The 144,179-nt window shown below is 44.8% G+C and overlaps 1 protein-coding gene across 2 annotated transcripts; it reads left to right on the plus strand.

The window, feature by feature from the left end:
• Positions 1-22,200: 22,200 nt before the first annotated feature.
• Positions 22,201-100,088, plus strand: LOC146035573 (TSC22 domain family protein 3-like). 2 transcript variants are annotated; one of them, XM_083159105.1, is made up of 3 exons: positions 22,201-22,799; positions 95,780-95,831; positions 98,787-100,088. In XM_083159105.1, the coding sequence occupies exons 1-3, from the start codon at positions 22,486-22,488 to the stop codon at positions 99,030-99,032; spliced, it is 612 nt and encodes a 203-aa protein (XP_083015231.1). In that variant the 5' UTR covers positions 22,201-22,485; the 3' UTR covers positions 99,033-100,088. The 2 variants fall into 2 exon arrangements, with proteins under 2 accessions (XP_083015231.1, XP_083015232.1); XM_083159106.1 differs by lacking the exon at positions 22,201-22,799 and adding an exon at positions 94,697-94,985.
• Positions 100,089-144,179: the final 44,091 nt, after the last annotated feature.

Raw genomic sequence — 144,179 nt, forward strand, 5'->3', positions numbered from 1 at the left:
GGCCCCACAGCCATTGTTGTTTGCCCCTGGGGAGTGCTCTTGCTGCAAATGCCAGCTCCTACACACTGCAAAAATACAGGGTATATTGCGCTCTACCTGGTATATGAGAGTGGTGCTGCTTATCCTGGGGTCTGTCCAAATGGACCCCTGGGGATTATTATTGCGCGGGTATGGATAGCGCACTCAGGGTGGGTGTGGTGTGAGGTGCAGAAGAAAATACAAGTGGATGGAAAAATTGGAGGGGGGAATAGGGGGGGTGGGTGGAGGGATCAGGGATTACAAAAAAGGGGGGGGGAGTGAAAGTGATTTAACTATATCTTTATTTAACATTAGATGGTATGTTAAATGGGGGTGGTTGGGGTGAACCCCAAGCCCAAGGCAGTGGGGTGAAGTGAAAGTTCTGGTCTGGTTGTCGCCACTCCACCAAAAGGGTCGGGGGGGGGGGGGCTGTGTCCCCGATCTGTGGTGTGTGGGTGCACCAGTCTGTGCCTGGATGTCTGGTCCAGGTGGCCCTAACTGCACCTGTAGGAGCCCTCCCGGGAATCAGGGTACCAACAGGTCCCCTTTACACCATAAATCTTAGTGTGGACTTATGTCTCCTTGTGAGGTGTTTGCAGCCGGGTGTTTGCTCTGTATGTGCTGCACCAGCATGTGTGCAGGTAGTGTCCTGGAAGAGGGAGAAGAGAGTTGCAAGTAGCGGCATCCCGTCCTGACGAAGCTCTTGCGAAGCGTGCGCCGACCGCACTCAGTGTGTCCCCCGATACCCCCCTCCCCACTTACCATTGCATTTTGATTTGTGTATAGTTGCGCACCACGGGTCTCCGCTGTAAACGGAACCCCACTGCTAACTGGTCATGGTCTGACGGCCGTCACCCTACCATAGCAGCAGTCATATTCCCCTGAGGCCGTGCACGGGCACATACCCCAGGCGACCAGGGACCAGGCAACTATCGTGGACGCGGTAGCAGTGACCAAGCACACGGGCAGGTGACGGAGGCATTCTCCTCACCCAGAACCATGGGTCACGTCCTACACTAAGGGCCTTATTCTGGTTGGAGCGGCCGGGCCGTACGCGGACGTCCCGGGGTTTTTTATGATCTGTGCATGCGTACATTCGCTAATGCGCAGGCGCGAACACTCCACAACGCTTACGGACGGGTCTCTACGTGCGAAAAAACCTATACGCGAGTGTACGGGCATTGGGGGCGGCATAGGGGCGTGATGAGGGGAGCGGCCGAAATAATGAGGGAAAATGGGCGTAAATATGGGCGTACACGGGGGTGTGCACCAAAAATGAGCGGTGCTACTACCGCACGATCGCCTACAGCACCGTTCATTTCGGACACAAAACAGGCGGCCGCCAACCGCCATCTCAAACCACCCCTACAGATACCGCATGCCAGCGTGCGCCTGGGTTTGCTAATTTACGCTGCTTACTACCAAACACATACACCTGAATGTAATAACCAATGCTGCAGTCTATTAAGTCCAAACCATGATTTCACTACCTGCAAGCCACACACAGCACTCAAACACATTGGAAGCTTATCTTTCCATACTTCTCTACATTTAAAGGTTTGTTTAATGTAAGGTAAGAATCTTTTTAAGACCTGCTTATATATGCTAAGGTAGGTATTTGTTAAACAGTTAGACACATTCACTACGTGCTTTCATAGACTTTACACAGTAGCACACTCAATCTACAAAAGTCGACATGTGTCAACGTGTTCACTCTAATACAAACATAGGTTTTGTATTTATGATACAATAACATAAACCACATCTAACACCTACAAAGGATGTTTCAGCAATGTTTTAAGCCCATGCCCACTATTTTGCACATTAATTAATTCAATCAATTAATTAATTTTCATAATTATAGTTGAAAGGCAAGATTTGCAGGTCCATATATGTGAAGGGTATGTCAGCGTACACGGACGTACGCTCACTCTCACGAGCGGTGACATAAGCTGACTTTTCTATTGAAAACTATAGGGACCCGTCCGTGCAAGCTGGCGTACGCTCAGATAGCCGCAAGAAGTCGGTGGGAAGACGGACGAGAGACGTCCGTAAACGGTGGTGTACGCTCAATTGTACGCCAGTTGTCGGAGTGTAAGGGCTGGCCCGTCCGTGTACGTTGGCGTACGCACATTTGTACGCCACTCCCCTTCGACGTTGTTTCTGGCCGTACGTATGCGGCTGAGTTGTGGGTGGACTTAACCCCAACGGCCGCGTGCGGATAGCGTACGTTAATAGCGAACGTACGCACGTTTGGCCGCTCCGATCAGAATAAGGCCCTAAAAGACTAAAAGATCTTAATATGTATACTTTAGAGCAGAGAAGGGAAAGGGAGGACATGATATAAACTTTCAAATATATCAAGGGCTTTAACAAGGTACAGGTGGGAGACATTCTTCACAGGAAGAGGAGCAACAGAACACGAGGACATGCACTGAAACTAGAGGGAGGAAGATTCAGGGGAAATGTGAGGAAGAATTTTTTCACAGAGAGAGTAGTAGATAAGTGGAATAGCCTCCCAACAGAGGTGGTAGATGCAAATACAGTAGTACAATTTAAACATGCTTGGGATCAGCATATTGATATCCTTACAAAAAAATAAGGATCAAATATGGTTTGAGGTAACATGTTTAAAAAAGGGGCAGACTAGATGGGCCAAGTGGTTCTTATCTGCCGTCAAATTCTATGTTTCTATGTTTCTATGTTACATACCTAGACCAGCCTTGAGCCTCCCTATATCACTGATTGGAATATCATTCCTAACCCGATCTCATGATAGATCTAATATATGGGTTACACTTAAGCCACAATCTGTCTCAGTGTGTAAGGGACCAGGCAACTATCTTGGACGCGGTAGCAGTGACCAAGCACACGGGCAGGGCATTCTCCTCACCCAGCGCCACGGGTCAAGTCCTACATACCTAGACCAGCTTTGAGCCTCCCCATGTTACTAATTGTAATATCACTCCTAACCCGATCTCATGGTAGATCTAATATATGGGTTACACATAAGCCGCAATCTGTCTCATTATTTAATAGATAGCAATTATTAAGTGGGTTCCTCCCAGGTGCACAGATACACCAGGAGAAACATATGATACTTTATTGATAATAAAACATAAGAATTAATTTCCTTTTTTATCACTAGTTGTGTGTATATGTTTGTTAGTGTGTTTTTATTTTTCGCAAATTAGATAGGCTTTTAGATATTACCTAATAAAAGTTACATTTTATTGTACATTTTTTTCAAGGTGCACCAACCCAGACATTCTGTGCTCTCTCTCCCCTTTTGCTCTCAAAATTTAATGTCTTATGGTAGCACACCCTTACTGGTTCTACAGTGAATCCCACACAAGCAACCTTAATATAAGGGTCCACCCTACAAACGACTGTTAGTATATTCTCCTGTGCGACTGGTAAAAACCCCTGCTCTGTTTACACCTTGCCTCTTACCCTGTTCCTGTCTGTCTCTGTCCAATGCTCCTGTGTCTGCCCTGCAGGGGGGAGCAGCGGTGTTACACATATCCCGGATATTCGTCCCAGCTGGGACTCACTCCAGGGTAGATGCGGCAGTGCAGGCGGTGGGAGATGTGGTGGACTGGAAACTGTTCAGTCCACCGCTAGCAGTGTGCCCGGCTCCACCGACACAGGCGTCCGGACTTTCACTTCCGGGTAGTGGTGATCGGGAGATGCCGCTAGTCCCGGAGTGACGTCAACAGGGGGTCAGTGCGCTCACTCTGCAGGAGGAGAGCTCCTACAGACTGACAAGAGCCAGATGCTGCATGTAATGTTACAGAGCAGCACCCGGCTCCTGCCACTGAGCACGAGATGGCATATTGGTGTCACCCCTCAGCAGGTGACACCTGGGTGTGGCATGCACCCCCATTGTGATGCCACTGCATTAAGCCCCTAGTTGTGAAAGTTTCCATATGATATACCCAGCAGGAGCCACACCTGATGTGTTTCAAGGACCTGTCACACCCAGGGCCGGTGCAAGGCACCGAGCGCCCCAGGCAAGTCGGGGCGCCCCGGTGCCGGGGGGGGGGGGCGGCATCCCTGCCAGGGGTGTCCCTGCAGTGCAGGAGCGGTCAGGGGTGTCCGTGCGGCAGTGGTACCTGCGGTCAGGGGTGTCCGTGCAGCAGTGGTACCTGCGGCGCCGTCATGTGTATAAAGCTGGCTGCGGCCAGCGGGGTCCCTGCAGTGAATAGAAAATAACTAGAGCTATGCGCGCTGCGGCGCAGGAAGCGCTAGTTATTTTCTATTCACTGCAGGGACCCCGCCGGCCGCAGCCAGCTTTATACACATGATGGCGCCGCAGGTACCACTGCCGCATGGACACCCCTGACCGCAGGTACCACTGCCGCACGGACACCCCTGACCGCAGGTACCACTGCCGCACGGAAACCCCTGACCGCAGGTACCACTGCCGCACGGACACCCCTGGCCGCTCCAGCAAGTTTTTTCCACAGCTTGCTGGGGGTGAGGGGCGAACTGCCGCCCTCCTGGTGCCGGCGCCCTAGGCAAATGCCTAGAGCTGCCTAGTGGTGGCGCCGGCCCTGGTCACACCCTCCTATGAATGCGGGTATATGATCAATGATCATGTAACACAACGCTGCTAAATTGTGGCCCACCTGTGTAAACTGTATCGCGACAGGCTGGTTGCTGCTTCAGCAATTAATGACAGCCCTAATGGCAGAGAGATGCAGTGCCACTTACATACATTTGCAGTAACAGGTGATAAGGTGTATAATATACTTAGCAGTACAACTTAATCTATACTTAATGTACAACCACTTGCCACTTAAATATGGCCTATCATTTTCACAGTTTATTTGTTCACAATGCATTTGTAGTAAATTTAATGCAGCTGCTGAACATTTTGTTGCTATGCTGCTTAAATTCCTTGAAAAGGGTTATAATCTTGGTTTATTGCTGAAGTCCCTGAAACAAGTGATACAGCTTCACTGGAGACATCATTGCACTGACAGATTGAGATATTCCTCCCAGCAGCTTTATAATAGCAGATAGCAGAAGTTAGGCGCAGATTTATTAAGCTTGGAGAAGAGATAAACTGGAGATAAAGCGGAGAAAAGGTAAAAGGAGATAAAGCACCAGCCAATCAACTCCCAACTGTCTTTTTCAAACACAGCTGATTGGCTGTGCTTTATCTCCTTTTACCTTTTCTCCGCTTTATCTCCAGTTTTTAGTGAGGTCAGAGCTAGGCAATGTGATTGGCTGGAAATAATCATATTGCCTGATGGCCGTGCCCATGGCTGGAGGCCTTCAGGAACTCTTGCAAGCAGGAGGCATGGCTGCGGTCGGTAAACTTAGCGGAGGCGAGCATGGCCGAGGACTCTGTGGGACAGGCACCGGTACTTATGTAGCACCAGGGCACCCAATTAACATACGTACGCTTGCGCAAGAAAATTGCATTGCATGTCCCGTTTTAGCGCCGTGCGATGCGATGCAATCTCAGTAGTTAATATGGATGGAATATGGATGAACGTTTGTTAGTTACCGTAGCTATGCTTTCAGAATAAGCTTAAGCTACGGAAATAGCGTAGTCAGTCAGAACTTGCGTAAGTGTTCCCGGTCCCTGTCAGTTTCATTCTGAGGTGAATAACTGATAGTGATGGCTGCTTCAGTGAGTACTCAGTACGCGACAGAGGTGACAGTCATGGGAGGTGAACAACTCACCATGTTCACCTTGCCAAATACAGAGGAGGAGCGACACCAGTTGCTGCCGGTCACACAAAACTGTGTGAACGGCCATCCAATGCGGCTATCCCTGAAGGAAAGCAAGTGGCGCTGCCACATTAAGGCCTGCCGCAAGAAGGTCAGTCTCAGAGCAGCACACTGGTTCCCGGGGTGCCGGTTACCCTTCCTCACCCTGGGCCTGTTTATCTACTCCTGGGCCGAGGAACTCAACAGTGTGGTGCATTGTGACCGGGAACTGCACATGTCCATCAAAACCACTGTGCAGAACAACAGCTTGATGAGGGAGGCATGTGCTATGGACTTACTTTCCCACTTTCCCTTTTCCATAGGCAAATTGACGGTCCTGGCCTGGTGGTCGAAGTGGATGAAAGCCTCTTTGTGAAGATAAAGAATCATGTGGGGAGGATGCTGCCTCAGCAATGGATTTTCGGAGGGATCTGCAGGGAGACAGGTGCATACTTTCTCACTGCCAGTACGTTGATGGCCGCCATCAACGTACATGTTGCTTCTGGATCAATAATCTACTCAGATTGCTGCAGAGCATATAATACAGAGCAGCTACGGCATGCAGGTTATGAGTACGCATGTGTGAACCACCACTATAACTTTGTTGACCCAGCGTGATGAGCCCCGCGAGGGGACACAGAAAACATGTAAAGTAATCCGCGTCCACTCGCGGGGCTCACTACGCTCGCCACGCTTCAGACTTGGTGGCTCGCTGCGCTGGCCACACTATATAAAATCGACTCCATGACGATTCGCCACGCTTCAGGCTTGGTGGCTCGCTGCGCTCGCCTCACTATATAAAATCGACTCCATGCCGATGTGGATAGTGGGGGTATGAAAAGGTCAGGAGGACGCGTTCCGCTGCCGATCGCCACACTTCAGGGTGGTGTGGATAGTGTGTGTGGGGGGGCGCCTAAAAATCACATTGTATGTCATTGCAGTGTAGTAAAGTTATTGGCATCGCACCCTATAAAATGGCATGCAATTGCATGCGATTTTGCATCAGGTGCAATGGCATGCAATGCGATAAGCCCTGGGCGAGAAAGCAGTGAATAAATTACTTAGGAAAATCACATCGCACGCATCGTATGGCACTAAAACGGGACATGCGATGCAATGCGATTTCCTTAATAGCCTACTAAGCAAATTGCTTAGTGGGTGCCCTGGTACTACATGAGTACCCAGGCACCTGGCTGTGGAAGAGACAGCACTGTAGCATTTGGATGAGCACCGATGAAAAGATGCGTACCACGCCAGACTGATGCCTGTTCACCATTTGTCCATGCACTGTAGCGCATAGCAAGCCTAGAGAGGCATTTGAATGGCAAGAAATTACCTCTAATTCTCCGTATCATGACACACAGCCAGAAAATTATCAGAATTGGTCACATTAGACATGAAAGATTCAGTTTTTCTGGATGCAGCTGTATGAATAAGGGCCAGATGCACTAAGCTTCAAAAGTGATAAAATGGAGAGTGATAACCAACCAATCAGCTCCTGCCTGACATTTTTCAAACACAGTCTGTCACATGGCAGGTAGGAGCTGATTGGCCGGCTGTTTATCACTCTCCATTTTATCACTTTAGAATCTTAGTGCATCTGGCCCTTAATCTGGCCAGATTTTGGCATGACATGGGAATGATTCTGTATACTCCATACCAAAGTTACTACTTATTGATAAGGAAGGACACATCACACATACTGATATCAGAAATATTCATCAAACATATAGAAATAAACTTAATGACAACATATTTTTTTTGACATTTTATGAGTTTCTTAATAAATAGAAGTTGTTATTTTTGTATAAATGATACATAAATATATAAAGATATTCACCCATTACATATTATATAACAAATATGTTGCTTCAAATTACCTAAAATAGTATGTAAAATATTTTTTTATTATATTTTTATTTATGTTTTGTAAGATAAGAATAAAAGAAATGTTGGTAATGTCGGCAGATGAGTGGCCAGACCAGCGATGATGCGGGAGCGCGAATCAGCGTTCATCGCTCATCGCTGCCACGTACACACTGGGCAGCTGTCAAGCTAAAAGCAGCTCAGACATGTAAACTGAGTTGCTTTCAGCTGTTATGGCCCAGTGTGTATGGGCCATAACAGTTTTATTAGGTTGTTTCTATAATCTGGATAAAAGCATGAGCATACAACATCATTGCGCCTGGGTGGGCTAAATATCTTACGTAAAATATGCTCCAGCTGACATAACAATGTCACTAATGAAAGAGTAGATATTGTACATGCATTTCCTTTGCAGTCATTCTAATGACTGTTATATTAATGCTGACTAAGCTGTCAGATCATAGCTTTGCTGATATACACAGTGATTCTCCACAGCAGTTATGCAATATAAAATGTGTTTTCATTCTCCTTGAGATGTGATTCACTACAAAAGTGTCTGGAGACGTTCTGTTCTCAGAGTGATTTAGGGAACTTTAAGTTTAACTTTAGACATATAAATAAATAATACCAAACTGTTTTTTGTTGACAGTGACCAAGTCCATTACATAAAGGACACACAACTTGTAATGGCTCAAATAACACTTGCTACTCAATAATTCCAAAAGCTGAAATAATCAGAAAACCGTGGTTTTTCTGAATATTTTGGGTTTTCCCCCCCACCCCTTATTTTCACACTTTCCTCATCCCCCAGTGTCTAAAGGCGGCCATCAAAATCCTCTTCAGCGGCATCCCCAGTCCCAAGGATGCATTGCACGGGCAATACATCCTGGCATCTGTGGTCCTTGCGCAGTGCACCTCTGGGACCAGAAATGCCACTGATAGGATTCCGAAGGCCGCCGTGGATACCAGGGGACACTGTGGATGTTGGGGGACCATCAGGGCACCGCCGTCAACCAGATATGAAAAATAAATATTCCAAACTCTGCAAAAATCCCTTATCCAAAATGCTCGTGGTCCAGAGCCTTTCGGATAAGGGATATTCAACCTGTAGTAATATGAATAATAAGTGTTGGTCGACTGTTGCTTTGTGGTCGGATCATTCTCTGTCCTATATATACTATTATTATTATTATTATTATACAAAAACTGGGATATAGCTTTTCAATTTGCTATGCTAGAACATGTTTTTGTACTTATTTTTATATGATAGGTTTAAATTTTTTTTAAATAAATATCTAAATATTTTATTATCTGAATATAGAAAATATTACCATCTGTTTATAAATAAATTATTGAGTCCAAGTTCAGAACAAATAATAGATTGTTTACAGGTTACATACATACTTTCGCACAGTCTTTGGGTGGCCATAACTGTCCTACTACCCATAACATCTTGTTGTTGTTTGAGGGAGAACACTCATACCCTAGGGATACCTAGTTTAGCTTCAGGTCCAAAAAAGAGGAGGCTATAACATAAATTACATTTGTGAACCTTCATTAATACAGCTTGTGTGCCTGACCAGATCTGTAGAATATATTAGTGTGGTACAAGAGCAAGATCTGTGAATATTAGTATAGTATAGGACTAATGTCTATTAGCTTTAATAAGGTACATGTCCAAAGGAGTAAAGTAGACAAAATCAGTCACAGTGCTCAACAGTTTATAAAACATACAAGTGTATAAAGTTATTGAGATATAAAGTGAAAGAGTATTGTTCTGAGTTATAGCTGGCTGGCAAACCACTATAAGGGATTACCTACAGTAGGTGAAGGGATTAATATAAAAAAAGTCTTGCGTCCAAAAGCCTGATTGTGGACACAATATTCATCTGTCAACAGAAGCCAAATAATGTGGTGTCACAGGATGTTGGCATCCCTTCCTCCTGCTTTGCACCTTCCAACCTGATACAAAGGTGTAATTTCAGAGGGCACCCTTCCTCTCTTCCATTGGTCTTGGGACAAACCAGCTCTGAGATGGCTCATTAGGCAATGGAGTGCTGTTCTAGGCAAGCCAAACACAGGTGCCCATGCCTCCCTGCCACCCATGCAATGCAGTGACAATGCCACCCACCTCTAGTTATGACATTGAGGGCAAAGGTATTGAGAGATCTGATATTACCATGATGCCAAAAGCCGGGTCACAATTCTGGCTATAGAACACCTAATAATCATCTCGATAATCCACAGAGATCTTACATTATGCCAGGTAAACCGACTTGCATTAAATTTTACAGCTTGCATACACATTTGTATATTCTGAGGATATCTATTGGAGGTTATAGCAACTTGAAAATGTATAATAATTAGGTTATGCCCCACATGTTATTAGATCTATACAGAGCCTATACCAACATGCGGTTACTATGATACCAACAGGAAATATCATATTATCTCCCTTCTTGCTAATGTGGGGGACTAGGTAGGGGATGCGGTCATTCGTCAGACTGCATTTAGGTCTACAGTCATTAGGTCGACCCCACTAGGTCGACTGGCAGGAAGGTCGACCTGACTTAAGGTCGACATGGGCCAAGGTCGACATGACTTAAGGTCGAATTTGCATAAAGGTCGACATGAGGAAGGTCGACTGGTCATAAGGTCGACATGGGTTTTTCACTGTTTTTTGAGCCGACATGTGCCGATAGGCGGTATTTCATGCCCTACCATCCACTAGGGCGTGGTGGGAGAATAAAATAGTGTGCCGAGCGCAGCGAGGCACCGTGCCCGAAGCATTGCGAGCGAAGCGAGCGATGCGAGGGTCCGATTCTCATTGCCAACTGTGTCCATGTCGACTGTGTCGACATTCGGATAAAAAAACAGTGAAAAACCCATGTCGACCTTATGACCAGTCGACCTTCCTCATGTCGACCTTTATGCAAATTCGACCTTAAGTCATGTCGACCTTGGCCCATGTCGACCTTAAGTCAGGTCGACCTTCCTGCCAGTCGACCTAGTGGGGTCGACCTAATGACTGTAGACCTAAATGCAGTCTGACGAATGATCCCATTCCCTAGGTAGGGATGTCCTCTCTCCATATTCATTTTTGTGATTGCATTAGAACCTCGGGCAGCAACAAGTACAAATAATGACTCTGTCACTGGCCTACACTTTAATTCTAAACATACAGTATAGCTGTATATAGGGAAGAGGGGTGGCTCCAGAGACAGGCTGAAGAGCAGTACAATATTCAAATAGTGGAGCTGCACCCAGTGTTAGTGAGTCCCAGCTGGTGATGTTTGGCAGTGTTTGGGGTGGCAGTTGGTGTGGACTGTGCTGCAACCCAACATCTGGAGCTTCCACTGATGGGGACAACACTTTAGTGCTCCTCAGATTGCCCTCATGCCTCCAGGCTGTCTGATCTTCAAACAATCTAATGGGGTCTACACAAGAGGCAAGAGCAATGAAGATTGCTCAGATCGCCCAGCAAGATCGCTGCACAGAGATGTGTCAGTGATGTGTGCTGAGCGGTTGAAGATTGGAGTATTGCTTGAAGAATGAAGGATTGGATCATTGGAGGATTGAATGGTTGCTTGAAGAATGGAGGATTGGATGATTGTAGGATTGGATGGTTGTTTAAAGAATAATGGCAAATGAAGAATGATGAAGAAGAGTTGTCCTTTGCTGTTTGAGACCGTGGCTGCTGCCAGAGGTAACCGTGGAAGTAACCGTCGGGAGTGTAGCAAGGTTAGACCCCTTAGAGAGCCTGACCTTGCATGGTCCACATTGGCAATAAGCAGAGTCCGATGGTACGTGAAGCAGTGAACCGCCAGCACGATCTCTTCAGGGAGAAGCTTGGATCGTAGTGAGGACTACAGAGCCAGATATGAGCGAGTTAGCTCAGGAGCGTAGCGAGTGCTACCGAGCCAGATGGAAGCAATGATGCTGCAGGGAGGACATCATTGTACTGACTGCCGGACTAGCCTGAGCAGTCAGTACTTACCAGGTGAGCTGTGCCAGAATTGGTCAGGCAATCAGGGAGTGAGGCGGAGCCGTGCAGGAGTGACTGGGGAAACCAAGAAGATGGCGCCCGCCAGAGAGGGCGACAGATACTAGCCGGCCCTGATGATACGCAGCTGCGCAAGCACCGGCCTTTACACAGACGCTGACCAGGCACAAACACATGGCGGCATGCTACCCATATCCTGCATGACACTGGAGCACAACACGCCGGTGTCACCACGTGGTGACAGCGTGACCAAATGTACCCCTGTGAAGCCGGAGACATGAGCATAGGTGAGCGCCATGGTTTTAGTGTACCCAGATGGTCCAGGGCTGAGCACTACACAGGGTTTTTGGGCAAACGCCATAGTGGATGTGACAGTACCCCCCCTTTACAAGTGGCCCCAGGACAGTCTCTAAGCTTACTTGGGAATTTCCTGTGAAGATTCTTCACCACATTGGGAGCATGTACCTCAGAGGCATAAGTCCAGGATCTTTTTTCCGGTCCATAGCTTTTCCAGTAGACGGAATACTGTAAGTTTTTGTACCGGATGCAAGATTCCAGGATGTAATCACTTCGTACTTAATGCCCCTATGGATAGAAACTTCAGGAGATTCAGGTATGGCATGAGAGGATTTGTTTAGTATACATGATTTTAATAATAACATATGAAAAGAATTAGGAATCCGTAGATAACTTGATGATTTTACTTTGCAGGTAACTGAGTTGAGAATTTGAGTTATCAGGAATAACCGAATGAAACAAGATGCAAACTTCACTTAAGGAACACGTAGACGAGAACTTCTAGTGGACAGCCATACTTTGTTACCTACTTCCAAAGTAGAAGCAGCTCCAATCAGCAACCCTTTTATACCTTTGTGAGGCTTTTATCAGTGAGTTCCTGTTTCTCCTCCAATGCTGTCTAAACTGCTGAAGAGAAAAAGTTACTGCCGGTACAGATGTGACAGGTACTTGCTGGAATTCAGGAACCCTAGGATGGGAGCCACAATTAACAAAGAAAGGATTTGAAGGAAAAGACAAATAGTATTGGTCGTTATACCAGAACTCGACATATGGCAATTCTCCCACCCAATCATCCTGGAAGGAAGAGACCTGTAAACAAAGAAAAGTCTCCACATCTTGCTTGACCTTCTCCGTTAGACCATTGGACTGAGAGTAATATGCTGTACTGAATTTACAATGTACTTTGAGAAACTTACATAGAGCTTGCAAAAATTTTGTTACAAATAGTAGACCTTGATCGGATATAATCTCCTCAAATAACCCATGGATCCTAAAAAAATTTTTACTGAGTAATTCAGCCGATTTGGGAGCTGAATTTAAACCTCGCAGAGGTGTAAAGTCCATCGATAGATGAGACCAGGGGTTTTTAGGAATAGATAATGATTTTGATGGATCTACTGGAGCATGACTGGAAACCTTGGGTGGAACGCAAAGAGGACAGGAAGCCACATAGTCTTGAATATCCTTCCTCAGATCTGGCCACCAATACAGACGTGACAGGAATTCATAGGTTTTCTGCACCCCTGGATGGCCAGCAAACTTAGAGTCATGGACCCAACGAAGAATCCGGTGTCTTGATTTGGCCTTGACAAACATTTTACCTGGTGGAACTGAAACTCGCACCTTGGTTGCCGCAAGAACCATTAAATCAACAATTGGACCTTCACCACAAAACTTTGTTTCCACTTCAGTCTCCCACGATCTAGACAAGGCATTCATTTTTCGATTTTTTACTTCAGGAAATCCAGAAAATCTGAAATTAAATTTTGAAAAGAACATTGCCCATCTATTTTGATGGGGATTAAGACATTGAGCACTTTTTAAACACAACAATTTTTTATGATCAATAATAATTTTAACCACATGAACTGCCCCTTCCAACAGATACTGCCATTCCTCTAACCCCATTTTAATCGCTAACAATTCCTGATCCCCTACAGTATAATTCTGTTCGAGTGGGGAGAATTTTTTAGAAAAGAATCCACATGGGTGCAGCTGTCTATCAGCTCTCACCTGGGACAGAACTGCACCAACACCAATGGCAGAAGTATCAACCTCAAGAGTAAAGGGTAAAGAGGCATCAGGTTGAGTCAACATCGGTGCTGAGATGAGTTTTTCCTTGAGCAACAAAAAGGCATTAGAGGCTTCAGTATCCCATTTGAGATTTCTTGCACCTTTGTGAATAAGAGCAGTTATGGGGGCAATGATAGTAGAAAAGTCTTTAATTAACAGTTTGTAACTTTTTACAAAGTCAAGGAAACAGTGAATACCTGGAAGGGTATGAGGACAAGGCCATGAGTGAATAGCCTCTACTTTAGCTGGAACTGAGTTGATAGAATTGTCCCGTAAATGATGAGAAGGCGGTTCTTTAATGGCCTGTTTCGACAAGGCCTCAGATAAGCCTTGATTCTGATTACACAATTCTTCTGGTCTTTGAAAAGAAATTTGTCGCATAGGTATTAAGGAGTTGAGACATGTATTCGTGCAATGAGTGCTCCATGCTTGAATTTGAGAGGTTGCCCAATTGATACTGGGATTATGGATCCTTAACCAGGGAAGGCCCAGGACCAATGGGTACGAGGATTTGGGAATCACAAAGAATTGTATTTTTTCTGTATGTAGCCCAATTTGCAGGGTTAAAGGTTGAGTTTTGTGAGTGACAGTCTCTCCCAGAAACCGACTTCCATCCACTGCTGTAAGATAAACAGGGCGATGAAGTGATGTAGTGGGCAGGTGCCAACGTTTGACGATATCAGCAGTGATGAAGCTCTCGGCTGCTCCTGAATCAAGGAGAGCTGATAGATGTCTGAGTTGATGTTTAACCTGCAAGGCAACTTGAAATATACAATGTTTGGGGTTTAGAGAGGTACAAACAACCCCTAACCTGCCCTCTCTAGCACAGGTTAGGTTCTGGCGTTTCCCGGCTTCTTAGGGCAGGAATCGACGGAATGCTGGGGATCAGCACAATATAAACAAAGGTGTTCAACTTGGCGACGTTTATGCTCAGCTGAAGTCAGTTTAGAATGGTTAACCTGCATAGGTTCTTCCGTAGATAAAGAGGGTGGCTTGTTAGCAAGAAAAAGGGATTTTGTGTCAGATTGGCTTTTCTCGTGGTTCCTTTCTCGAAGCCTTAGATCAATTTTTGTGCATAAAGAGATGAGATCCTCTAGTTTAAAAGGAAAATCCCTAGCAGCAAGTTCATCTTTGATTTTGTCTGAGAGTCCGTTCATGAATGCTGCTAGAAAGGCCTCCTCATTCCACGCTAATTCAGTTGCTAAGATTTTAAATTGAATTAAATATTGACCCACTGTCCTGGATCCTTGACGTAGTCTTAGAATTTCTGTGGCGGCAGAATTGACACGCCCAGGTTCATCAAAGATGATCTTGAAAGTTGAAATAAACCGAGCATAGTCTGCTAGCAGAGGATCTGATTTTTCCCATAAGGGAGATGCCCAATTGAGGGCTGAGCCAGTAAGAAGGGATATCCCATAGGCCACTTTGGACCTCTCTGTGGGAAAATATGAGGATTGTAATTCAAAATGAATTTCACATTGGTTGATGAAACCCCTACAATTTGTAGGGTTTCCATCAAATTTAGCTGGGAATTTGAATATGAGCCATAACTCCTGTCGAGGTAGAAATAGGTCTAGATGGTAGCGCAGATGTAACTGCAGGCCCTTGACCTTTTTGCAACGTAATCTGAATAGTGTCCAGTCTTTGAGTCAGACCCTGGAGGGCATGGTAGAATTGTTCCTGAGCAGCCTCCTGGCGATCCAGGCGAGCTGCAAGCTGTTTTGCAGGAACACTGCCTTTTTCCGGACCTGATGCTGGATCCATACAAACTGTCACGTCTGGAGTAGCACCAGCTGTAGAATATCGTAAGCTGGGTGCCTTGACGTATGGAGGTTGCATCCATGACAGAATAGAGTAAACAATGAGAGTCAAATATAATGGGTTTAATAAAGATATTGCAATCAGTGATAATGATGATATAAATGGTATATGGCAGAGATGCAAATATAAAGTCAATTGTCCAGTAAGTTATTGTAATAGATGATGAAGCTTGGTCCTTGAAGAATATTGCAATATAATTGAAGAGTGGAATCTGAATATAAACTCAAGTTAAATACTTAAAGGTTGTAGAAGGAATTGAAGATTGGATGGGTTGAAGACCGAATGAAGATTGTATTGTAGATGGGATGTTTGGATGAATGATTGAAGATTGGGTGATTGATTGAAGATTGGAAGATTGGGTGATTGGTTGAAGATTGGGAGATTGGATGATTGGTTGAAGATTGGATGATTGGTTGAAGATTGAGAGATTGGATGATTGGTTGAAGATTGAGAGATTGGATGATTGGTTGAAGATTGAGAGATCGGATGATTGGTTGAAGATTGGAGGATTGCTTGAAGAATGAAGGATTGGATCATTGGAGGATTGAATGGTTGCTTGAAGAATGGAGGATTGGTTGATTGTAGGATTGGATGGTTGTTTGAAGAATAATGGCAAATGAAGAATGATGAAGAAGAGTTGTCCTTTGCTGTTTGAGACCGTGTCTGCTGCCAGAGGTAACCGTGGAAGTAACCGTCAGGAGTGTAGCAAGGTGAGACCCCTTAGAGAGCCTGACCTTGCATGGTCCACATTGGCGGTAAGCAGAGTCCGATGGTACGTGAAGCAGTGAACGGCCAGCAGGATCTCTTCAGGGAGAAGCTCGGATCGCAGTGAGGACTACAGAGCCAGATAGGAGCGAGTAAGCTCAGGAGCGTAGCAAGTGCTACCGAGCCAGATGGAAGCAATGATGCTGCAGGGAGGACATCATTGTACTGACTGCCGGACTAGCCTGAGCAGTCAGTACTTACCAGGTGAGTTGTGTCGGGATTGGTCAGGCAATCAGGGAGGGAGGCAAAGCCGTGCAGGAGTGACTGGGGAAACCAAGAAGATGGCGCCCGCCAGAGAGGGCGACAGATACTAGCTGGCCCTGATGATACGCAGCTGCGCAAGCACCGGCCTTTACACAGACGCTGACCAGGCACAAACACACATGGTGGCATGCTACCTATATCCTGCATGACACTGGAGCACAACACGCCGGTGTCACCACGCGGTGACAGCGCGACCAAATGTACCCCTGTGAAGCCGGAGACATGAGCAGAGGTGAGCGCCATGGTTTTAGTGTACCCAGAGGGTCCAGGGCTGAGCACTACACAAGGGTTTTGGGCAAACGCCATGGTGGATGTGACACCCGGCAATTAACTAGATTTATCCAGCATGCTGGATTTTAATCTACGTGCATTGCTATTGCTATGGCCACTACACAAGGAGCAATGTAGGGGAATCTAGTGAGATCACACTAGTAAGATCACATACAAAATGCTCTGAAATCGCCCTGTGTCTAGGCCTCTACTTGTTAGGCTTAAAAAATAACTGAGTTTTTGGATCAGATCTTTGCCCCTGACTCCTCCAAGCAGAATTAGAAGAACTTTACTGAACTTTATGGCGTGGCGAGTCCACCAATAATAACCGCCTCTGGAGGTAACTATAACATTACCGACTTTTGCAACATTTATTTGCCAGTACTGTGCTTATATATTTTTTACCAGCTTCACATCTACATCTACTAACAAAAATATACACTTACAGAACTCATATGTTTGTTACATTACTAATGGAACTGTTTGTTTTGTGTCCACATTCAACTACTAACTGAAACTTCATCCATAACGACTTAAACCTCATTATTACTTCCATCTACAGTGGCATCATTTATGGCTCATTCCATTATCCAAACATCCCCTGGACTCTCCCCCTTATACCCCTTTCACACCAGAAATGCAGAGACAAACACGGGAATTAAATTCCAGGGACAAGCAGGGACATTCACGGGTTGGGACCCATTCACACATGCTTTTGAAGCAGGGACAACCTGGGTTGGCACCTTTCACACTGAACCCGGGATGACCCTGCATTTCTATGAGAATAGTATTGAAAATGCCCTTTCGGTACTTATGTAATATCTGGGCTCCCGTTTTTCTTATGAGACCGCGTCCCCTCGCGGGGCTCGCTGCGCTCGCCACGCTTCGGGCACGGTGGCTCGCTGCGCTCGCCACACTATATAAAATCAACTCCATGCGTAGTTGGATAGTAGGGGTATGAAAAAATGGGGTGCATTTAACATGGGAGCCCAGATAATACATAAGTACCGGCCTTTTTTAGGCTCACATTAGATTATTGATTATTAATAATTAAGACACAAAACATTTGTAGTGTTTCAGCCTTTGTTTACTTGTATAAAACAAATTAAAAGGCATATGAAAGCATCTTCCCCTCTAATGATTAATAGCTCTCTCACCTCCTCATTTGTCCAAGACATGGCACACATTGCAGGCTTTCAGGGGTTAAAATGAACTCCTGGGGTCTGTGGTGCCACAGAACATGCACAGTGTCTCCCTGCACGCTGTATGCTGCCTCTGGGCGTGTCTGTGAGCGTCCACCACAACAGGAAGTTGTTCTGCTAGCAAATCAGCACTAACAGAGGCAACACAGGAAGCAGTGACATGTCCCTGCACCTTTCACACCAGCCAGTAACCCTGGAAGGACCCGGGAGCAACCCTGCTACCTAGCAGGGTTTAATTGCCGGCACATTAACCTGGGAATTTGTCCCTGGAACCTTTCACACCAGAGCTAGTCCCAGGTTGTTCCCGGACCCAACCCAGGAATTTAGGCTGGTGTGAAAGGGGTATTAGAGGTTTACTTCATTCAGATTGAGACCTGTCCTTTATCGAAGATTGCTTTTATAGTGTAATAATTGTATTTTATACAATATATGTATATATACTGTACAGTATATGTATGTACATTTGTGTCTTCAGTGTTATTTTTTATGTTATCAGCGCACCCTTGTCCCTATTCTTCCTTGTTTTGATAGTCATGTGTTTTTGAGTACCCACATTTGACTGCTCAAATAATAGGCTAAAGATTATTTTTATGAATTACATGGTTTAACAGCCCTGATCCACCGCGTCCAGGTTACCTCAATAGGACAAGTCCCTAACACTACTCACTACTCAATACTATCACTTTAATTTCACACCAATGTGATGCCATGGGGTGTTTCTGCTGGGCTGGCCTGGGGGTCCCGTGCCCTAGACCTGTCTCAGAGTAGTGAAACAATATTGGTATACACCACAGTGCGCAATAGGCTGCTAGGATGGTGCTATCTCAAGGGTATTTCTTCTTTACCCAAAAAAAGACAATGACATGCAAAAGGAGTTGAAATAGACCCTCAACCAGCGCTTATATATTATACATGCAAAAGACAATTCTCTTCTCAGGGTTTTTCTCTCATGCAATTCCTTTTCCTTGATCCTCACAAGGTCGTCTCCATATCACCAAGCCCCAAAGATGATATATGTGAAGATACAAACATAAGATATCATCGCATAAAACTGTATTTTTAATTTCCACAATAAATAAAAACAAGGAGGTACAATGTTAAAAAGATTTTCCAAACATCCGGGTAGGCATACAAAGTACACTGGGCTGTAGGCATAGGCCTGGAAAGGTTATTACCAGATGGATTGGAACTGTTAAATGAAAACAGTTCAAACAGGCATATGCAAGGTCACATACGGATCCCGGGTCACGCAAGTGCTTCCACAGTCTGAAGGTAATCTCCTCTCCTAGGCGTCTGCTGGGCCCGTGTCCACCAACGCATTTCGGATCCCTCTCTGGATCCTTTATCAAGGTGTATGCCTCTGTAGGTATGAGGACCTATATTTATGTAAACAAATGTCCAATCACAAATGTCCGTTTTCCCGCACATCTGCGGGTGTATATGAAGCTCACTTCCGGGTGTAGTTAGACCGGAAGGACGTCCACTTCACTTCCAGTTCCGGCTGTGTCTAAGGATCTTATGTACACAGGACAGGAAGCTGGACGGGCGCCGCGTGCATCTCGTGCAGGCGTGTCCCCTTTTGCAGATACAGATGGCGGGTGGAGGGGGATGGTGGCTGGTGTCACCATCGCCATCCCCTGCAAAGAAGAGACCCGCTCCATCTGTATGTGTGTTTTGCATTGCTAATTGTACTAGACCATTGTCATATCACTACATACCTCCATACCTGTTTTTTTATTTATTTGCATGCACTGTTACACTGAGTAATTAGAAGATTAAAACAGAAATAGGCAGGAGATTATGGTGTGGCTGCGAAACATTTATATTGTAGAGAGTGCCAATAGATTATGGTAGACACGCCTGATAGGCTGTGTTAGACACACCCAATGGGCGGTATTAGACACGCCCAAAAAGTGGTTCTAGTCACACCACTTTGACAGTGCACCCCCTAATAAAATGTGCTGCGCACACCTATGCGCATAATAGACCATGCACATGCGTATTCCCACTAACATCGAAGTGGGTCTGAACTCGCAGGAATGCGTGATGTATATGGTATGCATGTGCTGTATACATAAATTGCTCAATTTGCGAATTCACTCATTAGCTATCAGATGTGTATCAGGCCCTTAATGCAAATGACAGGTGTTGAACTTCTCAGACACCACCTCCACACATTTACATAATCTTCTGGAAAGTCCGTATTGGTGTGTTGTAGGTGGTGGGAGCAGTAAGCTGACATTTTGACTAGGGTGCCAAAAAAGCTTGCACTGGGCAATTGGAGCCATCTGGTTATGGTATATTAGATCGACAGGGTGAAATTTACTAAGATGTGAAATACACTTCACAGGTCATGTTGCTATGGGCAACCAATCACATCCTGTCTACTATCTTCAGAGGGTGGTAAATAAATAAGAAGTAGCTTCTGATTGGTTGCCCATAGCAACATGACCTGTGAAGTGTATTTCACATCTTAGTAAATTTCACCCACAATGTCTAGGTCTACAGTCATATGGTCGACCACTAATAGTCAACAGCCAAAAGGTTGACAGGGTCCAAAGGGCGACAGTCAAAAGTCGACAGGGCGAAAAGACCAACAGTGAAAAGGTCGACATGGGAAACGTTGACATGGAAAAGGTCGGCATGAGGTGTTTCATGTTTTTTGGGTGTCTATGTCGATATAGGTCAACATGGGCACTAAAGGTGCGTACACACGTACAGATTTTTCTGTCTGATCTATCTGGTGGGAACAAAAACCTAGAAATGTATGGGAGCATAAAACAGATAAATCTGTACGTGTGTACGCACCTTAAGTGTACCACGTCTCCTCGCATGGCTCACCATGCTTTGGGCTCGCTGCCTCGCTGCACTCGGCACTATTCTCCCTCCATGCCATAGTGGATGGTAGGGTATGAAATAACGTCTGTCGGCACAACATGTGTGCTCAAAAAAAATGTATGTCGACATTTTTCATGACCTATTGACACTGTCGACCTATTAACTATCGACCTTTGGACCCTGTCGACATTTTGACTGTTGACCGTTTGACCCTGTTTACCTTTTGACTGTCGACCTTTGGACCCTGTCGACCTTTTGACTGTCGATAAATAGTGGTCGACCTTATGACTGTCGACCTAGAGTCAATCTAGTCTGGATACCAGCCATCTCAACATATACTTGGGACTATGTAAAAACCGGACCCGGACAAGCGCTGGACCGGACATCAAAATCTGCAGTCCGGAGCTTGTAGTGTCCAGTCTGGGGGGTGTCCCATCTGGTGGTGTCTTTTCCAGGGGGATGCCTGTGACAGCTGTCACCAGGTAGAGGAGGAGGGGAGATTACAGCCTCCTGGTGTGGTCCGGACCGTTCCAGTTTTTGCTACATGCTCAGACCATAAAGAGAGGCTTTAGTCTCCCCTCTTCCTCTCCCTGGTGACAGCTGTCACGTGAAGCCCCCCGGACACGCCCAGGATGTCCCACCCCACGGACCAGACACTATAAGCTCCGGACTGCTGATTTTGATATCCGGTCCGGTGGTCCGGGGTCTTTTCTGGGTCTGGATTTCACCCATACCCCATATTCTTCTTTTGTATGTAAATATTTTTGGGATATTTATTGGGGTGCTGACAAGAATAAGGATGATGATTTGTAATAGGTTGTGTTTTAAATCAATATTATTTAAAATAAATCCCAAAAATTGTTGAAAATCATAGATTTCAGCAAATCACTCTCCATTAAATTCCCCTCAAAATGTTTATTTTTCTGTTTTTCTCAGATGGCTTGTATTTTAATATTTTAACTGGTAGTATCTTGTAATAGAGAATTAGCTTATTAGTCATTGATAATACATAATCAAAGTTTACAGTTTATAGGGTTTATATATGGCTAATCATGAAAAAGGTCAGTTCTTGGTTTTTCTGTCAGAAAGAAATGCTGCCTAGTCAGCAACATAAGAACTGCTAGCAATACATTCCGGGGAGGGGATCGCCTTTGAAACAAAAAACTTCAAGCCATTCTTTACACATGTATCTTCTGTTTTTTTTTCTCCCTCATATCTTAAACCACACATGTAAGTCTGTCCCCTTCTGCACTCACTTGTGTCCTCTTATGTAATGTCTTCTGACTGTAGCACTGCCTCTGGGGGAGTCAGAGGACTGCATTTCAGCCTCTCACAGCTGGGATGTGCCTATTAGAGAGAGAATCTCTTCCCGGTTTGTGCACAGAGAGGTGTGTATACACTTGTATATGCACATTAAACTGAGCAGATAAGCAAGTGCTGTAAGCAGTACAACTTCACAGCCACCAAACCTAGACAAGGAAGTTGGTCTTGGTTCTTTGTCAGAGCCTGAGATAAATTAGACAAGACAGAAAACAGTGGAAACTTTTCCATCACAGCCTTAGATCCAGTTTACTGTCATCTGTCATCTGTAGCATTGAGTGTGTCAGACAGCGTTCCAGAGACATGTCAGAGGAAGAAGGTTGCCGTTCACCCATCGGTCTGGATTGCTGCAGCTGCTGTTTGGACTTAGCTAACAAGAGTGAGATGGATGAAGGCAGTGGACAGAATAACAACCTTGGCAGTCCAACCGTAAGCAGTTTTCGCCAGTTACGGAAGAAGTTGGTCTTCGAGAACTTCAACACCGATAAACTGAACACCATCATGAGGCAGGACTCTCTAGAACCTGTAGTGAGGGACCCCTGCTATCTCCTGAATGAGGGTATCTGCAACAGCAACATTGACCAGACCTTGCTATCCATCCTCCTGTTCTTCCACAGGTAGGTAACATCAAGTCGTCAAGTGTGGTCCTATAGCATAGGAAATCAGTTCTGTTTTAAACAGCAGGAACTGAATTCAGGAAAAATATGTTTTTCTTGCTTTAAATTATAACTATTATTTTTTATAACTTTTATATTTAAATTTACCACTAAGTGTATGCAGTGCCATACATGGTATACCTAAGAAAACAGGTTATTAAAACTTGAATACAATATGATATGCAATGCTGATCAAAGCTTAACTATACCCCTTTTACACCAAAGCCTTGACCCGGGTTATTGCCGCTCCACTATGGGCTGGGGCTTGGTGTAAAAGGAGTTAAAACATGAACCCGAGTCCTGTTCCCTGGGTGTCCAACCCGGAAAATTGGGGCACCCATTTACACCAATAGGGTAGCCCCAACCTCCGGACCGCAGCATCCTGCGGTCAGTCTGGAGGTTTGGCAGGGGCCGCATACAGCCTCGGTACAGCAGCGGAGGCTGGGAGGAGGTGAATGAATGCCTGTGCGCGGCATCCATTCACCGCACGGAAAGAGGCTGGGGGCGCACGGAGGCTGGGGGCAGCCCAGCAGTTAATCTGGGTACTGGGCTTGCCCCAGCATGTCGGTCAGCGTTGCGGGGGTCCTGGCTGGCGGTTTCCCTGGCGCTTGGAGATTATGTAATCTCCAAGCACTGGCTCAGGGCCTGGACTTTGCCGGCGTCGCCCCCACCCAGCATAATGCCAGGGGATGCCGGTGCAAAAGGGAACATCTGCCGGGTCACATCTGGGTCCAAAAACGTGCCCGGTGTGCTAGCTTTCAAATGGTGATTAAACTGACACAGTATACACATATATGAAAATGTGGGACCAAAAGTGTATATTAGCATATAATAATGTGCATTTACCTCATAGCTATAAAAATAGGTTCACATAAAATGTGAAATATTTATAAAGCATCATGCTGACATATTATGTACTAGTCTGGAATAACAGGCTACTTGAAGGAGTGCTGTGTGCTGTGGGGAATTCTTCATTGTTGTTATGTTTTATATTTAATCAGGAGCATATAAACATTAGCTTGGGCTGAGTACACAAGTAACTTTTATCAAGTAACAATTTTCAAGGACAGTTACCTGGTGATAAGGTTTGTATATATACATTACGTCACATGTTTTGTAGTGGGTAGATATAACTTTTCTCTTCAACATCAAAATTCAATGTAGATATGAATAATTCCATCCTATTGCATTATATACACTTAATTTAAATGAGTATGAGCTTATCCAGCAAAGTCTGCTCAAAGCAAATGCTTCGAAAGCTAGTCTGCAACATTGTGATTGCCTCTGTGTTTGTGCATGTGTAAGAGAGAAAGATATGTAGTTTCACTCACTGCCAACAAATGCTAGTTCCTGAGGAGAGTTGAAGGGAGCAAGTAGACATCTATATTTATGTCTAGTGTCTGTGCGGCTCCGAACTGCTATCTGTTGGCAGCAATTGAAACTACATCTACTAGCTTTGGGAGGATTTGCTTCACGCGAGCTTACACTGCCATCTGTGTATATATATATATATATATACATATATATATATATAGGTACTTGTTTCCTAGCATGGCGCCCATCGCATACCGTACTTAGTGGTGTGTGATGCGTGCGATGCGATATTCCCGTTAAATTAAGAGGAGTGCTTGTACAATGAAATATCGCATAGTATTGCATGCCAGCAAATGGCATGCGATTTTTAATTGTACAAGCACCCTGAAGGGTACTTACAATGTTAAATGCACCCCCATTGTCAAAGCCACCCCCACTATCAATGGCAACCCGAAGCATTGCGAGCGCAGCGAGCCCGCGAGGGGCGGCGGTACGTGCCTCGGACCTTTTCATACCCCCACTATCCACGTCGGCGTGGAGTTGACTTTAGATAGTGTGGCGAGCGCAGAAAGCCACCGAGCCCGAAGCGTGGCGAGCGCAGCGTGCCCCGCACGGGGACACGGAAAACGAGCCCGAATCGTGGCGCCTCTCATTTAACACCAGCCCTCCCCTCTGCTGGCGAGAGCTGGTGGAGAGGCGCTCCATCTGATGGGGCCTTGCGAGACCCTTGTCTCTCGTTGCAGGGAGCGGAATCCCTGCCCATCTCCGCTTCAGGGATGGGCAGGGTTAAGGGTGGGGGGGGGGGGTTTCGGGGGCTACGGACACTGATAAGGGAGCGGCGGTGGGTTCTGACGGAACGGGTGCCGCGAGCGTCTCATATGCGCGCGCCCCCTTCTGTCTGATGGCGGGTCCTGTCAATTAGCGATAGAACCAACTGAGAGGTGTTCCATCTGTGTGTGTATGTGTATATATATATATATATATATATATACAGGGAGGGGGGAGTGCGGCACTCGGGACTTGTATCCAAAAAAACGACAAAATCACACAAGGTGTATTTGTGACGTTTCAGCCCATAAGGCTTTTATCAAACAGCTTACATTTGATAAAAGCCTTATGGGCTGAAACGTCACAAATACACCTTGTGTGATTTTGTCGTTTTTTTGGATACAAGTCCCGAGTGCCGCACTCCCCCCTCCCTGTATTCATTGGAGTCCTGTGCAAGCAGCCCTCCCTCGTGAAGGCACCGGGCGTTTACTCATTTCGGAACGAGTGCCAGCTATCCTCCACTTCGTATATATATATATATATATATATCAAAAAAAGAGAATGATGTGCGCAAACACCTTAAAGAAATGTCCACTGGTGGGAAGTTTCTTAACCCAAATGTAGGGATGCAGTTCTTTTTTTTTATAAAAGCACTCTGGGTTCTCTTCAACCCGGCAGCTCCACACAACCTGGTTTCCACAGGTGACAGATTTGTTCTAAAAGAGAAATAAACAGGAGCGCTCCATAGTGCAGGTGGCCTGGCGTCATCACTTCTGTTCGTCCAAGGAGTAGCTGAATTTGCCGCTGCTTAAACATTTTCCCTACGGGAACCATCAAGCTGTTAACGGTGCGGTTCTGTCTAACCGCCCGCTGTGGTACGTGATTCTGTACTTTGTGGTCCAGTGTTTGAAAAGAAATAAAAAGTGTACCATCTTTTACCTGCACTATGGAGCCAGTAAACACCTTTATCTGCATCAAAGACCTGGAGTGACATCTCTTCCTCTAATTGCTATATATATATATATATATATATATATATATATATATATATATATATATATATATACAATCCAGCAGACCGGCACCCTCCTTCACTGATAACTGCCGCGGTGCTAGGAAACACAATGTAATATAACGAATCCAACAACCTGCACCCACGGACTTGCTTCAGAAAAAACGACTCATACCAAACAGGCTCAAGTGGACAAGCTTTCGGGCTTTATTGCCCTTCGTCAGGTCTGCAGCATACAAATTACAAAGTGCAAATATCTCACCTTATATTACCCAGTGCCATCTTTCTTCCGTCCGTCCCGGCCACCTTTGGTCCGCTCCACACGCCGCAGTCACTTCCGGGTGCATCCCCACGTTGTTCCGCTCTCACCGGAACTCGATGGTGCACTCCTCATGCTCTGCGTCGCCGGCGTCACGTTACCATGGTAACCCGGCTACAGACGTAGGTTTCTGGAATACATAAACCAACACATTACACGTCCTCAGGGATCACATATATATATATATATATATATATATATATATATATATATATATAGTATCGAACTTGTTTGGCACTCGAGATAATTGCAGCAAATGCCGGGGTGCCTTCCAAATGGAGAGATATACAAACGCAGATTTTTCTTCCAGTACCCAGCCGGGTGTTCTGTCAGAAAGAAGAGGCGGCACTCGTCGGGCTTTAAATTCGGTGTTATATTTGTACAAGTAAAAAATTCATTACACCAGATTAAGACGACGTTTCAAGACCCGTATTGGTCTTTTCATCAGGTCTCAGTGCAAGTGGTACAGTGCAAAATCACAAACAAGAGTATCTTACCTCGGGAGAGACTTATAGCAGTGTTCAATTAACATGTGCATGAACACAGGTCTGCAGCTAATCCACAGGACTTCCGGGTAGACGGATACAGTGTTCCGCCTCCACATCATGTGACCCCGTGATATCACTATGGGGCTGCAGACTGTGAATAAAGAAACAAGTGATACAATCAGTGTACAAAGTAACAACAATAATCAAACGTGAAGCATAACAGTATTTAGATGTGTATGATTTCACTGTTATGCTTCACGTTTGATTATTGTTGTTACTTTGTACACTGATTGTTATCACTTGTTTCTTTATTCACAGTCTGCAGCCCCATAGTGATATCACGGGGTCACATGATGTGGAGGCGGAACACTGTATCCGTCTACCCGGAAGTCCTGTGGATTAGCGGCAGACCTGTGTTCATGCACATGTTAATTGAACACTGCTATAAGTCTCTCCCGAGGTAAGATACTCTTGTTTGTGATTTTGCACTGTACCACTTGCACTGAGACCTGATGAAAAGACCAATATGGGTCTTGAAACGTCATCTTAATCTGGTGTAATGAATTTTTTACTTGTACAAATATAACACCGAATTTAAAGCCCGACGAGTGCTGCCTCTTCTTTCTGACAGAACACCCGGCTGGGTACTGGAAGAAAAATCTGCGTTTATATATATATATATATATATATATATATATATATATATATATATATATATATATATAGTACACTTTTGTGTGTGGCACTCCAGACGACTTGGAAATAATCAAATAAACGGACACAGCTATGTCAGTTTATTTGATTATTTCCAAATCGTCTGGAGTGCCACACACAAAAGTGTACTATACCTTCCTCAAGTGGATGTGGGGGCACCGGACCAAGGCCCTTATTCTGATCGGTGCGGCCCGATCAGAAATATGCGGTGATGTCCGTCTTGGCGAATCCCCGCCTTCCATACGGATCGCCACCTCCGTCCGTATGCGGATATGTGGCGGTCCGCATGAATGTGGACGGGGATACGCCTCCTCCATGGTGGGAGCAGCCCCTGCATTCGATGGTCGCCGAACATCGAATGCAGGGCCGCACGCTCCACCAGGTCCCGCAACACAAGACCACACGGACACTTGTCCGTGTGAAATCTTGTATGGGGGCGGGCAGCTGACATCCGGCGATGTCAGATGCCCGCCCCGTACCCACGCGTCACGGCCTCATTACCATGCATACGCCCCGCGTTTGCATGGGAACGCCCATGAAACGCGGGGCGTATGCATAGGGTAATGAGGATAAGTAGCCCCTCACGCCCCTCTACGCCCCCTGTGCGGCGTATAAAGAATCCATGCGGCGAAATCGCCTGCACATGCGCAGAGTGACCTCTGCACATGCGCAGACGATAAACATCGGCGGCCCGTACGCAAGCGGGAATATCCGCACCGATCAGAATAAGGGCCCAAGTTATCTTTGTTCATCATAGTGCCGGTTCTTTGTTGTGGAAAGTAACATTTATTTTATTGCCATGTGCGTTGTTTACTGATTCTGAATGTATGAGTTTATCTACACCTGTATTTTCTTCTCACATTTCCACCAAATTGCTTGGGTAACTTTTTCTTGTAAAGTAAATCATCTCCACATTTTGTATGGATAAATTCTGTAATGTAGTAGCTGTCTTTCCAGTCCCTTATAAGTTCATGGAAACAGCTAAACTTGGCAAGAGGAGGGCTGCTAACTCAGGTATGTGTGAGTCCTAGCAATGCCTTATGATTAAATATTAATAGATATGGCTATATATTGGCTGTGTTATTCTAATTTATGGTTTTAAGAGATAACAGCCCATATCTAATGGGCCTGGTATGAATACAGAGTGTTCCAGATTGTTGACCCCTGGCACAATGTTTACTGTATTATTGACTCACTACACAGCGATTGTACAAGTCAGCACCTTGTCTTGTATGGTATTTAAAATATGGTTATAAGCAGCCACTGTCCTTGCATGAGTACAGCTCATGGCTGTTCGCTACAGATAATGTAAGCCACCAGGACGTCACACGCAAATACTGAATATCCATGCTAGAAATTGTGTTATTTATTTACAATATGTACATTAGAAGGCTAATGCTACTCCTTGCCTCTATGGGGGGAGTTCAAGTGTGCACGCTGGAAGCCACTAGATGGCTCCCATTGGAGCAATTCAAGTGGTGCTTCATTCAGGTGCGCACATCTGCTGGTTCTGACATTATTGTTATGATGTTCCATCATTGGGACGGCTGGTAACTAGTTAAAGGAATAATGCAAACACAAAATTTAAAGTCCCTAATACAATATGCAAACTGAAAAGACCCATAAGAGGCATAGGCACAGAATTTAGTGCACATTATTTTCTCTTATGTTTGACAGAAGAGGAGAAACGGTAATGATCAGCGATCACGCTTCAAGACTTTTATGGTATACTGAATCACAGAGAGTTCAGCAAGTAAATTGTATTCCCCAATTCACACAATATGCATTTCCATGCCCAGTAAACTGCCTCTACACCCGCACCGCCAGCTCTGGTGAGGGTGTAGAGGCTGTTGACAAATCGCCTGTACACACAGCATAATGCAGTGCCATATCCATAGATTAGCCATCACAATATGTCTGTGAATGATGCTGTTGACAGATGTATTGCTGGTACACTCTGGCCGATGGTCCAACAGTACTGTATATTGGCCAGTATGTAGTTATGTACCCAGCGATATATCTGCCAGTCTGTACCCAGTGGTATATTGGCCAGTGTGTACCCAGCGGTATATAGGCCAGTGTGTACCCAGCGGTATATAGGCCAGTGTGTACCCAGCGGTATATAGGCCAGTGTGTACCCAGCGGTATATTGGCCAGTGTGTACCCAGCGGTATATTGGCCAGGGTGTACCCAGCGGTATATTGGCCAGTGTGTACCCAGCAGTATATAGGCAAGAGAGTACCCAGCGGTATATTGGCCAGTGTGTACCCAGCGGGATATTGGCAAGTGTGTTCCCAGCAGTATATTAGCCAGTGTGTACCCAGCAGTATATAGGCCAGTGTGTACCTAGCGGTATATTGGCCAGGGTGTACCTAGCTTAAGTTATATTTAACATTGTTCGGTACTTATGTATTATCTGGACTCCCATGTTAAATGCACCCCATTTATCATACCCCTACTATCCAACTACGCATGGAGTTGATTTTATATAGTGTGGCGAGCGCAGCGAGCCACCGTGCCCGAAGCGTGGTGAGCGCAGCGAGCCCCGCGAGGGGACGCGGTCTCATAAGAAAAACGGGAGTCCAGATATTACATAAGTACCCATTGTTCTTCCACCTAGCAGAACTCAGCATTCTGTACTTTCATTAACTTAATGAATTCCCTATCATAATGTATTTGTTTATTACCAGTTAATTATATAGCGCACACAGATTCCGCAGCGCTACACAGAGAGAATATTTGAACATTCACATCAATCCCTGCCCCAGTGGCGCTTACAATCTATTGGGTCGATTCAGACCCGTTCATTTGGGTCTAAGTTCCTCCCTGATGTTCGGGGTTTGCACATGCGTGAAAATGCGCATGCGTGGACCCCGGGAGCGAACGGCTCAGAAAGTGTGAAGCTTGCCGCGCCAATCACTCCAGGAGGGGCGGAATGTGGATGGGCAGGGGGTGGCAGCAGGGCGTCCCCATAAACACGGTGGACATTCCCCTGCTAACACAGATGTGGCGATGTCAGCTTAGGGCTGCGGCTGACGTCACATGACGTCAGTGCTCACTCTGAATTCGGTAGACAGCGACCATCTGAAAATTAAGTACTTTTCAGACCAAAGATTTCTGAAGCACCCCTTCAAGAGCCTCGCTTTACCCCAAGTTGCCTAGGCACACCGTTTGGAAAACACTGGATCACACATTAATATGCAGTCAATTAGTGGTGCCTGGTCCACTATGGGGTCGATACTATTAGCCGCAGATGATACGTGGGTGCGAATCTTCACGGCACCAATCGCACTTTACAGTGGACGGAATTCGCACTAAAGTGCTCGCTGCCCCAGAGGGTGCAAGATCGGGTTAATTCGGGTGCCGTTTCCGATCAGATTAGACCTAAAAACTTGACATTGGGACAATCAAGTTTATTCATCTACATTGTTTATGAAACTAGGTGTGTTTGTGTGTAATATCTCATGATATCACACAACAGTGTGTGTGTTATGTGCACATCATTGTGAATGACATTGAGTAACAGCAGTACCCACAAGGTTTTCTAAAGAGCTGCAATGGGTCATTATATGATTTATTAGCAGACATGAACTAGGTGGACGCAAGTCTTTATTCAGCCTCACCTACTATGTAACTATGTAATGCAGACATGTTTAGAAGTGTTTAATCAGGGATTTTAAATCTCAGCTGAAGTTTGTCCTAGCACACCTGTACACTTTCTGGATCAGTTTTTATCCCTCAGGGTTTATATTTTAAATGCTTATGTGATTTAATTTAAAATCCCTCCAGACAATTTTTTGTACTACTACCAATAAAATATATGAAACGTTTAAGGACTGCTTTTCGTGTTTTCCCTCAAACATTTCAGAGTTACAGTACTACATATTCTAAGTCCATTGAAGGAATAGGTGCATATATTTATTATTGGCAAGTCCCGATGTAAGGGGTGCAAATATATTTCTATAGATTTTTTTTTGCATGCAGGGTAAATGGGATGCAGTCAGCATCTAGGCCAGGGGTGTCAAACTCAAATTCATCGGGGGCCGCATCAGCAGTTTGGTCACCCTCAAAGGGCCGGTTGTATCTGTAGGTCCCCCTATATAATTATAATGCCATGACACCACAAGCTGCTCCCCCTGTATAATATAAAATGAATGCCATGACACCCCAGGCTGCTCCCCCTGTATAATAATAATAATGCCATGACACCACAGACTGCTCCCCTGTATAATATAATAAAAGTAATGCCATGACACATAAATGATTATACAGGAGGAGCAGCCTGTGGTGTCATGGCATTATTATTATTAAACACGGGGACACCTCAGGAAACAGCAGATATTTTTTTTTTTTTATTGTGAGTGTGATCCTCATCCTCACTTACTGTTTCTCCATCTGTCCTGCAGCTGCTGCGGCTTAGAATTTGACGGCAGATAAGAACCACTTGGCCCATCTAGTCTGCCCCTTTTTTTACCTCAAACCATATTTGATCCTTTTTTTTTTGTAAGGATATCAATATGCTTATCCCAAGCATGTTTAAATTGTACTACTGTATTTGCGTCTACCACCTCTGTTGGGAGGCTATTCCACTTATCTACTACTCTTTCTGTGAAAAAATTCTTCCTCACATTTCCCCTGAATCTTCCTCCCTCTAGTTTCAGTGCATGTCCTCGTGTTCTGTTGCTCCTCTTCCTGTGAAGAATGTCTCCCACCTGTACCTTGTTAAAGCCCTTGATATATTTGAAAGTTTCTATCATGTCCCCCCTTTCCCTTTTCTGCTCTAAAGTATACATATTAAGATCTTTTAGTCTTTCCTGGTACGTTTTGTGATGTAGGCCATGCACTATTTTAGTTGCTCTTCTTTGTACAGTCTCTAATGTATTTATATCCTTCTGGAGATATGGCCTCCAGAACTGAACACAGTACTCTAGGTGAGGTCGTACCAATGACCTATACAGTGGCATTATTACTGCTTTCTTTCTACTGCTGATACCTCTCCCTATGCAACCAAGCATCTGACTTGCCTTCTTCATTGCTTTTTTACATTGCCTACCTGCTTTTAAGTCCCCTAAAATAGTGACACCTAGATCCCTCTCTTCCTCAGTAGTTTCCATTATAGTGCCATTTATACTATATTGAGTCTTTGGATTTCTGAGACCCATTTTGCATTTTTTGGCATTAAACTGTAGTTGCCATTCTCTTGACCATTTCTCTAATCTGCCTAGATCCTCAATCATTTGTTTTACCCCTCCTGGTGTGTCTACCCTGTTGCATACCTTTGTGTCATTTGCAAAAAGGCACATTTTACCCTCAATTCCATTTGCAATATCACCAATAAAGATATTAAAAAGCACCAGTCCAAGTACAGATCCCTGGGGTACTCCACTTGTAACCTTTCCCTCCTTTGACTGTACTCCGTTTACTACAACTCTCTGTTTTCTGTCCTGCAACCACACTCTTATCCATTCAACTATCTTAGAATCCAATCCCAAGCTTTCAAATTTATTTAACAGTCTGCGATGTGGGACAGTGTCAAAAGCTTTACTAAAGTCTAGATAAGCTACATCTACAGCCCCACCTTGATCTATTACTTTAGTCACCCAGTCAAAAAAGTCAATAAGATTTGTTTGACATGATCTTCCCCCAGTAAACCCATGCTGTTTTGGATCCTGTAAATTGCTGGTTTTGAGATATTCTACAACTCTTTGTTTTAAGAGTGTTTCCATCAATTTCCCTACTACTGATGTAAGGCTCACTGGTCGATAGTTGCTTACCTCTTCCTTGCTTCCACTTTTGTGCAGTGGGACTACATTCGCTGTTTTCCAGTCCTCTGGGATTACTCCAGTAGCTAGTGACTGGTTGAATAATTCTGTTCTTGGTTTTACCAGCTCCCCTTTAAGCTCTTTTAGTATCCTATGATGTATCCCATCTGGCCCCATTGATTTATCCACTTTCAGTTTTGAGAGTTCTGTGAGGACTTTCTTCTCTGTAAATGTACTTGTCTCTCCCTCAGTTTTCTGACTATACTTGCAACTTAACTGTGGCCCCTTCCCCTCTCTTTCAGCAGTGAATACTGAGCAGAAATATTTATTAATATTATCTGCTATTACATTGTCCCCCTCAAGAAAACTTCCATTCTCTGTCTTCCAGCTTTTCTTCACTGCTTGCTGCTGCCACACTGTCCCCGACTCCCGGTCCAGCTTCCCTGCCTGCTCCTACTTCTCTACAGACGCATGGGCAGGTGGCGTCATCGTCATGACGTCCCCACCCAGTGTCTGTCACTGCCGGGCATCAGAGGGAACAGGCGGCCGGGCCCTCCTCCACGTAGCCGTGGAGGCCGGCGGCCATGTTTCTGTAGCCGCATACATATGTGCCTACAGGAACATGGCCGCCGACAGTGGGGTGGGTGAGAGGAGGTGGCCTAGGCAGGAGCTGGGACACACTGCCCTGCGTGCTATCTCCTCGCGCGGGCCACATGACGAGGTCTGGCGGGCCGGATTTGGCCCGCGGGCCTTGTGTTTGACACCCGTGATCTAGGCACTCGGGAGGCATCCCGACTGCATTCAGAAAGCCGACACCAGACCCCCGAAAGGATCAGGATGTCTATGCTGGAATACTGACACCCCAAAGGAGGGATATGCATGGTGGGTTAGAGTCAGGTCAGGGATGGGAGGTTAGGTCTAAGCACTAGTGGGGGACATAGGGTTAGGCTGCCAAAGTTAGGGTTAGGCTGCAGGGTGTCGGTATTCTGACTGCTGGTCTCCTGGCCACCGGCATCCTGACCGTTGGTCATCCGTATATATCCCACTAAATACTGGACGCACCTACAAATAACCCACAAATGGTGGGCAGCTTTATTTTACACTACAATTTAGATTTAAGTTTGGACCCACAACACTCAAATCTGATGTTCTTTGCACGTTAAATCTGCCCCACTGGCAGTGTAACAAGGTGTAAAGTTAGGTGATATTTTTGCTTTGCTCCTTACTGCCATAATTACAATATACTGTATAGGGTTCTATAATGATTACATATGAAGTCCATAAAAGAACCATAAAAGTGCCAACCCAGTGCCAGAGTAGGCCAGCCTTGTAGCCTGTGTTGCCCCCAACACCTTACAGTGAGGTCATGATGTCACACAAAGTATGGCATCCCTTTGATACTCCAAGTGGCTTTACAGGCTGCAGGTTGCATGCCCAGAGCAACTAAAGACAAATGCGGGTGCCATGGAGCCTTGGGTGACTGCACCACCCTCACATCCCTAGTAACAGCTGGGAGTCTAACATCCTTTCTCAATGTGCTCCTTTTTTAAAGTTGCAGTAAAGTGGGGGCAGAGGAGATAAGAGAACTTATCTGAGATAGAGCAAAGAGACGATGAAATGGGACGAGCAGCTGTAGAGAACACAGCAGGTGAAGTAAGTGAAGCTGTAGAGAAGGCAAATGGATATGAGGTGAGCAGCCGTTCCTATAGGAGTGAGCAGCCCTGGAGGGGACAGGAGAGGAGCAGGAGGACTACTTAGCAGAGGTATAGTGTGTCCTTATGTTAGCGGCACAGGTAAAGAAAGAAGACTTTAAGCATTGGAACACCAAATACCATATAGTACTTCATTAGGAAGCTGTCTAAAAAATACAAAATGAACATTGCTTAAGTTTACATTGCATTACAAGGCTATAAAAAACCTTCTGTGACCCATGCCACCTAAACTGAGAGGTCTGTAAAATAGTTTACTGAACAATGAAATAATTTTTGCAAAGCTGCACTGAACCGGTTATATTTATCATTAAACAAACTTTGCTCTAAAACCTTCCAGCTACCAATTTTAATTATTGCACAAGACATAGTTGCAAAATGGTAGTTACATAAATCAGTGCTAGAGATTTCCTAATTATTTAACATGTAGCCCCATCTCACAGCAGACTGAAATAACCATACAGCTATGTGTTCCACAAATAAATCATTGCTAATACAGGGCCTGATTCTGAATGGAAATAAGCCAATACCACAGGAGGCATCTTGTGTACACAGCATCGGATCACTGTAGGAACATCAGTTATCTAAGTACAGTTTACTCAGTCAGTATAGCCGGTGCTGTCCAGTGAAGCTGCATTGAAAGACGCAGACCCTGGCCTCAGCATGCATGTATAGGTATCACATCTAGAACCCAGGGCATGTGACCCCCAAGCCCCCGTCCTTTCCTTCAGCTTTATAAAGCGTCAGAAGTCACTAGGGACAAGGTCTGCTGAATTTGGGGGATGGTTGTTTTCTCCATTTTTTTATCTCCATTTTTTACTTTTAGGGATGTATTATTTATAGTCTGCAAAAATTAAAAGAATTTTAAAGTGTTCTATTAAACCCTGTACTACATACATACAGAAATTGTTTATTAAATGTCATAGCATTAATAATAGTAGTTTTAAAAGAGCTGCTCTGAATTTTTAATTGGTTTATTGAAGTTATTTTATTTAAGATTGCCAGAAGGGGAATTGTAAGAACAGAACTTTTCACCGCAGCATAACTGCCTCTTTTGCCATGACTCGAGATACGATTATTGACAGCAATTTTGTTAATCTCTACTAAAGGTGCCCATACACGGTAAAATTTCTGGGTGTGATGGGATGCGCGCTCCCGTCACACATCTCATCGCACAGCTCAAAAAGTATGTGCTGCACATACTTTTTGTACTAGATCTCATCTCATTGCATTGCAATACCTATGTGATGCGATCTAGTCCAAATTGTATGCAATAATTGTACCGTGTATGGGCACCTTAACTGTTAACAACTTAAAATGTTTACCTGATATTGGATTAACTGTCATCAGATCAATATTACAGAGCAATGATCTGCATGGGTGGGCTGTTTTTCCAAAAAATTAATTTACAGAGCTTCTAAACTATGCTGGACTAATGGTGCCCATACACTTATGCGATCAGATGCGATGTCTTATTGCATCTGATCGCATCTTTTGTGGTGCCCAGTGTTTTTTTCCAGCACCCGATTCCATCTGCGATGAGACATCTGGTGCTGGCAGGTGCTGGCGGCTGTGGCGCGGGGAGACAGGAGCAGTGGAGCCTGAAAGACCTGTAAAGGAGCACTTTTAGGGCAGGCGGCGGGGCTCAGCAGCAGATAAATTTGAAACACTAGGTTGCCATCTGATTGGCTGAGAGAGAGCTCTCCCTCTCAGCCAATCAGAGGGCCGCCCAGTGTTTCAAATTCATCTGCTGCCGCTGCTGAGCCCTGCCGCCTGAAAGCGCTCATTCAAAGGGCTTTCAGACTCCTACGCTATGGTCCCCAGCTCCACAGCTGCCAGCGCTCAGGTACCGGCTCCTCCACCGCCAGCGCTCAAATCCCCTCTCCTCCAGCGCTCAAGTGCCCGCTCCACTGATGCTGCCAGTGCTCCGGTCCCCGCTCCTCTGCCGCCGCCAGCGCTCCAGTCCCCACTCCGTCCTGACCCCCCGAACCCACCGCTGATTGTATTCAAGCAATCGCATGTGGTTAAAAACCACATGCAATTGCTCATGCAATTCGATAAATATTATGTGCAGCACATAATATCTATCGACACAACATTCGACGGCATGAACGCGCATTGCGCCGAATGTCCCCTTATATATACAATCATTCAATATATCATCCAGATGTGGCCGAAATCGAATGATTGCATGCAATATCTCACATGTATATGGGCAGCATAACCTTTTAGTAGTTTGAAACCTTTTGTGATCTGGGACCAGATGCACTAAGCTTCAAAAGTGATAAAATGGTAAGTGATAAACAGCCAGCCAATCAGCTCCTGCCTGATATTTTTCAAACACAGTCTATGACATGGCAGGTAGAATCTGATTGGCTGGTTGTTTATCGCTCTCCATTTTATCAATTTTTGAAGCTTGGACCCTGGACTGATGTACTCATAGCTGAACCTTAACCACACACTAAAAACTGTTGAATGTCCAAATTAAACTGTATAAACAATATTATGTCCACCACCTCTGCTGCAGGAGCAAAAACTCAAATATAACTTCATGCTATCTTTAAATACATATAAACTTTCATTTCTGAATCTATCTCATGAGCAGGAACAGAACTGGCTATCTGGCACTCTGGCAAATGCCAGGCGGCGGCCAATGGCCTGTTGGGCTGGTCCGGCCACTCATAGAGTAGTGATGGCCCCCTGACTCGTGGCACACCCTTGTGAGTCCCGGCAGCTCCGCCCTACCCCCTTGTTGCACTGACACTGTGAAACAGCCCCAGTCTGTTCCTGCTCATGAAAGTAATAGTTCCCAGAATTCGGGATGCGGTCATTTGGTCGAATGCATTATGGTCGAATGTCATTACATCGAATCCATTAGGTCGAATTGCTAAAAGGTCGACATGATTCTAGGTCGACATGGGAAAAGGTCGAAATGATTCTAGGTCGAAAGGTCATTAGTTCGACAGGTCATTAGGTCGACAAGGTCATTAGTTCGACATTGTCTAGGTCAACATTCACAAAGTCGACATGGGGTTTTTCACTGTTTTTTGAGCCGACATGTGCTGACAGGCGGTATTTCATGCCCTACCATCAACTAGGGCGTGGTGGGAGAATAAAATAGTGTGCCGAGCGTAGCGAGGCACCGTGCCCGACGCATAGCGAGCGCAGCGAGCGATGCGAGGGGATGCAGTGCACTTTAAACTGTGTCCATGTCGACTGTGTTGATATTCAGGTAAAAAAACAGTGAAAAACCCCATGTCGACTTTGTGAATGTCGACCTAGACAATGTCGAAATAATGACCTTGTCGACCTAATGACCTGTCGAACTAATGACCTTTCGACCTAGAATCATTTCGACCTTTTCCCATGTCGACCTAGAATCATGTCGACCTTTTAGCAATTCGACCTAATGGATTCGATGTAATGACATTCGACCATAATGCATTCGACCAAACGATCCCAACCCCAGAATTCACAGGAAAACATTTAGCTTTGTCACTGGACACATTTTGGAATAAACTGACCTCTGTTGGATTGTGGGTATTCTTGCACGGAATACTATACTTTGTGGGCTTAAAGCTATAATTAAGTCTTTTGAAGATCTAGTTTGTTGTTCCCTTCTCAAGGGATTAATTGTTTTCTTCTTTACTAAGGGAGATAGTTGGCTTTGCTAGGAACTGTCATCAATGGAAATTTCAGTAACACAATAATAACCAGTGGCATATCTATAATGGGTGCAGTGTGCACAGTGCACATGGGCCTCTGAGTCTCAGGGGGCCCACACTGTGCACACGGCACCCATTTTGGTAATACTTACCCTCTGAAGTCCAGCGGTATCCAAAGTAGTGCTGCAGAAATTGCTGGAAAAAGGGCGAGGCTCCCTTTTTTCAAGAAATCTGCACATGTGCAATGCTCAGCTCTTCTGCTCAGAGTCCACAACACATAGGAGGTTCACGCATGCACAGTAGGGTCTAGAACCCTACTGCTCCTGGCGCCGCTCCCGGCATGGAGAGGAGGGGGCCCGGCCGGGGAGGCTGTGGAAAGTGAGGTAAACATTTACTGAAAAAAGTTTTTCAATGGATTCAGTGATTGTAATTTGAATGCATCACTACACAACACTAAAAAACATTTAACAAAAATAGGCCAAACCACCCTGTAGATGGGTGTACTTGGCTATGGAGTATGCCCAGCTAGGAAAGAGACAATATGGCTCTGGAAATGGCCATTTTTACACCACATCAGTTTCTAAACTTCCCCTGGACAAACCACATTGCAATTTAAGGGGTGACATTTTTTTTTTAATTAGTATGCAGGAAACGTCTGATGGCTTTGCATGTAATACATACATATTGGCCAATTTTATTTTTACAATACAATATAAGGGTTAGCCAAGGCAAATCCGTCTGCATTTTCATTTTGTTCCACACCCACCCCAAAGTACAACATGGCATTGCCAAGATTCCCACAATTGCACCTCCGAGCTGGATTTACTCCTGACTCCTGAGGCACAAACTCTATAAGGGTGTATACCATATGGCCTCATTCTGCATGTGGTATCACATAGCCAGATGGTAATTGTGATATAGCTGGAATTGACCTACTTTAATGAATAGAAGCATTTAACCTCTCTGCCAATCAGCAGGTGTGATTCAACTTGTAAGGACACGCTCAGGCTGTGCAGGATAGTTATATCATGTAAAATGACGTGGGTTACAGAATGTCACATTAACAGCAGTGTGGATTTGTTCTTATAATCTTCTGTCAGAAAGTCCCAAACTGCTCTGGATCTTGTTTCATTTATTTCAAATCTGAAGGGTTTGTTATACAACATAGTAAACAAGATCAGATGACAATACTGTCTGAACCTGTACTAATCTATTCTACACACAAGGTCAATTACATGAAAGAGGTCAATACAGGCAGCATTTTACCAACTGAATCTCTTCGGATTGATATGGGAATAGCAGTCTCAACTTCCATCAGTTCATCATGCTGGAAACCTGGGTGAACCTAATCAACTGCCTGACCCTGCTCTTGAGATCATGCACCATAATATAATCAGATAGATCATGATAATATCTACTCTTTATTACAGTATATATTCTAAACTTTGACCTGGGTTTTTTTCCTATCACACAATCCGCATATAAACCAAGCTAATATAGATAATTTTGTTCTTAACATCACCAGAAGTAAAAGAATTGTGATATCTCCATTTATATGCTGATTTTGTTGAGTGTCTGGTTATTAATATATTTGTATGTCAGTATGATCAGAGAAGAATCTTAATGTTATCCATACTTGCATAGTTTTATACAGGAATTTCAGGGAGATTATGAAGGTGGCACCTAGAAGTGCGGACATGTACAGCTACATCTGAGAGGCGTCTCATAAAATGACTTACATCCAAAGGTTCTGTAGATGCCCCAAAGCAAGATCTTCTGTACTTGTTGAAGACAACACACTGGTACATGTCAGGGCTTGTTCATGTATTGTGTTTTACAAATGGTTCCATTAAAGTAGCCATGGGAAACTTTATTTAAAATGCATATAGCCACATGGTTCATTGTGTCTTTTCACCAATGCAGGGGGATGGCGCTGATGATTCCATTTTAATATATATATTTTAGATAAAAAAAAAAAAGTAGCAGCTGCATTATATGGGTTGGGTGAAATCAGGGAGATTGCTAGACAGTCTCCTGCATAATGCAGGGAGTCTCCTGCATAATGCAGAAGGTTAGGCAACCATGATATAGCTGTTATAAGGAGAATGCCATTGCGGGTTATTCAGACCTGATCGTTGGGCTGTGGTTTTGAAGGCCTGGTGGTTATAAAATGACAGCACATGTGCACGGATCATAGCATGCATGCGCTAGGCCATCCAGCAATAAAATCCAGTGTCTTTTGGAATCACAAGCTGTTCGCAAGTGTTTGTGGGTGTATGACCTCAGCTATTGCCCTGTTTCTATTGCACTGGCTGAGTTGGTGCTGGGTTATAAATAGAATGCACCCATTGGGAAAATCTTTCAATGATAAGTGAGTTGCGCATGCAAATCTGCAATATTTCCGCAAGCCAATTGCAGCCTTGCATAGGGCAGTATTTATCTCTGGTGTGGCATTAACTTTCTAAATGCAGGGTTCTGCAAATTAGCAGAAAAGTGATCAGGTCTAAATAACCTCCATTATTTTATCTTTGCCGTATTATGCTGTTATTATCTGACAACCATATTTGCAACGACAACCTACTTTTTTCTTTGCAAGCCCAAAGGATGCATTCTTGCCTATTTTTTTTTTAGAATCTTCATCTAAAATAAGTATACAATTCTGGGCACTCCATAAAAAAGACATCATAGAACTTGAAAAGGGAAAAGAAAAGAAACAAAATGAATTAAGTATTTTGAGTCAGGAAAAGCTAGGCAGGCTAGGTACTCTGAACTTTTATATATAAAAACAGGACTACACATTGTTTTTTGTTATATTGTGTTTTTTATATATATCCAAATTGGAGGAAAGTGGATGAGGGAATCAATGACTGTGTAAACCCCCGTGGAACGTAAGCATTGTTCCCCAACAGTGGGCGCTTTTTCCTATCCTATTTTTTGTGTAGGCTAGGTATGTTTACAGTAATAAAAAGAGACGTCAAAGAGGAGATATGATTAATATATAAATACATTGAACTCTCAAGTGAATGGTTACTGTGAGGACCGTACAAAGGAAACGCGGTCACCCCCAAAGGTGAAATACTGTACCAGAGAAGTTGTGATGCTAGATTCAATTGATACGTTTAAGAAAGGGTTAGACTAATATTTAGAAGAAAAAAGTATCCAGGGTTATAACCATTAATTAATTTGTATAATAGTGGACCCAGAGAGAAATAGGAGAGCCATTTTGGATTCTCAAGGATTCTGGTTAAAACAGATAGAGGTAGCTACTTCATCTGGGTCATTTACAAATATAATCTGTGCATGGCAAGAGATCAATTACAGGTGGAACTTGATGGACAACTTGATGCCTTTTTTTCAACCTCAGCAACTATGTTTCTCTGTTACTACAGTATGTAATCCTTGATCCAAATGGCAGTACATGGTCCTGCCCTGTCACCATGCCTCTACCCTGCCCATTTTAATTTTTCAATTGGTAAAGATGTCTTACTCTTTAGAGGGTCCAGAAGGACTTCCCAAATCTTGTGATGTTTTTGGCAGAGTATAAGGCCTCTTACAACATCTGTATATAGTAATTTACCTCTTCCTTTACCCATTCCTATTAATTTATAGCAAAATATTAGAGTCTACACTATTTATCAACAGAGAAATATCTCCCAACTTTTCTGGTGAACGAAGTAGGACAAGTGTTTGTTTTAGACTGGCATTGCCCATCCTCAATTCCCCACTAGCAGCACAGAATCTGAATAATAATGAGGGTGCGTAAAAGCTACATTTAAGTGTAATTTATTGTTGGTCCATAAAGCGGGTACAACTATGTTTTAAAAACATAAGCAACTACAGGATCTTGGAATGTATTGACAGTAACCAAAACTTCCATTTAGCGCTTTACATTTTCCTTGCAGTATAGCGCAATACCAGAATGATGGACCTCATCGTCACATTCATCATTCTCGGTAACGGTAGCAGTATAGATATATAGCTATTAACAAGTTAATTTTTATTTATGGGTGTGTTTGTTGAGCAATATGTTTCCCGCAAAAGAAACTATGATGCGGTTTGATATTTTGGATCAATGCTGTGACCATGTGATCAAGATATTGTTTTATACCTTGCCCTTTGAAATTTCTTGGCACATGTATTAATAGATGGAGTGATCATCATGGCACTGTGTTACTGGATTGTTTAGGCTATGTATAAATAATGTCATGTAATTTAAGTAGACAAATTCTGTACTGGGACAGTCGGTAGCAATAGCTCTTGCAGACCCCGCAGAGGCTCGGAGGCTGTGGGTGGCTTATGGGTGCTGGGGGTCTGCAGTGGCAGTGTCTACCACTGGTACCTGATCTTTTCAGTTGATACCCCCCCCCCCCCCAGTCATCTCTCTGCCGCCACTGGGGTCTGTCGCGTCTGCCTCCCATTGAAAATGTCCCTCCCATTTTGAGAAGGACATTTTAATTGGGGCAGTGAATGGTTACTGCGAGGACCGTACAAAGGAAACACGGTCACCCCCAAAGGTTAGAGGAGAGGAAGTTTCTCTCTCAGCAAAGGAAAGGTTTCTTTACAGTAAGTGCAGTTGATATGGAATACCAAGTAGCATAACTATAGAAGATGCACTATAGTAGCGTAACTATAGAACATGCGCAATGTCCTACCCTTCAAAGAAAGACATTCCCCATGGTACCTCCTTGTTGTCAAGAGATTCCTCCCTCCCCCGGCAGCAAAGAATGGAGGGAGGGGGAATCTCCTGACAACAAGGAGGTACCATGGGGAATGTCTTTCTTTGGAGGGTAGGACATTGCGCATGTTCTATAGTTACGCTACTGACTGGGGAACTGTAGGAATGTTACATGGCAAAATGCCCAGATCTGGACACCCAGGGTAGTGCCTTGAAAGTTGGAACTTGTACAGTATAATAACATTTGTGTGTGTCATGCTAGCAAGCAAACCATTGCTGCCAATCCTACATAAAAAAGTATAATGCTGCTCCTCACCTCTATGGATGGAAATCGAGTGTTTTGTGTGCCGGCAGCAACTAGATAGCGGCTGATGAAGCAAATCAGATGTTGCTCTATTTGGGCATGCACAGCCGTTCACAGTGGGGAGGGAGGGGCAGTGGTGACGCTGGGCCATGGGAATAGCAAGCATTTTATGGACATCCCCATGGAAATGCTGGGCATTCACATGGGTACGCGGGCGGGACGATGCCTGTCGCATGACGTCAGCTGCCCATTCTTGTATATGTTCCGGTAGCGACAAATTAAAGTTGGGGACTGACTTTTATTTGTGAAGGCAGGAGAAATCATTCGATGGTCGATGACCATCAAATGATTTCTCCTGCAGCGACGGCATGCGAGGGGAGGTGTATTCGATACATATCCCCTCGCATGGTTATGAGGGGAAACTGTAAGGGGCGGTATTTTCACCAGGGCAGCCTCTTTGGCGCTCGGTAAGCTGCGATCTTCGCAGCTTACCGAGCCAACCAGAATCAGTCCTAGAGGCAGAAACATGTTCTCACAATTAAGTGTGGAATGTTGGTACCCACATTTTTTTGTTTTTAATTGCCTGCTCCTTTTTTTTTTTTTAAAGGAGTTTCTATAAACTTAACTGTGGGAACACGTTCCTGCCTCTGGGGGAGATTCTCTAAGCTAAAAATGCGGTAAAAACTCCGTTATCAGGGTTTTACCGCATTTTGGGATGCTGTAAGCATCCCCGCCGGGTCACCGCGGCGGGGGGCATCGCCAGAAAAATCTGGCGATGCCCCATAGAAGCCTATGGGCTTCTACCGCATCCCACCCCCCGCAGGGCCCCCGCCACCCCGCATTGCCCCCTCCCCCCTCTCACTTGTGTCCGGGCAGCCCAGAGCTGGGCTGCCCGGACCTGTGACCTCCTCCCTGCACTAATCCTCTTCCGGGTGCAGGGAGGAGGAGAGCCCGGCGCAGCAGCGCTGGGTGTGGGAGGGAGGGGGGAGCCGCCGGGACCCGGCGACTCTCACCGCAAAGGACAGCTCTTAACGCAAGAGCTGTCCTTTGCTATAATTATCGCATATGTTAAATGATATGCGATAATTATAATTGCGATGGGCAGCGAAGAGGGGCGGAGATTCTTAGAGAATCTCCCCCTCTATCTCAATGAGAAGGGCAAAGTGATGTCTACACATTTGTCCTGAGTGTCAAATATACTGTTGCATATCTATCTATCTATCTATCTATCTATCTGTCTGTCTGTCTGTCTGTCTGTCTGTCTGTCTGTCTATCTCAGGGTTGCCGACCCTCCCGGAATTTCCGGGAGTCTCCCGAAAATTGGGTCCCCCTCCCGGCCCCCCGGAAGGGTGGGCAACCCTCCCGGATTCAGGGGGGACCCCCGCTGTCCCCCGGATCGCGGCATTAAAATGCCGCAATCCTCGGGTCTCAGGGGAGGGGGCGGAGCTAAAATGACACAATCGCGTCATTTTAGCCCTGCCCCCTCCACGGAGATCACTGAATTCGCTGGTTTACCAGCATGGGGGCGGGGCTTAGTGATGTCACGCTTAAGCCCCGCCCCCTGATCGGCTACTGAAACTCTCCTCTCCGGGCTTCTCCCGGAGAGGAGAATAAGAAAGTCGGCAACCCTGGTCTATCTATCTATCTAATCACATTTGTGCATGGGTATTAGAAGTCCAAAAGGTATTTGCTTGTGGCAAAAATATGTTCAGTGGAATGTGCAGAACGCTAGTTAGAATAACTTGTTTAACTTGTACAATATTCAGAGTCATCATCCAAGGAGATGAGATGAGCTTGTCAATACACACAGGGAGTCATTGCTTTAAACTGTCTTCCACCAAACGATGACTTGGTACAGTCTGTTGTGAATACAGAACACAGCATGTACAAATGCCAGGACAGGAATAACATATAAGTGACATTAATACAGTGTTTGTGCATGAGTTGGGAGTTTTCATCTCAGCACTTCAAAACAGATTAGTAACAATTGTACAGATTGTGGATTAGCATAGCCCATATTGAACACTACATATGGGTTGATATATAACTATTAATGTGAATGAATGGATATTGGATACATCAGTTAGATATGGCCCAGTCACACTTTGGTTGCCCAAATGGAAGTTTTCTTGGGAGCCTGTGGGCTTCTATTCTCATTGCCCTCTAAGACAGCTGTTCTGTGCTGCAATATTCATGTAAACACATATACGATGTGATGAGTAGCGGGATGCTGTGATGCATTCTGCCCAATACCACTTATCTTCAGTAAACTTGATGCCATATTATTGTGTATTTATATTCTGTGTTCTTTAGAAATGAATATGAGGTAAATATGAGTGAGTAACATACGTCAAGATTGCTTGTTTTATATGTTAGTCTACAGTCAACCAAAATGACTGATTTATGGGTAAATAACTATTGCAATACTTTAATAAAGGGACAATGGGGCAGATGTATTAAGCCTTAACAAGAGATAAATGCAAGAGTGATAAAGAGAGATAACCGTCCAGCCAATCAGCTCCTTACTGACTTTTTTCAAACACAGCCTGTAACATGGCAGTTAGCAGGTGATTGGCTGGACGTTTATCTCTCCTTATTACCCTTGGATTTATCTCTTGTTAAAGCTTAATACATCTGCCCCAATGTTAGGGCAATCACAGGGGTAAAATTAGCTATCACTGGGCCTAATAGCTACATTTTTTGGGGCAAGAGCCCAGGAATTCATGTTGTTTGATGCCCCAAAGTCCTCTGCTCTTGTCAGTTATTCTATACACTGGATGCACAATGAGGACCCTGTTTGGTATTATATTTCTGCTATTATTCTATGTCTTAATAATCATCACAATGGAATTGAAAGCAAAAACAGAGCTCAAGTGTAGTTATACCAGCCTTTGCTCTCACTCAGAAAACCAGGGTGGGTCCTTGGTAACAGATGCATGTGCATTTTAAAACTCCATAGCTGTCCATACTGCACTGATTAGGACCTTGTTCAGTTAGAGCCCCAAATAGTCCTCCACTTATACCTTGTTCTCAAATGCCGGGGACTGCAGCGACGGACCCCTATTCTCACTGCAAGGCAAATTCCCGGGTGAAGAAGTTCTACCCGTTAATTTGCCTTTTTACACAGGTTTTTATGCATTGAGAACAGGTCAACCCATGTCTGCATACCCGGATCTCAAACACGGGTAAAAAGGAGGGTTTTACCTATGTATGAGATCCCGGTATGCGACCCGTTCACACTGCAAAAAAACCTGTGTTGAAAGGCAAATTTACGGGTCGACATGATAGACCCGGGAATTTGCCTGCAGTGAGAACGGGGTATTATATATTATTTCTGGTAGTCGCTAAGAAATGGATAAAATATAACTTCTTATATGGTCTTCGGAAAATACTTAGTTTGCATTCATCATGTGACATTTGTATTTCTGCTAGAAGTACAATAAGTTTGTTTTCCATCAATATATATTTTTGATTGTTAGATGTTCTCTGTTTATGACAGTGCAGGTGTGTATATGACAGCACTGCAATAAAGGCCTTGAGCTTGGAATCCTCTACTCTAGACACTTTGGCAGATCTAGTACCCAGGGGACATTCTTGTGCAGACAGAAAACAAGATACATACAGACAAACACAGGCATACTAATTACATAACTAAAGTAAATTACAGCTTGGTTTGAGTGACAAGTACTGTATAGACACCACATTGTGAACCTAATCCTTTTGTGCTGTAATACTGTAGAGTTATTTTCTCTGTGTACACATGTTGTTGTGCTTACTCTACTGGTATGCAAAGAAAGAAATGCAATTGGTCGGCTAGCACACTCATGAATCGCCATAAAGTCAAACCCTGAGATGTGTTCTACACAAGGGGTTCCCAATCTTTTATGAATCATGGCACCCTAGAGTATCAGAATTTTCCACGGCACCCCTAGCCCCCCCCCCCCCCCAAAAAAAATATAATATGAAGTACAGTAGATTGTGTTTATATGTGCTTCTTAGGTTCAGTTATGTGTTAAAGGGCATGATTCGCTTCTGTTTGTACACATATTTTATGATTGGCAGCCACCAGCACTGGTTTTGTCCATATATAATTGACCATAACTAATTTGAATTGGTCCTGGACCACCAAACTGTGGCACCCCTGCAACTGTCCCGAGGCCCCCCAGGGAGCCACGGCATACAGTTTGGGAACCACTGTACTACACACTAAAGCAGACACAAATATATTACAGGCCATAAATAGTGATACACCCAGAGAGACAGGCGGAGAAGAGTGATTAGGACAGGATAAGTGTGTGGTTGTTATTGTGTCTGAAAGCAGCTTCACATTACAGCACATTACATACCACATATTTACTTTCGGCACCTCATAAATCTTTTTTTCCAGGCATCACTGCACCTCCTGTATGAGTCATAACTGTGAAACAGAATTACATGAAAGGCTCGTGACTGGTGGAATTCAGAATAGACACGTTACAAGCTTAATGCAACCTGTGTACCTGTATAAGGCACTTTTATATGGAATAGGTCTAGTTCTCAGCAATTTAAGTCAGAAATGCATTTATTTATTTATTTTATTCTACATGATTACTTCTATAGTACATTTTTAGTCATAGATTTACTGCAAAAAGAGAAAAGTGAAGGGAGCAGCAGCGGGATGGTCAGGACAATCGTCCTGTGCGTGGGCGGCCCCCTTGCTGGGGTTGGAGAGGAAACCACACTGGGAGCTCCAGCTCCATCCACGGAACTCTTATCCCCCGGCCCCACTGTGGGACCTCGAGCTGAGATGGGCACCGGGAGTGAAGAGGAGAGAGGGCCGGGATCCCCCCAGGCAGCGGCAGTCCGGCCTAGCGGAGGTCCCACACAGAGGTCTGCAGGCATCTATCCCACGACCCCAGCATCCAGGCTCCTGGCGACCATCGATGGTAGAGGTGAGGGGAAGCTACGGGAGGGCACCAGCGGTGCCCCCAGGAGACATCGTGGCATTGATCTCAGCCCAGGAATGGCCCAGCTCTAGGCCTCATTGACTCTGCCCAGGCCTCACTGACTCTCTCTCCCCCACCAACTCCAGCCCCAGGCCTCAGTGACTCAGGACAAACACAGCATATAACATCTCCACTGACGCGAATGTGTTGTGTGAAAAATTGATCGTAGTAGTAGATCAAGTGATCAACACTTATTTGGTGTCCCTCTATAAGGATAACACAATGTTACGTCACCGCTTCCTGACTTCAGCTAGTTTGCGCCTTAATGACCAGAATTGGTTTATTGTACACCAGGAAGCAAAATGGATTTTATTCGGTAGTTTATTTGCATAATAATAATAACAAATAATATAATAAAATATTTCCACCCAATTAACACAACTCCAGATTCCTTTACTGCATCATCTACTTCTCTAACAAGGACACACGATAAGGGATTTTTTTGATTGAAGGTCTGTGGTAAGCTTAGGAATAGGAGTTTCAGCACAATCTTTTTCTGTAACTTTAAGTACTGCCATCTGTAAGCAAAGACCAGACATATGTAGCAAGGGAGGCCATTGGAAACAGGACTTGGGATGAGCAGGATGTGTATTAAGAGAGTACTATGAAATTAGTTTGTATGTGTCAGATGGAGCACAGTTTTAGGTGGCTTACCCGGCTATGGATAGTACTTTGATTTTTATCCCTTTAGAAACTTAGAGCAAGCCAATGACTAAGACAATGGTTAGGTATATTCATGTGTAAGGAAGGGGCATATTTTATTGCCTAGATATAGACAACACACTCTGATCAGTTATAAGATGTAACGCCCGGGACCTGAGTATGGACAAATGGTGTGATTGTGTGTTTTGGCAGTAATAGAGGGAGGATATCCCAATTCAGTTTTGATTAAATCAATTAAGAAAGTTGTGGGAAATCTAAGTTGCCATGGTGCACTGCAATTCTGCTCGCAGTGAGGATTTCATGGAAAACATTTGACAGGAAGGGACTGTTTTGAGGTGTAAACAAGGAGTTAGTTGGAGACATGGGGCATGTATATGCTTTCATCCGCATGCTCGTATGTGAAATACAGTGGCAGCTCCTACCTGATTGTAGGAGTGGGGCTGTCATTGGCGGCGATGCTTCGGCTGCAGCCTTTAGAAGCCAAATCATGGTCAAGCACCGGAACCGGTATGTATAAGAAAGAACGGTACTTGTTTCCTAGCATGGCGCTGACGATTTTGATCTTACTGCATCTCATCGCATCGCATACAATATAGTGGCATGCGATGCGATGCAATGCGATGCAATATGATTTTTAATTGTACAAGCACCCAGATGTTAAATGCACCCCCATTGTCAACGCCACCCCCCCATCAATGCCAACCTAAAGCGTGGCGAGCGCAGCGAGCCCACGAGGGGCGGCGGTACGCGTCCTCTGACCTTTTCATAACCCCACTATCCACATCAGCGTGGAGTTGATCTTAGATAGCGTGTTGAGCGCAGCGAGCCACCGAGCCCGAAGCGTGTCGAGCGCAGCGAGGAGACACGGATGACTTAACATGTATTCCGCGTCCCCTCGTGGGGCTCGCTGCGCTCGCCACACTTTGGGCTCGGTGGCTCGCTGCGCTCACCACACTATATAAAATCAACTCCATGCCGACGTGGATAGTGGGGTTTGTCAAAAGGTCGGAAGACGCATACCGCCGCCCCTCGCGGGCTCGCTGCGCTCGCCACGCTTCGGGTTGGCGTGGACAATGGGGGTGCATTTAACATTGTAAGCACCCATCAGGGTTGTCAAATTAAAAATCGCATCGCATGCCATTTGCTGGCATGCGATGCTGTGCGATATTTAATTTTACAATCCGGGTCATTTACCCGATTATCGCATCGCATACCATCGCATACTTTATGTAATGATATGCGATGGGCACCGTGCTAGGAAACAAGTACCGAAATAACAAAGTACAAGGTTATAACTATGCTTTAATATGTGTTTATTCAACACCTGTCAGTCAGAGCACCGCTAAGACATATAGTACACAAGAGGGTAACCCCAAATCTGTGATTTACAATGCAGTAAGTTTCCGGAGTATATATTAAATCATTCAGACACACTTGACTAATTGTAATTGTTACAGCAGTTAGCAAAATTCCTATTGAAGTGGGTTTGTATGTAAACAAGACTGTGATTAGAATCCAACACCCACACAGCAGAGAATGTACTTGTACAACTGCTTACTAAATAATAACAACAACATTGATGTTTGTTTTTATGGTTCTTTCTGTAGTTCTAGAACTTGTAATACTGTAGGCAGTTACATACATTAGTGTGACTAGAAATTCAGAACAACTATTATTATATTTTTATTTGTATAGTAATGACATACAGTATTGTGCAGCTCTGTACATGACAAGACAGCCCTTCTCACTCCTGGCAGAATAGTCAGTACATATTATTAAAGATTTAAAAAATGTAAACCCAACATTAAGACAAAATCAAAACATAGGAGACATGTCAAGCATGAATAATAGCCATACTTGCCTACTTTCTGACTGCCCTCTCTGGGAGAGGGCACCCAGCTCAGTGATTCAGGGGCCGCCGGGAGCAAAAAGGGGCGGTGCAGGGGTGGAACCACAGGAGGGGTGACTTGCTTGGGGGCATGGCCAGAGTGTTAGCATCATTTTAGCCACACCCTTCGCCATACAATGACGTTATTTCAGGCATTGCACTGCGGTGGGCAGGGCTAAAATTAAGTGACTCACGTAAATTGACCCATGCCCCCCCGCAGGAGCCGGACAGCTCTCCAGAAGGGTTGTTCCCCTTTCCTGGGGGCCGGGAGGGGGACCAGATTTCCTGGGACCCCCCTCCCCAGCCATTCCAGGAGAGTAGGCAACCCTGATAATAGCAAGACCAAAACTTCAGCTCAAATAAAGATAAAGGTGCAACAATAACACAATGTTTCTTTGACCAGTGTATAACACACATAAGAAAACAAAGAATCAAAAATAACTTTATTTTGATAGACTTTTGTACTGAACATTGGTGCTCATCCTCAGAAGGAGTGGGGTGTACAAACCACTTGCAGTATGTCCTACCACTCCTCACGACAATGCTAATCACATACTGTATGTACTAACATCTCTCCCAATAAGAGCTGTCCTTTGCAATGGCTGCGGGTCCCTGTACTTCCAGGTCCGTTATCCGAGAGTCCCTCTGCAAATATACACAGAATGATGGTGGCAGACATGGGGCAAGCTACTGTATGTTGGATCGCTAACACAGTGCTGCATACAGAAGCCCATAGGCTTCTATAGGGTATTTCCAGCTTTTGCTGGTGATTCCCTCCGCAGCAGAAATCTGGCATATGGCTTTTAGTGCATTTGAAAATGCGATAAAAACCCAGAAAACCTTTTTTTCTAAACCGCATTTTCCCTTTAGTGCATCTGATGAAATTTCGGTGCATTGTGCTGTGTGATACATTTTTAAGCATCTTTCCATCCCCAAAATTCCGCTCTTTCAATGAAATTCTTCTTTAGCTTAATTTGGCTACATTGTGTTAGTGTCCTTATATATCGTCGTTGTACTGTATGTACTTTATCTCTGCATAAAATATTGCTCTCCTGCTGTGTTGTCCTGCTGTCCTGTCCTTGTCCTGTCTTACAACCCTGTTCATCGGCTTTTCTGGTATTATGGTCTGCAGTTCTCTCACTTCCTCAGTTGTGCTGGGTTGTGTCCTGTTGTACTGTCTGAACCAAAAGTCAATTGAGGATCCTCTCTGAAGCACTGGCAGAGGTCCTGTAACTTTCCAGAGAAGCATATTAACCTTTGTAAGGTGGCAGAAGGCACAGAGCTAGCATATGGGGGCTATTTATAATCTGCAGTGGCATTTGTAGGCATGTCATAGTTTATTTATTGCTTTACATACCTCCAATACTTATTTCAACTTTTACTGGCTCACAAAAATGTTATGGTCTGCGAGAGACCAGCCAAAGAGAACATGACTGTGGGGATTATTTATTAAACCCATAAATTAGGTGAATCCTCCAAAAATGTATGCATTTTTGATCAGTGGAGGCTAAATAATCAGAGATCAGAGATATTTTTTTTTTTTTTGCACTACAAATCTTTACACTTGCAATGGCAATGGAAAAGTTAGATTTACCAAGTTGCAAACATTTGTCATGGTACTGTGATAGAGGAATGCTGTGGTAAATATGGTGAATGAATGCTGTGATAATACAGTGAATGAATTTCATGATACTAACTGGAAAGAATGACATGGTATATGATGATTGAACATTGTGGTACTGTGGTGATTGTAACATGGTGCTATGATAAATGATTGCCATGTCACTATGATGAATCAATGCCTTGGTCCTATGGTGAATGAATGCTGTGGTACACTGCTATGGTGAATAAATGCCTCTGTGTTATAGAAAATTAATGCTGTGGTGATATGGTGAATGAATGTTATGGTACTAATATGGGGAAAATTTCCATGGTACTATGGTGAATGAATGGCATCATGATATAGTGTAGGTACAAATATAAGTCTTATGAGAAAAGGACTGTGGGCACATGACTATATTGGTGTTGAAGCTGTTAATCTGGGCCCAAGACTGTAAATGAGGTCATGAGACAATGTTGGGCATAGGCCTGCAGTGGTGGGTATCGGACTATTGTGAGCATGATCTGAAATGCCAGGCACAGGGCTGAACGTGTTGTCAGATGACATTGGAAGTGTGCCCATGTCCTGTACAGAAACAATGAAAAAACAAATTTCCTGATATGTTGGTCAAAGCAGAGGCGTAACTATAGCACCGCAGCCCCAGCGGCCGCGGGGGGGCGCTGTGCATGTGTGGGCGCCGGGGGCTGTGGTGCTATAGTTAGCCCCCTCCCGTCCGCCCATCTGCCGCCCGCCAATCCGCCGCCCGCAGCCTTACCTGACTTCACTGGTCCCGTCCCGGCTCCCTTGCTGGCTTCATTCTTCTGCTAGTGAGACGGACCACAATAAAATGTCCGCCCCATATAGCAGACAGTTCTCTGAAACTGTCTGCTGTATGGGGGCGGACATTTTGTGTTGGTCCGTCTCACTAGCAGAAGAATGAAGCCAGCAAGGGAGCCGGGATGGGACCAGCAAGACAGGTAAGGCTGCGGGCGGGGGGTGCGGCGGGGGGTGCCCGCCATTAACGGCGGGGGGGCGCCCAATTCATAATTACGCCACTGGGTCAAAGTTTCACTTTAGTAAACTAGTAAACCACATGCAAACCTCCTTGCTAAACCGACAGTGACCGCAGTACCTGCTGCAACCTGACATCTGAAGTGTATTCAAAGCAAACTATTTAAAATACTAATCTGCATCAGTACAAACTGCATCATGTTAGAGTATATTATTCTATGTCCTATTGTCAACACAGTTACATTTGTTTTATTACAGATTTGAAGGCTTCTTTTTCTAATCAGAGCTTTTGTATACATGGGGCATTTAGGAGAGGATAATCCTTGTAGTCTAAAATAAATCACATAATGAGGCTGATTCTGAATGGCAGGAATCTCCGAGTTCATGGATCAAACAGTGATTTTGTACATATAGCTCATGCACAGATCAAAACGGTCTGTTTTTGTGCAATAAAGCATTTCAGGACAAGAAGTGGGCGGTAACAATGCGATTGTATGTAACCACGATGACTTGTAAGAGTGTCATGGGAGTGTCATGGCAGTGTCATGGGCATTTAACCAAAAGCTCAGTGCAATTCTGAAGAAACACAAGTTTGCAGGAATCTATGATCTGCAAACTCTCTTTGTTCTAGGGAATAGGATTGCCACCTAGCAACAGCTGGTGGGTTATGGTGTAAGCCTCCAGACATACGCTGGAATGGTATAGTGAAATAAAATTTTCACTTTTTTTGATTGAAAAAGCAGGTCTTTATTGTACATAAAGAATGCAAAAAACAGACGATAACAAATATCACACATATACCGTGTCGCAGCACAGCCAAAACACAGTACACATGCAGACAGTATAGTACATATTATAAAATACAGTACAAGATAAACTCACACTATAGACTATACTATGCACTATGCATTCTAACGGTAACATTTACACAACAGTATACAAGACTATGGGTGTGGAGGGTAGGGGGTGGGGGAGGAGGAATCACATGCCCGAAGCTTTATTGACCAGACAGACATATATAAGGGGAGGGCAATAAATAGAAATACATCAACAAAACAACAGACATTGTGAAGTGAGGGGGAAGGGGCCACGGTCCCAAAGTCTTATAAAACAGTCCAAACAAGGGGAAAGGACCAGAAGAAAAGGGGTTTAGTCCTCTTCTTCCTCAGGGCTATCCCGAATGGAATAGTCTCTGAGCAGGCTGTGAACCAGCCTGCGGCAGTCCTGAACGGACATTCTCTCCCTCCTCAATATGAGTCGATTTCTGGCAAACCACAAAGCGTCCTTAACACAGTTTATAAGGCGCCAGGCTTCCTGGGTCGCCCCATACGTGTGGGTGCCCGGGAATAGTCCATACAATACCGAAAGGTATGAAAGACAGTTCCTGGGCACGGAGTCCTTGAATTCAGTCTCTAGGGCATCCAACAACAACTGTGCGTAGGTGCAGTCCCAGAAGATGTGCATGGAGGTTTCTTCATGCACAAAGCACCAGGGACAATGTCTATACCTACACAAGTTTCGGGAGTGCATGAATGACCGGTGAGGCAAGCCCCCCTGAATGGCCATCCATGACATGTCTTTGTGTCTATTTGTGAGCCTTTTGGAGGCCACATACTCCCAGACAAACTTGGCAGTTGCTGAAGGGAGCCCTGAAATCGGTTCCATGACGTCTTTTGCTCTGATGAGCTTGTGGACAGTTTTAGGTTTCCACAAGTCGGGTTTCAATCCCTCCAGTTGGTGCTCCCTCACAAACTTGGACACATCCAGGTAGAACCATGGAGTAGTCCAGTTGTAAGGGATGGAGCTGTCCCACTTGTCCCATTTAAGGGTCCTCCACATAGGTAGGAGGAAGAAGCGGGACATGGAGTTCCCCGCAGAGCCGGTACAATTGTCGATCAAAGTTCTGCGGATACAGTTACATGCAAAGAAGGCTCTCAGCATAGTTGGAATGTCTGGAATGCCTTTGCCACCTTTGAGGGGATCTTTGTACATAACAATCCGCTTGACTCTGTCCATTTTGGAGCCCCAGATGAAGTGGAAAACAGCCCGTGTGATGGCCTTGCAGATCGCCGCCAGAGGTGGCCAGGCCTGGGCGGTGTACTGAAGAACAGGAAGAATCTCATTCCGCAGCACAAGTGTTTTCCCTTCGATGGTAAGGTCTCTGAGACTCCACAATCCCAGTTTCTGACGCATTGTCGCAAGTCTTTCATCCCAGCACTTCAGGGCCGCTCCATCTCCTCCGAACCAGACACCAAGGATCTTGATGAGGTCTGGCTTTACCGTGAATGGAAATGGGGCGGAGGATGACAGGTGCCACTTTCCGAAGAGCATAGCCTCTGACTTCCCAAGGTTAACCTTTGCTCCTGAAGCACGGCCGAAGTCCTCGCAGGTCTGGACGAGAGCTGTCACCGATCTCTGGTCTGCGCAGAACACAGTGACGTCATCCATGTACAGCGAACACTTGGCCTCTGGGTGGTCTGGACCCGGTGCGGTGATCCCTCTGATCTCTTGATTTTGCCTGATGGATACAGCGAAGAGCTCTATAACACAAACAAAAAGAAGAGGTGAAAGAGGGCAGCCTTGTCTGACCCCAGACATAACTGAAAAGGGGTCAGTCTTCCAGCCGTTCACCAACACCGAGCTGTAAATGTCAAGGTACATCAGGTTAACATACGAACAGAACAGCTCACCCAGACCAAATTTACGCAGTACCTTGCCCATCAGCTCATGGGAGACACGGTCAAAGGCCTTTTCCTGATCAAGACTGATCAGGGCTGTGCACACATTACGGTCTTTCACGTAATGGACCGTGTCTCTGAGGAGGGCAAGGCTGTCTGCGATTCTGCGGCCGGGGATGGCGCAGGTTTGGTCTGGATGAACAATCTGCCCAATGACAAAATTTTCACTTACCTTACCACAGCCAGGGGAGTAGGGAGCTTAGCTGCTGATGCATGACATGTGCACAGGCAGTGCACATATACTGCAGGTCATGCAGGTGCACTCTAGTCACATGCACCTGCTGCATATAAGGCTAAGCTCCGCCCCCTGAGGTCAGATTTTACAGAAGCTTACAGATGGCAATCCTAAAGTGGAACAAGAGAGAAATACCATTGTATGCAAAGACCATTGTATGCAAAAATAAATGTTAACTAGAACATTCATAACGAACATAGATCAGATCTGAGAAACTCTACTGGAAGGAGTAAGAATGAAACTGGGTTGGACTAGGAACCAACAACTGAAATAACTGCCATGCTGTATTGTAGCCAGGCATGTTATAAACTGAGGCAAACTTGTGAGTATAGCAGAGAAGAGGAAATAATTAATTTCTGATCTTTAGGTGGCTGCACTTGTTGCTTCTTCTAGGCCTTTGGAGTGCCTTGAATCAAAGGATAAGTTAGGTATATAACCGAACCTTAGAGAGAACAAGCAGCAGACCTAGCAAGGTACTGGGTGGGAAGGGTGGGAGCTGTTGCTAGGTGGCAATCCTATTCCCTAGAACAAAGAGAGTTTGCAGATCATAGATTCCTGCAAACTTGTGTTTGTTCGTTGGGAGGCTTGCCACCTAGCAACAGCTGGTGGGTAGACTACCACACACCTGGTGGTTGCTCTAAGGAACGCAATTCTTTGAGAACCAGAAGGCCTCCAGCAATGTCTAAAGAAAGTCCAAGCGGATGAACAATGTGCAGCTTGCAATACAGGCTGAAATGGTATGCCTCTAGCAGCCATTGAATTAACTGCGTCACAGTGAAGGGGATGGCCTCTGAAGTGGAGTGTCTATTCCAGAACTCTGTATGGTGGAAACTATACACTCCCTGGTCATAAAAAGGTCTGGCAGGATGAAAAATATTCTGGCATGTGAGAGAGAAGTTTGTTTGATGTCTCTCCTTACAGGTACTGTGAGGGGTAAGTAAGTGGATTGGCAATCAACTATACAAAGATCTGGATCTGACTGGTCTCTGACCAGATCACATTCCACCAGAGGTGTGTGCATGGAACTTGTTTTTGTGTGTCCCCGTAGAATAATAAGGAAACCCATTGGCGTAGGGGTCATCCAGGTTCAGATATGTGGTTTGACGAAAACTCAGCCCCTCTGGCTGCAAAGGCAGGGGCTAACAGTGAAGCTAACTTCTTTGAAAGGCCAAAGATATCTGCAGATGGTGGTATAGTGGCCAAGAAGTACAAAAAGGGATTAATGTCCCACCAGGTAGAATGCCATAGCATGGTGGGCTAGCTAGAAAGAATCCTTTAAGTATTCTTATTCTCTGAGGCCTGGGATAAGGAGAGCTAGAGTCAAGCCATATGAGCATATCTTGGCATAAGCCAAACCTGTTTCGAATGTGGTGGCAAGGAAGTCCAGAGTTATGCTAGGCTCGGAAAAGGGGGCCTGAAGAAGGAAGGTTAGAGGACTGTAAGGCTAGAAATTCAATTATGGATTGATATCTGGATCTTATTCTAGGCCTAAAACAGGCAAGGCGTGGAAAAGGCAGAGAGGTTGGGAATGGTCTGCAACCTAGTAATGTTGCAATCCACATACAATGTGGAAGATGTTTCAGTAGGTCTGTGCTGCCCTGGAAGCAGTCTGTAGATGAACCTAGAGGAAGCCCGGAACCTTGTGAAAAAGGTTGATAAAGGGAACAAAACTCTGGAGGGCCAGACAGAGTATGCCAGAAATATTTGGGTATTTTGGACACGTCTGTTTTGATTTTGTGGATGACCCACAACCGCAGAGCCAGAGGGAAAAAGGCATATGAAAGTGGAATGTCAGCCCGCGAAAAAGGACATAGCATTCATGTGGAGAGTCCCTTGATATTTGGATATGAATGTCAGAACTTGTACGTTTGATGGTGTTGCAAACGTATCCACTTGTGGGTGACCCAAGGTCTTTGCAATTCTGAGAAAGATCTCTGGTGTGTTATGGCAGCAGTGGGATCTAAATCTACACCTCCGAAGGAACTGGAGAGTCGCTCAATCCACAGTATGACTGGTTATGTATAAGTAAATGGCTATCTTGTTTAACTCTTCTTGTATGCATGTAGCAAACAGGAGAATGGACCGCTGTACTGCCCACTTCCAGGCATTTATTGCCTGCTGACAGAGAATGCAAGATCAAGTGCCTATTATTCTTTTGAGGTAGATAAACAGTGGTTTTGTTGTCCAGACAGAGCTGAACTGAATTATCCCGTTGGTCTGAGGGAAATACAGAGGATATAGCCAATCTGGCAGCTCTTAGCTCTGAGATTGATATGAGGTTTAGAATCTCAAGCGGTCCACTTCCCTCCTACTGTATTGCACTGGGTGAATGCCCCCCAGCCCATGAGGGATGCATCTGATGTGATGACTATGTCTGGAGTAGGAGGTAGGGGAGATCTGGAATAGGAAATGTTTTCCAACTGTGAATCTCCCTGTGGACTATGGGAGATAGTATCATTTTGTCTGTCCTAATCCTGTCAAATAAGGGATGATAGGAGGTTCTGGAATTCTCTGCATATGAAAGGTACGTGGAGAAAACCCAGGATCTGAGGCTCTCATTTTCCTTATCAGCCTAGCCAAGTCTCTCAGTGAAAACTGAGCACCTAAGAAACAGACTTGTATGGCGTTCCACTTGTCTGAGGGAACCGCTATTGATAAAGAAGAGGAATCTATCAAAGACCCCAGAAAGACAACAGATTGGGAAGGTATTAATACAAATTTCTCAAGGTTCTTATGAAAACCTAGATGCCAGAGGAGCGACAGGAGAAAAGGGGGACAATTGTTCTGCATGCACTACCAGGAGATTACCTAGGTAGATAATAACAGTGAACCCTTTACTGTCTGAGGTGTGTAATTGCTGCCTTCATGATGCATATGAGTATGTAAGGGGCATTGGACAGTCCGGAATCCATTACAGTCCAGTTGCATGGAACGTCTCTCCACAGGGAACTTAGCAGCCTCCTATGATTTGGATGTTCCAGTATCATGTTCAATGCCTCCTTCGGGTCTGTTTAGCTACAATGTTTAGCTTGGACCAGCCTAAAGGGTATATCTGCTAAACCCTCCATATTGAAAGACCAAGGTTTCATATATATTCAGTACTGGCCTATATGAAAGGTCCTGTTTCCTTACAGGGAAATGGTAGCTGACCCAACCTATTTGCAATTGTCTGCCGACTCGATCTAGCCCTGTTAAAGGGCCAGGGACATTATTTATCCAGCATCCAGAACTAGTGTTCCCTGGATGGGAGCATATCTGGTTAGGAGAGTGAACAAGGGGAATATGCCCCTCCTCCCACCTGTACATGGTAGTCCGCCTACAGGAGGCCAATGCTCTGGAAAGACAGGGAGGAATCCTCTGTCTTTATTAGGATGATATTCACTTCACCTCTCGTGACCTGTGTCTGGGAGAAGCCTCCTCTGAGCACTCTGTGGCTGTCACATTGCTCTAGGTTCAAACTGCTGGCTCTAACAGAATGACCCTCCTAGCAAACAGGCCCCTTGAAGGGCTGGGGACTTTAGCAGAACTTAACCTTGTGTATGAAGTCAGGACTGAAAGATCAGAATTAGGTTTGGGACATCCACTGATGCAGGAGCTACATTACTGAGATCTGCACTTGCTTGCTGGCAGTTCTGCAGGCATTTGAAATAGAATTAAAGGCCTGGCCAATCATCAGGGTAGCTCTATTAACAGCTTTCAATAGGGCCATTTGGAAGCAGGGAATCTAGGGAGTTCGCTGGAACCCTTTTTACTCTGCCTTATCCAGGGCAAATAATACTGGCCCACAGTGTCAGTTACTATGAACTTTTTTTTTTTTTTTGCAGCAGCAGCACTTTTCCCCCCACTTGTGCTGAGAAAGCAGAGTCAATCTCTAGGGTAAAAAGGGCAGGGATTTCAGGAATGCCCAGGTGTTACAGAGAACAATCTGTCCTCCTTAATGAGGGGCTGCAAAAGCCAGCTGGGTGAATTACTACACCTCAAACACTTGTTCAGGGCAGAGTGTGCTGTGTATAGCATAAATGGGGCATTTCACTTGCCAATGCCACTCAGGTCATTTGCAAATCACTATATTCACCCCTGTGAGAGGATTCACTGGATCTTGTTACATCCTCCAACTCCCAAGCCACTCCCTGTGAGTTAGCTGGGGACTGTGTACTGTGGTGACTAGTCCCTTTTCTGAGCACTAGTCCCTGTTATGAGCTTGTTGTTGAGCATACTGCCAGTGACAGGCAGGAAAATGTGCTGGCCATGGGCAAGAGAGGGTGGTCTGTTACAGACCTCTCAGGTATTCCTACTGCAGGCAATACCTGGTAAAGAGATGTTATTGGCTGAACAGGCATCTCTTGAAGAAACATGTACTGTTGTTTGTTTATTTTTGTGCCTTTCCACAACACTGTGAGAATAGGCAAGGGGAGGAGGAGACTCTGCCTGTCTGGGCTCTCCTTTCTCCTTTTACAGACCACTCAGGTATTCCTACTGCAGGCAATACCTGGTAAAGAGATGTTATTGCCTGAACAGGCATCTCTTGAAGAAACTCTGCCTGACTGGGCTCTCCTTTCTCCACAGAAACTTCCCTGCTGTCTTCCGACCTGACAGGGTTAAATAACTTTCTCCTCTTAAATAATACCTCATTCTGTGAGGAAGAGGAGGTATAAGCAGCCACAGCCATGTAATGTTTGGAGGGCCGTTTGTTTTGCTGAAGGATGGGGATTTTATTAGTCTGTCTGTAGCAGACACAGACACAGCTTCCTCCTTCCTTCAGCGCTGAGGTAAAATCTGACCTCAGGGGGCGGAGCTTAGCCTTATATGCAGCAGGTGCATGTGACTAGAGTGCACCTGCATGACCTGCAGTATATGTGCACTGCCTGTGCACATGTCATGCATCAGCAGCTAAGCTCCCTACTCCCCTGGCTGTGGTAAGGTAAGTGAAAATTTTATTTCACTATACCATTCCAGCGTATGTCGGGAGGCTTACACCATAACCCACCAGCTGTTGCTAGGTGGCAAGCCTCCCGACGAACAAAGCCTGTTGAGCTTCTCACTGCAGCGCTGTTTGAGGGATCCGTCACGGAAGAATTGTCCTTTGTGTTACTAATCGCATATGTATATTAGTGCATATGCGATTATTAGCAATACGCTACACGCAAATTCCAGCAATGTGGGGTGGTGGATGTTAGTGCATCCCCCCATAGACCATTGGTTGTGCCGTAGCACCAATGCAATATGTCTGTGCATGATGTTGTTTACAGACCTATCAGGGGTACACAGCTGTCTACTTAACCACAATATATCGGTCGTTCAATTGGAAGGTCGATGCATTGACCAGTGTGTACCCAGCTTAAATTTTTTTTCTCAAACATCTTGAGGTATTGTAACACATTTACATGTGTATAAGATTAGCATTACTTTACTCAAATAATGTTTCTATATAGTGATTATGTCCTCTTTATGAGTTAACTGATATAACTAGGATTTGCTATACTGTTTGACTAGTACTGATCAGCAGCGGTTGCTTCCCCTGAGCTACAGCATGGCCACATAGTGAGGTGTGAGAAACTAGTGCAACAGAGGATTTGATAGTATTTTATCCAATTGCAAAGTTGGGGAGCTACTGTACCATGGACAATAAGTGTACAGCAACAATGAAAGAAGATTGTCTCTTAGTTGGCACCAACTAAGAGATAATTTTTTTCTTTGATTGCTGTTGTCCTGTGAAACTAGCCAATGGGAGTCTGGGGAAGGGCCGGATTCATCCTTGTGGGTGCCCAGGGCACTTAAGATAGGGGGGCCCCAGTGGAAAGTGGTGGTTATGGGCATGAGTTAAAGTGAGCCGGAACGGAATGGAACTGCGTTCCGTCAGTTCCATTTTGGAGGCGAAACGGTTCCGCTGTGGGGATTTATACACTTTGGAGATGTTTAAAATTTCATCTGGGGTCCTCACTAGTGCAGGCAGTGGGCTCGAGCTTGAGCACGGAGCATGAAACCCCTAGCATTGAGCATGTGACCCCTGGCAAGAAACCCCTGGCACTGAGCATGTAACCTCATGGCCAGAGCCGGCCCTAGCCTAAATGACGCCCTAGGCAAGATTTTGGCAGGTGCCCCCTAGCATCGCCACTAGTTCCGCCTCTGACCCTGCTCCCCTTTCCCAGCACCATCAACCCTCATCATAGCAGTCATCATTTTGGTGCTCCTACCTGCAATATTTTAAATAGAAACAGTGCACACATTCGGTGCGCAGCCCAAACAGGGATGTGTTCTTGCTGGGAAGGGGCATGGCCACCCAATAGTACCCCCAATTCAAATTATGCCACACAGTAGTGCCACTTTATTCACATTATATCATGCGATGGTGTCCCTTATTCACATTACATCACACAGTAGTACCACTTTACCTTATGTACATTACTCCTCACATTATACCCTTAGAAGAAAATCCTGAGAAAATATTGTATTTTAAGCACCTGCATGGCCACACTGCAACTCAGCACAAAGCAGTGTGTGCTGGGCAGAGGAGAAGAGCTGCAGCTGCTGCTGGGCCCTTCCATCAGACTTTGGCCTTGTTAATTTGTACCCCCTACCCCATTTTCTCGGCACCCCTGATAATACCACACAGTAATGCCCCTTACACATGCCACACATTATTAATGTCCTTATAACCATAATGCCCCTTACACATTATGCCAACCTTTATTAATGCCCTTCATACAAATAATGACACATATAATGCCCCTTACACATATGTTGCACATTATTAATACCCTTATACACATGACACACGTAATGCCCATTACACATATGTTGCACATTATTAATGCCCTTATACACAAGACACACATAATGCCTGTTACACATTTCACACATTATTAATGCATTTATACATGACACACTATTGCACAACCAAACCACCCGCAGACAGCACTCGCACAGCCGCTAACACTGTGACCTCTGCCTCTGCTTGGATACAGATGTTTCCTCATACATCTTGACTCAATAGGCCATGTAGCTTCTGGCCAGTTCTGCTAACGTTGGGTGCATTTTTTGCTGAAAATTTGTCTTATTTGCATTGTTATGTGACCAGGACACAGAAGGAGCTTCCGATGATTAAAATGATATGTGGCATGAATATATTCTGTGTGCGACTGTGGCTGTACCTGCATACAGAATGCTATGTTACAGTGATTTCCATGAATACACTACTTCATATGCAGATACAGCCTCACTCACACACACAGAATATAGGCATGCTGCATATCATTTTAATCAGCAGAAGCTGCTGATGCCCCTAGGCATTCCAAATGCCCTAGGCAATTGCCTAGTTTGCCTATGCCTAAGGCCGGCTCTGCTCATGGCACTGTGCACGTAACCACCTGGCACTGTGCATGAAACCTCTGGCATCGTGCATGAAACCCCTGGTATCAAGCAAGAAACCCCTGGCATCGAGCATGATACCCCTGGCACTGAGCATGTAACCCCTGGCACTGTGCATGTAATCCCTGGCAATGAGCAAGAAAACCCCAGCAATGAGCATGTAGGTAAGCGGCACTTACGTGGCATATTATATAATGGACATCAAAGTGTGTGGTATATTCTGTAATGGGCATTACAGTTGTGGCATAATGTGTAATGGGCATTACAGTGTGCATAGTCCCACAAATCCATGACCTACATTTTTGCTGCGCGCCTTAGGCACGCACTGTTCCGATTTTGTGGGGCGTTTAGGTTGTCTAGCACTGTGGAGCATAATTTGAATTAAGGGTGGTATTATATGGCCCGCATTATTCTTTTAATGGGTGCGTGGGATAGGCCATACATTTAAAGCTTGCAGGGGGGTGTCGAACACCCTAGCGCCCACCCTGGCTGTGACACATGGGGGAGGGGGGCAATGGGGAAGTGAGTTCCAACACCTCACCAGGACCACTTTAAGCACTGGTTATGGGGGATTATATTAGCATGTGTATATCTCGTAACATTATCAATTCCAGGCGGTACCAATGCGCTCTACCTGGACTTCCTTCCTAATCAGAGGTAGATTTAAACCTCATGGGGCCAGATACCGGTTTTGGGGTCCTCCTCCTCCCTCACACAATCCATAGCACTATATTTTTGCTGCTGATTGCAGGTGGCATCGATAAAGTACATTGGCGTGTGCACAGTCTACCATTAAATACTCAGCTGCGTGAACATTGGTATTGCGTACAATTCTGAATCAGGCTCTTTTGGAAGTAGACCTAATATCTGTGTCACATTAATGTATACTGACTGCCCACATACAGTGGATGAAACTATTTTGTGTGTCCAAACATTTTTTATCCTATCAAAAAACATAAATGGGACTTTGGGAATGTGGATAGGTCCATGTGATGTCATGACATCACGCGGTAGTAGCTCGGTGCTCCTCTGGGAATATATTGGATGGCTAGTATATCTTTAAGGGTCCCCATGGGACCTGGTGGGCCCTAAGCAGGTTGCCTTGTGGAAAATCTGCCTCTGCACTTAATATATAAGCGGTGTCACCTGTGTAGGTGTTTCAACACAGGTGAATGTAATCATAACCTAAGAATGAAGTCCTGGTAGAAAGCAAGTTGTCTCTCCTGGGCTAGGTCCTGTTGGGAGGTATGAATTGTGCATATTAAATTTAAACTACTGGTGTATAACTGTATATTAGACTTACACTGATCGTTTAATAATGGCCAGACAGTAAGGTGGGGAAGAGAAGCTGGGATCCCTGTGACCCCTGTGGGTGGGATTCTGTAATCTAAATATGCGGAAAAACCCCTGTTATCATAGTTTTTACCGCATTTTGATATGCAGCAAAACCCGCACAACCTATGAGCACCCACGCCGCCCCAAACGGACCCCTGTCGCCTCGCGCTGCCCCCTCACTTGTGTCTGGGCAGCACAGCGCTGTGCTGCCCGGACCTGTAACCTCCTCATCACTGCACTGAAAATCCTCTTCCGTTCCGGGTGAAGGGAGGAGGAGGGGAGCCTGCCAGCCCACAGCACAGTGTAAGCCAGGTAAGGGAGGGAGGGGGGAGGCGCCAGGACCCGCTGGCTCACCTTAAAGGACAGCTCTTAACGCAAGAGCTGTCCTTTGCCATAATTATCGCATATGTTAGTGCATATGCGATAATTATGTCAGCGGTACCCGGTGATGTGCGGCGGACGCAGGGCACGGATGTTAGTGCATCCCGCCCTGTATCTGGTTATGGTCTGGGGTCAGGCTTAGAAGGAGAAGTGAAGCCTTATACTGAGACTTAGGTGCTGCACAACAGGGGATACACACAATGCTGCTGTTCCCTGGGATAACAAGTCGACACATATATATATATTTTTTTTTTTTTAATTGACACATATATTACATACATCATAAAACAAGAACAATAAAATATGACATGTTTGCATCAAATGGCGAGTGCCCTCTACAGCTCATTGGCTGGAATGTTTGCAGGATATATATATATATATATATATATATATATAATATATATATATATATATATATATATATATATATATATATATATATATATATATATATATATATATATGAGAGAGATAGCATATAATAAACTTCATTAACCACTGCAAAAAACATGTGGTCAGAGATAAAACATATGAAGATATCACATTGTACTAAGATCCTCCACTACTCTGCAGATCTCTAAAAGGATGACATCATGTATAAAACAGGGACTTGTGAGGTAGGCAAAATAAATGCATCTGTGAAAACAAAGTGTAGTTAGTGATGCACATATGGGCTTCTATCTGCATCAGTTCCCTCTCAGCAACCTCTCTGTCCCTCTGTGCATCCCCAGACGCCCAGTGATGCACACTGATTGCAAAAGACAGCTCTTAGGAGCAGTCTTAGCGGTACTAATAGCATATGTTACAAGATAAGCAATTAGGGGGTGATTCTAGTTGGTTTGCAAAAGCGTACTCCTTCTTTAATGGACAAACCCATGTGCACTGCAGGTGGGGCAGATGTAACATGCAGAGAGAGTTACATTTGGGTGACATTTTGTTTCTGTGCCGGGTAAAAACTGGCTGCTTTATTCTTACAGTGCAATTTAGATTCAGTTTGAACACATCCCACCCAAATGTAACTCTCTCTACCTACTTCTGAACTGATGCTGATTTTAGTTCTACCAGCTATACCCCTATTTATACTGTATTTTTCAACACACCCTGTACGTTACCTTGTAATTTGTTTTTTGTTTGCTATGTACGGCGCTGCGGACACTTTGTGGCGCCTTATAAATAAACGTACTACTACTACTACTACTACTACTACTACTACTCTCTGCACATGTTACATCTGCCCCACCTGCAGTGCATATGGTTTTGTCCATTAAAGAAGGAGTTTGTTTTTGCAAACCAACTAGAATCACCCCCTTAGCGTGTATGCAATGTTTGGCAGAATGTATAGTACATCCAATAGGAGGTATTCAATGCTTCCCCTTATTTCTGATTTTCAGGAAATAAGGGGATTTGACTATTCAATCCTGGTCATTTGCGCCAGGGAAGCGGTCAGGATTTGCTTTTGCAACTGGCTCTTTGAAAAGCCGATTCTGCATTCATGGAAACTGCCACTATATTTTCAAATTAGCATCTGTTTCAGGGAAAAAGACGCGGGTTCGCGTATGCACGTCTTTTCCAATTTTGGGGATTATTTCCAAAAATCGTAAAAAAAGGAATAACATTGAATAAATGGAATACGAATAAATTATTTCAAGTAAGGGACAATATTTTGCTGTTTTTCTGTGGAATAGTAACATTGAATACCCTCCCGAGAGGACGAGAGGGGGAATATTTCTAGTTTAGATATCTATGTATTAGCGGGTGGTGTTTCTAGGGGCTTTGTAAATTCATTAATGATAGCAACCAATCATATTCTATTTATTTAGCAGATTCTAGAACATAATACACAGAATATGATTGGTTGCTATGGGCAACAAGCAACCCTTCTTCAATAGAAATCCTATTGTAGTTCATTTACCCCAGGTAGTCAGTGCAGAGAATTGTATTAGGGTGACAGATGTATTATGATATAATCATTATGTAAATTTAAGCAAGATATTATTGTGTGTTTTTTTATTTATTAAAAAAGCAACTCTTTTTATCTCTAATTTTCAATCTTTCACATGTCCTGCCCAATAATGACATTTCCTTTCCCCAGGGTCGTCACAGCCATATTGCTGTGTCTGTACTAACCACAATTTATCACACGGAAGCCTCTCCCTGCAAACTCTGCAGAGATCATTCTAATGTCAGACACTCTTGGCTTGGAGACAAACTGCACGAGAAGTTATATAACTGGTAAAAAAAAGGAAAACATTACCCAGCAAACACACATTTCAAAACATATGCGCTGTACTTACTATTTCACTGGGTGATCTATAGCGTAAGTTAAGTTAAACTTATGCCAAAACAAAGAGACTTCTTATGCATGTGTTAAATACATTTCTGTACATTTATTGCGCATGTCATTGTATACGAGGTAAAGATGTCAGGAGTGGCACATGAGGTTATATTCTAATTACTTTTAATGAGTGGGGACTCCGAATATTTGGAGGTGTTCCAGGCTTTGTTATGTATCTTTAATGTGTAAAGTTATATCATTTGGAATAAAGGACTTTTTCAATAAAGCATTATCTAAAACAGGGGCTAAATTAAGCTTTATTTTAAAAACAGCTGCACTTATGGTGTGTACACACGGTAAATATGCCATGCTACTGTATGCGAGTCCCGATACGATCAGATCGTATCGGGACTCGCATAGCACGGCATCCATGCAGAGGCACAATTTTGACTATATAGTGCAGATCTGCACTGTATAGTCTTGGCTGCCCTCTTTATTTGACTGCTGATATTCATTCACACGGGAGTGCGCATCGGCAGCGCATCAGGCTCGCGAGCCCTAAAAAAGCACACAATCAGCATGTTCACTATATCGGCAACATTAAAAGCCATATCGCATCGTGTGTACACACTATTAATGCCAGCCTAAATGCAATATTATCCATTAGCTTGAGGTTGCATTTGTAGACATGTTGCAGAATTGTTGTGCAATGTGCATTCACAGACAGGAGATCACAAAATGTAATTCCATGTACTGAATGCACTGATACAAAAAGGAGATAGTAGCGCTGAACAATATCATAAAAAATTACAAGGTTTATTACACACAATTAAAAATAGCACAAGAAATGATTTATAATATGCATATGCAATGGGCTAGGCACCTAATGCGCTAGTATTGGTCCATTCCTAGTACACCGCCAAACATGTGTTCCAGTATAATTTCCAGAGTTGAAAAGTGGGTATAGTTACCGCAGGGAAGTGTCCACATAGAAGATAATTAATCCTTGGTGAGGAAAGCAAAATTGCTGAAGTCTTCAGGTGGTTAGATGGATTTCCCAGATATTGGTGCGGAGATTGATTCAACCATCGATCGGTTCTGGTGGCGGCTGGTCTGGGCCAAATGGTAGCGAAAGTAACTTTGAGAGGTGCCAGGTAGCCTACTCCTCAGGAGTAGGCTACCTGGCACCTCTCAAAGTTACTTTCGCTACCATTTGGCCCAGACCAGCCGCCACCAGAACCGATCGATGGTTGAATCAATCTCCGCACCAATATCTGGGAAATCCATCTAACCACCTGAAGACTTCAGCAATTTTGCTTTCCTCACCAAGGATTAATTATCTTCTATGTGGACACTTCCCTGCGGTAACTATACCCACTTTTCAACTCTGGAAATTATACTGGAACACATGTTTGGCGGTGTACTAGGAATGGACCAATACTAGCGCATTAGGTGCCTAGCCCATTGCATATGCATATTATAAATCATTTCTTGTGCTATTTTTAATTGTGTGTAATAAACCTTGTAATTTTTTATGATATTGTTCAGCGCTACTATCTCCTTTTTGTATTTTTGTATTCTCTTAGGGGCTCTCACCCCCTTTCCTAGTAGCAGCTCCACAAACCATCCCACCACAGGCGCCTAATAGGTTGGCACCACAACCACTTTTTTTCTACTGAATGCACTGGCAGGAATGGGATGCAGTTGAAATCCCTGCGGTCAAAATCCCGATGGAGGAATCCCGGCGGTCAAAATCCCGACCGCCGAAATCCCGACCGCCAAAATCCCGGCAACTTGTCCCTCTATGGGTGTCCACGACACCCATAGAGGGAGAGTAAATTAGACAGAGTAAATTAGACAGCCCGTAAGGGGGGGGGGGTGTCGATCCACTTCCCCCCTTGTCGGGATTTCGGCGGTCGGGATTCCGGCGTCGGGATTTTGACCGCCGGGATTCGTACCAATCCCATAGGAATATAATGGTGCCATACCACTGCCTGGTTTCTACTTCATAAATAACTTCCGCTACTGCAGGTCTAAAACGCAACAATGCATTTACAGTAGGTGCAACGAGTACACTCAATCCCAGTAATCATATAAGATCAGGACCTGGGTAGAAGGCCCATGTAAAGGGACACGACGTGACCCATTTACACCGCCGCTGACCCGGGTCTGACCCGCCGATGACCCGGGTTTATGCGGCTGTGTAAAAGGAGTATTAGTTATATTAAATTGGATGTGCCTACTCCACATTGTTATAAGGTGCAGAATATATTCACCTGGATGCATGCTCTTAATGACCATATAAAGACTTGTCTTGTTAACCAGTTCTATAATATAATCCCCTGTTAACTGCCATACTGTATATTAAAGAAAAAACACTGTTCTTTCAGACTGGCCCCGTAGGACTCTGTTGCTCTGTCCTCTTGTTTGTTTGTGTTGTTCTCGTTTTACAAAAGCCTGAGAAGAGTGAGTAAGAGAAGGGGAGGCCTTTGGACAGGGGTTGTTCTTGTCTGGGGTGTAACTGGGATGCCAGACATTAAGAACTGGGAGTTCTGCCAAGTGCTTTATCAAAGGAAGCAGAAAGGCTGGCAGCTGGAGATGGGAGCTTGCCAGCTGTCTCCCTCGCTCTCGTTTCTTTATCTTCCCTTTATTTCTTCTCTCTTATTATCTGTATATTATTCCTCTATAAAAACTCTTACTAATAGTTCTCTCTGCAAGTTGTGCATTTATTTTTATTATTGTTAAATCATTGTTTTTTTCTTAGTCTACCTGACTCAGAAAGTACCTGGCAAATTATATATGGGTTATGCACTAACTCCTAGACTACAAAGTCTACAGCAAACTATACATGTATTAATTTCAGTTGCCTTCTTCTTTTACTTAGGGGCCGATTCAGGATCGCTGCACATGTGCAAACACCGGCATCGAAGGGCTTTAGCAAGTTACACTGGGAGGACGGGGGCATAGAGCCCCCCTCCATGCCCCCGGTCCTCCCTGTGTAACTTGCCAAAGTCCTTCGATGCTGGGGTTTGCACATGTGCAGCGATCCTGAATCGGCCCCTAAGTAAAAGAAAAAGGCAGCAGGGGAACACCCAGCGTATTATGAGCATCCCCATAAAAACGCTGAGCGTTCCCAGGGTCTCGATACATGATGTCAGAGCCCGCCCCCTCTTCGGCGGACACAGATGGAAATAATAGTTCAGACTGAATTTTATTTCCGAAGGGGAGAGAAATCATTTAATGGTAAGCGACCATCAAATGATTTCTTTCCCATTCAGCTGCATGCGAGGGGATGTGTTATCTTACATCACCTCATATGGGGCCTTATTCTGGTTCACTCTCAGAGGTAAATTCCTTCTCAAATGGACAAAACCATGTGGACTGCAGGTGGGGCAGATGTAATATGTGCAAAGAGAATTACATTTGGGTGAGTTATTTTGTTCCTGTGCAGGAAAATACTGGCTGCTTTATTTCTACACTGCAATATAGATCTCACTTTGAAGAAAAACCCCACCCAAATCTAATTCTCTCTGCACATGTTACATCTGCCCACCTGCAGTGCACATGGTTTTGTCCATTTGAGAAGGAATTGGCCTCTGAGAGTGAACCAGAATAAGGCCCATGGTACCAAGGGGATTCAGCGATGGGGGGATGTGTACTTGGGTGGTGTTAAAAAAATAAATAAATGCCCACATGCAGAGTTTTATGTATTGCTGTTATTATTGGCTTCATATCCATTATTCTTATCAGTGTGCACTTGCACTATCATGCAAAAGATCACTCTGGCCACAAACATATAAACAGGTATAGCCCAGTAATTTCATCATCTCACTCTGTCTGAACTTCACTTATGTGACCTATGGACTTGGCAAAATGATAGGGTGGCAGTGGCAAACGCAGGATTTTCAGAAGGGGGTTTCCAGAGGGGCGAAGCAAAGCACGGAGATGGACACTTAGGTGACCCAGTATATGTTGGGTCAGTTAAAGTATTATAGATAGACCAAATGTATATAAATAATAATAATAATAATAATAATAAAAAAAAAAAAAATATATATATATATATATATTTGGGCTGAATGAAGGGGCCCTGATACATAACTTCCAGGGTGGTAGAGGATGTTTTATATGCAGAGGAGGGGTGTATAGTGGAGTGGGCTTATTATTCATAATTTTCTGGTGGGAGGACAGCTTGCTTGACTGCAGATATCTCCAGTTCCCAGAAATATATTTCTTCGATTTTAATGGAATTAAAAACTAGAGAATCCCCCCTACCAAATGGTACTGGGGACTAGGGGATCAGAGTTCAGAAGGAAGAGCAATCTGCCAATGAGCATATAAAACTACATACCAGGTGTGTGGAGCTGGAGTAGTAACCCGCTGCTTGAAGGCTGATATCTCTGGTTCTGGGAACAGTAGAGACAAGCTTATAGTGTCCAATAAAGGGGGAAAGCCCCAGCTTTTCGAATATACCCTCAGAAAAACTCTAAGTCAGACAGAACCTGAAATATCTGACTGGGTAGAGCAATTAACAGGCTTGAATGGGGACCACTGCTTTGAAGTCAGATATCTCCGGTTCCAAAGGGCTGATTTTTAAAATTCTTGTACCCATGCAAAGAGGGGACCCTCAGCTTTCAGCCTAGGGCCCTTAGGCTCCTGAGGGGGTTTCTGTGTACTCAGAAACCCCCCCTGCGTGCGCTACTGGGTGGTCTGGGTATGCACAGGACAACATATTAGGATGTAGAGCGAGGCGACAGTGGACACTGCTCTCCATATTGATCACTACGATGGGGTGACTATGTGCACCATTGACTGAGATAGCTACTTTTGCTCAGCTCTATGTATAGAATCAGGTATGACATTATGCATGTGTCTAACTATTTGCCACCAATAATTTATCATGATATCCAATTGCATGTGCGTTGGGTAATCTTTTATTTACAGCGCTCTTCCTGTCTTATGGCCATGCCTACTTCTGCTCTATGGCGCTTACGAACATCAGGAAGACGTCTTTTGTAATCCCACTTCAGTTATGGCTTGGTCAGCCCACTGTGGGAAGGGAAGTTCAGATAAGAAATTGTATATTCCCAAGCAACCTACAGTATTTCCTATTGTTATATAAGTATGTGGTGATGCTCAAGTTTTGCTGATAATAAGCATACCGCTGATTGAATGTGAAGGATTCAGTCAATCAGCATGAGCCTCACTAGTGAATGAGCTTGTCAGACAGTAATTATCTCTTAACACGCCAGCATCAGGAATTACTAAGCCCTCTGTAAAGAGTGAATAGTAGTGCGAGTTAATGTGTTCTGCTGTATGTGTATTTTGTCATTGACCCTATGGAAGTGTCTATTAGAGTCAATGCAGGGGCGTAACTCCAAGGGACAATGTAGATAGCTTCCTCTGGGCTCCAAGCTTTGAAGGGGCACCTGCATGTACAGCAGTACCTGTGTGGTTCAGTTTGGGATCCAATTGTAACCAATGCTCTTCCAATGGAGAAACCCCTGCTGCTGCAGAGTTATTTGGCTCTGTCCCATGAGCCCTGTAATAGGGGACAGGATGGGTCCAACCTGTTACCACTCAGCCTGCACTGCATCAGTGCACCCATCGCTGCTTCCCAACTGTTAGATGGGACCAACCAGCGAATGTTGATTATTGATGCTGTAGTAGGCTGAATCTCATCACCCTGAGAAATCGGCCATTGTCATACACTATAGTTAGAGTGCAGGCTGTGCGGTACCAGATGTGACCCATTCGCTATGGGCTTCGGACCCTATAGAGTGTCTGAGAGTTTTTTTCTATATAACTGAATCCTGTGTGTGTGTATATGAACAAAGCAGGCAGCACGCCACGGGTTAATTGAAAGGCACACTTTCCTGCACATGCACTTTCTTTCACTTACAGCCAACATCCTGATGAAATGACACTATATTCGGTTTAATATGCAATGTATGGCTTTGCTTCAATAAGATTTATTTTCAATTAACCCATGGAGTGCCTGCTGCTGTGTTCATCTAGAACAGGGGTGTCAAACACAAGGCCCGCGGGCCAAATCCGGCCCGCCAGACCTCTTCATGTGGCCCGCGCAGCCGCCGCCAGCCTTCACCTTTTATTCTCGATTTTTTTTTTAAACAAGAAAGCCGCCTCTTCAGCGCATGCGCGGCAGCCTACAAGCCAGAGAACGTCTGCCCTCTAGCGCAGTGCCGCCGGTCGTCAACCCCTCCTCCGCTCCCACCTGCTGTATAGGAGCCAGAGAGAGGAAAGAGCAGGTCCGTCGTGGTGAATGGTGCTGCTGCTGCTGTGCGCTCCAGGTCACTTACTGCTGAGTGTGCACTGCACAGTGACCGGGAGCACGCTGCCCCCCACTCCTGGATAGATAGTGCGAGGAGCGCTACTCACAGGAGGGAGGGGGAAATGCGCCTGTGTGAGAGCACAGCTGTGTCCTTGGTGGTGGAGCAGCTCAGACTGGAGTGGACGCATCAGAGCGGGTAACTGTCAAACTCTCTGCCTATGTGTGTGTGTGTGCACTGGCACATTGCAGCCCATCATTAATTGCTGTGTCCCATGATAATAAGCAGGACATATGCCCTAAGACTGAGTGCTGCCCCCCTGTGCAGGCAGCGTGTGCCCTAATGCACTGCAGTTCACAGGAATAGCAGGAGGGAAATGCTACTGCTGAGTTACAGTGGTATTATTTGGGACATACTTGTATGAAGGACAATATTATGATAATAAAGAGTGGACACATATGGCCTTATTCTGGTCGGTGCGGCCGGATCCGATTATGCGGCCAGGACCGTGCGTGCGAAACCACGCCTTCCATACGGATCGCCAACTCCGTCCGTACGCGGTAAGAAGCTGGCCGAACGGACCGCACGTGTATTTTACACGGAATACGCCTCCTCCATCTAAGGGAACCTCCCCCATCATTCGATGGTTGCAGACCATCGGATGCAGGACCGAGTGCTCCACCTGCTCCCGCAACCTCAGACCACACGGACATTTCTCCGTGCAAAAGCAGGGATCTGGGCGGGCAGCTGACATCCGGCGATGTCATATATCCGCCCCCTACCCGTGCGTCACGGCCGCATTACCATACGTACGCCCAGCATTTGCATGGGAACGCCCATGAAACGCGGGGCGTATGCATATGGTAATGAGCCCAAATAGCCCTTCAAGCCCCTCTCCACCCCCTGTTCGGAGTGTTCACATATCATGCGGGATTTGGCCGTACGCCCCGCTCGCACATGCGCAGAGACGCCTCTGCACATGCGCAGACACAAAACATCGGCGGCACGAACGCACGCGGATATTACCGCACCAACCAGAATAAGGGCCATAGTCCTACAGATACAACCGGCCCTTTCAGGGTGACCAAACTGCTGATGCGGCCCCCGATGAATTTGAGTTTGACACCCCTGATCTAGAACATATGGAAGTATACTCAATTGCTCAGTAAGGCACCCCGGTAGCTATACCAATTACCCAGATTATTGAAAGTGCCAGATTATTTTGTTTATATTGCCCTGAATGGCAAATAAAATGGGGTGCTGGACACGCCCTTTGGGTGGAGCTTGACACCCTTGCTCAAATGCACCCCACTTTCTACTGATGCCTGTAATCTCCCTAAAACTGTTTTTCAAAAGTAGGCAAGTATGCCCACACGTCTAACTACAAATAACATACACTAGAACAAACAGGTTACTATTATTATAATAATAATAATTATTATTATTATTATATGTGCTGTGCTCTTTATAATGTTAACATTTTGTTCCGTTTTAACAAATTTTGTCAGTTTCTTATTATTGATTGTCCCTGCACACAATGGGGGAGATTTAAAAAATCTCAAAATAATGTTTTAAAAATATGAAACGTCACCACAAATACACAAAGATCTGGTAATAAAATACTGCAGTTCTTTCCTTTGGAAATAGAGTATACTGCCCAAATGTGTTTATTTTACAATATTTGACAGAATTAGAATTCCCGTCCTTCCACAAATCTGATGAAGCAGATCTGTATACAGAAATACACAACAGGATTTTTGTACGAGGATGTCTACACTTAACATGGTTTCCTGTTTCCGGATATTATGAAAAAGTAACAAAGCAGTGCAATATACTGCATAGAGAATTACAATGACCTGGCTAAAATAAGAAATAGAACATACATAGAGCCAGATGTATCTAGGTAAAGGAGGTGGGGTGATGACGTGATTCGCACCAAATCACATTATCATAGCCTGATTCAGAGGTGGACACAATTTCGACTGTGAAGACAGTGCAGCAATGTTTACGATTTTCAGCAAAATTTGCAAATGTAATAGGGTGCGATTTTGTAGACAAAGTCAGAAGTTGCAAGTGATTTCTGCTGATTTTTAGTAACAAAAAATGTGTATTTTTTTTTAGTAACAGAGTATGTGGATTTTTGTAAAATATTTAAATTAAGGCACGCGTGTCCCCCCCCCCCCCCCCCCCCCCCCTGAGAATAACCAGCCTCGGGTTCATTAAGCTATTAAGCTGGTCCTGGTTCCCCAAATATAGGGGGAAAGATGGGGATACCCCATATTTAAGAGACCAGCACTGGGCTCATTCCATGTGGCATAATGTGTAAGAGGCAAGTACAGTATGAGGGGGTTACTATTGTGTTGCATGATTTGTATAAGGGGTATATGGTGTGGTAAACTTAGGTGACTACATAAAAGGTGCTGAAATGTTGTCTACCAAGTTTCGGCTTTCAGTATATTTTTTATATGACTGGGGTGCTGCCTCACCCCGCATGTATCTTAGGACATTGGCATCCTGCAGGTGCACCTTTGGAGTGCACCCACCAATATATCTCCCTGCATTTTTCTTATGCCAGCCCCCTGTCTTTTCCAGGCATATATAATTAGTTGAAAGTATTTACACAAATACAGACACACCCATGAGCAGACCACCCAAACAGAACACTGGTCACGCCTACCACATTATTAGGTGCTGGCCACCACTCCTATTATTGCGCATAATAGGCCCTTGATCATTTTCAGCTCCAGGTCCATTTAGACCTTAACCTGGCTCTGGGTGTACCCCATACCATTTTTTTTTACTTTAGTACACTTTTTTGGACAGAACCATGCAAAATCTCACTGATCTGTGCATGGTTCTGTCAAACTTGTCAGTCTGAATCTGTACTATTTGTTTTGCGATTTTGTTAATTTTAAGGGTGCAAATTGAAAATTTGCACCCTATTACATTTGCGATTTTGATTTCTATGAGAAAACATCTGGAGGTGATTTTTAATGGACAACTTATTTTAGACAGGTCAAACACGCAAATTTTTCCCGCATGTTAATAAATTACAGTGCAATTTTTGGAAAACGTGAGATTTCGAGTTTTTTCCCTGAAAAGCGCACATTTCCAAAAATTCACACCTTATTACACCTTGCAACGGGCATCTTATCTTCACTGTGAGATAGCATAGGTTCAAAGGTTCAATGGTGTGCCTGCTGTTCCCAATGCTTCTATTGTACATAAGCAGCAGCTCTCAAGATCATGTCTAAAGGTGCCCACACACTAGAACGATTTTTGGGCCGATTGGCCGATTTTCGATAAATCGGCCGATATATCGTCTGATGTTTACCAATAATCGGTCGTAAATCGGACGATTTTTGTCCGATGCTCGCTCCCGTGGATCTTTAGCTGAATCTTCTGATCTTACGTGCTGCACAAAAGATCAGAAGATTTTACAAAAGATCCATAGGAACGCACACGGGATCTTAAGAAAAATCTTTGGTAAAGATGTGCGCTTGCCTGAAATCTTTTGTCCAGGACAGGCAAAAGATATCAAGGCTAATTTATGCGCACATCTTACGATCGCAGATCTTTCTAGTGTGTGGGCACCTAATGGACAGGGCAATCAGAAAGTTCTGCAAGGCAAATGATACTCAATGGAGGGGCAATTAGACAAATCATGCCTGCAGTTTTGCCTTGTTCATTTGGCCATGGCCATGTGCTGAGGAAAAACCAGGGCCACTTGATTGCATTTGCCCACCAGGCTTAAGGCCCCCATACACTATGCGATTTTGGGACGATTTCATCCGATTTCGGCACTTTGTACCAATAATCGGGTGAAATCGGCCCAAAATCGTAGGTGTGTGATATGTGTGTGACATGTAGATCGTTTGACTGTCGACCTTGCCATTGTCGACCTAATGCTTCTGTCGACTTTCCAACCCTGCCGATCTTAGCCAAGTCGACCTATGTCCTGTTGACCTTCAGTGGTTGACCCAATGTACCTTAATAGGTTTGACCTAATGACCCTATCCCAACCAATAGGACCTTTCAAATGTGTCTGTAAATTCCGGAAATAAACCATATCTCTTTTTTGCTGCTGCTATTTCTGCGTGTGGACTATTAATACACCTTTCACACAGGGTGGGACAACTTGCTGACAGAAAACATGTTTTTGTTCTCCACTCTTAACAGATTCCTGACACATTGTTGACCTTGCTGTAATTGTTTACGGCTGAGGATATGGCTAGACGTAGGCTGTGTTTTTGTGCTGTACAGTATGTAGGCTCAGTGCTGAAGATTACCTAAGCATTGCATACTTCGTCCTAACCAGCATATTATTTTTATTGATTGGTGTAATGTATGCCTGCACTGATGTCCATCACATTAATCTTCATCAGCGGCATACAGAGCCGGCCTTAGGCATAGGCAAACTAGGCAAATGCCTAGGGCATTTGGAATGCCTAGGGGCAACAGCATCTTCTGCTGATTAAAATGATATGCAGCATGCCTATATTCTGCGTGTGAGGGAGGCTGTATCTGCATATGAAATAGTGTATTCATGGATATCACTGTAACATAGCATTCCGTATGCAGGTACAGCCACAGTCGCACACAGAATATAGGCATGCTGCATATCATTTTAATCATCGGAAGCTCCTTGTGTGTGCTGGTTATAACAATGCAAATAAGAGGAATTTTCAGCAAAAAATGCACCCAATGTTAGCAGAACTGGCCAGGAGCTGCATGGCCTATTGAGGCAAGATGTATGTGGAAACATCTGTATCCAAGCAGAGGCGTAGGTGTTGTCTGCCTCTGCTTGGATACAGATGTTTCCTCATACATCTTGCCTGCGAGTGTTGTCTGCGAGTGGGTTGGTTGTGCAATAGTGTTCGGCATATGTGTAAGGGGCATTATGTGTGTCATGTATAAATGCATTAATAATGTGCGACATATGTGTAACAGGCATTATGTGTGTCATGTGTATAAGGGCATTAATACTGTGCAACATATGTGTAAGGGGCATTATGTGTGTCATTATGTGTATGAAGGGCATTAATAAAGGTTGGCATAATGTGTAAGGGGCATTATGGTCATAAGGACATTAATAATGTGTGTCATGTGTAAGGGGCATTACTGTGTGGTATTATCAGGGGTGCTGAGAGAAAGGGGTAGGGGGTACATATTACCCAGGCCAAAGTCTGATGGAAGGGCCCAGTGGGGGCCCCAGGCCCCCTCCCCTAAAGTGACAGCAGCAGCTGCAGCTCTTCTCCTCTGCCCAGCACACACTGCTTTGTGCTGGGTTGCAGTGTGGCCATGGAGGTGCTTAAAATACAATATTTTCTCTTGATTTTTTTCTAAGGGTATAATGTGAGGAGTAATGTATATAAGGTAAAGTGGTACTACTGTGTGATGTAATGTGAATAAGGGACACCATCGCATGATATAATGTGAATAAAGTGGCACTACTGTGTGGCATAATTTGAATTGGGGGTACTATTGTGTGGCCATGTCCCTTCCCAGCAAGAACACACCCCTGTTTGGGCTGCGCACCGAATGTGTGCACTGTTTCTATTTAAAATATTGTGTGTAGGAGCACCAAAATGATGACTGCTATGATGAGGGTTGATGGTGCTGGGAAAGGGGAGCAGGGTCAGAGGCGGAACTAGTGGCGGTGCTAGGGGGCACCAGCCAAAATCTTGCCTAGGGCATCATTTAGGCTAGGGCCGGCTCTGGCGGCATAGCTAGAACTTTTGGGCACCTACAATTTGAAGAGGTTCTTTTCTTCATACTGAGCCAGTGCCCACCTCATCTTGCTCCACTGTATACTGAACTGCATTTCCTGTCCAGAATGGGAACCTGGGAATTTTTTTTATCATCAGGGTAAATTCAATTTACAAAATAACAGTTGCTGCACCACAGATGTTGAGAACTTTAAATCTCTTGCAGTGTTGGTGGTCAAACAGCTGGGAATTCATTAAATAATAATTTAGTTATTGCGTACCTCTGTTTACAGACACTTCTACATGATCTATTGGGTGCTAGGTTCCATAGCAGACCTAGCCAACCAGTGGCCCTCACTCTGTCAAGAAACAACACATCCTTACCACAGTTCCTACAGTAATACGACACCTTAGCAGAGCATGCTGGGACTTTCACAACAGGTTAGCTAGGCCTGGTCTATAACACTGCTACCCTAAAAGTTACTATCTACAAATAAAATATATGCTATATCAAGAAGACCAATGTTCTTAGCTCACTTCAGACTGCCACCACGCTGAAATCCTTTATAAAAAATGTCTTAATATTAAACTCTGTAAAACGTTCTGTAAGCCCTCAGCATGTAGCATATCTCCAAATTTTCCCACTTTTCGTGGGACCTTCCCGGCAGTGGTGGGGGTTATGAGGAGGTGGAAATCTCCCGTGTCTGCCATTGCCAGCGCAAATAGATGCATTGGGGCTGAGAGCATGCCCCTTTGTCATAGGCTCCGCTGCACGATTTTAAAAGTGCAAATGTTGGGAGGTATGATGAGACAGCACTGACTAAAGTGGAGAATGATCTGGTAACTGCCAAGTCTAAAGGCCATTACTCACTACTTATTTTTCTAGATCTCTCTGCTGCATTTGACACTGTTGATCACACTCTTCTCATAAAAACACTACACTCCCTAGGTCTTAAAGGTACAGCCCTCTCTTGGTTCTCATCTTACCCATCTGATCCCTCCTTCAGTGTTCGCGTCTCTGGCTCTACCTCCTCTTCACTACCTCTGTCAGTTGGAGTTCCGCAAGTCTCAGTCTTAGGTCTTCTGCTTTTCTCAATCTATATGAACCCTGGAAAAAGGCCGATTGGCTGAAACGCGTTGGGCACATACACTGAACCCACCCACAAACTTGAATCAATCAAGTCTCCTCCCAGCCGGGAGTTTGAGCACACAGACTTCAGTGCACTCTGGGCGGCTCGTTCTCTCGCGAGACTCACCAACTGGAAGTCGTGCTGCGTCCAAGTCTGTGGAACCAGACGCTACTACTGACCGTGGCTATCACCAGCTGAAGCCGCAAGAACGGAGCCCACGGCACCGCAAACGTCTAGAAGGGTAAGCTGCATTCAGCGGGACGCCGCTCACTGCACACCACCCACGCACCACCATTGAACTACCATTGTGACTTTTTCTGCTACCATTGACTTTTGTGCATAGAACTTATCCCTCACCCCATCCTCCTTTGGTGTGCATCACATTGATCCACCATCACCCCATCCCATCCCCACCAGAGACCTCTGCGGTTACCTGCTATTGGACATAGGTCCCTACAGGGACCTATGGCTTAAAGAGTTCCCTTCAGATACCCTTAAGCCCCACACTAAGGCCAGGCAGAGTGATACCTCGCTGGCCTATTCCTGTGAGTCAACCAGGACTTTACATTTGCAAACCACATTATTATCATCTTAAATAAAATCACTATACTTTTACATTACTGACTCCATCATCTTTGATCTGTTATCAATACCCACACTTAATTTTCACCTCACACAGGGTGAGCGCTAAGTATATCCCCTTTCTTTCAGATAATCCAAAGGGTATTGGACATACCCAATACGCAGCAGCTCCCCATAGCCCCACTCACCCATCATCTATTTACCAAGCGATGGTTACATCTTACACATTTACAGATTCAAGCACTATTGCCATTTGTATCTTACCATATACGTCATCTCTTGGCAAACTAATCAGTTCTTTTGGATTTCAGTATCACTTGTATGCCGACAATACTAAAATCTATCTATCAACCCCAGAGTTGTCACCAGTGGTCTTGGGCCGAGTCTCTGAATGCCTCTCTGCCATCTCATCTTGGATGTCTTCTTGCCACCTCAAACTCAATATTTCCAAAACGGAATTTATTATATTTCCACCAGCCAAGAAAAGTTACCATCCAGATATCTCCATAACTGTTGGCAACTCGACAATCTACCCTACCCCACAAGCTCGTCTCTGAACTGTCCTTTGTTCCCTACATTCAATCGGTCTCCAAATCAGGTTACATGCATATATAAAATATATCCAAAATATGACCCTATCTCACACAAGACACTGCTAAATCTCTTATCCATGCACTCATTATATCCTGCATATAGTTTTTTAGATTTTGTGACTGCTACAGTAGTATGCAGAGGGAGGATAATATAATCTTCATATGTTACAAACATGAAACAGTGGATTCAGTTATTGTATTAAGGTGCCCATACACGGTGCATTTGCACTATGTGATGCAATGCGCGCTCCCGCTGGCATCTCGTCGCACAGTACAAAAAGTATGTGCTGCACATTCTTTTTGTACTGCCTTCTGATTGTGTTGCATCGCACGCAAAATGCATGCAAAACACATGCAATGCAATGTGATCCAGCCCATAACGGGTGCGATAATCGCACCATGTATGGGCACCTTAACACATATGGGGGAGATGTACTTAGTATAAATAGTGATGAGAGATAAAATATCAGCCAATCAGCTCCTAGTTGCCCTGCTAAAGACTGTAGGACAGATGTACTAAGCTTTGGAAAACAGCAATATGAGGGATTAACTACCATGGGTGCAGGGGGTGCAGCTGCTATGTGGCCCAGAGCTGAGAGGGGCCCACTTTGCCTGTCAAATTATCATGTGCTATATACATTTTTTAGCATTAGTTGATGAATATGGGCCCTTACAAACTTTTGCTATGGGGCCCATATGTATCTAGTTGCGCCACTGCAGCAATACATTGTAGAAAATACACCACAGTCACGTGCAGCACAATATAACATAAGTGTAATTGTGTAAATGTGGAACTTGATCACAAGAGCTCAGGAATTTCCCCAGTCGGCCACTCCAGCACTGTTATATGCTCAGATATTGCTTCTCTCCTATGTATGCAGGTGAAATGCGCCATTTATTGGAAGATGGAACGCTGATATGCTAGAGAAATGTACGAAATATCAGTAGCATTGACTATTCTGACACCTGCATGTTTTAATTCCGAGAGCTGCTGCTGTCATTGCCAATACACCACAGTAGAAAATGTCTTACTGTCCTGTGGAATTAGCTGACTTGCACTGTCACAAAATACTTTGTGGCCCTCTGTGAGGAGCAGATTGTGAAGAATCCAATGCCTAATAACTGGAACTAATCCATTAAGCCCTAATATAATCAAACAACATGAAGGTATTGATATTACCAGCATTACACATATTCCTGTGTCTAAAGATTAACATTCCGCTGACTTTAATCATAAGCTGCTCTAATTACATGTTAGTGTGTGACCTTATTTCCAAAACACTTGTGCTATTATATAATTGTTTGGCATACATATCTGTGCAAGCCTGTCTGAAGTTAAAGTTGCGTATCGCATTGTACTCACCTGAACTTATAACATACAGTATATCAACAATATCATTGTATACAGGTGGGGGTGGTGTCAAGTGCAGCTTTTAAGCGTTTTATTTTATTATATTCTCATTTGGTAAATGACCTGCATTTGGAATTTAAAAACAGTAATATCATGTGTTACGGAATGCAGTAACAGCATCCTGACGCTGGCATCCCAACTAGGCATCCCAACCTGACGCAGGCAGCCCACAAGACTAGCCTTATAATACCGACATCTAGGGTGTAAATATGCATGGCGGATTAGGATTTGGTTAAGGGGCGGGGGTAGGTTTAGGCACTAGGGGTATTTAGGGTTAGGCCGTGGGGGGAGTAAGGGTTAGACTGTGGTGAGGGAGGGATAGGCATTAACAAGGGGGCGTTAGAGCTAGGCTGTGGGCTGGGGGGTATAGGTTTAGACAGCAGGGTAGTAGGGTTACGCACTACCGGGCAGGGTTAGGGTTTGGCTGCAGTAGGGGAGAATTAGGGACAGTAGGGAGTCATGGTCAGGGTAAAGGTAAATATACTAACAGTACCAATCCCCTGCTGGGATCCCCTCTTTTTGGGATGCCAGCGTATTCTGACCACTGGTATTCCATCCACCGGTCATCTGTATATTTTCCAATGTTACATGTATGTGCTATTATTGACAAACATAAACATAGTTTTCAGAGACCTGGGTGGGAAGGTTCATGTGAGGACAGCACACAAACATAGACACTACACCCAAAGGAAAATCATTACTATGAGCATACTGTACTATACTAAATAGTATTTAATAAATTCAACTTTTTATTTAAAATAGGAATAATTATAATATTATTATCGGGCCAAAGCCATATGAGATGGAGATCAATCTCCAATATATAAAAAAGATCTATATTCATGCCTGATGCATCATTGAATCTGGAGGTATGATGTACTAACAGAATCAATTCCGAAATCCCAATGCTGGAGAAACAGATTACTTACCTAATCCTGTCCTAGGCCTGGCGTCCCATGCTGCACTGTGGGTGCTTTGTGTTTATTTATTTACAGTTTCTTATATAGCACAGCAGATTCCATTGCGCTTTACAATTGTAAACAGAGATAAAACAAACTGGGTAACAACAGACAGACTTGGAGGTAAGAGTGCCCTGCTGCAAGCTTACAATCTATAGCAGTGGTCTCCAACCTTTTTCGGGGCGGGAGCTACTCGCGACAAAATAAACCACCCGAAGAGCTACTAAAATAAAAATAAAAAAATAAATATCTGCATAATAACCAAAAAAGGCCCTTTACACATTATGCCACACACTGTAATGCCCCTGGCACATTATGCCACACACCGCAATGCCACTGGCACATTATGCCACACACTGCAATGTCCAATAAGTCACATACATACCTCCTAACACTGGAGGCAGAGGAGAAGGGACATCTGAAACCCGAAATTAGGGGGATAACCTACTAACGTGGTACTCCAGCGAGGCTACATCCCCCATTTTTTTCGCTATGGGGGCATGGTCAGCGCTCTAAGAGCTGTAGCCACATGGGGTGTGGCCAATGAAAATGGGGGTATGATACACATATGCCCCCAATAGTGCAGTGCCATATGCCCCAGTAGTGCCAGATACACATATGCCCCCAATAGTGCAGTGCCAGATACACATATGCCCACAATAGTGCCAGATACACATATGCCACCAATAGTGCCAGATACACATATGCCACCAATAGTGCCAGATACACATATTCCCCCAATAGTGCCAGATACACATATTCCCCCAATAGTGCCAGATACACATATTCCCCCAATAGTGCCAGATACACATATGATCCCACGGGGCCAGGTATGCCCCCACAGTGTCAGGTACACACACACACACACACACACACACACACACACATGCACAAACACACCCTCTGCCCTCAAATATCCAGCATATTTCACCATAGAGAAAAGATCTGTGAGCCAGCAGATTTTAACTAACAGACCTGGCAGGGTACATGCCCAGTGGGGATACTACATGCCCACACACACCCTGTGCCCTGAAATAGCAAGCATTAAAGATAAAAAAAAACATTGGGAGCAAGCAGATTTGACCTGGCAGGGTACGTGTACCAGATCCGTGGAGGCTTTCAGAGGCGTTCACAGCTGGGTATAGATGTCGGAGTCCCAGGGAGATGACCGCGGTGTCGTCGTCGGAGTTCAGGAGTCTGGACGACTGTAGCAGAAGGCGCGGAATCTCCCACCGTGCCCAATGACCTCAGGCTGTAAAGTGAGTGCCGCTCCACGTCGGCGTAGCAGCAGGAGGTCACTTTCTTACGCAGTTGACCTCCTGCCGCCAAGTGAGTCCCTCTCCACGTCGGCACCGTAGCAGCAGGAGGTCACTTTCTTACGCAGTTGACCTCCTGCCGCCAAGTGAGTCCCTCTCCACGTCGGCACCGTAGCAGCAGGAGGTCACTTTCTTACGCAGTTGACCTCCTGCCGACAAGTGAGGACCGCTCCATGCCGACGGAGCAGCAGGAGGTCACTTTTCTGTGGCAATTGACCTCCTGCCGCGTAATTATTGCAGACGAGCAGCTGAGCTACCAGTTACTACCCGGCGAGCTACCTGTCGCTCGCGAGCGACGGGTTGGCGATCCCGGATCTATAGGGATATAGGAGGGAAACACAAGGACAGGCACCAGTAATAGCATAGCAGTCCCACCAAGTTATAAGTCCAGAAGGGAAGCTATATAATACATGACTGCCTCAGAGGGTTATGCGTATGGTATTTAATATGATAGGCTTGCCTGAAGAGGTGAGTTTTCAGGGAATGCTTGAAAGTTTGGAGGCTAGCGGAGAGTCTTATTGTGAGTGGAAGGGCATTCCATAGGGTGGGGGCAGTCCAATGAAAGTCCTGTAATAGTGAATGGGAGCTAGTGATCCGTGCAGAATAGAGACGCAGATCGTGTGCAGAGCGGAGTGGTCGAGATGGGAGATATTTTGTGATAAGTAAAGTAATATGGGGCGGGCACTGACGACATGTGACATCAATTTAAGTAAAGTAATACAATATATGCTGATGGGTTTACTTTCTTTCTTTTCTGATGTCACATGTCGTCAGCGCCCGCCCCATCCTCGGCGGACTGTGACGGAAATGAAAGTCAGTATAGACGGACTTTTATTACCAAAGGGGAGAGAAATCATTCGATGGTCAGCAACCATCAAATCATTTCTCTCCCCTTTGGCTGTATGCAAGGGAATGTGATCATGTAGACATCCCCTCACATGGTTCCAAGGGGATTTGGAGGCAGAGGTGGACATTCGGAGGGGTGGCGGGCAGCAGATGTGGGCTCCCTAGGCAGCAAGTGGAGCCAACCTGAATTTGTCCCTAAGTGTGTGATCAGTTCAGAGGTATCATGCAAGCAGTGTCCCATTTCAGAAAAGCCACTGATATCCAATATGAATATAGGGAATCAAGTGGTTGCACAGAAAGGTAATAACATCTTCTATCCAGACACACAGATCAATGATGCTGTATACACCAGACATGCAATTTTCTGGCACAAATCTCTACAATTATAAACTGTCTAGAAATCAGTAACATTTCAGTTTATTGATATCTACAAAGCACTTGGGGATACAGGTCCTGTGCTAATCATATGACTTTCTACAGCTAACAAGTAAAAATACAGAACAATTTATGTATTGTGCAGAGTTGTGAAACCACAGTGCAGTCTATCAAACCTCTATTTACAGTACATGCTTCCATGCTTCATTAATGCTTCTGTGTACAGCACTTTGTATACTAAAGAGGGTGTCATGTTTTGGCTGGGGGAACTTATCAAGGCACGGCACAGATCTGTAATTAGTAAATCAGACGTATTCTCAGTTCGTATTTCGGCCCTATTATGGCCGATCCCGGTCATAGCCATTCATATACAGGTTCGGCTGTAATCGGGGGTCTTAGTAAATTTCTCCTGTCTCTGTCTCTCCTCGCTCTATCTATCTCATACCTCCCAACTTACACAGAGAATGAGGAGGGACGCATGGAGACGCGCCGGAGCCGCGCCGAAAACACATGGATGTGCGCTCTCCCGCGATGCCACGCCCCCATTTTGACGCTATGGGGGCATGACCCATATGCTCTGTGAGCCTCTAGCCATGCCCCCAGCACCCTGGTGTTTATTCCCTGCTGGTCAGCAGCCGACAGGGGGACTACCAACAGCCACCCCCCTCGCCGCGGGACACTGTCGGCCGCGGGAGGGAAGCAGGAATGTCCCAGTAAACCGGGACATTCCCGCGGTAATCGGGACTGTTGATTGGTACGCTATCTATCTATCTATCTATCTATCTATCTATCTATCTATCCTATATATGCCTTCCAACATGTTATATACCATGGCATTTTTCCGACTGATGCTGAGCGTTAGTGTGGGTCCCATGCTTTTCTCTGTTTGAGAGGGTGCGTGCTTATTTATCTCTATACAGTATATGAATAGTAACACAGATACACATCTATCCTCCATACAATGGGCCTAATTCAGACCTGTTCACTTGGCTGCATATGTTGCCAGCCTAGCAAACAGGCAAATGCCGCCCGGCTCGAGGGGATGTGTACACTGACACATCCCCTCGCATGCGGCAGCAAGGAGGTGAAATCATTCGACGGTCGCTCACCATCTAATGGTATCTCCTGTGTGAAACCGACCATCAAATGATTTCTCCTGCCTTCACAAATAAAAAAATAAAATTCAGTGAAAACTGACTTTTACTTCTGACTGTCTGGATGAAGATGGGGAGGGCGGTCCTGTGACGTCAACTGCCCACCCCCAGCAAGCATCGGCCTGCCTGCATACCCATGGGAATGCCCAGAGTTTTCATAAAAACGCCCATAAAATGCTGGCCGTTCCCATGGGTTACCTCCGTCCCTGCCGCCGTTCACCTCCTGGCCCACCCGATGCTTGCAAAAGGCTCCATGGCTATGCAAGTTGCCGAAGCCATTCGCAAAGGGGAGCTGCACATATGCATAATAGACAATGTGCAGTCCCCAAAACATCGGGATGGGGCCGGACTCGCATTATTGCGAGTAAATCAGAATCACCCCCATTGGTCTCTGTAGTCTTTGTTTCTGTTTTGGTGAGTTTTTAGTGGGGAAAAAAGATTAAATTGAAGAATACATGACAGGTTTGAAAAATGGTGACGCTTCATGTGAATTACTGATTTGTACCACAAGGTGTCAGAGGAAGACAATTTGTCACTTAGATTGTTACACAGCTTTTTAATTCCAGTTGGTAAAATATTGTTTTATTTATTACCAATTATTTATTTACAAAGAATATTTGACCAATCACATTAGTCCCTGCCCGGTGGAGCTTACAATCTATAGTACTTGGAATATTTTAGATTGTGTCTCTTGCTGGGCAAAATGCACTGTATCCACCACCACAAAACCATAACGTGTCATGTGCAGTGGGACTCAAATGCATGCACAGTAGAAAAAAAATCATTGCAAAAGAATCAAACTCTGCCCAGTTCTGAATTAGGCCTTATAAACATTAAGGTTTTTGTGTCACATATATTTGTGGTATAACACACACACACACACACACAGTAACACACACACACACACACACACAGTAATATCCAATGTTGCAGTACTACCAAAAACATTGGTTCAGGTCCATGCCACATTACCACTTTTCTGGACTTTCTTTACAATTGAAAGCATTTTAGTATACATATACCCCTTTCTAATTACACCTTAAACCCGGGTTATAGCCGGATTGCTGCCTGGTAGGAAAGCACCAAACCTAATAACCTGAGTCGACCAACCCGGAAATTCAACCCAGGTTGAATTTCCGTTAACCCGTGTCGCCCTGTGTGTAATGGGTGACCCTGGTCTTAGGTTAAAGTGTCGGACCCGGTCCGATCTGGGATCAAGATCTGGGGTCCACCCCGGTATTGGAATCCTAAAGCAGTATTCTTTAAACCAACATTACCTTCCCACTGCGAACAATAGCATCAAACTTTTCTATTTGGCTCCCCTGTTGCTTATTTGGGTGCTATGACTACTGCTGCCTAAATGCTTATAAATCAATGTTTGTAATATATGCCACTTTTTTTGCGTATGCTGTAAAACACTGTGGACCCCTTATGGAGTCATATAAATAGTAAGGATATTAATACTAATATATTACACTAGTTTCCAATATGTGTCTGTGTCCAAGCAGTATTCTCCTTAATCCTGTAATGAATTGGACAACACATAATGCATTACTATGATAACATGATAGGTTAACCATTAAGTAGAGTGCTAACATGCCGTCATGCCGCCATAACATTGGTGCACGAGAGAACCCAGATCTCACCCTGCCTACTAAGGGGGCCCACTGCTGCCATATAGTGTGGCTTGTGTGAGTGCACTGCAGTACATTGTACTAACTAGAAAGTAGATGCTGAGGATCATCAATAGAGCTATATGCTGTCCTCGTGCCATCTCGGTTGTCCATGTTGATGGATGTACTCTATTTGCATTTGTCTGCCCTACTTGCACCAAGGAAAATATGAAGACGTTGCATAAAACAAGTGAACATGCTGTTCTGTTTATTCTAATATATATTCATTACAGTGTAAATAAGTGAAAGGTATTCATGGCAAATATTTACATGCTATAAATAATAAAAAAAGTGCAAAGGTTCCTTAATCCTTCTTAGATGGGTCACACAGAGTCTTCTTTCAAAATAGGTCATATTGCAGACAACCACACCCATCAAATAACACAGGCTTGAAAACAAAATGTATCTGGTGTCTTTGGAAAGTTACAATCTCTCTGGGTTCAATATTGTTTTGGCTATACCATATCAGAGAACAGTGTGTTCTTCTATCAGTCCAAGTGTAAACATGGCACTTGTGTATTTGTAGCTGCTGGGAGGGACCACTAGAGGGAGCCATGGACCATAGTACAATGTAATAAGACCTGCAGACTAATAACCACTCACCAGGAGAACACCTCAAGTCAGGCACAGAGAATGTGGAGGATGGGGTAGCTGTTACTTTCATTATCACTACTACAGTACGCCATTATACAAGGTGCAGTACACACAAACTGCAAATCTCTTCTTGTTTTCATTGATTTTTCATGTGTCACTTCTGTGTTCTTTTTGGCTGTATTATTTTATTTACTTGCATAATTTGCATCTAGTAAAATGCACTTTGGAACGTGGAACTGGGAGTTTACCATTAAGAATAATATCATCTAGCTCAAAGCTTGGGCAGAATTGAGTTATTTTGTTGTGTAGTGAGTGCAAACGAAAGGACCCCTTCCCACCTCCACACCCTGCTTTTCTCTTATCTTCTTTTTCATTTCATTGACCTTGCTATGCAAAATTAAATCTCCATTTTGCACAGTTCCATAAAACACCCACTTAAGAAGTTTAGGGTAGAAAAAGACTATGTGTTGCTATCAGTGGGCCAAACTTAAGGTCCCATACACACTGGGCGACTGAGCTGAAAGTAGCTCAGTTTACGCGTTCCAGCTGCTTTAAGCTCGAAAGCTCCCCCAGTGTGTACGGGGCAGTGATGAGCGGTGAGGGCTAATGCGTGCTCCTGCATCATCGCTAGCCCAGCCGCCCATCTGCTAGTATTATCAGCAGATGAGCGAGGAAGTGGACGGCTTTCCATAGTTTCCTGCAATGGAAAGTCATCCACCCCGGGAAAATCACTAAATCCCAGCGATTTTCCCCATCTTCGGTCAGCACAAAAGCTGGGCAAAATCGTCCAGTGTTATGGACCTTTAATCTTTCTCCACTCCTGATCAACAATGCAATCTGCAAGAGTGACACATAAGGTCACCAAAGAGGATTGTGTTCTTTATGTAACAACACAACACAAACGCTACATATTATCTGTTTACAATCCACAAATGTAAACACTCGTGACAAATGTTCCCGCAATATGTGATTAACAACTGTTTACATACATATTATTCTTGCATTACATATTCTGAAGAGCTTTTGCATACAGGTGGCAGACATGAGACAGAACAGCAGGGAAGTGGCAACAAAAATATATATTGTTATATAATATATATATTGTTGTCTTTATATGTTTTTCTGTAATACTGAGCTTGTCATAGACTGACTAATGTTCCATGTAAAAACATGCTGGGTATGGGATGCCGGTGCTTGGGATGGCAGCAGTTAGAAGACCAACAGCGGCATCCCAATGCGTATAATCCAAACACCCGAGCAGCAAGTATGCTTAACCCCCCTCCCCCCTAACCAATTCATGCAGCCTAACCTTAGCCCTTCCACCCTGCAGGCTAACCCCCATCCAGTGCCTAACCCTATGCAGGTTAACCCTAACCATACCCCCATAGTGTTTAACCCTACATTCTTATAAAGCCTTGTACAAGATAGGCCATATTTTTGTTGATGCCCATAAGCAGTCTCACCTGTAGATGTGCTTATGTGTGTAATATCATCAGACAATGTGCTTAATCTTTGGACACTATTATTAACAGTTTAATGATAACAGAAGTAATGCAGATATGCAAAATAATATTTAATGGAAAATACCACTTAAAATAAATTCCAGCACTGGTACAAATGGTAATTGAGTCAAAGGGGGGTATTCAATGCCGCAGCGAGGGGGTTAAACAGCGAGGATTGCTGTTTAACCCCCGCGCCGGCCGCTCGCTCTATTCAACCTTCTGGGGAAATCCTCGCTGTCACAGGATGGCGAGAATTCCCCAAAACAGCGAGACCCGCGGCTGCTGCAGAAACCTCGCAGTTTTTAGCCGCGGGTCTCGCAGCTTCTGGAGCCGCATCTGCCAATTCCCCCTCGCTCAAAAAACGGAGTGAGGGGGAATTGGCGGATGCGGAGGCTGTGTTGAATGATGTCAGGGTGAGTGGTGACAGTGAGCAGGAAGCCCTGCTCGCTGTCACCACTCGCAAGCAGCATTGAATACCTGCCAAAAAGGTAACAGGACAAACACTAAAATGATATCAGATTGTACTGCTTGACATTATACAATAATATCTTAACTTAAAAAATATAGCTAGTTATTTTATACATAAATTATACTTTATACACTCAGTGTCTGATGCAGGATTGGAATTAAATCAGAGTACATCGCTCAACAAAAGCGCGCACATAATAAATGCATATATTCTCCCATATTCAGAGTTGCATCTGTCTTATGCTGTGTACACACGGTCCGATTTCCTTTCCGATGTTGACGATATAGTCAACATCGGATCAACATCGGATGCAGATCGCAAGGGTTTTAACCCTTGCGATCCCGATCCGATCCCGATGCGTGTTCACATATCGGAAGCCAGAAAGTCTTGGCTGCCTTGACTATATAGTGCAGATCTGCACTATATAGTCAAGATAGGATGCAAATCGGATGTGCCTTAAGATCCTATCCACGATCCTATCTGATCAGATCGTGGATAGGATCGTAAGGCACATCTAACGTGTGTACACACCATTAGGTTGGCCACTAGCCACCATCATCATTGCCCACCTGTCCTGCCTCCCTAGCATGTGTAGTTGCACTAATGCCTAGATCTGCACAGCCAGCATCTGTTTGACTATAACCCCATGGAGCTGTGCCTACCTGAGAATACCCCGTCACACACATCCCACCTCTTTGATAATAGGTATAGTGTAGACTTCATTAAAATGTGCCCATGTGCGGAACATGCACAGGGAGAATTCCTGCTGGATGCATTCCGCAGACGGGCACACGGTCATGTCTGCACCTGCCCCTTGCTTGTTAGTGTGTTGCTTTTCTACAGTTGTTGTACTATGGACCTTATTCTGGTCCATTCACACGGCCGTGTGCGTTCGTACGGGGCAGATAATTTTGCATTGCGCTTGGGCATTTCTGCGCATGTGCATGCACTGAGTGCGTGTTCCCATGGCAAACAAACCAATAGCATATGGGAACACCTAGCGTTTTATGGGTGTTCTCATCGTAATGGACCGATGACGCGGGTGTGGGGGCGGGCAGCTGACATCACCGGATGTCAGATGCCCACCCACTTCCCTCCGAATGTGCATGCAGATCTAAGGTTGCTCTGAGCAACCTTGGATATGCGTGCATGTTCCACATCATTCGATGGTCGGCAATCATCGAATGATGTGGGTGTTACCCCACAGGCTGCGAATGGATGTTTATGTAAAATTAAAAGTAATGTTTATTTGTGAGATAATGTATCCCTTGTGATAAATGGGATAATGTGATAAAATTGTAAATGTACCAAGCGCATGAAAAAAAAAAAAAGTTAAAGTATTCTCTTAGAACTAAAAATAATAATGCAGTGCAATAGGTGACATTACACAGGTGGTGTAATGGTTAGCATTACTGCCTCACAGCACTGAGGTCATGGGTTCGATCCCCACCATGGCTCTTACTGTGCAGAGTTTGTATATTCTCCCCGTGCTTGCGTGGGTTTCCTCCCACAATCGAAAAATATACAGGTAGGTTAATTGGCTTCCAACAAAATTAACCCTAGAATGTCTGTGTGTGTGTGTATACATGTGGTAGGGAATATAGATTGTAAGCTCCACTGGGGCGGGGACTGATGTGAATGTTCAAATATTCTCTGTAAAGTGCTGCAGAAAATGTGTGCGCTATATAAGAAAGTGTTAATAAATAAATAAATGAATTACACTTTCAGTATACTGGTTTCTTGGCATTATATTGGTACAAATAAATTCTCCAGAAAAAAATCTAGCTATTAAAGAAATGAAGGCATTAGATGGGGTGATAGGATTATGCTGGCTCTGATCTTATTTGGTTCTTTGTTCATTTACAAAGCCAAAAAAAGTAAGATAAACACTGACTTATTTTGCAAGTGTATGTGAATATGTTGCATTGAGCACGGTTTGTTTATTAGCTCTGTGGGTTAGAGAAGGGGGGTATATGACGAAGTCATCCTACTTTGCATATGGGGGGGTGACACCATATGATGTCACCACCCACAGCTATTTAAGGACGTGCAGCACTGAAATAGCACTCAGTCTGAAGCTTGTTGCATCAGCAGTCTAACATCAGATCAGGGTGTTTCATACAGAAACCAAAGCATACAGTACGGGATATAAACAACTGCAGCTTTTTTTATTTTTGCAAGTGGAAGCTTAAACAGAAATCTCCTCCTGCAAACATGAGTACAGGAATGTGTAAATACCCCATGGAGGTGGCTGTGTACGAACTACACAATTTCTCTATTTCATTTTTCTCCTCCCTTCTGGGGGCAGACGTCGTATCTGTTAAACTGGATAACAGGTAAAATGTTTTACATTTAGCTTTTGTATTATCATTAGCTATAAAATAGTTACCGTAAAGCCTGGCAGATGCCATTACAGCCATGTCTCCTGCTCTGCGGTGTTCCCGCTTGCAGAAATGTAATTCAGTGTAAATGCACATTATCTGCACAGTGTGTATCATTTGCATTGTATATATACTGTATGCACTGGCTGCTTATTACAGAAACCTTTACATTCTTGCAGCTATAAATAATTGACAATGCAGAAATATAATGTGTGAAATGTGATTATAGCAAGCGGTTTTCTTGCTGTCATGCATTATAGTATATGGGTTTAGATTTTATGACTGACAAATAAAAATATCATTGAATTATTGTCTAGTCAAACATTACAATGTACAGCACACTATGTGCTGTTTCCAGCCTTATATCTACGTATGTTTTCTAATTGTGCTTCTTTGTGCCCAGTAGCATTACCCCATTATATATTTCTGCAATACTGTATACATGTCTGGGCTTTGTAGCCATCAGCATGAGAGGATGGCGGGTTGGTTACAGCAGGATTATCCTGGTTTGGACTGGAACAGCTAGCTCTGTTTCCGCCTTCTTGTTTGTTACAGGGTTGCAGGAGACTATTGCTTTGTCTGTGCTGTCAGTTTAACCCCTCCGGGTATATGCACATGTAACATGATCCCTTGCCAAAAGCATGCTTTAGGAAGCTTATTACATCGATAGATAGATAGATAGATAGATAGAATTTATTCAGAGGTTACATTACCACTGAAGTTAACACATTTTTTATTCTTTTCCACAGTGCATCGGGGGCAAGTGTGGTTGCAATAGATAACAAGATTGAACAAGCCATGGTGAGTATCACCTTCTGTATTATGCACCAATAGGTCAAGTGTTGTTATTAGAAATCAGTTCTTATTGCGATAACTGGGAAAGTTGGTGAAATGTATATGAAAGGGAATCTTTAAAATACAAGGTTGCATTATGTAATCCTTACTGTTTCCATGACAATGCCACACTGATATTTTAGTTGTAGTGAGTGTATTGCACTTTGCACCGAGGGAGAGACTTGTCTTGTAATCACAAGTGCATCTGTGCTCGAATAACAACAGTGAATTACTAAAGTGCAACAAAATGAAGAAATGCTTTCTAGTCAGAGGTCTCCCTGTTTTCCATGTGGACATATCCTGCTGCTGTTGCTGAGCAGATTTCTCCACAGGGGCTCTGGGATCTCATTGGACAGATCAAGACTGCAGTGCAAACTGCAGACTGTGCCAGGCTGGGGATGTGGGAATCCCATTTCTTGGGAAGGAAACTGCAGACATTCATTTACACATTCAACAAAAACTGCTTCTATTTCTTAGAAACATAAAACCACTTGGCCCAAATAGGCTGCCCATGTACACACACAAACTTGGGTTCATTTTTGTTGGCAGCTTCCTTTTTCTTTTAAGATTTAAAGTTCTCATTCTTTGTATTAGCAATCTTAATAATAAAATAATTTCTTTACTCAAAGGTAGTATTTTTAAATTTAGCCATTGATGAGCATTGTAATATACATGCTAGCGCATACTGGGCGGGATTCACTAATAACCCCCACTGTACATCGCCGGCATTCGCATTGTTAATAATCACAAATGCATTAACATATGTGATTATTAACGCCAAGGCGAAGGCCGGCGATGTGCAGCGGGTCCCCCCTCCCTGCCTGCACCCTTACCCGCTGTGTGGGTGCTCCATTTCCTCCTCCCTGCAGTCAGAAGAGGTGCAGGGAGGAGGAGGTCACTGGTCCGGGCAGCACAGCAGGAGGCTGCCCGGAAACAGGTGAGGGGGGTGCGGTGCTGATCGGCGGGGCGACGGGGGACGCGAAGGGAAGCCCATAGGCTTCCATGGGGTTGTGCCATCTAGAACTGGCGTAACCCCCTGCAATGAAGCCCCGGCAGAGGGGCTTTGCTGCATATGGAAATGCGGTAAAAACCCCGAAAACTGTTTTTTTATGGCATTTTCAGTTTGGTGAATCTCGCCCACTGTGTTCAAGTGGTTTGTTTCACTTAGCTAGACCTTAAACAGACATTAAAGAAGTGACTCAGTTACAGTAAGTGCAGGTTGCCTCACACATTGTATTACCACAGATAACGTGCCAATTCAAATTCAGTTTGAGCAAGTAAATAGGTATGCTAAGGCCGTTTTCATAAAGGATGCTTATTGCAGGGATAACTAAATAATTTGGTGTCAGCCATTTAAACCCAGTAATATGATGGATTACTCGCACTCAATTGAGTCTCCCACTAATAGTTTATAGAACACTGTTCTCTTACAGGGAAGAATGCATTGTGAATGTGATCATCTCATCACATGCAAAGGACAACTCTCCCAGATGTATAAAGCTTCATAAAGTGATAAAATGGAGAATGAGAGACAACCAGCCAACCAGCTTCTACCTGTAATTTTTAAAACCAGCCTGTAACATGGCAGTTAGGAGCTGATTGGCTGGTTGTTTATCGCTTTCCATTTGATCACTTATTCAAGCTTGATACATCTGACCCAATGAGCGCTATCCTTTGCAGTGTTGGGACTTCTGGTTAAAGGCCCCATGAGTCCACCTGCACTTGCCAAGGGGAGATACCAGATTTCATCCCTCTAGGGGGGCAATGCGATAGCAGCCCATAAGCTTCTTTAGGGTAAAGCCCACAGCTTCTGATATATTCTGGATCTTAATGCTTATGTGGTAAGCAGACTCATTTGAGCATTGATGCATTCCACCCCCAATGATTTATAATAATGTTATATTATGCTGAATCATTCATGTACAGTACACAATTCTAAATGTACTCATCATCATATAATAACAACTAGGTATTTATTAATATTGGTGCCTATAGTAATGGAAAAATCAAACATGTTACCCTTGCTCAAACCTCACCAGGGCTGGAATAATGAGGGCAACAGGGCTGGTCAACCAAGGACAGGGGCACATGGCTTTAGTCTGAACCATTAATTGCTGAGAACAGGTGCACTGTGGCACATGTTTCCCAGTGTTTATGTTTATGGGGCTGCCATGTCGCTGCATCTGATTGGATTTCGTAGAACATATTGAATGGCTCCTGTGTTCCTTAAGTGTTACGTCATGTCCTTAATACTTATGGTACTTGGAAGCCGCTCTGTATGAACTATAGTATGCAGCCAGAAGCAGTGGGAGCCCTGCCTGGATGCCTGGAAACCTTTAAGGAGCCTGCCACATAACGCAAGTTCTCTGGGGCTCTCTCTGCCTTACTGGGGTCAATGTGGCGCACAATATTAATAATGAAGGGCATAATATTAATAATGGAGGGAACACTGCGTGGCATATTATTTTACACTGTAAGCAATATGGGGCATAATATTAATAATGGGGGAATTGTGTGGCATATTTTAGAAAGGATTGTCTCTGATAATACATTTTGGTAGCATTGTGTGGCATAGTGGGGGACACTGTAGGATATAATATTAAGACTGGCATTGTTTGGCATTCTGGGAGGGCACTGTGTGACATGCTGGGTTTAATGTATTAGCATAATGTTTATACTGGGGGCACTGTGGAATAATGTGCAAAATGGGGGCATGGTGTGGTAATTTCATTTAATTAGTACAAGGCCCAACAAAAGATTTGGTCCAAGGCTCCCAGATACCTTGCAGACCTTTGTTTATTGAATCAGGCTAACTTTGCTTTGGGAAGGTGTTTCACTGTACAGTAGGTTACTGAAACTTGTTCATTTTTTTTCTTATTACATATTATTCGACTTTTAACAATTTGTTTTTTAATCCAATAGGACTTGGTTAAGAATCATCTTATGTATGCAGTGCGAGAAGAAGTGGAAGTCCTGAAAGAGCAAATCAAAGAGTTGGTAGAGAAGAATTCTCAACTTGAGAAGGAGAACTGTCTATTAAAGAACCTTGCCAGCCCGGAGCAAATGAAGAAGTTTCAGTCCCGTCTTCCATCCGATGAAACAACAGGAATGTCAAACCTAGATTTTTTGCATTCATCCCAACCACGCTCAGCAGGATCTGCAGTTTAAGTGGCTCTGTCTTTGGGTGGGCAGAGCCACTGAACTTTTCCTACTCATCTTCCTCGATAAATGAGAAAAAAATGTAATTTTTTTCCCCCCTCTTTAAAGTGTCACCTTGGCCTGGAGGGTCGTTGACTAGCCTAAACTGGCACCATGAGATGTACCAGGGCTAGAGTATGCTTCCTCACAAGTCTTTTCTTTAAGAGAAGAGGGAGAGAAGCTATTCATGGACTCTTCAAGAAGAGTACCGGTCAGAGAGAGCTTGTGCGCTATGGAATATGCCTTTCTTGGTGTCAGGCTTTTAATGCAAAGCCAAGATAATAGCAGCAGTTGCTGAAGGAGACCATAGACCGCTTTAGAAAGAGTTCTCTAACCATGGAGTATAAATTTGGTCAGAGGCACCGTCTCTGTTGGGTTTCATCATAAACTCTTCTAATACAGAAAGCGAGGATGATGACCGCCGGGGACAGAGACTGGTGAAGAATACGTTCCTCCATTCGGTTGCAGAACAAAGCAGAGTTTGATATGCACCTAAACACTTTGATATGGAAATCTGTTTTTAGTTGGCCAACAGTTGTCCTCGTTTGTGCTAGTGGAGGCTTCTTACAATCTCCACACATCACAGGGCTGTTTAGCAAGCGTGTATACAGACAATATTTAGTGTTGGATAAGCGGTTGTTGTAAAGTCTCAGTGAAGGCTTGGAGTATGCTACATTTAATATGGACACTATCTTTTATTTGTTTCTCTGTGTCTTTTTTTATACATGTCTAGATTAGATTGTATTTATATGTCCTTCTGGTTTTCATCTGTCTTCTTGCCAGAGCACATTGGCTTTCAAAGGGCCTCCTGTAAAAGTTCACACATGACACTTTAAACTCCGGGAAAACTAAAGACTATGGACTTTTTTTTACTGCAATATTAATGCATTTAGGACTTATATTTCTGACAATAACCTTACATGGCTCGATGGAATCAGTATCTTTTGTTGTTCAATATTACTGTTAAAGATGCCTACAATGTACATAACTCAGTGGATCTTGCAATAAAATCTTTTTATACATATACCTAGGAGTATGTTTTCTTATTCCAGATGGTTACAGTGTTTTATTACAAATCATATAGTAATAGCTATAGTGATAATGTTTTTCTGATAATGAAATAGGAGGTCATCTGCCACCTATAATTAACTAACTGAGAGTTATAAAATATTTGGGGAAACACAGCTTGCTGACCCAGGGATAAAACCCAGCCATATTGATGTATTCCTCATTCCCTCTTTTGCTCCCATCCTGGATGCTCTCCACTATGGCCCTTATTCAGATCTAATCACAGTACAAATTTGTTCTCAAAATGGGCAAAACCATGTGCACTGCAGGTGGGGCAGATGTAACATGTGCAGGGAGTTACATTTGGATGGGATGTGTTATTAATTTTATTTATTTATTTACAGTTTGTTATATAGCTAAGCAGATTCCGTTGTAGACAGACAGACTTGGAGGTAGGTATTGAAACTGAAATGTAAATTGCAGTGTAAAAATAATGCAGCCAGTATTTACTCTGCGCAGAAACAAAATAACTTACCCAAATGTAACTCTCTCTGCACATGTTGCATCTGCTGCCCCTGCAGTGCACGTGGTTTTGCCCATTTTGAGGCTACATTTGTACTGCGATCAGATCTGAATAAGGGCCTATGTCTTGATTATGTGAATATCAAAAGAGCTTGAAAAGTATAAGAACATGGGCACAGAAATGTAGATGCTATACAGTATGACCATGGGACCCAAACTATAGTTAATGGGTCATCTGTCCCAATTAGTAGGAATAATAGAAAATAATAAAAAAGTTTAACACTTATTTCTAACTTCTCTGTTCCTTACAAATGTCCTACAGCTGACTAATAACTGTTTTTATAATATATCAACACATGGAGTGACATTTAATAGGATGAGAGATTGAGAAAGTGAGAGATTTGGTAAGAAATTCCCTTTTTTTTTTTAAAGCGGCAATTGTTTACACTGCAAAATCAAACTGGTTTTGCCGTGTAAATGATTGCCGCTTTAAAAAAACTGGAGATTTCTCACCAAATCTCTCTCTTTCTGAATCTCTCATCCTATTATATTTCACCCATGGTGTATGGCCTACACACATTCTCAGTATAATTCCATTAGCTTATGCTTGCAGCAAATGTACATACACTATGTGTATCTTTGGACATACAGTAAGTCACTAAACACTATAGCAAAAACCGAAGAAAACAAACTCAAAAACAACTCTAACGTAGTTGGGAAAAACCCCCACAAATTACAAGTTTTCGTCACTGCTTTAGGCAACTTTGTTTTTCAATGCTCCTGTTTACAAGCCCTTCAGCTACATGACTGTATTAGGCCATTATGCTTACACTTTCTGCACAGTTGTGGTGCTGTAAACTAGCCGTGTTCCCTTGCAGTTATATTTCTGTGGTAAAAAGTCACCACAAGATCGTCAGCAGATGAAGATGGGTGGTGTTGTAAGAAAGGAAAATAATGAAAATGAGATCAGTAACTCCACCCTGCTAGAAGAAAGACTGTATCCTTTAATGTTTGTTGCTCTGTTGCCAAGGCAGCTGAAGGGACAGAGACATAAAATTGAGCAAACAAGTCCTCTGTTAATGTACGTACTATTCCAAGCTGTGGCCTTTGTCCTGTACACAGAGACCAGCTATCACAGGCAGTCACACATTACTATTTCCACTGATACATGGGCAAAGGAATTTTAGGAAACAATTCACTTGTACTAAGAATGTTTTATACATAATATATGTTTATAACCATAGTAATGCTGGTTAGAAAGTGATGTCACTGAGTTTACTTTAAATCATTTACATGACATTTACTATAACCAGTACAAAATGTCTTTATTGTTACATAAATGTTATTTATTATCAGCATATCTTTAAAACAAAGTCATGGCTGACTGCTAGCACATTAGAGATTTACAAAGCACTGCAATGCTACATTCATTATTAGATAGTGTGTCAGTTATTTATTCAGCAGGGAAGAATTTATTGCTAGCTTGCATCTTAGCCAGTGCTGCAATTCCTCTTGGCCAGGATAACTCATTAAACCAACCATTGAATAACAATGGAACCTTGATATATGGCTGCCAGACACTGACTTCTCTTGCAGTTATGGTTCATTACAGAGCTTCTCTGTGGTATCATGATGGAAACTGACTACTGAGACTCACTTTCTCGTTCAGAAAAAAGATGGGGTGTTTCCTAGGCAACCAAACCGGGCGCTGGCAGGGGGTGTGATGTGAAGCAGCTACTGGAGGAGGGGAGAGCAACCCCTCAGATACAAGAAATAAGTAGCGCTAATACACCAATGAACAATTCAAAATGCTAATTTAATAACACGTAAAAACAATTGCAAATATCTCTCAATGCAGTAGGGGTAAGGATGCGTTCCTATGAATACCGCCAATAGTCCCATTGGGGTAATTGTTGGATGAGTGAAAAAAATGAAAATCCCACAGAGGGGCCACCAATATGACAGTCTCTGCAAATGCAGATAGGTTATAGTTACCACAATGCAGTCACCAGGAGATTTTATTATATTTTAGGATGCATATCAGCAAGTGTTCTCCATAAGGTGGTGAAGAGGAAGTCCAGAGGTGGTGCTTTGGGAGTAATGGAGTGGTTGGACAAGTTTTGTTGGTTGGGCGGCTGGTCTGGATCCGGGATGAGGTGCAATAAAGTGCTGGAAGTATGTCAGAGGTACAGGTTTGTTGCATCCAAGTGCAGCTTGTTCCACTCATCCAACAATTACCCCATTGGAGTTACATGTGGACTATTGGCGGTATTCATAGGAACGGATCCTTGCCACTACTGCATTGAGGTGTATTTGCAATTGTTTTTATGTGTTATTAAATTAACATTTTTAATTGTTCATTGGTGTATTAGCGCTACTATTTCTTTTTTCCTTATTTCTCATGCAGAAGTTGGTTTTGTGTTGCCCCAAAAGCACGTTTACAATGACTCTCTTTTACAATGTATGAATGATGGCTATTTGCATGGGAATGTTTCAAAGTTTTTTCGGTACTTGTTTCCTAGCAAGGCGCCCATCTTATGCCATCGCATACCACTGATTAAGGTATGCGATGGTATGCGATAGGACACGAATAGTCTTATGCTGCACTATATTATGTCTGTCGCATGTTAGATGAATTTGTCATATTGTAATGTATTGTTTTGTTGAGGTGAATGTATGTAATTGTCAGAAACTTTCAATAAAAAGAATATAAAAAATAAAATAAAAATCGTGGGCCGTGCTAGGAAACAAGTACCGTTTTTTCTCATCCAATAATAAGAAGGGCTCATCCTGTGAAAAGGTCACCTACAATTGCATCTAACGGAATATTTCATCTGTCAGTAACACACAAAAGGCCAGTATATAATCATTACATACTGTACTGCATATTGTCATAGCCAGATTAAAGGGGAATGCAGGGCATACTGTAATGTACTGTCAGCCTTTATGCAGCAGCAAAACCAAGCAACTCGGATACCTGCAGGACAGTATGCAGTATCGATTTGATTCGCATTTAGTAAATCTCAAAATCGACCACATTTCTGTGAAATCTACCTCTTGTAAATATACTTGTGCTTTAATTGTGATCTTTCATATACAGTAGGTGCTAAAAGTATTTTTCTAAAAGTGTGTTCAAAATGGCATAAGTAAAAAGGCCAGTATTCAATGCCTCAGATTCGCCGTAGTTTACAGCGACTCTGGCATTTCTCCGGGGTAACGTCAAATTTTCTCTCTGAAAAAACGATTCGCCCTATTCAATGGAGACATTTTGATGCAAGTGAATAGCAAATGTCTGACGATTCGCCATGTGTGATTCGCCGCAATTCGCCATTGTTTTTCAATGGGGTTTTTAGTCCAATTCGCCAAGAGTATATTCAATGCTCAAATGGAGAACTTCTTTCTCCAGTGATTTTCGCCGTGATTCTCCGTTTTGCATTCTACATCTTTTAAAGGTGAACTGGAAAGTGATCTTTTAAAATAAAGGTTTTTTTTGTTTTTTTTTGGTGTCGAAAAATGTGAATTTTTTTTTGTGAAGGTGCATGCTATTTTTTATTCATGTTCTTGAAGCACATGAATATAGTTAATTAAAAAAAAAATTTTTTTACACATTCGCCAGCAGGGGTCCGGGAGTCGCTCATTACATATTCATATATTCACTTCACACTGCTCCCGCTCATTACATATGCATGAGCGGGAGCAGTGCAGAGGCTCCCTACCCGTGTCCCCTGTCAGCTCTCGGGTCTCCGGGAGTCCTCCTTCTCCCCCACACATTCAGGGGCAGGCAGGGAGGCTTCCATCTCCCTGCCTGCCGCCGTCCCCGGCTCACTGTGGTGAAAAATTTCCATGCTGGATATTAATCACAGGGCTATAGTGTCAAATGGAGCCGCGCATCACTATCGCTATGGCCCCTACACAAAGAGCGATGTAAGGGCATTTTCTATGCGATCTAGAGAGACTGCATACAAATTGCCATCACATCTCCCCATTTGTAGGCCCTATAACGCTACCACTAATCTGCGAGTGAGACAGGGTGGTCATTGCTGACATCATAGACCCCCCTCAAAAATGCCTGGGCATGCCTGTGTTTTTTTCCACCACACCCAGAAATCTTACCACCGTTAAATGCAGGCTTCCTGTCAGTCAAACTGTGAGAGGATTACGTTTATGATCATACACATTTTCTGTTGCTAATTTCCCTCACGCATACACTATGCGATCAGTACGCATGCGCAGTTGTTTTGAAAATTGTTCGATTTGAAAATTCTCTAATTAGCTGTTAAATCTGAATTACAGTATGCCCTTTGTGTTTATCATTGGCTCTCATGCACAGTGTGACTTGGAAGCACGCACAGTGTGACTAGGGTTGCCACCTCTCCCGGATTTCCGGGATTCTCCCGATTTTGGTGGCAACCCTCAAGGAGGCTTTTCCAGTCTCCCGGATTTCGGGATACTCCCCAGAGTCCTGCCATCACAGAAATGTCCGCCGCGCCTGCCAGGCCTGCCTCCGCAGCCTGACAAACGCGCTCACGAGATGATGACATCATCATCTCGCGAGTATTGCCCTGCAGACGCTGCCGACCAGAGGCAGATTAAGGTCTAAATGGGCCTGGAGCTGAAAATGATCAAGGGCCTATTATGCGCAATAATAGGGGTGGTGGCCAGCACCTAATAATGTGGGGGGCATGACCAGTGTTCTGGTTGGGTGGTCTGCTCATGGCATACCCTCAAACATTCCCAACTTAAAAACCGGTACAGGGGTGTGGCCAATGATAGATGGGCGTGGCCTTGGGCAAAAGGGGGCCTTGGCCACTTTACTTTTCGACTACATGGCCAATTTCTTTAAGCGTTCCTACCTCGTTCCACTGTGTGATGTCTAGCCATAACATCGCCCGCTGTCGGGTTCACCATGCTGCGGCAGATCAATGCTGCACTGATGTCACGCCGCCCAGGAGGTGGTGGCTTGTGCGGCCGGGACTTGTAGTCCCTGCACATCCGTGACATCCTCCCCAGTCTCTCCCTGAGCAGGGGGAGCTGAACGTAACACAGCCCTCCGCCGTGCACCCTGGGAGATGTAGTCCCGGCTGGCTGCTCCTCCATGCTCCCTGGGGAGCAGTCGGCAGTATAATGAACTACATCTCCCAGAGTCCCCCAGTCAGCCAGAGCTGATGTTAAAAAAAACCCGGTACAATCGGTACAGTTTATTTTAGCCGGTACAGACCGTTAAAAAACGGTACTGTACCGGCTAAAACGGTACAGTTGGAGGGTATGTCATGGGTGTGTCTCTATTTGTGTAAATACTTTCAACTAATTATATATGCCTGGAAAAGGCAGGGGGCTGGCATAGGAAAAATGCAGGGAGATACCCCCTTATACTGTACTTGCCTCTTACACATTATGCCACATGGAGTGAGCCAAAATTCACACAGATTGAGCCAAAATGCACATTATACCACACAGATTAAGGCAAAATTCACATTTTGCCACATGTATCAAGCCAAAATACACACTATACGAGGCATGTCCAAACAGTGGCCCTCCAGCTGTTGTGAAACTACGCGTCCCAGCATGCCTTGACATAGTTTTAGCAATCCTTAATAGCAAAACTGTGGCAATGCATGATGAGACTTGTAGTTTTACAACAGCTTGACGGACATCGTTTGGACATGCCTGCACTATACTAAACAGATTGAGGAGTAATGCACAATATGCTTCATAAATAGGGGCATTGCGCGCCAAAGGCGCTTATTAAAAATGTACACCATAATGCCCATTACATGACAAGCCTCACACCATAATCTCCAAAACATATTATGCCAAACACCATAATGCCTATTAAAAATTATGCTACATACAGTAAGGGCGGGATGTACTAAAGGGAAAATGCCGTAAAACCCCCGTTTTACCGCATTTTTCTATGTACTATTACCCGGCCGCATCGTTATCGCAGGGCAGGGTATCGCCACCCTTGGGTGGCGATACCCTATAGAAGCCTATGGGCTTCTTTTCGCTGCGTCGCCGCAACCCCGCCACCTCGCCGACCCCCCCTCCCCCTCCCTTGGGCTTACCTACTTGCAGGTAAGCCCTTTCTCCCCCTATCAACGCAGACGGACGTCCTTCCGGCTGCAGGGGGGAGGAGGAGGCGCCAGGGACAGCCTGCTCAGCTGTCCCCAGCGTGTAGGCATCAGGAGCCGGCTGGGAGGTGACGGAGACCACCCGCAGACCACAGTACAGGTATCGCGGGGGTCTCCGTTACCGCACCGCGATGCCAGCCGCATATGTTAGTACATATGCGCTGGCATCGCGGCGGACAGCCGGCGAAGGGCGGCGATGTATATTAATACATCCCGCCCTAAGTATTGCTTACCTACATGTTCATTGCCAGGGGTTCCATGCACATTGCCAGGGGTTCCATGCTTGTTGCTATGTGGGATTACAAGCTCATTGCCAATGGGAATAGATGCTCGCGGTAACTGGGGGACAGCCGCTGCCGGGCAGAAATGACAGCCATTGACAGCCGGGCAGAGAGCAGGGGGCTACCTGACTGTATTCAGAGCACTGCATGTCCCAGCTATTTGAAATAATACCCCTTTCACACCAGAAATTGCAGGGACTTACCTGGGAATATGGTCCCAGGATCATGCAGGGACATTCCCAGAATGGCCCCTTTTACACCAGCCTAGTCCCTGCATTTTTAGGTGTGAAGGGGAGAGAAAACCGCCCCCCTTTAAACAACCAGCTATATCTTCAGAACCAACTGACCCATTTACATGTAGGCTTCCAATGATTTTGGTCCCGTGAAACTGGGCCGTTTGGTTCCAGAGAAATCTGTCCTCAAACAACATGAACTGCCATGAAATTACATTTCAGAAATGCAAAAAAAAAATTGGTTTACCCGCAATATCTCTAGAACCAATGAACCCATATGGACCAGCCTGATATTAGATTAAAGGCCCAGCGATATGGGTTAGACTGAGATCAACCTCGAGCTTCTGTGATGCCGGCGGAGGAAATGGCAGCCATTGGAATCGGGTGGAGGTCGGAATTAGCAGGGCCCATGTTATCCTATGGGGAAAACGTTCCAGCTTTGCCTGGTGGTATCTCTTGTTCCCGGGGGGCTAGCGATGCGGGGCCGGGCTCGTTGGAAAGCCCTGGCCCTCAGCTACAAAATGGGCCTATTTGGAGAGTGGGCCTGGAGCTGTAGCTCCATCAGGCCCATTGTTAATCCGGCCCTGCTGCCGACGCCCACCCGCCGCTGGGTCACATGTGTACGTGTACAGTGCACGTGTATCAGTGACTCCCAGCGTGCCCTGCCTCCGCCCTCCTGCCTCCACCTTCCGCTGCTGGCTGCCTGCGTGCAGCGTGCACACCGAGCTGCCTGCTGAGCCGCCACGTGTAAGACGATGACTGTCTGTGGTGGGCTGGCGTGTGGAGTCACGAAATTGAGCCTCTCTGCCTTATGCTGCACCTAGCCTGCCTGCTGCCTGCCCCCGACCTGCAAGCTGACCCCGGCCTGCCAGCAGCCCAGCCCTGGCTGCGCAGCCAGTTAAACACTCAACAAATTTTAAGGTGATCAAAGTTCAGCTTTTTATATATATTCATATGTGTGTGTATGTATATATCGACCATGCCCACTTTTGAATAGGCCACACCCACTTTTCTGGAACGCGCTCAGCGCGCGCATTAGGATTGTGGGGGGGGGGGGGATCTCCAGGAATCAAAGAAGAGTGAGGTGGCAACCCTATTGTTGGCAAAGTCTTGCAATACTCTAGCAAAAAATAGCTACATAGCCCCCAAAAATCTGCCAACTTGTGCATTTCGGCCACTTGACAATAAGTCCAATAATACAGTTCTGCCTGCAAAACACTGGCAGATGTTATTGAAAAGTTAATCACAACATACTGAACGTGATTTGTAGTTAAATTAATATAATGACAGGCTGTCACCTCGGCTGATGAAATGTCATCTTTGTAAACGTGTTCAGGTGTTTTCTTGATTTCCATGTCTTTATACAGTATGTTCTCAAACAAAACTAAAGCTATCATTTAGCAGCAAGCTACAATCATGAGAATCAATTTCTAAACAAATTAAGTCCTATTAAAGTAATTTAAGTTCCAGCTGACACATCAGTAATCTTTTAGATTTTTATTGGTGCAGTGTTGATAATATCCTGAATTGTTAGGGCACGTATAAGCAGGATATTTTTGTCTCTTGTTATGACGAAGTCAGCCCAGCCTGTCTTAATTCTAGCCGTTGGAACAGTGGGTGAGTCAGTACATTAGTGATTATTTCCATGCATATAGGTTGTCTGGCTTTATTTATTTTTCGTTTCCATAGTTACAGGATGTAGTGGTGGTTCCCCCTAATCACATCCTTTATGTATGAAGCACATTACTATTGCTATAAATAGATATTTTCAGCAGGATACTAATTTTAGTTTACAGTCAGCAGATATTCTGCAAAGCTTGTCTTTAGCTAAATTGACTGGAGTATTTATTATTTCTGCACCTAGATGATGTATCACTACAGAAACAATTGTCTATATGCACACAAAAGTGAACCGACTGCTAAATATGGCTAAGAACACAATAAAAATAAAGTGACCAATAGACTGTGGCTGAACTACATACACTCCAGGGAGTTCAAGACATGAGGGGAATGCTGGGTCTGCCCCTTTCCTGTGGAGGCTGCTGTACTGTATTTCAGACAGACTCGAGTATGCTCAGAAAAACCCCTCACTCTGCTGTGCTGGCTTGGGCCTGTACGCCAGTTTGCTGTGGGTCCTGGTGGGGGAGTATTCTGTTGTGGTACTACTAGGGCAATAGCCAAATTGTTGCTTAGTAAAGCACTGCTGAAATCAGCAAATTAATAACTTTAACCCCACACACACACAGCCCGGAGGGGTGCTGGCATCGGCAAGTGCATACACTCCTACCGCTCTCATTGGAGAAACTCATGGGGCCCTAAGCAAGCCACTGATTAGGGGCCCCATGAGAATGCATTAACCATATGGGGAGGATTAGACGGCAATCATGAAGAGGGGGACAAGAGGGCAGTTATGCAGGCGGTGAGAGCACGGTCATGGGGGAGGACACAAGCGGTCAAACATTTGGGTGGTGGGGGCAGTCATATTGACAGAGTGGACATGTAATAAGACAGGGATGAGTAGGCATACATGCAGGGGGGACAGGGAACAAGCAGGCAATTGTGCGGGAGGGACTGGACATGAGTGGGCAGATATGTTTGGAGGGTGAGCAGGCAGTCATGCGCGGGGACAGGTGTTTAGTGGGCAGGGTTAAGCGGCAGCCATGCGAGGTGGGTAGGAGATGAACAGGTAGTCATGTGGGGGCCGGAGGATGAAAAGATATGAAAAGGCTGGCAGTGATGTCTTGCAGGATGCGGTCCATGCGGACAGAGACGGAAGGTCATTGGGATGGTGCATCATTCAGCCCTGGAACCAGCCCTCACTCTGTCCACAAATGAAAGAAGGATGGGGAGTTCCTGAATATGCAGTAGAGAGTCCAGTGCAGTGGCAGAACTACTGAGGGTGCAGTTGGGTGCAATTGCTGTGGGGCCTGGTGGTTTGGGGGGCCCAAAGGCAATCCACTGCACCCTTTTCACTTTTATTTATTTTTTGGTACTTGTGCCGCGCTATGCTACGGCAGCCCTGCATATTCAGCGTAGTGTCCCCGTCAGGCAGCATAGTCACGTACTAACCCCGCAAGCTGCAGCTCTGTCCCCAGCATCCCTGGCAAGCCTAGTGAGTGCCTCTCACACAGCGCTGGTAACCGCCAGATCCCCGGCGGAGAGGCGATCATGCGGGCGCCGGCGGAGAAGCGCTCAATCTGCCTGGGAAGCGAGCCCTGTGATGGGACGCAAAAAACGAGCCACGCTTCGCCACACTTTATAACATTAACTCCACGTCGAAGTGGATAGTGGGGATATGATCAGGTCAGGAGGACGAGTACCATGTGCGATCGCCGCACTTCAGGCTGACGTGTGGGGGGGGGGGGGTTCAGGAACATATTCGCAACTGTCATGTCAGGCAGGTTAAAAATGATCAATGGTTCCTACACGATGTAATAAGCGGTGACACAACGCTGACTGACTACGCTAACTGCACAAGCTCCGGTTAGGCGCAAACGTACACACATTCGCAGACACAAGCTGCGGGAACATGACGCTGATGTTGACAGGGTCGCTGACTACGCTGACTGCGCTGGCTGAGGGACACTACGCTGACTACGTAAGTGGTGCCGTGAAACTACACAAGTACCCTTTTTTTGAAAAATTACTGTGGCTGCGCCGCTATTCAAGGCACCCCCCCACCCCACGTAGGTGTAGTGAGTGGGAGCACAAGACAGCGCCAGTTATGAGAAGTACTGCACAGTGCACTGTGGGGAAGAAGGAGACCCTGCGCTGTGTGCGGGGACCCATCACCTACAAGAGAAAGCCCTGCACTGTGGTAGCTGTGAAGAAGCAGCAGCTCTGCACTGGTGGGGAGAGTGAGACCCTGTGCAAGGAGGCGGAACTTGTGCTGCTGGTGGGGAGAGGGAGACCCAGTGCTGTGGAGGGGAACCCTGCGCTGCTGGCACTCAGAGAAATGGAAGCTCTGCGCTGAGAGGGAAAAAAGCATAACAAGGCAAACATTCAAAGTGATGGCTGTAAAAATGCTTTCTAACCCCCTCCCTCATGTTCTCTATAACCCCCCCTCTGGTCCTCTGTTATCCCTCTTGTTCTCTGCCCCCCCTCTGGCTCTGGTGGTCTTATCACCCCTCCAGTCCTCTACCCCCCCCCCCCTACTCTGGTTTACTGCAGCCACCTTTGGTCCTATTGCCTCCCGCTCTAATTCTACTACCCCCACACCCTCTCTCTCTCCTCTCGTTCTCTCCCTGGCAATCTCACTCTCCATGCCTTCCCTATTTCTCTATTCCTCTGACATTCTCTCTCTCTCGCTACTGCTTACCGTCCTCCTTCTCTTTCTTGCTCCATCCCCTTTCTTTCTCTGACACCCTCTTTCTGGCAATCCCGCTTTTTCCGGATCACCCCTCTCTCCCGCTTTCTCGCTTAATTTTTTTCTCTGTCACTTTCTCCGACACCCTTTTTGGTGTCTGTTAAATGCAGCATACTGTGAATAATGCTGTGAGAGAGCTCCCCGGAGCTGTTCAAATTATCACGCTGATAAGTTGGACAAGTGTATTTCTACTTGCATCACTGGAGGGGTGCAATCAGAAATTGGACAAAACTATCTCATGGGAAACAGGCTCAGCATCACAGCAGGGCACTTTATTCGGAGAATGCAGGTACTTGTGACTAAACACTCACGACAACTGACATTCTCCAGCATAACAGCGCCAGTGATTTCAATAGCACCAGGAGCTGCCTCATAGTGCACTGAATTAAATTGACCCCTTGTCTCTCATTGTCCTAACTTTCTCTTCTGCCCTCCCCTCTGATGGTGACGATTGCCCGGGAGGAAAGAGATGCCCCGGAGGAATTTGCCGAAGGATGGTGGTCAGCTCCACCCCATGGAGCCCGTGATGACGACCTGGACCAGGTGGAGGATGAAGCATGGGTGGACACTGCACCCATTGAAGAGGATTTTCCCTGGTGGCCTGTGGTCAATGGCCATAACAAGCAGCCAATTTCCCAGAGGGTACGAAGAGTAGTGTCAGGAGGTACGGAGATGAGCCCGGGGCCAGTGGAAGAAAGGGGGGCCACAGTCAGTCCAGGCTGGGCCCTCGAATATGACTTCCCTAGGAGGACCTCGGAATGCCCTGACCCCCGGATATCGGAGAGTGAGGACTGTATAGGGACTACAAAGGAAAAAGGGGGGGGGGGTGTAACAATGTGCCCCAGTGCTGGGACGGCTCCCCTGCTCTCAGCAGCAGGCACGGGGAGAGATGATGCTTAGCTTCCCCTGGCACAGGGATCAGCTGTCAGATCCCTGTGCCAACAGTGCGGGCAGCGGCACGGCGGCTGTTTAAACTTGGCACCATTGTGGCCGCCATTAGAAAATGCCACCCACGGCGTTTAAACCCTGGCACTATTTAGGAGCCATTCATGGCTCCCGAATAGGCAGCCAATAGAAATCGGCCGTGGTTAGCCAATCAGCGCTCGCCTCGCTTTACTCCACCCTTCCGGGAGGAGGAAGAAGAGGGTTCCCCATCGGCGGAGCGCAGGAGCGCCCGTGAAGAGAGAAGATGCCGGAGGGGGAAGGAGACAGCGGCGAAGAAGAGTTCCGGCGGCCACGGAAGTGGCCAGAAGACGCCGGGATCAAGAAAGAAGAGCTCCGGCGCCTTCTGCAAGAGGAGAAGAAGCAGCGCTGCCGCTGGCCAGGACGGGCCAGCGACAGAAGAAAGAAGATGGTGGCTCCTGGAGAGGCCAGCGGGGGAGGGATGCAAAAGAGCTAATGAAGCTCCCCCCCAGGGCCTCTCCCAACTCCAGGTACACCTACCCCCCTCCCTAGATCGTCGGGTGTTCGGGTATTAGGCCCGTGGGCAAAATCAGCGCTCGCCGCGCTTTACTCCACCCTTCCGGGAGGAAGAAGAGGGTTCCCCATCGGCGGAGCGCAGGAGCGCCCATGAAGAGAGAAGATGCCGGAGGGGGAAGGAGAATGCGGCGAAGAAGAGTTCCGGCAGCCACGGAAGAGGCCAGAAGACGCCGGGATCAAGAAAGAAGAGCTCCGGCGCCTTCTGCAAGAGGAGAAGAAGCAGCGCTGCCGCTGGCCAGGACGGGCCAGCGACAGAAGAAAGAAGATGGTGGCTCCTGGAGAGGCCAGCGGGGGAGGGATGCAAAAGAGCTAATGAAGCTCCCCCCCAGGGCCTCTCCCAACTCCAGGTACACCTACCCCCCTCCCTAGATCGTCGGGTGTTCGGGTATTAGGCCCGTGGGCAAAATCAGGCCCTTCCGGCCTGTGGTCACATTTGTCTGACCCTCTCGGCCCGGAGTATTTACTTGTTGGACCCTCCTGGCACGTGGGGTCCAGTATAGGTCAGGCGTTAGGCCGTGGCCCCCAAAACTGGGCACAAAGCCCGAGGCCCCTGTAGGTCGGGCACTAGACCTGTGGGCTAATTGAGTCAGGCCCCAGGCATGTGCCCCATTTGGGCCTGTGCTCAGTCAGGCCCTAGGCCCATGGCTACTGAGAGGCACTAGGCCTGAGCCATAGTTAGGAGTCATTGAATGGTGCATGGCTCTGGCACTTGGCCAGAGTCACTGCTGTAATTGGTTAGTCAGGCTCTAGGCCTGCGTAATCGCTAAGGCCTGTCTGTTCGGTCTCTTAAGGCATGTGAAGTGTTTCAGGCCTATATAGGCCTGCGTCTCCTCATTGGTTGGGGGTGGTGTGATGTCGCCAGACTCACGTGTGGTGTAAACGGTACCTTGCACTCTTTACTCCCATCTGTCACTGTCCTTCTGTGGTCTTTGGGTTTCACTCGCCTGAACTCTAAGGGCAAAGGGACAAGGAACCCCAAGGAGCAACACCCCCACACACACCCACAAAATAATAGGTTCACCACACGTGAGGACGGTGAACAGATGTTTTATTTTGCAGCCCTGGATCACGGATCACCGTTATGAGGAAGCAAGGAATAACAAGTAGAATGCCTGACAATAATATTAAAGATGATAGAACAAATGTATATCGTGCTCTATGGGCCTTATTTTGGTTCATTCTTTCTGACAAAATCCTTCTTAGATGGGCAAAACCATGTGCACTGCAGGGGGGCAGGTGTTACTTGTGCAGAGAGAATTAGATTTGGGTGGGGTTTTACTTCAAAGTGAGATCTATATTGCAGTGTAAAAATAAAGCAGTCAGTATTTACCCTGCACAGAAACAAAATAACTCACCCAAATCTAATTCTCTCTGCACATGTTACATCTGCCCCCCTGCAGTGCACATGGTTTTGTCCATCTAAGAAGGATTTTGTCAGAAAGAATGAACCAAAATAAGGCCCAATGAGACCCTATCACACAGGTCGCAACTCGCACGGTACACGACACTTACAATTACAGATAGACAATCAATGAGTATTGCAATCAGTTCCAATCAATAAAAATTACAGATCAAACATATGCAATGAATAATTACACTGGAATGTAATCACTGGATTCTGTGCACGATGAGGCCCACAATAGGGACTTGGCCGCAATTCGCACAATATGCTGCAAAACAATCTCAAAATGACAATATGAGCACACAAATATGGCAATTCCCAGTTTGAAGTACAACAATGTACTAATTTCCCTTGAACTGCGCAGTTTTACCCCTAAAGTTAGGTACTTTTGGCCTAGGTGCACCAAATATACCGTCAGGCACTGGCTGGGTGGGCCGTGTGAGAGTTCCTGCAGAACTGCAAGCAAAAGGCCTGTTTAGTACCCTGGGTTTAGGGGCCTGTTTGCATAGGCCGGCTGTCCTGCACTGGGCAAATGGCTGTGGGCCTGATACGGTGGGCAAACGATGTGGCTTCTGTTAAAGCAATTCCTAAATAGGAAGGGATAAGGGCGGTGGGCCACTAAATACACTGAGGCTAATGGGGATGCTGGCTCTGAAGTGAGTGTGTGATCAAGGCAATTTGCAAGATACTGTACCTGAGGTTCTGGTGCCGTTTCCAGCTCCTGCCGGTCACTACTGACCTGAGAGCTACCGCCGTTCACTACTGAGCAGATACTAGAGTCGTGGTCAATAGTATTTGGGTGAGTATTCGGGTGAGGTTGATGACAAGTGCAAACTGAAAGGAATAAGTACACTGACGCGTTTCTCCGCCTGCTTCTCGCTCTCAGCGGCTTTCTCAAAGAGATTGTGTAAGAAGTTATGTTATGTATGGGCAGTCGGATGGGCAAAAGGGGAAAGAAAAAGACTAAGGGATATCCCCAATTCTGGGGTACCACAGGTGGGTTTTACTCCCCTGAAGGGTCCTGTTGCTGGGAACAGTAGGCTTTGCGGCAGCTCTTTTCGGGAGCAGGATTCTGTAGGAAAAAGGGAACGGCTGTTCCCTCGCATTATCGCTAATGGCTGTTCGTGGGCAGAGCGGGTGTTAAGTGAGGGGAAGGGTGATAAGTAAATTCCCACTGATTGTCTTCTCTGTTGCTTAAGGTTATTGTCTGAGTGTTTTTGACATGTTGCTGTTGTTTTGCATATTAGTTAATTGTTTGAGCGATTAGATACCTGCAGCTTTAATGTAACGTTGTTAAGGGAGCGTAGGACAGTTAGCCCTGTGTTAGGGAAAGTTATAGGATAGGGAGGTTATGTTTCCCGGAATGGGATCATTCGTCAGACTGCATTTAGGTCTACAGTCATTAGGTCTACCCCACTAGGTCGACTGGCAGGAAGGTCGACCTGACTTAAGGTCGACATGGGCCAAGGTCGACATGACTAAAGGTCGAATTTGCATAAAGGTCGACACGAGGAAGGTCGACTGGTCATAAGTTCGACATGGGTTTTTCACTGTTTTTTGATCCGAATGTCGACACAGTCGACATGGACACAGTTGGCAATGAGAATCGGACCCTCGCATTGCTCGCTTCGCTAGCGATGCTTCGGGCACGGTGCCTCGCTGCGCTCGGCACACTATTTTATTCTCCCACCACGCCCTAGTGGATGGTAGGGCATGAATACCGCCTGTCGGCACATGTCGGCTAAAAAACAGTGAAAAACCCATGTCGACCTTATGACCAGTCGACCTTCCTCATGTCGACCTTTATGCAAATTCGACCTTAAGTCATGTCGACCTTGGCCCATGTCGACCTTAAGTCAGGTCGACCTTCCTGCCAGTCGACCTAGTGGGGTAGACCTAATGACTGTAGACCTAAGTTCATTCTAATAGATGACCGCATCCCATGTTTCCCCTACAGGTGCTGGAGAGCGCCCGTCAAGGTGACAAGAGCCTGGGAGTGAGTAGTCTTTATGTTTGTCTGTCTCCCCTTCCCTTACGTACCGGCTTAGGGACTGCACATGGACATGTGAGTCCCTTATCTAAACACCCAGGTGCGCAAGTGCCTATAGATGAAACTGGGTGGCTGAGGCTCAGCCCAATGATGACCATTCACCCACTCGAAACACCCTTTACATTCAACCCTCTGTGAGTTGAACTGTGGAGCCTGCTTAAACGCCCTTTTGTTCCTGACAGTAAGGCGAATAATACCGGGAAAGGAATCCATCGGGAGGAGTCCATCGTGTCCGGTTGCCAGAGTTTCCAGGACCATGGTTTGACACGGCCTGAAGGTGAGAGGGTGCGGCACCAGCTTAGTGGTCCGGAGACACCTGCACGGCAGCAGGCACCGCACCGCCCCCAACACCCCTCTCACAGGCCCACAAGGTAATAGTTACGCCCCTGGTCCAGAGTAAGTGTAGGCAGGGCCATCTTAACAGCAGTGTGGGCCCCTGGGCAAAGCAATGCACTGGGGCCCTTACCCATTCTCCCCTCCTAGGGTTGGGGGGTGCTATCAGCAGCAGCTTTGATGTCCCATGGGTGGCAGGGGGTGCTCTTTCTTCCATTCAATATGTAGGACCTGGAGCAGTAACTTCTGCTAATTACTCATTTACTGCACAGGTGGTGCGAGGGTGAACGTGTGGAAGGGGGCACTGAGCTGAATGAAGGGTCCCTTGTAAATGACTTCCAGGGAGGTAGGGGGTGTTTTATACGCAGGGGAGGGTTGGATAATGGAGTGGGCTTAATATTCGTCATTTTCCAGTGGAAGGGCAGCTTGTTTGACTGCAGATATCACCATTATCTGGAAATATATTTCTTAGCCTTCAATAGTATAACAAACTAGGGTCCCAACTTTCAGGAGGTGCTGGAACTTGGGGATCAGAGATCAGGAGCTAGAGCAATCCATTGACAAAAATATAACACTGTACACCAGACGTTTGGAGCTGGAGCAGGGACCATCTGCTGGAAGGCTGATATCTCTGGTTCTGGGCATGATAGAGACAAGCCACTAGTGTCGACAGAAAGGGGAGAGTCCCAGCTTTTTAGAATATACTCTCAGAAAAACTCAAATACCCCTTTCAGACAGAAAAATCCCCAAAATCCAGATATTTCCCGGATACAAAAACCCGGGTAGAACTAGGCAGCAAGGTGCTGACCCCCTTTCACACAGGAGCAAAAACCCGGGTATTTCGTGTGTCGACCCCTTTCACACAGAAGCCGGATTTTTCCTGCAAAACTCTGTGTGTCATAAGTAAAGGACAGTTTTAAAGGCACACAGAGATGAGGTCATCAAAAGTGGGTGGTGACTGCTCACTGCATTGCATTAACAATGGCATGACACAAGGATATGTTGTAAACAAGTTTTATTGTTTTTATATACTGGAAGGTACATGTTACATCACATGGCTGTCAGTATATTTGCAATGTTTGAGTACACTGTGGCATCTTTGACTGTCCCAGTTATCTTTTTGCCGATATCCTCCTCCCCTCTCACTGCCAGCAGCTCTCACCTCTTGCTTCTACCAGTGGGCCATGCTATCCTTTCTTTAGCTCCCTAATGACCTCAGAGGTCAGCCCCATTGCCATGCCCTCCCAGCCAATCAGAGAGGCCCATCCTCACAACCAATCAGCCAGCACCCCACCAGGAGAGCCAATCAGTGCCTAACAATGTGTAATAATCCCAAAAACCTGTGTCGTTTCCTTTCAGACAGCTGGCGACCCGGGTTTTTGGAATACAGACCCGGGAAAAACCCAGGTAAATTCCTGGGTTGAAGCCCTGGCATTTTAGACCCGGGTTGATCCTTTCAGACAGAAAAAAAACCTGGGTCTACCCTTCTGGACCAGGGAAATTCCCGGGTCTTTTTTTCTGTCTGAAAGGGGTATTAGTCAGAGAAAACCAGAGAAATATGACTGGGAATTGCAATTAACAGGTCGGATGTGGACTCCTGCTTTTAAGTTGGATATCTCCAGTTCCCCAGGGCTGATTTTCAAAATTCTGGTAAATACCTGGAAAAAGGTGATCCTCAGCTATCAGAATACGGCCCTTATACACCTACAGCCCCTGGGCAAGTGACCATTAAGCCCATACAACAGACGGCCCTGAGTGTAGAAATACAGCAGTTAAGTGTAGAAATCCACTGAGTGGAGCTGCTAATAGTTTGCACAGCTGTGAGACAGATTCACAACTGTGCAGCTAAATGCAATGCCCAGTGCTTGATGTTGTGGTAAGCCATACCACTGTATACCTCCCCACTTCGACTACTGATTACACCATCATTCAGTCTTGTTGAGCCCTAGGTGACTGCTTTGGATGCCTAGCGGTAAATCTGCTTCTGGGTGTGCAGTGCCTGGGCGTTGTGCAGGATAGGATGCTTTGTAGATGTGCAATATCTCAGTGTTCAGCCTAAAAAGTTTTGTAGTTAGCGATAAGCAAATTTGCTTTAAAAATGTTCATGCTGTTTAGCAGCTGTGTAACTTTCCATTGTTGGATTATTCATTTCATGGAGCTTAATGGAAATTTTATTCTATGAAAAGAGCAGAGATGATGGCTGTCAAATCATTTTGTTGTGTGCAGTTTACTGGAAATGTTTGAGGCCAAATTCTGCCAGTGAGATGTGCCAAATGTCACAGCCAAATATGTTGCGAGGTGAAGATTCTGAGGAAAGGAGCAAAAAATTAGCAACAGATCCATGCTGAAATCCGGGCTGTCTTAACACCATTGTGGGGCATTTTGCAAGCATCCCACTGCAATGCCTGTAACAGGCACCCCTTGGCCCTTATTCTGGTTCACTCACAAAGGCAAATTCCTTCTCAAATGGACTTGTGCAGAGAGGATTAGATTTGGGTGGGGTTTTACTTCAAAGTGAGATATATATTGCAGTGTAAAAATAAAGCAGTCAGTATTTTGCCTGCACAAAAACAAAATAACTCACCCATATCTAATTCTCTCTGCACATGTTCCATCTACGCCCCCCCCCCCCCCTGCAGTGCACATGGTTTTGTCCATCTGAGAAGGAATTTGCCTTTGCGAGCAAACCAGAATAAGGGACCTAGTCTAACAACCCACTCAATACCAACATCCCCTGAATCTGTTCCCATCTGAGGAAAATGTTAGAGTATCTATCACCAAACCAAGACAACAGCTATTATCACTTAAGTGTATATGGACTGTGACTTAAGCACAACACTTATCAATAGCAATAACTTTAACCAACACTTACCAATAACCAATAATAATTAAACATTATTTAAATAGTGTATATTTCAAGTAAAATATTCTTTTGGTTTTGGTTTATTAATAATGTCTAAACAATAAACATGTAATAAACATAAAAATATGTGGCCACAATAACCATTTACTAACAATAACCATTTACTAACATTTAAAATGCAGACATACAGATGGGGCCATTCTCTTTGTTGCCGCCAGATCTCCATCCGCAGGTTTCTGGCGGATGGTGATCCGTGGAACAGGGACGCTCAAACGCCCCATTCTAGTGAACGGTAGCAGGTGGCAGTTAAGTTACTTCAATTGTGCATAAACACATATTTTCTGCTTTTGTTTATTATATATATATAACAGGAGGGTAATTTATAATCCCTACAAAACAAATACACTACACAACATAACACATACACAAACATGTTTTCCAAATATTTTTCAGTTATGTAGCTCTGTTATTTCGCTTAAATTCTTAAAAATACTTAGCACATTTTTAAAATCAAGGTCAGTATGACTTGATCTTGCTATGTATTTTGTTGCACAAAATACTATTTATGTAAATTGTAAAACCATCCTAAAATGTACTAATTACCTAGGTAAACACACATTGATTCATACTTAAAAGTTAATAACAAAAAATTGGTAAAGGGCCATGCCAAATAAAATTGCAGAAATCAACATGTTTGTTTGAAGTGTTGTTTGTACATGACCATTGTGAAAATATAACCCCCCCCTCCAAAAAAAAACAAAACAGTACCCTTTATAAATAAGTATACGTGATGTGGAATACTTACTGCTTGAATAAGCATCTATGTGGTCCATTCAGCGTGACCTTTACAATACGGGCATCTTTAGATCATTATATAATGTCAACAATCATCATATATATTATCTCTCTAAGGTGATTATTGGTACCATTTTAACGGTTAAGTTCTCCTCTTTTGCTGAATTGTTCATTTATAATTTCTCAATGTATTGTTTGTTTACAAATAATAGTTAAAAACCTGAAACATCAATGTGTACTGACTACTGAGCGATCTTGCTGAAGCGTTATGAGTGATCTAGCATCATTCAGAATGCTTCAGCATCTCCACGTACAGTATGTAGGCCCCTTAAGATGATCGGTTTTGTTTGGCTACTCAAAATGGCTACAAATGAACCAGTTCTTCTTTCACCCTACTACAAACCACCAACCTCGCTATATAATGAATCGTATTTTATTCCCATGCAACATTTTTGCACAGGCCACCTAGTGTGAATAGAAAAAAAAAAGGTACACATTACATTTAAAGATTTTATTGATGTGATTATAAAAAATATCGATGGGTCTCTACTTTAAAATTACTTTACTTAATTTATTCTGTAACATAATATTTTTCGACCTACATTTTCACCTTAGAATTAATTTATAAAGGATAAAAATATATATCTTGACATTAAGTATGTTTGGGACTCTAAAAAATGTATAATTTCTTTACAGAAACTATCAGCAGGTGAGCTGATGAGCCGGGACGAGAAGAGGAGACCTTTATTCTCAACCTAACTACAGTGGTTCAGGTAGACTCTCTGGCTATCTCTGGGTGATCTCAGTTGCGTGTGTGTGTGTCTGTGCAATCTATCACACCCAGAACATTAGCTATGCCAGCTGTGCGATAGAATGTAACATACAGATGGAGTATGCTGTCACGATTGAGCCGGAACCAAAGGCGTAACTCTGGGAGGCAATGGAGTCATCTGCCGCCGGGCTCCTGCTCACAAGGGGGCACCTCTTCTCTCCTGCAAGTTTAAATCCGTTAATTGAAAGCTGTTCATATCACTTCTGTGGCTGACTCCCCCTCCGAACATCATTTTTGCAAGTGTCACACCCTATATTAGAACCCATGACCTGTCTTACTGGTGACAGACACTTTAATGATATAGGTTTTGGGGGGGACACCAATATTTATCCAGCCTCCGGGCAACTGGGACAAACTTACGCCACTGGCCGGAACATTTGTTTGACCTCATTATCCGTATTGCGATAAAGTCACAATGCACTCTAAATAAACGAGGCCTACGAAGCACAACCTGCTGATCATGTTCAGTTTGCTGACCAGGCTGTCTTGTTCTGTGCTGCTGGCAGTGCATCAGGTATCCCACAGCCCCAAGTACAAGTATATCAAGTATATATCATTTAATAGGCTTTTTATAATGTACATGCTTGGTTGCTGAATGATTTGGTATTACTTGCACACAGTACTATTTTTTCTGGAAAAATCGGTCCAGGAACTCCAGGTCTGGGTGGATCAATTAAATAAAAGAGAGAGAGAGGTACAGTATATATATATATATATATATATATATATATATATATATATATATATATATATATTTATATATACACACACACACATACAGAGTACCACAACACTTGCCATCCCTGCGAATGGGGTGCAAACAGCACTCGCCATTCCCAGGTTGGGGTGAAAGTGGCCTGTGACCACATGCTCTAATAAATACAAATACAGGGACTCAACACTCTCCATAATGAACTAACTCACCTTAGTATACAATTAATCAAATAAATAATGGGGTTTTAGTTCATGAATTGATCAATGCATTTAAGCTTGCAGCCCATCGCCAAGGGACCCCATTTCACTGCAAGTCCTACACTAGCATTTGTTTCTCAAGAGCCTGCCAACTGCTGACACATCATAGCTAAAGTGGACATGTGTTTTTTCCTGGTTTAAAGCTCACCTGCCAAGTGCCTTATGGCTTTTAAAGATGAGGCAGTCACCTAACACAACACCTGATTTAGAATTAAAGGGGCAGCTGTAACAGGTTACAGATAAATTAGCTCATCTGTTACAGCTGCCCCTTTAATTCTAAGTCAGGTGTTGTGTTAGGTGACTGCCTCATCTTTAAAAGCCATAAGGCACTTGGCAGGTGAGCTTTAAACCAGGAAAAAAACACATGTCCATGATGTGTCAGCAGTTGGCAGGCTCTTGAGAACCAAATGCTAGTGTAGGACTTGCAGTGAAATGGGGTCCCTTGGCGATGGGCTGCAAGCTTAAATGCATTGATCAATTCATGAACTAAAACCCCATTATTTATTTGATTAATTGTATACTAAGGTGAGTTAGTTCATTATGGAGAGTGTTGAGTCCCTGTATTTGTGTATATATATATATATATATATATATATATATATATATATATATATATATATATATATATAGGGATCTGGATCCCCTGTCCTGAGCCCAGGCGCGGGGGAAGAAAACGGCACTCACGGATTTGAAGAAAGAAGTATTTATCAATACATAATGACGTGAGAATTTACAGCATTATCTTCAACGTTTCAAGGCAGGTTGCCTTTTCGTCAGGATGCGCTGTTATGTGCAAAAGGTGCCAAAGGTGCAGTGAATAAGCCCGAGACTGCTCGGGCTTATTCACTGCACCTTTGGCCCCTTTTGCACATAACAGCGCATCCTGACGAAAAGGCAACCTGCCTTGAAACGTTGAAGATAATGCTGTAAATTCTCACGTCATTATGTATTGATAAATACTTCTTTCTTCAAATCCGTGAGTGCCGTTTTCTTCCCCTGCGCCTGGGCTCAGGACAGGGGATCCAGATCCCTATATATATATATATATATATATATATATACATATATATATATATATATGTTTCCAAGTGCCGGCACTCAAAATAAATAAAGACAACTTGCCCCTCGGTGCCAAAAAAACAAAAGAACAAAATGTAGTCTTCCAAATCCAAACGGACAAGCTGGCACTCAGGAGTTGTGTAATGTTGCACTTTTTCTGCATCATTACATGACTCCTGAGTGCCAGCTTGTCCGTTTGGATTTGGAAGACTATATATATATATTTTGTATTTATTTATACTAAAAGAACAGCCGCTGCAAGCGATGATGGCATTTTAACGGATATTTTGAGGATCGCTCACAGCAACGTTGGCACTCAAAGGGTTACGGTTTGTATTAAGCATATTTATTTCCGTAGTACCAAGTACTTGACATACATTTTCATTCTGTCCCTATACTCCTTTATGTTTGTATGCTTTGTCACTGTTTTTCCTTTTCCCGTCTTATACTCTAACCACTATCTAGCTGGACACCCACCAATGCCTCACACAGTTAGCTAAACACAATGTTCTGTTTCACCCTCCTGCAGAGCCAAATAAATGTAAAATGCACAAGCTTATATGTATCTTTATTCCACAGAATCACGTGCAAATTTTCAAATGAGATGGAATTTTCCATAATAATTTTATGGAATTTTCCACATATAATAGAATATTCTGTTATCTACAACATTATGCTATTAACAAATATCGGTTATCTCATGAATACTATTACATAACACAGAAAGGTAATCATTAAAAGAGTGCAAAATCTTATTTTATGGAATTACATAAAGCAATATTTCTTTGAATGCAAGCCTTGACCTGATTAGTATATTGTTCTTCCAGTTGTGTATAAGAAAGCTATGGTTGAAGTAGACACATTTCTGGAGACCTTACCTAACCTCTTGGCCTTTAGGTATCAAGCATGCCATAGCAGACATCCTAATCCAACAGCTCAATTTGCTTCATTAAAATGTATAAAACCAGAGATGACAACAACAACAACAACAACAACAACAACAACAACAACAACAACAACAACAACAGGAACTACAACAGTTTGTGTCTCCATGCTGTTCCAGAAATAGAAACAAAGTGTAATAATACAAGAGCTATGGCCATTTTATTTTCTCAGATGTTGGTGAATATCTTGATGACGAAATAAAGGAAGGGCATAATCGTAAAACTTTCTTGACCACATTTCAGAGAATGGCTTAATTTCAGGCCTGGTCCAAGAGTTTGTGGGCAAATTACCTGGCACATCTTATATTAAGTAGCTGTGGATTCCAAAAAAATGCTGCAGATAGATTCACAACAGCTATTTTGCAACAGTTCTGAAGCCTTCTTATTTTAAAGTACATCCATCAGTCTGTGCAATGTCAATAACAGTAACAAGAAGGAATCCATGCTGCCAAAGCAGTGGAAGTTGTGGTAAAATATTATCAATAGACTTCCTTAGCAACTGACTGCATGGGTTTGCTTGTATTGGACTTTACTCCCTACTTCTGTCCTTAATCTAGGGCAGTGGTTCCCAACCTTTTTTCTCTCCCGTACCCCTTGATTAAGCTTTTCATTTATAAGTACCCCCTCCTCTCAATTTGAACTATCCACAGTACTTACAAGTGGAGTGGAAGTGAGCTGTATGTGTGTCCTTATGCGTGTCCTTATATTAAGGAGTAGCTGAGGAGTAGTGTGTGGTCAGGAATAGAGTCCCTCTGTGTCTGGCCGCTGGCTGTATACTGTCTCCAGGGTTCCTGCTAACGCCTGTAAGATTAATGCCACTGCTTCCTCCACCTGTGGTAGCGAATGTGATCAGGCAAAGACATGAGAAGACGCTAGTGACGATGCAGACAGAACCGGACGTGATGTAACGTGATTCGTCTACATGGCAATGGGAGACTTATCCTGGAGACTTCTTCCGCCATTACCAATATTATTTTCAAGTACCCCCAACTGGTCTGCAGAGTACCCCCAGGGGTACTAGTACCCCAGGTTAGGAACCAATGATCTAGGGACAAATTAATCGGTTGCAAAGTGAGAAACAAAAATATAAGTTCCAGCTTGCAAATGTCATTATCCTGTAGAGAGCAACACGGATAGAGATGAAAAAAGTTCAGTCATTTGTTACCAGTGCTCCAGTTAGGAGGAGAAAAGCCATGCTGTCTCCTCCATTGAGGACCAGACCCTTCAATTAACAGGATCTTATTTAATTAGCCATATCCAGTTGCCCTTAGATTTATTGTTCATTTTTCTTTACAAACAACTATAACTTGGCCTTTAAAAAAAGTGTAATTACTGTATTTTGTTGTATATACTTTATGTAGATGTATGGGGGGATATTTACTAAGATCCCAATATACAGCTGATGCAGAGTAGGACATCACATGGGGAAAATCAGATGTATTTATGGATTCATATTTGCCTGATGGCATAGGCCTCAGTATTTGGTGGCCGTATATATGGCCATTAAATACAAATATGAGATCGGTCAGATCTCTACAGGCTGCAGTGTAAAAAATAGTTACTATAAATAAATAATTTAAAAAACAGCAGGCCCAAAAAGGGGTGTGGTATAGGGTTCTGACAGTCGGGATCCTGACAGTCATTAGCCCGACGTCGGGATCCCGACTGGCTGGACAGCATGGCGAGCGCAACAAAGCCCCTTGCGGGCTCACTGTGCTCACCACGCTGCAGGCACAGTGGCTCGCTATGCTCACCACCTGTTCTATTCTCCCTCTATGGGGGTCAAGGACCCCCACGAGGGAGAATAGCTGGTGGCCTTCGGGAACCCGTCTGACGGTGTTTTAACAGTCGAGATCCCGATGTCGGGTAAATGACTGTCGGGATCCCTACTGTCGGGACCCCGTCCGGCACCTGCCAAAAAGTTGGGGTTCGCTGTAAATTGTAAAACCAGCACCACAATTGGGGTTGTTCGGTTCACTGGCATCCCAGCAAGGGGTTTTTAGGTTCACTGGCATCCCAGCGAGGGGTTGTTAGGTTCACTGGCATCCCAGGGAGGGGTTGTTAGGTACACTGGCATCCCAGCGAGGGGTTGTTAGGTTCACTGGCATCCCAGGGAGGGGTTGTTAGGTACACTGGCATCCCAGGGAGGGGTTGTTAGGTACGCTGGCATCCCAGCGAGGGGTTGTTAGGTACACTGGCATCCCAGCGAGGGGTTGTTAGGTACACTGGCATCCCAGCGAGGGGTTGTTAGGTTCACTGGTATCCCAGGGAGGGGTTGTTAGGTACACTGGCATCCCAGGGAGGGGTTGTTAAGTTCACTGGCATCCCATCAAGGGGTTGTTCTGTTCACTGGCATCCCAGCAAGAGGTTTTTAGGATTACTGGCATCCCAGCAAGGGGTTGTTCGGTTCACTGGCATCCCAGTGAGGGTTTTTTAGGATTACTGGCATCCCAGCAAAGGGTTTGAGGATCACTGGCATCCCAGAGAGGGGTTGTTTGGTACCATTGGCATCTCAGCGAGGGTTTGTGAGGTTCACAGGCATTCCAGTGAGGGGTTGTTTAGTTCACTGGCATCCCACCGAGAGGTTGTTAGGTTCACTGGCATACCAGCGAGTGGTTGTTTGGTTCCATCCCCTCCAGAACAATGAGTTTGAATGCATTGATTTTCAGTGTGTGTTCCTGGCAGGTAATAGCGGCGTGACTAGCCATACTTGGCATGTTCTGGGTATGTGTTGCTGACAGTGGAGGGGAACCAGTGGTTGATAGTGTCTAGGTCGACAGTCAATAGGTCGGCACCATAACATCAACATTGACAAAAGGTCGACACAAGCAACAGGTCAACATGTCAAGTGGTCTTTCTGTACTCAATGCAATATCTCAGCAATTGTGTACACATTCTGAACATTTTTTATTAAGTTGTTACTGGGTACATTCATAAGTTATTTTTTCTGTAGAGTCATTAAGGTAAAGTTTTCATTTATTTGTGTTGATTCTTTTGTTATATATTTTAGAAGCAATTTAAGAAATATTGATTGTAATTTTCTTTCAAGATCAAATCAATATCATTTTGATCTATTGTTGTGGTGCCCCTAAATGCCCCAGTACAGTAGGCACCAGCCCATAGGCTGGTGCCTACTCTGCCTATTTGGTAATCTGGCCTGTCAAGCACTGTGTAAACTGAGAGCACTGTGGCATGTGTACTGCCAGAAGTACAGTATGGAATATTGTTGACTTGTTGACTAAATCTGTCACAATACATAGACCAAGCATGGCCAAACCATGGCCCTCATCCCATCATGCCTTGCCACAGGTTTCCTATTAGGGAATGCTAAAACTAAGGCAAGGCATGCTGGGATTTGTAGTTTCACAACAGCTGGAGGGCTACAGTTTGACCATGTCTGACATAGACACATTCCTACAACCCAGGGCCTATCGGCCTATTGTATGGCGACCAGGAGCATGTCAACCTTTTGCCCCTGTCCACTTTTTGATATGTTGACCTATTGCATGTCAACCTTTTGGGGTAGACCAATTGACTGACCTTGTAGACACTGTAGATCTATCAAGCAGAACCAGTAAACTGTGTGCTCAGGAGGCTTGCGGGGGTGCCCTGGGTAGTTTATACAGGACAATTAAAATTATTTATGGTCAATGTAAAATGCAAAACAAATGCTTGTGGCTTCCAATCATAAAATATGTGGACAAACAAAGTGAATCCTGTGCTTCACCACATAACTGAACCTAAAGGTGGCCATCACTCCCCGCCGCGCCCCCCCCCCCCCCCCATCTCGTGTGTGGCATGGGCAAGTGTGTATGCACTTACCAATGCTGGTTCCCTCCTGCTGGGTCCCGCCGTCACCTATATCGGTGGGGTCGGTGCCGTTGTAGCGTGTACAGCCCATAATAAACATTTGCCTTTGGGTGTTGTGAAGAAAATTTGGAAACTCTAGGGCGCCGTGATTAAAAAATATTCCAACATGTACAGAGGTGTGAACTTAGATTTTGATCAACCTGAGCTGCAGTTTGTTTAACCCTAATCTACATGAACAATAGGCTACTGAGAATGAGTTTAAACTTCATGAACTCTTGTTCTATCAGCATATTACTAAAGTACAGTATGTGAAATAACAATCATGATACGACCTTCAGTTATTTACAAAGAACACATGATTCTTACATTTTGTAAAAATTCCATGACTGTTTCTTATGGCTCCCATACACTGTGGCGACTTCTCTCCTCAGAAAAGTTGAATGCAGTGCTCCCTTGCACGTGGTCCTTTGCATGCGATATATGCATATAATCCGGCCCGGCTCAGAAGCAATCCAAGAGATTGCTTCTGCAGCAGGGGTGACCCAGAGGGTCTGGTGCGATGTGCAGACGGCCGCACATTGCATCAGACCTGCTGGCAGCCACCTTCCATTTGGGTTATTTTCCTGTGATTGATTGCTGCAATCACATGTAAAGAACCCAAATTGCTGGTAAATCACTGTGTATGCAGGGCCTAATTATGGGCTTACTGGGCCTGGAGCTAAACATGTTCAAGGGCCAATTACAAGAAATAGAGGAGGTAATGCCAATGCCATGTAGGCATGTAGAACCCATACACTATAAGCCCCAGTGTCGCCCTTAAATATCTAAAAGTAAAAGAATTGCAGAAATGTGTGAAAAAGATACGCCAGCTGGTCTGATGATCTTCATACTGTCATGGTGTTGGGCCTATTTTTATGTTAAGGCCTGCAGCTCAATTCGCCCCATTGTTAATCTGGCACTGAGTGTATGGGCACCTTTGGTTACCTCAGTACCCCTCCCATGCTAGAAAAAATAAATCTGTTTTATTTAGAATGTTAGACATTGTAAAGTTGTACATTTTGACCAGGAAATTTGATCATTTTCAATCAGAATCTCACCCTGTTTGGTGCCCACCACTCTGGCTGACTTGACATTTTATCTGGTTGTAATATATATACTGTACTGGTGGTTCTTCCTCTCCACCTACTAGCAAAATAAAAAAGTACGGTACAGCTAAGTTTCTAAAAGGTTTACACATAAATCATTATATAACCTGCCATAAACACATCTGTGTACTTAGCCTCAGTGAACTCGAAGTATTTTCAGACCAGACTCATTTAACTATAGAAGTTTGCTATCTTTATTGTAAGCTATGTAAATGTACTTGCACACATTCTTGGAAGACTGAGTTTTCTGTTGACTTTAGTAGAACATTATAATCTCTCTAAAATGATACATAACTCAGAAGAAAGGCTGAAATTTAGGAAGCTCTATATATATTCAAAAATAAATATCCAAAATTAATGTGGGAAATAATTGTAACTAGTGGTGAGAAAGCTGTGAAATATGAGCTTTCCGTGTTGTCTGAAGGTCTAAGTATAGGGAGAGATATCACTTAATCGAACCTTTACGGGTAAATATACAGTCTCCACTGGTAATACAGACAACTTGCCTCAAATTGCTTATAAGTAGAGATGTGAGGCGGGCACTTTTTCGGGTTTTGGTTTTGGATCTGGATCTCTCTTCGTGTTTTGGATCTGGATTGGTTTTGGCAAAACCACCCTTGTGGGTTTTGGTTTTGGATCTGGATTTTTATGAAAAAAATGCTAAATATGGCTAAAATAACAGAATTTGGGCCTGTTTTTGCCCCTAAAGTATTATTAACCTCAATAACATTAGTTTCCACTCATTTCTAGTCAATTTTGATCACTTCACAGCTTACAAAATTGTTTTCATTTACTGTAGTTGGGCCAAAAGGGTATACCGAGGTAGCTGGATGACTAAGCTAAGCGACAGCAGTGGGCATCAAATACATGTGGACCTTACACTTCCAACCTGGCACATCTTGGAAGCAGAGCGGCACTGCAGGGGCAGACAGGGTGGCAGTTTAATAAACTATCCCAAAAAAAGAGAAATGCTCCAAAGAGCAAAAAATACAAAGAGGTATCGGCCTTGTCATGACTGGTGGTAGCAGCTTCAGCACTTCTATCAGGTTGCTGATCTCCCACTATTTCCTCCTCCATCATCCTCCAAAAATGTGTTTTTATTTTATTTATTACTTTTATTTATTTTTCTTACTTTACACTGGACACAGCCTGTCACACTGGACACAGCCCCTTGGATCCTGGGCACATCCCCTGGACACTGGACACAGCGCGTCACCCTGGACACAGCCCCTAGACAATGGACACAGCCTCTGGACACAGCTCCTGTACACTGGACACAGCCGTCACACTGGACACAGCCCCTGGACAATGGACACAGCCTCTGGACACAGCTCCTGTACACTGGACACAGCCGTCACACTGGATACAGCCTCTGGACACCGCCCCTGGACACAGCTCCTGTACACTGGACACAGCCGTCACACTGGACACTGCCCCTGGACACTGCCCCTGGACACTGGACACAGCCCATCACCCTGGACACAGCCCCTGGACAATGGACACAGCCCGTCACCCTGGACAAAGCCCCTGGACACAGCCTCTGGACAATGGACACAGCCTCTGGACACCCCCCCCCCTGGACACAGCTCCTGTACACTGGACACAGCCGTCACACTGGACACTGCCCCTGGACAATGGACACAGCCCATCACCCTGGACACAGCCCCTGGACAATGGACACAGCCCGTTACCCTGGACACAGCCCCTGGACACAGCCCCTGGACAATGGACACAGCCTCTGGACACCGCCCCGGGACACAGCTCCTGTACACTGGACACAGCTGTCACACTGGACACTGCCCCTGGACACTGGACACAGCTCCTGTACACAGCTTCTGTACACTGGACACAACCCCTGTACACTGGACACAACCTTTATACACAGCCCCTGTACACTGGACACAGCCCCTGTACACTGGACACAACCCCTGTACACAGCCCCTGTACACTGGACACAGCCCCTGTACACTGGACACAGCCCCTGTCACACTGCACACAGGCCCTGTCACACTAGACACAACCGCTGTACACAGCCCCTGTACACTGGACACTGCCCCTGGACACAGCCCCTGGACACTGGACACAGCTCCTGTACACAGCTCCTGTACACTGGACACAACCCCTGTACACTGGACACAGCCCCTGTACACTGGACACAACCCCTGTACACTGGACACAACCCCTGTACACTGGACACAAACCCTGTACACTGGACACAGGCCCTGTCACACTGGACACAAGCCCTGTCACACTGAACACAGCCCCTGTACAGCCCCTTGTACACTGGCCACTGCAGCCCCTTGTACACTGGCCACTGCAGCCCCTGTACACTGGACTTGTGTACAGCAGCCCCTGCAGACCCTAATCGAGTGAGCAGCAGCAAAATAATATATTATTATTATAGCACAGCACACAGCACAGAGCACAACCACCCTCTTCCCTCTCCTATGCTGGAGTAAAGATGGCGGGGCGCACATGCGTCTTATATAGAATCCAGATCCCGCGAGAATCCGACAGCGCGATGATGACGTTTTGCCCCGTTTTCGGTCCGGAATTTAGGCGGCAACTCCCGAGCCGGCTCGGATCCAGACTCGGATCGCGATATTCGGATCTGTCGGATCCCAAAGATCCGGACCCGCTCATCTCTACTTATAAGGTAATCTAATATAACATTTTATATAATAACATCCAATTAATACATTGTTGCTGCTTAAGGATTTGGTGGTAAAGTGAGAGATAATAGAAAAGTGAATGAAATACTTGAGATAGGTGTTTGCTCAGAGAGTGGCTGCTACCTACGCATGTGAAAGTATTCAGTCAATGCGTAGTTTAACGGACCCCAAGAGCGTCACAAGTATGGAAGTTGGGAGGAAAGAAGGTTTCTGCTGTTGCCAGGGTAACCAAATTGACCCTGTTGTATATGAAACAGTGCAGAGTCACAATTTGGGCCTCTGGGAATTAGAGAACCAGTAGTTGGTAGTAATATGTAATATACAAGTCACTATAATTCCTGGTGTATGCTGCTGCCCGTTGTGTACAGTGATGACTGTAGTGGACAACGGGTGAGCGATAACACCCTGGTAGTGAGGTATTGAAGGAAGTAAGTATTTAAATGCGTTTTGGCATGTGGTCCTCAAATGTCCCTAGTTTAGTCCCTGTTGTCAAAAAATGACATTGCAGGGAAAGCGACTTAGGTTCAAAAGTACACCACTGGGATGCCGTCAGAAAAAAAAGAGAAAAACTAAAGTATACACTCTTAAAAAGCAGAATTGATGCGATCCCTGGTATGAGAAACCTGCAATTAATTGGAAAGTTTGGTCTGAGCAGTATGCATGGCATTTGATGTGGGTTCTAATCTCCTATCTTCAGCAATGAGCTGGCATAATCATATTATGGTCATATTATGCTGTCTCTTTTTGTGGGGAGAAAAGAGATACGTACTATGAGCGGCTATAAATATTGGTTAGTACACATATACTTGTTGAATGACTGGTGTAATCGCCCTGTGTCGCAGTGTAATTTAAACAATAATATCTCTATGTATGAAGGAGACAAGAAGAGGTTAGAAAATTATCACAGTGATAGTAGCAAACTAATGCCGCAATGGCTGCTGAACTCACAGACCAGCACTTTTGATGTGCAATCTGGCAAAATTGTCAGGTGTATCTGCGGGAGCCGGCTAGTAGAGTCAGAAGCGGTAATCAGCTGTCATGACTTGAGTTGTAGCAGAAGAGTTGCGTGGATAACCGGGCGCAGGGTGTCACGACAAAAGCAGTGATCTGCTGCCGGCCCAGGGATCTCTGTGAGTCTGGTGGAGTAAGTGAGCAGAGAAAGCCAGGTGTTCTGGCTGGTCTCGTCCAGCGTGGGAATAGCAGTCAGCGTGAGCCGGATATGAGGGGGGAGGGAGGCAGCTGATTCGACCGTGGTATTTGCGGTAAATGCAATTGCAAGATCAGCACAGTTGCAGGATTATAACTCCGGTGGGATCTGGATGCTTGAAGCAAGTGAGGCGGGGAGGTGCCCGCTTGTGCACAGCGGGGACCTGTGTTTCCGAGACGTACGTTTCACGTATGGCTTTCTCAATCGGAAATCGGTTATAACACTGTACTAGAAGGCTGTGCCCCACCCGGGAGACTTCTTTCTATCCTATCTTGGATATTTCTTTTTGAATCTACTTACCCTACTCCCTGGGAGCACCTCCTCAACCATACAGCGAATTAATCAATAATTTTGTTGTACAGAGCATGCCTTCATCACCCCCGACAAATTAATCCTGTGCCCCAGGCCTACTTTCCCATCCCCATTTTTCCCCCCTACTATTATCAAGCTCTATATATAGTCAGAATAGTCCAAATTCAGACTTGCAGTCAGAAGACCAGTGCCGGAATACCAACATTGCTCTCCATGGCGATGCTGGAATCCCAAATTTCCAGCATCCATCTGCCAGGAAGATTAGAGCTGGGGGGGTGTTTAAGAGGTAGGAAGGGTTAGACACTAAGAAGGGTGAGTTAGGATTAAGCAACGGAGGGGGAGGGTTAGCATAGGGAGAGGGAGGGTTAGCACTTAATGGGAAGGCCTGGGTTTGGATGCAGGGTGGAGAGGTTACTGTGTTAATCCTTGTATTTTAGCCCAGGGGTTCCCAAACTGCGTGCTTAGGCACCTTGGGGTGCCTTTGGGTTCTTCCAGGGGTGCCTCGGGTTAGTAGTCTATGACCAATCCTAAACATGTGGACAATCAGAAGCACAACTCTATACACCACCACACAACTGACCCTACTCATGACAGGTAGGAGCAATTTACTTAATTAATTTTTTTTTTTAACAAAATGTATCAATAGAATTCTTTAATCCTAGTGATACCTTAAAAAAAATGCTGAACTCTCGGGCACCATGATTCAGGAAAGTGTGGGAACCACTGTCTTAGACTATAATACCTTATTTAACCCTCTTCCCTTGTACACTCCTCTTATTACTAAGCTTAAACCATAACTCCAATGTTTCCCTATTTCTGCTTTACCCAATAGCAACTCTTATCATGCCTATATATGCACTTGTGGGACTTACTCATTATGGAGCCTTTTATCAAGCAATTCTGTTATTAGAGTTATTAGCGTTATAATCTGAGAAACTGTATCTTTTCAGCATGGGTAATTCCATTGTCAGATTATGGTGTGTACACATGGTGAGATTAACCTTTCGATTTTAACTATTTAGTTAAAGTTGAATCTGTATCGTATAGACAACGAATGGAGATCGAACATGGTGTTAAGATTTTGATCCTGATTTGATGGAAATGTGCGCTCACGTTTAGCTGAAATTGAATAGCCAAATAGATAGACAGTACAGCCATGACTATATAGTACAGATCAGTACTATATAGTCAAAATCTCATGAGAGCATTTGGCTTGCCGTGCGATTCGATCCAGGTTGAATAGGTATCGAATAGCAAGGCAATCGCACCGTGTGTACACAACATTAGTCTGTTGACTTTAATAGGACAGTCTTACAGGAGAGGGAACTTCTGATTCCTATCTTGTGGGCTAAAGTAGATGTACAGAATCTGAAATTAAAGTGATTGTGTGTACTTCTTGCTGATTGTTGTAATGGCTCCGCAAGGGCATTTTAAGAGAGGAGAGGGTTATTTGCAGGCTCTGTGTGGGCCCCTTTCCTCCAGCAGAGTAGTAGACGCTGGTTTTTGGTATCTCCACTGCTTTTTTTGTCAGTCCCAGTCCCACAATTTTTGATTGTAGCCCCTCCAGTGCACACAGTTCCCTTGGGTACAGGAAAGGCCATACTGTACATACAGTATTGCACCAATATTTTTCAGAATTCATCTGTCCAAAGTCTTGTGTTAGTAGCCCGGTAAAAGCTGTCACACCATTTGCCTGGCATTTTGCACATGCGCAGTAGGGAGAATAGCTTTTTATTGAGCTGTTGTGGTTGGCTTTATTTTTACTCACATTACACCACATGTAGTGCCCCTGATGCATATTACACTGCATAGTATGAGAAACAGAAATGCCACTTATTCACCTAAAGCAGGACAGGCCAACATGTGGCTCTCCAGATGTTGTGAAACTCCAAATCCCAGCATGCCTTGTCACAGTTTTAACACTCCCTTATAGCAAAACTGTGGCAAGGCATGATGGGATTTGTAGTTTGACAACATCTGGAGAGTCACAGGTTGGCCAGGCCTGACCTAAAGTCACTCAGTAATGCCCCTTATTCACATTATGCAACACAGTATAACCCTTTATGCATGGTTTTTCACAATATTTGCTCACAATAGTGCCTTTACACATAGGGCCTTATTCTAGTTCACTCTTTCTGACAAAATCCTTCTTAGATGGACAAAACCATGTGCACTGCAGGTGGGGCAGATGTTAAATGTGCAGAGAGAATTAGATTTGGGTGAGTTATTTTGTTTCTGTGCAGGGTAAATACTGGCTGCTTTATTTTTACACTGAAATATAGATCTCACTTTGAAGTAAAACCCCACCAAAATCTAATTCTCTCTGCACAAGTTACATCTGCCCCACTTGCAGTGCACATGGTTTTGTCCATCTAAGAAGGATTTTGTCAGAAAGAGTGAACTAGAATAAGGCCCACAATGCCCACAGCAGTAGTGTCCCTTACACAAAATACCCAGAATAGTAGAGCCCCTTACATATAATGCCCACAGTAGTACCACTTGTACACATAATGCCTCCAAAAGTACAGCTTATACACATGCCGAGTAGTGCCCCTTATACACATAATGCCTACAGTAGTAGTGCCCCTTAAACATATCTCTGCCTTTGTCACTTCAACAGCTCCCTTCCATATTACCCTCTAACAGCTTCCCTCTCTGTGTCCCTTCAGCCCCCTCTTAACTTGTCTACAGCCTGCACAGCACCTGCTCCTGTTAGTGCCCCTCTTAGTAGTTGACTTCAGTAGTAGACTTCAGCGGCAGTGATAGCATTACATCACATATGCCATGCCATAAAAGAAAGCTGCTGGGACCTGAGGAGGATACAAACCCCATCCAACAGTGTAAGTACCAGGAGATGTGGGCAAAAGGTGGAGGAGAAGCATGGAGCTGCTAGGATCTGAGGAAAAGAGAAGTGGCTGCAGGTCATCAGTGACACTAGCACTGCCTACATCATCTGTGGGTGGAGGGGCGGAATTTTCTGTTGGAATTTTATAAATAAATATGAGTGTATGTGTATATATTTACATAATTCAACTGTGCTAAAACTTACGGTTCCAATAACACAAAATTGCGCCCTCCGAATATGATGACTAGAATGCCAACACTGGCATAATGAGGGGGCACTTGAAAAAATAGACACCAGGCTGATGCCACCTTTGCATTGAGACAGTTTTGTTATTTTTCGTCTCTGCCGGATATCCCACAGTCAACTTTAAGTGATATTATTAGAAAGTGGAAGTGAAAGTGCAAGTGCTTAGGAATAACAGCAACTCAGCCATGAAGCAGAAGACCACATAAAATGATGATGGGTCAACAGTGTAAAAAAAGTTGCCAATGCTCTTCTGATTCCAATGCTAAAAGGGTTCTGAAATTCAACTGCCATTAATGTAAGCACATTAATCCGAGCCTCACATCACCAATGCGAGCATCACATCACCAAGTCCAATGCCAAGCGTCAGATGGAGTGGTGTAAAGCATGCTGACACTGGACTGCGGGTAATGGAAACGTGTCAAGTAATGAATAACGCTTCTCCATTTTTAAGCCAGATAGGCTAATATAGGTTTGACAAATGCAGGGAGAATGTTATTTGCCTGACTGTATTATGCCTACTGTGAGGTTTCATGGAGGAGGGATAATGGTATGGAGTTGTTTTATAGTGTAAGCTTAGGGCTCTTATCTCCAGTGAAGGGCAATCTTAATGCTTGTGCATGCCAAGACATTTTGAAGAAAGCTATTCTTCTAATCTTGCGGCAACAGTTTGGGGAAGTTCCTTTTCTATTCCAGCAAGACTGTACTTCAGTGCACAAAGGTGTGGATGAACTTGACTGACCTGCACAGAGCCCTGACCTCAACCCTATCAAGCACCTTTGGGATGAACTGAAACAGATATTACAAGCCAGTCCTCATCCAACATCAGAGCCTGACCTCATAAATGCTTTACAGAATGAATGGGCACAAATTAATATTATTATTATTACATTTTATTTATAAGGCACTAAAAGGGGTTTGCAGCACAGTACATATGGCACATTATAACAATAATGGTACACAGAACTAATTATAACAGTTTCTGAAACATTAAATTCCCACATAAACACACCAAACTTTTGTGGAATCGAGGCCCCGCGAGGGGACAAGGATAACTTTATGTGTATTCCGCGTCCCCGCGTGGAGCTCGCTGCGCTCGCCATGCTTCATGCTCCTTTTCCACGTCTCCTTGCAGGGCCTGCTGCGCTCGCCATGCTTCGAGGTCGGTGGCACACCAAACTTTTGTGGAATCGAGGCCCCGCGAGGGGACAAGGATTACTTTATGTGTATTCCGCGTCCCCGCGTGGGGCTCGCTGCGCTCGCCATGCTTCATGCTCCTTTTCCACGTCTCCTTGCAGGGCCTGCTGCGCTCGCCACGCTTCGAGGTCGGTGGCTCGCTACGTTCGCCACACTTTATAAATTCAACTCCAAACCAACGTGGATAGTGCGGGTATGAACAGGTTGGGAGGATGCGTAGCACGTCCTCTTGTGGGACTCACTGCGCTCACCAAGCTTCGGGCTGACGTGGATAGTGGATGTTTTAAAATGAAGGCATTTTTGCCAGTATGTAACATGGAGCCCTGGCAAATGCGTTCTTTATTGTTCATGGGACACACTTGCACACACACCCCCCCCCCCTTTGTGCACTAGACGCACGCGCGACCGAACCCCTTAACCTGACCGTCTCCCTGAAGTGGACATCACTGAGACGCATCCCAGGCAGATGGAGCGCCTCTCCGCTGTTGAGAGGCACTCATTAGGCTTTCCAGGGTCACCGGGGACAGAGCTGCAGCTCGCGGGGACAGGCTGTATGAGAGGCGCTCACTAGGCTTGCCAGGGACAGAGCCGCAGGGACAGTACAGTGACTACGCTGACTACGCAGGGCTGCGGCGGGGATACTACACTGACTACGCTAGTACTGTCTTTCTATAGCCAACAGTTACATTTGTCTGTAGCTATTTGAGTTTTAAGAGCTGTACTTAAGAGAACACTTTCTAATGAATGTTAGCTTTATTGGTCTTAAAGCACAATGAATGTTTTTCTTCTGTTCTCACGACCTAGAATTCTGGCTCTAGTGACACATTAGTATAAAATAAATTGTCCGTAATGACCATGCACATTTCCTTCTGCAGGGCATATACTAGAGTGACATTTGCTAAAGGCCATAATTCACGCAGGAAATGGTTTTGTCAGAGACATTGTTTTCAGTTACATAAAATTGCTTAAATACACAAATCAGCTATATGTGGTGGTACATAATTATCTAAAATCTATATTATAATGCACTAGAAAATATTTTGCAGTCTAAAAAAGAAATAATGTCTTATATACATAGCTACCCTTGATCTACTAACCCTAAAGTCTGAAAGATTTTCACTTGGAAAACAGTGCTTCAAATTGGCAGAGCCTCACTGAGGAAGTACAGACTGTTCTTTGCATAAAACAAAACAGGAAACTTGCTTTGGAAAGAGTGATCTGGCCACCTTCCATTTTCTAAGTACTAAGACAGTCGGCCCTTGTCCAAGCAGGTGAAATTCAGCATTAGAAAGCACTGACACCTTGAACATACATTAGAAGTTCTTTGGTCCCTGTATAGAATTATTAAGGATTCATAAAATAAAATGCTTCACAGTTGATATTAAAATTTCTATGTTAGATATACATGTGAATAAACTAATGCCCCTTTCAGACCACACAAAAAACGATATTTTGCCGATTTTAAACCGTTTGAAAACGGTAATCTGTGCGGTCTGAAAGGTGCAGAGCGATTATACCGTGTCCAAAAAAAAATGGTTTTTGGAAACGGTATAATAGCAGGGTCCTACACGTTTCAGACCCGTTTTTTTTGCGGTCTGAACAGGTCTGAAACGTTACTTAGGCAGCAGTGAGCACTATTGGTCCCCAGCACCGTGCATATTAATGAGCCTGCCGCTCATTACATATGCGCATATGTAAATTAAATATTCACGGCACTGGCTCAGAGGGGACCAGCTAATGCTCAGTGTACCCTGCCCCTGCCTCAGGTACCAGGGGATGGGTACCTGTGATGTGTGCCCAGAAGCAGCGAGGTATGCAGTGTGTGCGCCTCCCTCCTGCCCGCCCCGGAACCTGCATTCTCGTTGCACACGATGCTCGCAGGCTGGCTTCCCAGCTGGGAAACATGAGGAGAGGCTGCCGCGGTTCATGTGGTTAGTGCTGGGGGACAGACAGGCAGCAGAGGAAACATGCTGCTGACAGCGGGGATGGGAATACATACCTCCCAACAGTCCCTATTTTAGCGGGACAGTCCCGATTATTAGGGCCTGTCCCGCTGTCCCACCCGAGGGCGGCAGTGTCCCGCGGTGAGGGGGGGCTGGTTGGGAGTCCCCCCTGTCGGCTGCTAAGCAGCAGGGAATAAACGCTGTCTATTCAGGGTCTATTCCTAAAACAGCAAGGTCCAGATGGAAGTGAGCGGTTACAACGGTGAGTCCAGAAAGCCCGTCCGGAACAGGAAATCAGAAGCACCAGTGTGACACTCCTGACGAAGGCCAATTCTGAAACACGTTGAGTGTTCTGATCGTGGACGGTTCCCTGGAGGAGAACAGCTGTCGGTTCGGTGCGGTGTCCCCTGGTGCTTCTGATTCCCTGTTCCGGATGGGCTTTCTGGACTTACCGTTGGATCCGCTCACTTCCATCTGGACCTTGCTGTTTATGCCACTGTGGAAACCTACCATGCTTTTATATTAGTCTACATATTGTAAGTGTGGACCTTTTTCATTAAATGTCTTTTTAAAAAGGATAATTTGCACTATTTTTGTATTCATCTGTCACCCCCTAACACACATTTGTGTGAAAGGGGGGCTTGTATTTGCAGGTTTTACCTCAGATCTGCTGGAACTAAAGTGCATAGAAATTGGTGATATTCATACCTAAAATTGGTGATACCTATTTCTTGATTTGTTTGGTTAAACACTGAGCGCTATTTATTTCTCTCACCACCCTTTTGCCTCTATCTGTAATCTTAGGTATTTTCTTGGATATATACCTTTTGGTTATGATTAATTAAGCTGCACTGTGTTTTTAATCGCGCACCGATATCAGGAAACTATATTTTGCCATTCTACCTTCCACAGTCCTCTCACGCTGTAGTTCTGGGAATGCCGTTGCTTACCAAGCACAACCCCTATGTCGACTGGCTAACTATGGAGATTAAGGCCTGGAGTAAAGACTGCTTTTCTTCTTGTTTATCTCAAGTCATACCCGTCCTTCTGAGTGAGTCACAAGTATCCTCTTCCGAACTCTCTGCCTCAGCCATACCAGCTCCTTATTTGTCTTTCTCGGATGTCTTTAGTAAAGGAGGCGCTGATACTCTGCCGCTCCACCGGCCGTGGGACTGTCCCATCGATCTCATTCCAGGCAAGACTCCACCACGGGGAAGAACGTATCCCTTATCGTTACCTGAGACAGTGGCCATGTCCAAATATATCCAAGAAATTCTGGAGAAGGGATTCATTCGGCCGTCCACCTCTCCTGCAGGGGCAGGGTTTTTCTTTGTCAAAAAGAAAGATGTCAGTTTGAGACCATGTATAGATTACCGGGGGCTGAATGACATCACCATCAAAAATCGCTATCCGCTGCCTCTCATCACCGAACTGTTCGATAAAGTTAAGGGGGCTACGGTCTTCTCCAAACTAGATTTGAGGGGTGCATACAACCTGATCCGTATCCGCCAGGGGGATGAATGGAAGACGGCCTTCAATACCTGAGATGGCCATTATGAATATCTTGTCATGCTGTTTGGTCTATGCAATGCTCCTGCCGTTTTCCAGCAATTTGTGAACGACATCTTCCGGGACATGTTGTATGTATCTATTGTTTATCTGGACGACATTCTCATCTTCTCTCCCAATCTCAGTACTCACCGGCACACCGTCCGTGAGGTGTTAAGTTGCCTTCGCCAGAACCAGCTTTTCTGCAAGCTTGAAAAATGTGTCTTTGAAGTCTCTTCAGTTCCCTTCCTTGGTCACATTCTCTCTGGTACTGGGTTGGAGATGGATCCTGAGAAGGTTCATGCTATTCAAGATTGGACACCTCCTACCACCCTCAAAGGGGTGCAAAGATTCCTCGGCTTCTCCAATTAATATCGCCGCTTCATCCGAAATTTCTCTACCATAGCAGCACCTCTGACTGCACTCACCCGAAAGGGGGCCAATCCTGCCCAATGGCCGCCCGAGGCCTCTGAGGCCTTTCGACAACTAAAACAGGCCTTTATAACTGCCCCAATCCTTCTTCAGCCAGATGTGAATAGACCCTTCATCCTGGAGGTCGATGCCTCTTCAGAAGGAGTAGGGGCAGTCCTTTCGCAAAAAGGAGAGGATTCAGAGCTTCACCCTTGTGCATATTTCTCCAAGAAATTTCGTCCGGCAGAAAAGAATTACCCCATTGGAGAACAGGAGCTGTTAGCGGTTAAGTTCGCCTTTGAGGAGTGGCGGTACCTGTTGGAGGGGGCTCGTCACCAGATCACAGTCTTTTCAGATCACAAAAACCTTTCTTTCTTACGTCACGTCCAGTGTCTCACTTCTCGACAAGCCCGCTGGGCTATGTTCTTTGAACGATTTAACTTCCAAATCAAGTATCGTCCAGGGGTTTTAAACAACAAGGCTGATGCTTTATCTCGTTCCTTCGATGCCAGTTCAGACTCCAAACCTCTAAAGCAGCCCATCCTGAACCCAGTAGTCTTCGCTCATGTCACTCCTCATCCTACACCTCCTTCAGGCTAGTCCTTTGTGCCACCCAACTTACGCAAGAAGCTGTTGACCTGGGGTCACACCTCCCGTTTTGCTGGACATTCCGGTATTCAAAAGACTTTGCAATTTCTCCTGCGTTCATATTGGTGGCCGACCATTCGGCAGGATGTAACAAAGTTTGTGTCATCATGTGTCAAGTGTGCTCAGCACAAGACCTCTCGAACTCCTCTGGCTGGAGCTCTGCTACCACTCTCCATCCCAACGGAACCATGGACGCATCTCTCAATGGACTTTATATCCGAACTACCTCCATCTGGCGGGTATACTGTCATCTGGGTGATAGTCGATAGATTTTCAAAGATGGCCCACTTCGTGCCCCTAAAGTCCCTGCCTTCTGCTCCTGTGCTTGCTCAACTCTTCATATCATCCATCTTCAAGCTTTATGGTCTGCCAAAAGAAATTATATCTGACCGGGGTGTTCAGTTTGTCGCCAAATTCTGGAGAGCTCTATGTGCTGCTGTTCAAGTAAAACTGAAATTCTCCACCGCCTTCCATCCTCAGACTAACGGGCAAACCGAACGTGTCAACCAAGATCTAGAGACATTCATTCGACTCTTCGTGTCCTCCTCTCGGGATGAATGGAAGGACCTTTTACCTTGGGCGGAATATGCACACAATAACTCCTACCATTCCTCTTCAGGTACCACACCTTTCTTTACAGTTTATGGCAAGCATCCACGGTCCCCTGACTTCACAAGTCTGCCATCCCCAGAGGTTCCCGCAGCTGCTTCTTCTCTTCATCGTTTTGCAAAAATATGGGCTGAGGTCCATAAAGCTCTTCTTCAAGCTTCTTCCAGATATAAAAGGGCGGCTGACAAGAAAAGAAAGGCGGTTCCACCATTAAAGGTAGGGGATCAAGTAATTAGAAAAAGTCCAAAGGCGAGCAACAAAGCTTATTAGGGGAATGGAGAATTTAAGCTACGGGGAGAGATTAAGCAATTTGGGACTATTTATATTAGAAAATAGACGTTTAAGGGGGGACATGCTCAACATGTACAAGTATATCAAGGGCCAATATAAGGAACTGTCACACACCCTCTTTTCTACTAGAAAGGAATCTAGGACGCGAGGGCATGAGTATAGATTAGAAGAAAAAAGATTTCATTCAGCTAGTAGAAAGAATTTCTTTACGGTCAGAACAGTCAAACTCTGGAACTCTCTTCCCAGAGAGGTGGTAACGGCTGGCTCATTAAATGTGTTCAAGGCAAAGTTGGACAAACATTTACTGAAGAAAAACATCCATGGCTACAAATAAGAAATATAATTGGTCTGTAAAATACCAGAACCTACCAAATCAGCAATGGATATCTATACCAGGTTGAACTAGATGGACGCAAGTCTTTTTTCAGCCTTACCTACTATGTAACTATGTAACTATGTAAGTATGGCTGTCCACCGGCAATCTTCGTCTCCGTGTACCCTCCATGAAATTTGCGCCACACTTTATTGGGCCATTTCCCATCACTCAAGTCATCAATCCGGTGTCTTACAGATTGCAACTTCCATCTTCCATGAAGATATCCAATTCCTTCCACGAATCTCTTCTTAAACCATTAAAACTGAGCATCTTTCAAAGGAAAGTACCCAGACCCTCAAAAGTCAATACAGAGAAAGATGCAGAGTTTGAAGTCAAATGAATCATAGACTCTCGTTATCGCAACTCCCGGCATCAATTTCTGGTGGAGTGGGCTGGTTTCGGACCAGAGGAGAATTCCTGGGTAGATCAAGCTGATTTATAGGCTCCTAATCTCGTTAAACGCTTCTTTCTGAAGAATCCCCATAAGAAGCACAAGCGTCCTGAGGTTACCCGAAAAGGGGGGGGGGGTACTGTCACACGCCGCCGCGGTGGTACACGGCTGGTACTGTACTCACCCGCCCGTGTCCGCC

This window comes from Crinia signifera, chromosome 9 (genome assembly GCF_055691185.1).
Source record: "Crinia signifera chromosome 9, ASM5569118v1, whole genome shotgun sequence".
In the NCBI taxonomy this organism is placed as follows: Eukaryota; Metazoa; Chordata; class Amphibia; order Anura; family Myobatrachidae; genus Crinia; species Crinia signifera.

Excerpts from the sequence above, each read along its gene's own strand:
- LOC146035573 (XM_083159105.1), top strand. The coding sequence starts at position 22,486 with ATGTCAGAGGAAGAAGGTTGCCGTTCACCCATCGGTCTGGATTGCTGC. Across the intron at positions 22,800-95,779 it reads ATCCTCCTGTTCTTCCACAG|TGCATCGGGGGCAAGTGTGG; the intron begins GTAGGTAACATC and ends TCTTTTCCACAG. Across the intron at positions 95,832-98,786 it reads ACAAGATTGAACAAGCCATG|GACTTGGTTAAGAATCATCT; the intron begins GTGAGTATCACC and ends TTAATCCAATAG.